The sequence below is a fragment of the Salmo trutta genome, chromosome 23 (genome assembly GCF_901001165.1).
Source record: "Salmo trutta chromosome 23, fSalTru1.1, whole genome shotgun sequence".
Classification (NCBI taxonomy): domain Eukaryota; kingdom Metazoa; phylum Chordata; class Actinopteri; order Salmoniformes; family Salmonidae; genus Salmo; species Salmo trutta.
Window position 1 is genome coordinate 42,616,985 of NC_042979.1, and position 144,179 is coordinate 42,761,163.

General features: G+C 43.0%; 4 protein-coding genes, 1 long non-coding RNA gene and 1 other non-coding gene across 11 annotated transcripts in view; 2 read left to right on the plus strand and 4 right to left on the minus strand.

Annotated features, from left to right (window-relative positions):
* Positions 1–6,865: 6,865 nt before the first annotated feature.
* Positions 6,866–47,821, minus strand: chd1 (chromodomain helicase DNA binding protein 1). Its single transcript, XM_029710420.1, has 37 exons — positions 47,460–47,821; positions 45,724–45,858; positions 37,444–37,627; positions 36,945–37,052; positions 36,625–36,677; positions 36,337–36,483; positions 35,503–35,777; positions 34,563–34,788; positions 34,274–34,374; positions 33,883–34,061; positions 32,594–32,718; positions 32,000–32,216; positions 28,927–29,016; positions 28,386–28,576; positions 26,340–26,528; positions 23,692–23,854; positions 22,614–22,766; positions 22,046–22,117; positions 21,672–21,821; positions 20,673–20,821; positions 19,489–19,585; positions 18,831–18,926; positions 18,350–18,526; positions 17,901–18,061; positions 17,649–17,690; positions 17,421–17,554; positions 16,881–17,019; positions 15,199–15,349; positions 14,756–14,878; positions 12,726–12,863; positions 12,039–12,290; positions 11,097–11,225; positions 10,775–10,953; positions 9,563–9,662; positions 9,338–9,389; positions 8,937–9,177; positions 6,866–8,694 (listed from the first exon to the last, which is right to left on the minus strand). Exons 2-37 carry the CDS (start codon positions 45,774–45,776, stop codon positions 8,328–8,330), a joined length of 5,403 nt encoding a protein of 1,800 aa, XP_029566280.1. The 5' UTR covers positions 45,777–45,858; positions 47,460–47,821; the 3' UTR covers positions 6,866–8,327.
* Positions 12,366–12,493, minus strand: LOC115160329 (small nucleolar RNA ACA64). The gene has a single exon (XR_003869083.1). It is a non-coding gene; the product is annotated as a small nucleolar RNA ACA64 (small nucleolar RNA).
* A 1,792-nt stretch (positions 47,822–49,613) lies between the features above and the next one.
* Positions 49,614–51,462, minus strand: LOC115160256 (transmembrane protein 217). Of its 4 annotated transcripts, XM_029710631.1 has the most exons (3): positions 51,261–51,462; positions 49,876–50,754; positions 49,614–49,776 (listed from the first exon to the last, which is right to left on the minus strand). In XM_029710631.1, the coding sequence occupies exon 2, from the start codon at positions 50,463–50,465 to the stop codon at positions 49,899–49,901; it is 567 nt and encodes a 188-aa protein (XP_029566491.1). In that variant the 5' UTR covers positions 50,466–50,754; positions 51,261–51,462; the 3' UTR covers positions 49,614–49,776; positions 49,876–49,898. The 4 variants fall into 4 exon arrangements, with proteins under 4 accessions (XP_029566491.1, XP_029566490.1, XP_029566488.1 ...); XM_029710630.1 differs by having other exon boundaries at positions 49,614–50,754; positions 51,306–51,461; XM_029710628.1 differs by having other exon boundaries at positions 49,614–50,754; positions 51,261–51,461.
* Positions 51,463–60,288: 8,826 nt separating this feature from the next.
* st8sia4 (ST8 alpha-N-acetyl-neuraminide alpha-2,8-sialyltransferase 4) lies at positions 60,289–77,532 on the minus strand. The gene is made up of 5 exons (XM_029710421.1): positions 77,258–77,532; positions 71,221–71,352; positions 67,319–67,576; positions 65,508–65,801; positions 60,289–61,662 (listed from the first exon to the last, which is right to left on the minus strand). Exons 1-5 carry the CDS (start codon positions 77,368–77,370, stop codon positions 61,383–61,385), a joined length of 1,077 nt encoding a protein of 358 aa, XP_029566281.1. The 5' UTR covers positions 77,371–77,532; the 3' UTR covers positions 60,289–61,382.
* On the plus strand, positions 67,538–70,077 carry LOC115160104 (uncharacterized). The gene is made up of 2 exons (XR_003868999.1): positions 67,538–67,613; positions 69,333–70,077. It is a non-coding gene; the product is annotated as an uncharacterized LOC115160104 (long non-coding RNA).
* A 59,338-nt stretch (positions 77,533–136,870) lies between the features above and the next one.
* Positions 136,871–144,179, plus strand: part of pam (peptidylglycine alpha-amidating monooxygenase) — a 144,978-nt gene continuing 137,669 nt past the window's right edge. Inside the window, exons 1-2 of one of the 3 annotated variants that reach the window (XM_029710422.1) lie at positions 136,871–136,965; positions 141,517–141,653. The gene's annotated coding sequence lies outside the window, so the exon portion shown is untranslated. The remainder of the gene's footprint in view (positions 136,966–141,516; positions 141,654–144,179) is intronic. The other 2 variants (XM_029710423.1, XM_029710425.1) reach the window with 2 other exon arrangements.

A 144,179-nucleotide genomic window follows, 5' to 3' on the forward strand; every position in this document is an offset into this window, starting at 1 on the left:
GATGAATTCAACTTTCAGCAGGACAATAACCTAAAACAAGGCCAAATCTACACTGGAGTTGCTTACCAAGAAGACAGTGAATGTTCCTGAGTGACCGAGTTACAGTTTTGACTGAAATCTGCTTGAAAATGTTTGTCTAGCAATGATCAACAACCAATTTTGACAGAGCTTGGATAATTTTAAAAACAATAATGGGCAAATGCTGCATAATCCAGGTGTGCAAAGCTCTTAGACACTTACCCAGAAAGACTCACAGCTGTAATCGTTGCCAAAGGTGATTCTAACATCTATTGACTCTGGGTTGAATTCTTATGTAAATGAGATATATTCGTGTTTTCTTTTTCTTAATTGTTTTACAAATATTATAATTTTTCTTACACAATGACACAATATTTTGTTTAGATCATTGGCAAAAAAATGACAATTGAATCCATCTGTAATGTACAGTGCATTTGGAAAGTATTCAGACCCCTTGACTTTTTCCACATTACAGCATTATTCTAAAATTGATTCATTCCCCCCCCCCATCAACCTACACACAATACCCCATAATGACAAAGCAAAAAGTTTTTTGGAGCAAATGTATTAAAAATAAAAAGCTGAAATATCACATTTACATACAGCACCAGTCAGAAGTTTGGACACACCTACTCATTCCAGGATTTGTATAAATGTTTACAATTTCTACATTGAAGAATAATAGTGAAGACATTTAAACTATGGAATAACACATGGAATCATGGAGTAACCAAAAAAAGTGTTAAATCAAAATATATTTTATATTTGAGATTCTTCAAAGTAGCCACCCTTTGCCTTGACAGCTTTGCACACTGAATTTTTTTCCTTCTTAATGCATTTTAGCCAATCAGTTGTGCTGTGACAAGGTAGGGGTGATATACAGAAGATAGCCCTATTTGGTAAATGACCAAGTCCATATTATGGCAAGAACAGCTCAAATAAGCAAAGAGAAACGACAGTCCATCATGACTTTAAGACATGAAGGTCAGTCAATCTGGAAAATTTAAAGAACTGAACGTTTCTTCAAAGTGCAGTCGCAAAAACCATCAAGCGCTATGATGAAACTGGCTCTCATGAGGACCACCACAGGAAAGGATGACCCAGAGTTACTTCTGCTGCAGAGGATAAGTTCATTAGAGTTACCAGCCTCAGAAATTGCAGCCCAAATAAATGCTTCAGAGTTCAAGTAACAGACACATCTCAACATCAACTGTTCAGAGGAGACTGCATGAATCAGGCCTTCATGGTTGAATTGCTGCCAAGAAACCACTACAAAAGTACTCCACTCCAAATTACAGATTTTTGGTTCCAACCGCTGAGTGTAAGTGATACGCAGAGCTGGTGAATGGATGACCTCTGCATGTGTGGTTCCCACCGTGAAGCATGGAGGAGGAGGTGTGATAATTTGGGGTGCTTTGCTGGTGACACTGTCGGTGATTTTATTTAAAATTCAAGGCACACTTAACCAGCATGGCTACCACAGCATTCTGCAGCGATATGCCATCTCATCTGTTTTGAGCTTAGTGGGACTATCATTTCTTTTTCAACAGGACAGTGAACCAACACACCTCCAGGCAGGGCAAGGGCTATTTGACCAAGAAGGAGAGTGATGGAGTGCTACATCAGATGACCTGGCCTCCACAAATCAACCGACCTCAACCCAATTGAGATGGTTTGGGATGAGTTGGACCGCAGAGTGAAGGAAAAGCAGCCAAGTGCTCAGCATATGTGGGAACTCCTTCAAGACTGTTGGAAAATCATTCCCGGTGAAGCTGGTTGAGAGAATGCCAAGAGTGTGCAAAGCTGTCATCAAGGCAAAGGGTGGCTACTTTGAAGAATTTAAAATAAAAAAGGTACACTTTTTTGGTTACTACATGATTCCATATGTGTTTTTTCATAGTTTTGATATCTTCACTACTATTTTACAATGTAGAAAATAGTACAAAATTAAGAAAAACCCTTGAATGAGTAGGTGTTTCCAAACTGTTGACTGGTACTGTATGTAAATAAAATAAAAATATATATAAATTTGCAAAAACAAATAAAAACCATTTTTTGCTTTGTCATTACGGGGTGTGTGTAGATTGATGAGGAATTTAATACATTTTAGAATAAGGCTGTAACGTAACAAAAGGTGGAAAAAGGGGTCTGAATACTTTCTGAATGCATATAACTAGGGGTAAAGTGACTAGGCAGCAGGAGAGAGAAACAGTAGCAGCAGAGTATATGATGAGTCCAAAGAAATAATTGTGCAAAAAGGGTTAATGCAGAGGTACTTATTGTTGGAGCCAAAGCACAGAGAAAATCTGACGGCACATTTGAATTCATGGGCAATAAAGACAAAACACCAGATAAAAAAACGAGGTATTATTTTAGAATCGGAACTCAATTTTGAATCACACATTAGGAATGTGACCAATATAGTTTTTTACCATTTGAGGAACATTGCCAAGGTGCGACCGTTTCTCTCTCAGGCTGATACAGAGACTCATCCATGCGTTTATTACAAGCAGGCTCGACTACTTTAATGCTCTCCAATCTGGTCTATCCAAGAAAGCCATTAGTCAAGTGCAGCATGGGTACTGACCAAGACCAGACAGAGAGCACACATTACTCTGGTTTAGAATTAATTTTAAGATTATTCTATTGGTTTTTAAATCAATCCACGATTGTGCACCCCAATACATGTCAGACATGCTTTTAAGTTCTGTACCCAGTAGATTCCTCTGGCACAGGTCTTTTAACTATCCCAAAGCCTAGGACCAAGAGGCATGGAGAAGCAGCCTTTAGTTACTATGACCCCAGCCTCTGGAACAGCCTGCCAGAGAACCTGAGGGGGGACCAAGAGGCATGGAGAAGCAGCCTTTAGTTACTATGACCCCAGCCTACCAGAGAACCTGAGGGGGACCAAGAGGCATGGAGAGACAGCCTTTAGTTACTATGCCTCCAGCCTCTGGAACAGCCTGCCAGAGAACCTGAGGGGGGACAAAACTGTGGACATATTTTAAAGAGATCTTAAAACACACCTTCTTAGCTTTGCTTTTCCTTAGGGTGCTTTTTAGTCGTTCAGTTTTTGTTCTTAAGTTTATCCTCTTATGGAGTAGTAAATATGTTTTTTATTTTCATTGTTTTTATTAATTTTTTTCCTGTGAAGCATATTACATTGCATTCCATGTCTGAAATGTGCTGTATAAATAAAGCTTGATTTGATTTGATAGTCAGGGTTAACTATTTATCAGTCTTATGGCTTGGGGGTAGAAGCTGTTCAGGATCCTGTTGTTTCCAGACTTGATGCATCGGTACCACTTGATGTGTGGTAGCAGAGAATACAGTCTATGACTTGGGTGGCTGGAGTCTGACAATTTTTAGGCCCTTCCTCTGACACCGCCTGATATAGAAGTCCTGGATGGCAGGGAGATCCGCCCCAGTTATGTAATGGACCGTACGCACCACAGGAGGTTGTTGGCACCTTAATTGGGGAGGATGGGCTCATGGTAATGGCTGGAGTGGAATCAGTAGAATGGTTTCAAATACGGCCATTCCAGCCATTATTGTGAGCCGTCCTCCCTTCAGCAGCCTCTACTGGTACGCACTACCCTCTGTAGTGCCTTGCGGTCAGATGCCAAGCAATTGCCATACCAAGCGGTGATGCAGCCAGTCAAGATGCTCTCAGTGGTGCAGCTTTAGGACTTTTTGAGGATCTGAGGGCCCATGATCGTTTCAGCGGGGTAAGAGGCATTGTCTTCAAGACTTGGTGTGTGTGGATCATGATAGATCCTTAGTGATGTGAACAGGAACTCTCGCTCCACTACAGCCCCTTTGCTGTGAATGGGGGTGTGTTCGGCACTCCGTTTCCTGTAGTCCACGATCAGCTCCTTTGTCTTGCAGATGTTGAGGTTGTTGTCCTGGCACCTCATTGCCAAGTCCCTGACCTCCTCCCTACAGGCTGTCCCATCGGATCAGGCCTACCACCGTCGTGTTGTCAGCTATTTGATGATGGTGATGGAGTTGTGCGTGGCCACGCAGTCGTGGGTGAACAGGGAGTACAGGAGGGGAGTAAGCACACACCAATCAGGGGCCCCCGTGTTGAGGCTCAGCATGGTGGATGTGTTGTTGCCTACCATCACCACCTGGGGGCAGCCCGTCAAAAAGTCCAGGATCCAGGTTTATGGTAGAGAAATTAAACATTCAATTCTCTGCCAACAACTCTGGTTGACATTCCTGCAGTCAACATAAAAATTGCACTCTCCCTAAAAACTTGAGACATCTGTGGCATTGTGTTGTGTGACAAAACTGCACATTTTAGAGTGGCCTTTTATTGTCCCCAGCACAAGGTGCACCTGTGTAATCAACTTCTTGATATGCCACACCTGTCAGGTGGATGGATTTTCTTGGCAAAGGAGAAATGCTCACTAACAGGGATATAAACAGTTGTGCACAACATTAGAGAAATAAGCTTTTTTGTGCGTATAAAACATTTTTGGGATCTTTGTTTTCAGCTCATGAAACATGGGACCAACATTTTACATGTTGTGTTTATATTTTTGTTCAGTTTCAACGGATTACCTGGGCGTTCTTGGGCACAGGGACTATGGTAGTCTGCTTGAAACATGTAGGTATTACAGACTGGGTCAGGGAGAGGTTTCAAATGTCAGTGAAGACACTTGCCAGCTGGTCAGCTCGGAGTATGCTTCCTGGTAATCTGGTTGGCCTTTGTGCCTTGTGAATGTTAACCTGTTTAAACGTTCTTACATTGGCTACGGTGAGCGTGATCACAGTCCGGAACAGCTAGTGCACTCATGCATGGTTCAGTGTTGCTTGCCTCGAAGCAGGCATAGAAGGCATTTAGCTAGTCTGGTAGGCTCGCAGCTGGGTTTCCCTTTGTAATCAGTGATAGTTTGCAAGCCCTTCCACATCCGAAGATCATCAAAGCGATCATTTCTAGGATTCGATCTTAGTCCTGTGTTGACGCTTTGCCTATTTGATGGCTCGTCAGAGGTCGAAGCAGGATTTCTTAAGCGTCCGGATTAATGTCCCACTCCTTGAAAGAGGCAGCTCTAGGCTTTTGCTTTGTGCGGATGTTGCCTGTAATCCACGACTTCTGGTTGGGATATTTACGTACAGTCACTGTGGGGACAACGCTGTTGATGCACTTATTAATGAAGCCGGTGACAGCTGTGGTAAACTCCTCAATGCCATTGGACAAATCCCGTAACATATTCCAGTCTATGCTAGCTAAACAGTCCTGTAGCTTAGAATCTGCGTCATCTGACCACTTCCGTATTTAGTCACTGTTTCGTTAAAGCAGTTTGGGCTCTGGCTGGGCCACTCAAGGACATTAAGAGACCGTCCCGAAGCCGCTCCTGCGTTGTCTTGGCTGTGTATTTAGGGTCATTGTCCTGTTGGAAGGTCAACCGTCGCCCCAGTCTGAGGTCCTGAGCAGGTTTTCATCAAGGACCTCTATAATTTGCGCCGTTCATCTTTCCCTCAATCCTGAGTAGTCTCCCAGTCCCTGCCTCTGAAAAACACCCCCACAGCATGATGCTGCCACCACCATGCTTCACCGTAGACCGTGATGCTTGACATTCAGGCCAAAGAGTTCAATCTTGGTTTCGTCAGACCAGAGAATCTTGTTTATCATGGTCAGATTCCTTTAGGTGCCTTTTGGCAAAGTTCAAGCTGGCTGTCATGTGCCTTTTACTGAGTAGTGGCTTCCTTCTGGCCACTCTACCATAAAGGCCTGATTGGTGGAGTGCTGCAGAGATGTTTGTCTTCTGGAAGTTTCTCCCAGCTCCACAAAGGAATTCTGGAGCTCTGTCAGTGACCATCGGGTTCTTGGTCACCTACCTGAACAAGGCCCTTCTCCTCCGATTGCTCAGTTTGACTGGGCAGCCAGCTCTAGGAAGAGTCTTGGTGGTTCCAAACTTCTTCCATTTAAGAATGGAGGCCACTGTGTTCTTGGGGACCTTCAATGTTGCAGACATTTTTGGTACCCTTCCCTAGATCTGTGCCTCAACACAATCCTGTCTCAGAGCTCTACGGACAATTCCTTCATCCTAATGCCTTGGTTTTTGCTCTGACATGTACCATCAACTGTGGGACCTTATATAGACAGATGTGTGCCTTTCCAAATCATGTCCAATCAATTGAATTTACCACAGGTGAACTCCAAAGGGTCTGAATACTAATAAGGTATGTTTATTTTTAATACATATGCAACATTCTAAAAACCTGTTTTTGCTTTGTCGTTATAGGGTATTGTGTGTGATGAGGGGAACAAATTGAATCCATTTTAGATTAAGGCCGTAACATAATGTGGAAGTGAAGAGGTTTGAATACTTTCCGAACGCACTGTAATCCATTTAACACTTTGGGAGGATAACACAGTGGAGGCTGCAGAGGGGAGAACGGCTCATAATGGCCGGAACGGAACAAATGGAATGGCATCAAACATCTGGAAACCATGCCGTTCTCGCCAATTAAGGTGCCACCAACCTCCTGTGCATGAAATTGAAACGTGCTAATATCAGGTACTTTGACCTCCATTGTTTATCAGTTAGAAAATGCTAAAAGTTAACTGTTGATGACAGTAGCTAGGTAAACAACCCCAACTTGTGGATTGTATTTTCTCATAGTAATTTACCAAAAAAGTAACTTGTTATTTGGGTGAATGATCTATTTAAATCTCCTGGTCCATTGTCTCTTAAATCGGTTGAGGGAGAGATGGATTCTGGGTCATAGTTTACGCCATTGTAAAAACTGGGGACCACTGTTACCTGAGATAATCCAGAATTCCAGTATTGTGACATCTGCACCAACACGAAGACCATTCCAGATTACAAGTGAGTACAGTGATTGAGTTTAATGACTTTATAAACTATATAAAACAATGATCTTAAAAATCCATGCATTTTCAGTGTAAATTCATTTTGAAATATAGAGAAAATCTATGTACAACTGAACTGTAACAGCAGCTTCACTCAGTTAGGCTGTTCACCAGAAATACACTTGGCTGCATAGAAGATTTGACATTATTGCCTATGTTAAAAAAAAAAGAAAATGATTTCTGTAAAAAGACTAGTTTATTTGAGATCTTACAGGCGCTTGTATTTGATAGACCCCTCCTGTTTTCCACGACATGTTGTAGTAAAACTTGAGCTTTCAACTCGTCTATTCTGACATGTATTCACAACAGAATTCACAAAAGAAACAAATAAACGAAGAAGTCGCTCTAGAGCCCTCAAACTCAACTCTGGACCTCCAAGCTAGTTCACTGCTTTTTTTTCTCCATTCTTCTCCTCTAATCAGGGACTGATTTAGACGTGGGACACCAGGTGGGTGCAATTAATGATCAGGTAGAAGAGAAAACCAGCAGGCTCTGGACCTAGTAGGGTAAGAGTTGAGTACCCCTGCTCTAGGGGAATAATTAACTAATAGAATATTTCCCCGTTTACCAAAGTTATTCTGAATAGCATTTATCATTAAAGTTAAGTGTCGTACGAAAACTGACATTGAAAACGGACAAAAAAGCCTGAGTTGATGGGGAAAGGTAAGAGTTGTAATAACAAACCCAAAAGAGCCTGAGAAGAAAAAAGCCCATTGATTTACTATTTTACAATAATTTACAGTAGTATAATTCGTGAAAAGGGACATTTTAAATTGCTCACAAAAAAAATCCTGGTTATTTTACAGCGGAGACAGAAATTAAATAATTAAAGCATGATGCAAAAAAAGAAAAAAACAGATCGTCAAGGTGGTCACTAGAAACACTGTAAACGAGGTACTTTGGAAGGTGAGCCCAAGTCATTCAGACTGCTTTTTGACGAGACCCTTACATCCACTCTTAGCATGATTATGAGAGAAATACATAAATGTTACTTTTCTTCTTGATTTAAACACTTCTTTAAATAAACGTGAGAACCACATTAAAACGTGAGAGAGACAAACAGTCAATAGCAGGATCCAGTGTCGTGGGTTGGTGAGACAGCACTCGAGGGTATTTGTGTCCGTTGGAGTAAAAAAAGGCGTCCATTTTATAAAAATAATAAAAGAAACTATGCTGAGACACCGACGGCACAGCTTTTAACTCTTAAATACAAAAATATGCAATTTGTCTGCCAACCCGCTCCCACCGCCATCGTTCCTGGGACGTGGTCCACCATTGGAGATAGGACACCACAGATACACCGCGTAGTACAGCTTTGTTTTCTTCCACAGTCCCCATAAGGCATTTCCTGTGTTCAACGCGTGTCTATGGCTGATACTCTCCCCGCTAGGCTAGCTCCTCCAGCCCAGGCCGACGCTGGCGGTTATGTCTTGCGGCTGCTCCAGATCTGCTCTGGCGTGCTCTTGTGGTCTGACGAGTACTCGAAGGGCGACCGGTGGCCTAACGGCGAGCGTCCGTCGTAGGGCGAGCGCTGGTCGCGTGGTGAGCGTTGGTCACGTGGCGAACGGGGACCGCTGGCTGATGCCCGTTGGTCCATCTGCCAGTCTGCATGGTAGCGGTAGGAGTCACCTCGCGATGACGACTTGTGGTGGCCCGACGAGTAGTCGGAGCCCGAGTGGTGTTCGGAATGGGAGCGGTGGTCAGAGTGGGAGCGCTCCTTGCTGTCCATCCGTCCGTCTCGGCCTGACCGATGCTCGTCCACCTTCCTGTGCTTACTGTCGCTGTAGTATCTGATGAAGAGGACACCGTGAGCAAGACTGACCAATACAGAAAACCAATATACAGAATTGTTTGATCCACAATGGGAACAATTTGTTAAGCATTGAGTTGCACTAGATTCTGGAACTATAACGCCCCAAAACCTAATCAATAAAACAATAATGAAAATGCCCTGAATTGGCACCAACTTCAAATGAACCATTTACAACAAAAAAGGGGGAAGCCTTAAAAAAAAGTATATAGTTGGTCTTACCTGCTGTCCTGCCGGTCTGACCTGTAGTGGTCTCTGTGGTCTTTGCCGTTGCTGAAGGACGAGTAGGGTCTCTTCCTGGAGTCCCCCCCGCTCCCCGCCATCCTGCTGTAGGGGTCGGAGGTGTGCCTGTCCCGGCTGTCGCGGTCCTCATGGTAGCGCGACGACGAGTGGTGTCTTTCAGAGCTGTAGCTGTCCCTGCTGCTGTCGTCGTGGTGAGAGTTGTCCTTTAGCCTCTCGATGTCTGGGCCAAGAGGACAGGAAGAAGACCCGGGATTAATAAGGCCACACACACACACACTTACTGTTCTCATTGTTCATTAATATTTGTTTTATATATCCTTCATTTAACGTGGTCATTAAGACAACCCCCCCCGACAAAACAAAATGGTGTAAGTTCATACCTGCATGTTTAAAGCCATGGGTATTTACAGTGCTTGTGATCCCATCTGCTGCCTGTAAAACAGAGCATCATAAAACACTGCCATTAAAATTCGATTTGGAAAGATAAGAAATACAATCTATATTTGTATCACTTTATTACCCAGTTAAACCTTCATGAAGTGAGTCAATTGTATTTTCATATCCCCGACACCCTGGAACAGCAACTCATCAGGGTTTATACATACCTGAGCATTCTCTTGTCTTTTCTTGATTGCGTGCTTATACAGTTTATGCAATTTTCTTGCATCAAATTCTGTAAATTTTGAAACAAATATCCACAGGTTTCTGGAGACAAGAAAAAAAGTGATTTAAGTCAACACTGGTCATTGATACAACGAGCCCGAGCCCCATAACAAAGTAATGGTATGAATGCAGTCAATGGTAATAGTAAAGGTACATAACCAGCTCAGTTCGATTGCTAAAGGACATAAATCGATATGCCCTGAGCTCCGTTTCATAACCCCAGTGTTATGAAACGTTACAAAACTTCTAAATCAGGAAATTAACATTGCATCAGTTTGCCAAGGCCATGCCTGTTCTATTTCCCCAAGGACGGGATGATCTTCAATGTTGTTTGTATTTATAAACACCATTCTAGCCTGTGTGAATCTGTAAAGGATAATCAATGAGGGGCTATGAGTTTTCTGGAAAATAATGCACAAAGTGAAAGGTGTGTTCCCCAGAACGCATAGAGCCCCAAGTTCATTATCCCCTTTTGGCTATAATTTAACACAATTACCGCTGAAATGTGTTCATTTGCAGGTAGAAATGTGTTCAACATCCACTGAGATAGCTAGCAAGTTCACTAGATAGCTACAGTAGTTGCCTTGGTAACCAAACAAACCAAATCAGTCCTCGTTTGCCATTATGGAAATCGAAATCCACAATGCCAATAATGTTTTCAATTCGACTTTTGCGTTCAAAAGCAGCTCAAACATGTAAGAATGAACTACAGCCATTGAATTGTACCGTGCAAATATACTGTGTGTCATAGGGAAATAATGTACCCTCTAGAATGCTCTTCAAGCCAATCAGAACGAGTATATCAGACATAAACTGGGTGGTTCGTGCCCTGAATGCTGATTGGCTGACAAACATGGTATATCAGACTGTATACCATGGGTATGACAAAACATTTATTTTTACTGTTCTAATTACTTTGGTAACCAGTTTATAATAGCAGTAAGGCACCTCTGGGGTTTGTGGTATATGGCTAATATACCACGGCTAAGGGCTGTGTCCAGGAACAGTCATATCACACCCCCTCGTGCCTTATTGCTTAAATATACCACGGGTAAATAACAGTATCATGTAGAATATTTCAGAGAGCTTGATCTTAAAATCAGCAAATTGATTTTAACAAAACGCTGAATGTGAACAAATATCAAGCGCCTTACTTTCTCCACTGTTTGATCTGCTCGGGGTTGGAGTACTCCTTCAGACACTCTGTGATGTGGTCTCCGATCTTGATGAGACACTGGCGTGTGTGCTCCAGCTGCTCGCGTTCCGATAGGCCCTTCTCCGGACGGTCCAGCTGCTTCAGGGCCGCCTTGACCGGTCGCATCCTCTCCTTACACTGAGGGACACAGACAGGACATACACAGTTAAAGGAGAGCCAACATTGGTTAGAAAGTACTTCTGTTACCATCCCGACCAGGTCCCTAGACGTCCCGACTCACTGAGCTGACTTATTTGCATCACTGACACTGTTTGACTTACCACACTGAAGGTCTTCTGGTCCAGTTCCTCCGACTCCTCCGAGATGTTCTCTCCCCCTGCTGTGATGTGGACCGGAGTGTCCGAAGTTTTCTTCACCTTCTCCCGTACCTCAGTCTTCACCTCGCTCGGCTACAGGAAAAAACAGTCACAATTAATAAGTGACAATTGTTAAGATGCTACGCAGAGACATTATAAACCATGTAAATAAGACACTAAAGATCCTACATACTTAACACAAAGCACAATAAATGACTAAGTGCACAAAAATGAGTTAAAACCACACACGGAAAAATGACGTGACCAACCTTAACTTTAGTGCTAATACATTTTTCATATTTGCAGTGCAACGAACTGCACTTCAAGTTTTTCAGTCCCTTCCAACTATTCACAATGTGGTGAGGTCTTACCTGGTCATGGCTAGAAGGGATACAGCTTTTGTCAGTGTTTCCTCTATATTCATTTGGCAGCAGCGGACTGTTAAATTGTTGCAGCCACTCCAATATATATATATATATTTATTTTTAACTTAAAATGACCAAAACCAGACAAAGTAGAAAAGATAATGGAGCTATATATTTAAAAAAAAAAAAAGATATCTATGAGAATTAACAATGACCAAAATAAAAACTAGACAGTCAGGGAGAATCAAAAATGTAAATCAATGTGATGGGCGCCCACCCCCCCAATTGATTTTTATTATAATATGTTTGAGTCACTCTGATAGCAAACATGTCAAAGGCCATGACAAAATGTGTAGAATTGCAGGAAATTTGCTTTAAAACAGCAACATTGTCTATGCAGTCAAGATTAGGGCATCAACATTTTTTAAATCAAATGCATTTGAGCTAAGCCTAAACCCTTTCCAAACCTTACATTAATTTTCCTAACCTGCTACAAACAATCTTACAAAAACTGTATCCCACCTAGTCAAAACCATCTTACCTTCTCCCCTGTGACCTCTTCCTGTTCATGTACTGGATCCACGGGCTTGGTTTCTTTCTTCTCTTTCAGGTCCTTCTCTTTCACCTCGCGGCTCTCTTCTTTCTTCTCCTTTTTAACCTCTTTCTTCATCTCTTTTTCTTTGGGCTCCTTCTCCTCAGGCGGGGAGGGCTCCTCCTCTGGCTCAGGCTCCTCCTTCACCACCACTCGCTCCGCTCGGCCCCTTCTGGGTGGCAGCTTTACCGGGACCACCTCCTGGGAGGTGGAGAGATGGTTAGAATAGCTTGACAGCCTTGATGCAAGATTACCTTAACTGAATTCTATAAGTATGCTTGTGGGCACATGGGTTTAATCACACTGCTATACGGAGCAGGCAATAAGCTTAACGTACCACAGTACTGTAGGCCCAGTTCTCTCTCCCCTGACAACTGATATATCCAAGGTTATTTTCAGACTGGGCCCATTCATTGAGTTTAGTTGACTGATTACTGGGGTTAATTTCATCTGTTACTCATTGTTATTTCATTAAGGGATCCATTGTCTACTATCCACAGCCATAAGGAGTCTCCGATCATAGTTGGAATAAGGTAAAGTTTCCCATAGATGCTGATCTCTGTTCAGTTTGGCATTTTCCCATACTAATGGTTAAGGTTAGGATTGGAGGAGGAGGAATCTGATCGTTCCACATACCTTTTCCTCCTCAATCTCGTCCTCTGAGGACTTGTCTGAGTGGGGCGTAGAGGACGGACTCTTCACCAGTTCGTCCACCTTGGCTGGCTTCACAGCTTTGGTCTTCTTACTCCTCGGTTTCCTCTTCCGCCAATTGGCCTACAACAACAACAACAAAAAGGGACTTAATCATTCTTTACAACTAATTGAAAAAACACGTGGGCCATTGAAATAGAATGTGTGCTGGGTTTTGGACTTTCAATGTCACAATTGGATGTTTAAAGTGAGTGATTAATCATCCTCCTGGTGATTTATATTTGCCACACTTGGATTTGGATTCTCCGATGGCCAAAGCCAGCTCAATCAGTGGTCCATACATCTATAAAATATGTAATTCTATTTCTATAATATTAATTTTATTTTTTTCCACCATAGACTTGACACGTTGTTGACGTTGCAGGATGCCAGTACGAGATGATAAAACGGCAGTTTGTCATGACTGACTTCTTGTTTTAGAACACCAACTAAAACTGCTCAACTCATCACGTTATTTGGAGGAAATGACACTCTGTCATAGAGACCAGACATGACAAAGAGACCCAAAGAGGTCTCTGCTCTGATCAAATGGGAGCATCCACAAGATCAACAACATTCCTTAGAGCTAGTCTGGGATTGGTACATACATTTTTGGACTTGATAGTCAGCGATGCACAAAGTAAAACAGAATATTGGCCGACTTCCGCAACAACTAAGAACGTGAAGCACAAGGCTAAACGTCACTGTTTGTCTTGCAGCTATCACATTGCTGCAGAGTGAAGCGCACCAGTGCAGGTACTCCGTTGGGGAGCGTAGTCTTGTATCGTGCAGCTCGTTGTACTGGACTGTCAGTTATTGTATCTTGAGCATAGTCTTATGAATTTAAAAAGCTTCAATTCCCTCATCTGCTTACCAAAACAAGTGGCAAGGCGGCTGCTTTGTTTTTAGAATCCCAGACTATCTTTAATTGTGGACTTCTTAAGGTGTAAATTTGAGACTAAATTAAAACACTCCACAACTCCTCACACCTGCATATAGCTAGGAATGCAGAATTCATAGTCTTATTACAGAGGAAGTGACAATGGAAAAGGAGATGCACTAAAGCACACAGACTATGTATTCACCTTATGATGCCTGGCAACAAGGTCACATTTAATTTGTTGCAATTGTTTTCCTCCTTTCCAGTCCATTCAAGCAAAATATTGTTAAAAAGGAATATAAATTGTCAAAACGTAAATAACGTGCACATAACTTGGAAGGTATGTTTGTTCTATGTCGAGGAAAATATTTAACAAGTTTGTTTTTATGTAGTATAAGCACGCCGGAAGCCCATATTTGTTAGCATTCTCTTAGGCTTTGACTGGCGTCCTTAGCTAGTTAGCTTTGACTGGCGTCCTTAGCTAGTTAGCTTTGACTGGCGTCCTTAGCTAGTTAGCTTTGACTGGCGTCCTTAGCTAGTTAGCTTTGACTGGCGTCCTTAGCTAGTTAGCTTTGACTGGCGTCCTTAGCTAGTTAGCTTTGACTGGCGTCCTTAGCTAGTTAGCTTTGACTGGCGTCCTTAGCTAGTTAGCTTTGTGGCACAACAGCTAGCATATCGCCATAAAATGTTTCCGCATGGTTTCGGTCATTGATGTTGTGTCAACATTTACCATTTTAAGCATTGAACTCTGATTAAAAAAAGTGATACAACCTGTATGGATTACGATCATTTGATGCAGTCTAATATGTTTACTAGCTAATGACGGCAGTAAAAGGGTATGAGAATGCTAACGAACGTGGGCTTCCGAGTGCTTATACTTAGTAAAAACAAGCATACATTTTTTTTCCTCTACAAAGAACTAACACATCTTTCAATTTTTTGGGCACGTTATTTAAATAGTTTTGACAAAAGTAATTCATATTTTCTTGTTCGTGAATGGGCTGGAAGGAGGAAAACAATTACATTCGATCAGGAACTGGGTCAAGTGGGCGTGGCACCATAATAGAGTGTGATCCAGCCAGTCATAGACACTTACCGTCCCTGCTTGCCTCTGTGCTTCCTTTTTGGCCAGGTCTTTGCTCAGTAATTTGATAAGATAGTCTGCTCTCGTCTGCAGTTGCTTGGCCTGTGGCTTCTTGTCAGGGTCGTCTGGTAGGAGCTGGTTCACACAAAGGAACAGATGAGTAAATTAATACAACTATAACACAAAAGCTCTTACTGTAACCTTGGGTACGACAGTTTCAGTTCCCCGTTCTAAAGTGAGACCGTGTCTTCTTAGAGTTGGGACAATGAACCAAAAAATTACAGACCACTTATCGATGACATGTAACTGTTAATTACGATAATAGCCTAGAGAAATGTGACGTCTGCTGATATGGGCGATTGTGAACATTGATAGCGGCAACATTCAAAGTAGTAGTAGTTTTTAGAGTAATATAAAAACTATGGTGCACATAAATGTAATTTCTTCAGACTCACCTTGTGTGTCAGGTTGAGGTCAGGGTCCATCTTAATCATTTCCCAGCTGCCGTAACCATACTCGTAGATTCCTATGAGCAGGCTAGAGTCGTCCTCCTTGCCCCAATCAATGTCAAAGTGTGCTGCCTTGGAGTGGCATGGAATTGTGTACCTAAGAAAATAGAAGTGTTTGGATTCAGTAAGAGTAGAAAGTCTCATTTCAAATTAATTGGTCCTAAAACTAGGTATGTAACAATTATATATTTACATTGTAAGTACAGATTGGTTTCATAGTTCTTACAACATTGTGAAAGTCATGTCTGTCCTTTAATGAATAAATAAATGTTGTGGATTTAGATAGGCCTATGCCAGGGGTATTCGCAGACACCTAGGTACTGCAGGTGGTCCGCAAAAATATTAAAATACGATTTTTTACATTTATTTGTATTTAAATGTTCATGAATATAGTTAGCAACAGAATAAACCACTTTTATTACATACCTACATTAGAAAAGAGGAGAATATTGAGCAAATTATACTAATTGAAGCCAATTAGACTTACTGGAGAATCTGAAATATAGTAGGCTTTGAAGAAAACTGTCAATAGGCTGGCTACCCAGTCAATAGGCTGGCTACCCAGTCAATAGGCTGGCTACCCAGTCAATAGGCTGGCTACCCAGTCAATAGGCTATTTTTTTTGCTAATGTATGATGGGGGTTCCTGGGTCACCAGTTTGCCAGGAAGTGGGTCCCTGAGCAAGAAAATGTTGAAGACCCCTGGCCTATGCTATTTAATACATGGTATGGATTTAGATGAGCCTATGCTATTTAATACATGGTATGGATTTAGATGAGCCTATGCTATTTAATACATGGTGTGGATTTAGATGGGCCTATGCTATTTAATACATGGTGTGGATTTAGATGGGCCTATGCTATTTAATACATGGTATGGATTTAGATGGGCCTATGCTATTTAATACATGGTGTGGATTTAGATGGGCCTATGCTATTTAATACATGGTGTGGATTTAGATGAGCCTATGCTATTTAATACATGGTATGGATTTAGATGAGCCTATGCTATTTAATACATGGTATGGATTTAGATGAGCCTATGCTATTTAATGCATGGTGTGGATTTAGATGGGCCTATGCTATTTAATACATGGGGTAGATTTAGATGGGCCTATGCTATTTAATACATGGTGTGGATTTAGATGGGCCTATGCTATTTAATACATGGGGTGGATTTAGATGGGCCTATGCTATTTAATACATGGTGTGGATTTAGATGGGCCTATGCTATTTAATGCATGGTGTGGATTTAGATGGGCCTATGCTATTTAATACATGGTGTGGATTTAGATGGGCCTATGCTATTTAATGCATGGTGTGGATTTAGATGGGCCTATGCTATTTAATACATGGTGTGGATTTAGATGGGCCTATGCTATTTAATGCATGGGGTGGATTTAGATGGGCCTATACTATTTGTTATGCCAAGGGATTTCCGTTTGTATTGGCTGCTATGCGAGTGTAAAACTTGAAACAATGAACTGTTGTGTGATGGAGGAGTTGAGTAAAAGCAGCATGGCTTTGTTCCAAATGGACCCTGGTCAAAAGAAGTGCACTAAATAGGGAATAAGGGAGCCATTTGGGACGTAACCCGAGTTTGAGGTAAGAGACCGAATGTAGACAGACCTCTTCCTCTCATCAGGGTCGGCAGGAATGGCTTTGTGGAGCGGCGCCAGCTCCTCCTCGTGGGAGATCACCAGCTTGGCGTTCACCTGGACTCCCGAGATTCTGAACGTAGGGCCTTTCACTTTCCCTCTTCTGCCTCCTGGTGGTGAGGCAGAGAGAGGTTTAAAACCAGTGACCAGGGGCATAACACAGCCACTTATTGAGCAACTTAACAGTGGATTTTGACATTGTTTGAATTAGCAGGAGAGAGATGGATGGATAGAGATGGACTGGAGAGAGATGAATATATTGGGATGGAAGGATGGATAGAGACAGACAGACAAAAGAGACAGAGGGTGTAAAGTACCCAGTGTTCGACTTGGACAGGTGCTAACCGGAGCTGAGTACCAGCACCTCATTCTAAACTGTCTGAGCTCCTGTTCCTTTATAGAATATTAGCTCAAATGTATTGTGGAGCTCCTGCACCTAAATATAAAACAGTAATGGCACCCAAAATTAGTACCGGCACCTATTTCAGTACAAGTCAAACGCTGAAAGTACCTGACGTCTTCTCTGGTCCACAGGGGTTCTCCCTGAGAGTCTTCAGACAACCGTTGTGAACCGTCTCGGCCAGACGCTTCAGGTCATGTTCAGACTTGTCCACTAGCTCGGCATCACGGGCGATAGCATCCAGTCTGAGAGAGGTTGATTTTTGGTTGATCAAATACCACGTTGACAAAAGTTGTCAAATAATTGAAACCACATTTTGTAGATTTTGCCTGCAGTTACCTTTCAAGTGGTCCACCAAACTTCTTGTAGCTCTTGATAAATCTATGTAGAAAAAAAGACAAAGTTGTGAGGCGCAGTCGAGGTAATGGAAGTGAGTGTATTTTCTACATCCCTAAAAGGTATTGGGGAGGGGACTTTTCAGGGACTTATTCCCACAGGTTAGAAGACATTTAACAGCATCACATCAAATCCCTATAGTGCTATAAAGGGAATCGGGTGCCATTTGGGATGCATCTCATGTGTAGTGATTACCTTCGTATCTCAGCATCGCTGAAGCCCTTGATGTTTTCTCGTGGAATGGTCCGAGGCCGTCCTCGTTTCTTGGGCCTCTTGCGATCCGAGACGGAGTCGCTGTCGGAGCCGGAATACCGTCTGTTTCTACTACGCCGGCTCTCACTGCCGTTAAAGTTGACCTGGAACCATATATCAAACAACAATGTACTATTAGAATAAGGAACATGTTCTCTGAGGGTTTCAATGGGACCACCTGCACATCATCCACTGACAGGGACGGGACTGTTCGGCACAACATATTCATTCAGAAGACAAAAAAAGCTACCAGTCTATTACAATGCTAAGATAGAAAAATCTGGCATTCCTGTTTTGTTTCATTGATAAACCCAATCTCTGCATTGTAGAGTACTGCTGTGTGTGTGTGTGTGTGTGTGTGTGTGTGAGAGAAGGAGTGCCCCCTAGCTAACCTGTTTGGCACAGTTCCTCATGCGGGGCAGCAGGTAGATCTCCTCCAGCTCTTTCTGCCTCTCCTCCTCCTCCATCCGCCGACGCTGCTCCTCGGGGATGATGTCGTCCCAGCCCCGATGGTGGCGCTCAGAATCCATGACGATCTCCTCCTCCTCCATCATGGAGAAGTTGGCCACCTGGCAGGGAGGGGTCAGAGTTAGGTTGAGAGGTCACAGAGGCTCAGCGGATTCACTTGTTTTACTCTTATTAGGGCCCGTTTAGTATGGTAAATAGAGAATATCCATTAAAATATTTATTTTTTGTCCAGGACTAAATTTAATTTTGCCCTTTAAGTATTTTTTTTATTTTTATAAAACACTATTGTACTTGTCATTCTTACTGCCGTATAAAACACTATTGTACTTGTTGTCATTCTTACTGCCGTTCTTTCCATTAGTGGTGATTTTGAAAAAGCCTTTACTTGCGTTGAACGTGACATACCTTGAACTGTGAGAGCAGCTCCTCTCCAACAGTGGAGGGGCCGGGGTCATTCTCTCTGGTCTCCGCTCTCTTCAGGATATCGTCGATGTCCATATCCTGCCAGAGGGAAACCCAAAACAGTCAGTTTATGAAAAACGCATTAACTTTATCGATCCACAGAGGGGAACCTGAATTTGTCAACCAACATCAGACACACAGGGACAATCTAGGTCTACATCAGAACAAACGCAACAGAGACCTACAATGATAAGGATTAGGGTTGTCAGGATGTCAGTATCACGATACTCATTGGGGCGGCAGGTAGCCTAGTGGTTAGAGCGATCAAATCCCTGAGCTGACAGGGTAAAAATCTGTCGTTCTGCCCCTGAACAAGGCAGTTAACCCACTGTTCCTAGGCCGTCACTGAAAATAAGAATTTGTTCTTAACTGACTTGCCTAGTTAAATAAAGGTAAAATAAAATAAACATTTGTATCATGGCAAGTAAACAAAACATGAAGCAGAATTCTCATCTTGTTGAAAACAAACAGCCTTATGTTTCTCCCCCAAGATATAACTATTTTAAATAAAGCAGGTTTTTAAAGTTTAGTTTGCTTTGTGTCCTTTTTTGTCACAAAGAAAAATGTGTAACATGTGATAGTGATGAGGTGAGTGACAAACCTGAGGCTCCTGCTCCTCCCCTTCCTGCTCCTTGAACAGTTCCTCGGCACCAAACTTCAAAATGGCCGACAGCTCCTCCTTGTTGAACGGAGTGGCACTGCAAGTGATGAAAGTTCCAAATGAGAACACAAAAAACCTTGCAGGGGTGTGTGCATGACCGTGAACACCTCAGAAGGATGGTGTGTGTATTTGTGAGTAAGCATCTAGAGGGTAGCTATAGGGTGTGTATTTGTAAGAGACTAAGCACACTGAGGAAGTATGCGTTTTGTTGATGTAATTGAGAGTGTAAGGTGTAACTGGCTGTGTGTGTGCGTATGCGTGTAAAGCAGCATGTAGCCTAGTGGTTCAGAGCGTTGGGCCAGTAACCGAAAGGTTGCCAGTTTGAATCCCCAAGCCGACTGTGTGAAATTTCTGTTGACGTTCCCTTGAGCAAGGCACTTAACCCCAATTGCTCCTGTAAGTCGCTCTGGATAAGAGTCCGCTAAATAACAAAAATGTCAAAACATGAAGAGTAAGTGCGCTTGCATGTGTTCTCACGTGAGTTTGTGGGCTCTTGCATGTGTTCTCGCGTGAGTTTGTGGGCTCTTGCATGTGATCTCGTGTGAGTTTGTGGGCTCTTGCGTGAGTTCTCCTGTGAGTTTGTGGGCTCTTGCGTGTGTTCTCGCGTGAGTTTGTGCGCTCTTGCGTGTCTTCTCGTGTGAGTTTGTGGGCTCTTGCATGTCTTCTCGTGTGAGTTTGTGGGCTCTTGCATGTCTTCTCGCGTGAGTTTGTGGGCTCTTGCATGTGTTCTCGCGTGAGTTTGTGGGCTCTTGCGTGAGTTTGGGCTCTTGCATGTGTTCTCCTGTGAGATTGTGGGCTCTTGCATGTGTTCTCCTGTGAGTTTGTGGGCTCTTGCATGTCTTCTCGCGTGAGTTTGTGGGCTCTTGCATGTGTTCTCGCGTGAGTTTGTGGGCTCTTGCGTGAGTTTGGGCTCTTGCATGTGTTCTCCTGTGAGTTTGTGGGCTCTTGCATGTGTTCTCCTGTGAGTTTGTGGGCTCTTGCATGTGTTCCCGTGTGAGTTTGTGGGCTCTTGCGTGTGTTCTCGTGTGAGTTTGTGGGCTCTTGCGTGTGTTCTCGTGTGAGTTTGTGGGCTCTTGCTTGTGTGTAAGAACCTAGAGATGTGTTTTCAGTGTGTATTTGTGTACCTGGACGGGGCGGTGCCGGTGTGGAGGACCGTCTTGCCCGTGGTGTCCATCCTCTGGATGACTAGATGGTCCAGCACCATCTTCTTCTTGGCCCGCTCAATGATCTCCTCCTCCACCGAGCTCTTCGTCACCAGACGGTAGATGTTCACCTGGCAGACATACAGGTTTCATGTTGGATGTCCACAACTCTGTAATGCTTTATTTTAGACGTTCTGTTCCCACTGGGAATGCATGTTTGTTTAGGATATAGGGTGAATGACAAAATCAGAGGAGATTAACAGCAATAGCTTTACAAAGCTATTCAATACAACATGTATTGGACTCATATGACCATGTATCTTGGTCTAGTGCCAGCGGTCATTGGGTATCAATAGAACTTGACAACGGCCTGTTTTCTATTATAATTATTTTATTTTCACAGTGAGTCATGCTGAGACTAAGGTCTCTTTTACAGATGAGCCCTGTATACTGTACACATCAATATACACTACACATCGACCCTTTTAAAATCGGCAGGGCCTGGCAATACACTGGCAATACTAAAGTGCCTATAAGAACATCCAATAGTCAAAGGTATATGAAATACAAATGGTATTGAGAGAAATAGTCCTATAATTCCTATAATAACTACAACCTAAAACTTCTTACCTGGGAATATTGAAGACATGTTAAAAGGAACCACCAACTTTCATTTGTTCTCATGTTCTGAGCGAGGAACTTAAACGTTAGCTTTCTTACATGGCACATATTGCACTTTTACTTTCTTCTCCAACACTGTGTTTGCATTATTTCAAACAAATTTAACATGTTTCATTATTTATTTGAGACTAAATTGATTTTATTTACGTATTATGTTAAGTTAAAATAAGTGTTCATTCAGTATTGTTGTAATTGTCATCATTAAACGCCATTTTGGTTTCTTAACTGCTTTGTGATTGTGTAACAAAACTTGACCTTGAACGTGACCGCAAGTCAACTTCAAAGTGATTGGTTGCATACCTGTCTCTTCTGGCCAATCCTGTGGGCTCTGGCCTGGGCCTGCAGGTCATTCTGTGGGTTCCAGTCCGAGTCAAAGATGACCACCGTGTCAGCCGACGCCAGGTTGATGCCCAGACCACCTGCCCGTGTTGACAACAAGAAGCAGAAATCCTGGACGGGAAGAAGTGAGATGTAATAACGGGGGTGTAAGATGGTTCATTACAGTAGATTTCCAATTACACATTCACCCCATCAGTGAACTTGATTGGACTATTGAGTAAAATTATCAGGGTTGGGGTTTTCAACTCAGTCGATTCAGGAAGTAATCTGATTTGTCCCCAACCCTGGCTGTTAGCGCAGTAGTAGATATTATGGTGCATTCATTCCACACTTACCTCAGAGCCCTCAGCGTTGAAATGGTCCAGCGCCTGTTTCCTCATCTCTCCCTTGATGGAGCCGTCCAATCTCTACAAAGACAAGACACATTTAGTCCTCGTCCCAGCAAACTCTCAATGTTCTACAATGTTTAAATGTTTTTGTATTTTGCTTATCTCTAGGGGTTTAAGTATGGTAACTTTAGGAGCTTCTAGGTACTTTGCTTAGATACCACTGAGCTGAATCCTGACTAGGAAAGCACCTTATTTACCATTTTTAGTAAGCCATCGTGCCTTAAGACTGCTCTATACAAGATTTGCTAAAAAAAATGATGAGGTCAACACAGACTTCTTTAGGGAGGATTCAACCCACCCTTTACTTAAAGCAGGGCTGCCCAACCCTCTTCCTGGAGATCTACGATACACCAGTATACGGCAAGGGGATAGGAAGAGGAATGTGGTGAAGTCGCCCTTAAAACACTGATCTTGGGTCAGTTTACAATTTCTCTCACTAAATGGGTTAAGTTTAGGATTAGGAGAGGAGAAGCTGATCCTAGATCTGTACATAAGGAGCCAGTGAGCTGCTGACCTGGAAGAGGAACTGGCGGCTCTTCAGGTACTCGGCCAGGATGTCCAGCATCCGGACCATCTGGGAGAAGATGAGCACACGGTGGCCCCGCTCCCGCAGACGCAGCAGCAGCTTGTCCAGCAGCACCAGCTTCCCACTGCTCCGGATTAGGTGCTGCAGGGGGAGAGGGCAAGGGGCAGGGGGAGAGGGCAAGGGGCAGGGGGAGAGGGCAAGGGGCAAGGGGAGAGATTAGAGTGCGTCCATGCGAACTCTGGAAAGAATTCAATGTTAAATAATAAATATCCTGAAATATGGATATTGGACAAAACTCAGCATCACCTTCTTATTAAAGAGGCCTACAGTAACTAAATATAGGTCTCTAACTTCACCACATTCCGTGAGCTAACTCATAAAAGAGTGGTGTAACACAAGAGTAGCACCGATGTAACAGCTTTTGCCAAAACATGTCAACTAACGCTGATGAGTGGCTTGTGGCTGAAACACACATTCAGCATAGTTTTTTAGGGTTGAGGTTTACACAGCTCTCACTCTTTAAGGCAATGTAAGAATATTGTTCACAAATGTCCCAGCATTTCTATTATATGAAAATAGTTTATGATTAGTGAATGTAGATATTTTGTTAGATTTTTGTCCCTATTAGCTGAAATCATATTTTTTCAAAGCCATTTTAGCTGTCGTGCTAGCTGTTCGGCCTGAACAGATAAAAAAAAAAATATATACATATAATGCAGATGTCAGGCAACCCCCCCCCCCCCCCCCCCCCCCCCCCGTGCACTTGCGGGGCAGGCCTGCTCCCTGCGTTGCTAGTGTTGTTAGGAAAACGTGATGTAGTGTTATTGGAATGTCCAGCAGTTGTTGGTAAGTAATGAATCTGCAAGCATAATATAATTTTTCAAAACCCAAGTCTGTGAGATGCAGCTACTTTCCCCACATTTACAACTCAATTTAGGCTTCAAATCAGTGCTCTCGCCCCTCCAGAATGCCTTAATGCCAAGGTTTGACAATTGAGTGAGTAAAGTGTCACACAAATGAAAAGTTAAAGTTTGCATGTCCATTTATTTCCACCCCCCCTACTCACCTGTAAGGCCTCCTGTTTGTTGTAGAACTCACTGTCCTCTGGGGGCTTGATGAGATAGCAGTGGTTACAGCACTTCTTCAGCTCCATCATGATGTTAAGGAAGCCAGACGTGCTACCCTTGGTACCTTTACTCAGGGCCTTGTAGTTCCTCGTCAAGATCCACCTGTTTCACCCAACACACACAGGCTTAGTAGTTACAAAAAGATAATACCCAAATTCAGCATGATTACTACCATTTGCAATGTATTTAATACAATTTGTATTCATTTCTGGATGAAGTCATTTGGAAAAGGAGCACTCCAAATGAACTTCCAACTCAGTCAGGATAAACAGGAAACCTGAACTTATACCTACATCCTAGGTTTAGTTGATACCCACACTTAAATACCTAGACTTGGCCTAATTTCCATCCAGATTAATTAAGGTCTATTTTATACCATGTTTGAGTTGTTCAATTTTCCTTAGTCCAGTTTAAAAGCACTAATTAGTCCAAGATTAGGCTTAATTTCTGTCCGGGATAAGCCCCTCTGTGTTATGGAGCCATATGCCTGTTTACAAGTATATTGAGGTGAAGTGGCTGACTGGTTTATTTATATAAAAGGTGAAGTACATCTTTGATATCTTTGGAACATTGCACACTCCTGATGAAGCCCCCAAAATCCCAGTGGAACTAAAAAAGGGTGTGTTGTCCACCTCCCAGCCAAGCTGCACTGGTTGATTCCCATCAGTATAACAGAGTTGCTAGTGCAGAAGGAGGGCTGTGGAGGCAGGTAGACTGCTCTACAACGCCAATGACTAAAACACCTCCGACTGTACAGACAGAAAGCTGCTGAGAGCCTCTGGGCTGAAGCTGCTGAGAGCCTCTGGGCTGAAGCTGCTGAGAGCCTCTGGGCTGAAGCTGCTGAGAGCCTCTGGGCTGAAGCTGCTGAGAGCCTCTGGGCTGAAGCTGCTGAGAGCCTCTGGGCTGAAGCTGCTGAGAGCCTCTGGGCTGAAGCTGCAGAGAGCCTCTGGGCTGAAGCTGCAGAGAGCCTCTGGGCTGAAGCTGCAGCATTTGGAGATGACAGCACCAGCACAGGCGCACCCTCCAGAGGTGGATCTAAGAAGTGTTCAAATCTTCCTAAAATGTTATACCAGAGAGATTCCTTTGATGTAATTGATCAATATATTGTGTTAAATGAGGCCAATTGGGTCTAAGCTGTGGAACTGAATATCTGGAGATGTCTGTGATGTGCATAAACATTGATCTAGTCAGCTCCCATGTTAGTTTCTATTGGTTTCATGCTTCTGGTCATTTGCATTGCAGGATATGGCAGAAGGCAACGATGCAGAGAGTTGACATATTATGATGTTACTTGTAGTTCTGTTCAGGATGAGTAGTATCTAGTGGAACTATAAACCAAAAATTACAGACGGCGACGTTGCCTTCCTCTTACCCAAGCATTTTGCTTACGTCGATAACTTTCCGTGTTTTTTCTACACAATGTTCCTGTAGATTGTTCTAGAACCATTATTTGGTCAACAGTAATAGCCTATACATCATGTTGATTCCTGCTATGAACTTGTCCGCCTGTCCCCCGTTTCGCTATCGGCTGCTGACTTCCACTGTGCGCACGGAGGAGGGAGAGAAGCAAATCAGAAGCACAAGCATATGACCATTCCCAAAGAAACTACTGTTGTAGTTAGAGGAGAATCACAGCTTGTTTCTCACCTTTAAATATTGAGGTCATGACACAACTTTACAACCGGAGTAGGTGTGCCCAGGGAGCGCAGCGCTCCATTTGCAGTGAACAGGCCTACATCAAGTAACCTAGTCCTAGTGTAGGACATTAGCCTACATTTACTAATAGATTAATCAATTAGCCTACATGGCTATCTAGCAACAATATCATATTTAGAGATAGCAATCTAGCTAAGTGTTTTGAGTTCCCACTTCCTCATGTGGTGAATAATATAGCCTGTAGGACAATGTGCACAAAGATGTCTGGAAATTCTCTGAAGAGACAAATAAATCTGATCATTCTGGATCCCACGTTGACCAGTTGCACATAAAAAATATCAATCATGCTTCCTGGATATGTTAGATTAAATCGTTTTTAATCAGTCTACCATCTAAATTATGTTATTTTACGCAGAAAAAAAATACGGTCTAGTGTAAAGTAAAATGTATGTTGTTATCGAGCAAAATAGTTCCATTAGTCACAATATGTCTTTTGGTCCACATCGCCCAGCTCTGGCATCTCTCCTCAAAATTATTTATCACTATCGCATATATATATATATATATATATATTTGCCCAATTTGGAATTTTGTTCAAATCACCAACTCTAATATCCATCTGTTCTTACTTGGAGTACTGTTTCTGAATAAGTAGTAATTTAATTTAGACAACTTATTTGTTAAAATAGGTCTACATTTTTATTCTCAAAATGTTACTCACTCAAGTTATCGAATACTAACATCCGGATATCCGCTTAACCGTGCCCAACCCTAGTAGTATCTATCTGTTCTGACTTATAGTACGGTTTCTGAATGAGTACTAATTCTCTGTTCTTGCTGTTTCTCTGTTCAGTACTGTTTCTGAAAATAATGCATATCTTTTCTTACTAGTAGTACCGTTACAGAATGAGTAGTATTTATTTGTTCTTACTTGTAGTACTGTTTCTGAATGGCACTCATCTCCACTCTGAGGATCTGCTCCACTTTAGCAGGAAGAGACTTCTCCACATCCTTCTTGACTCTACGCAGCAGGAAGGGCTCCAGCTCCTTGTGTAGACTGGTGTAGCCAGAGTCCCTACCCTTCCCATGTTCCTCCTCAAATATCTCCCACGAGTGGAACCTGAAAACACAGACACACACACAAACACGGGCAGAAGGCCAGACATCAGCAATGCTCTGAGGACCAAAAGCTCCAGAACAAGGACAATGAAACAGAACAGAACATATTTTCAACCAGCTTGGTACCTTGATTCCCAGTCACCCCATGATATTATAGAGGACAGTTCTCTGACACACACAATTAACTCATATAGGACAGTTAGTCTTCACACAGAGCGTTGGGCCAGTAACCAAAAGGTCACTGGTTCGAGTCACAGAGCGTTGGGCCAGTAACCAAAAAGAGCCGAAAAGGTGCCAAATCAGTCGATGTGACCTTAAGTGCAAGGCACTTAACCCCAATTGCTCCAGGGGCGCTGGACGATGTTTGGAAGGAGACTACAGCGTTGTTTGGAAGGAGCCTACAGCGTTGTTTGGAAGGAGCCTACAGCGTTGTTTGGAAGGAGCCTACAGCGCTGTTTGGAAGGAACCTACAGCGCTGTTTGGAAGGGGCCTACAGCGTTGTTTTGGAAGGGGCCTACAGCGTTGTTTTGGAAGGGGCCTACAGCGTTGTTTTGGAAGGGGCCTACAGCGTTGTTTTGGAAGGGGCCTACAGCGTTGTTTTGGAAGGGGCCTACAGCGTTGTTTTGGAAGGAGCCTACAGCGCTGTTTGGAAGGAGCCTACAGCGCTGTTTGGAAGGAGCCTACAGCGCTGTTTGGAAGGAGCCTACAGCGCTGTTTGGAAGGGGCCTACAGCGCTGTTTTGGAAGGGGCCTACAGCGCTGTTTTGGAAGGGGCCTACAGCGCTGTTTTGGAAGGGGCCTACAGCGCTGTTTTGGAAGGGGCCTACAGCGCTGTTTTGGAAGGGGCTTACAGCGCTGTTTTGGAAGGGGCCTACAGCGCTGTTTTGGAAGGGGCCTACAGCGCTGTTTTGGAAGGGGCCTACAGCGCTGTTTTGGAAGGGGCCTACAGCGCTGTTTTGGAAGGGGCCTACAGCGCTGTTTTGGAAGGGGCCTACAGCGTTGTTTGGAAGGGGCCTACAGCGTTGTTTGGAAGGGGCCTACAGCGCTGTTTGGAAGGAGCCTACAGCGCTGTTTGGAAGGAGCCTACAGCGCTGTTTGGAAGGGGCCTACAGCGTTGTTTGGAAGGGGCCTACAGCGTTGTTTGGAAGGGGCCTACAGCGTTGTTTGGAAGGGGCCTACAGCGTTGTTTGGAAGGGGCCTACAGCGTTGTTTTGGAAGGGGCCTACAGCGTTGTTTTGGAAGGAGCCTACAGCGCTGTTTTGGAAGGAGCCTACAGCGCTGTTTTGGAAGGAGCCTACAGCGCTGTTTTGGAAGGAGCCTACAGCGCTGTTTTGGAAGGAGCCTACAGCGCTGTTTGGAAGGAGCCTACAGCGCTGTTTGGAAGGAGCCTACAGCGTTGTTCTGGAAGGAGCCTACAGCGTTGTTCTGGAAGGAGCCTACAGCGTTGTTTGGAAGGAGCCTACAGCGCTGTTTGGAAGGGGCCTACAGCGTTGTTTTGGAAGGAGCCTACAGTGAACTAATTTTAGAACAGATGGTGTTAAAACTGTAGCATAGCAAACATATATTTTGCTTAGTGCAGTTCCCAGTTGAGTTTTGGCCACATGAAAGAAAAATGCTGTGTTGTTGTCGTCTTACAGTAACGCTATACTATTATACACACGGTTCTGTTATGTAGAATACTGTGATCATTGTGATATTTTCAGACATTGATTCGGCTTTAATCTAACTTTACTAAACGAGCACCATCGGATACGCAGCCACTCCATTAACTCATATGGAACAGCTAGTCTTCACACACAATTCAATCAAAATAGGACAGTCAACACCCCTCCCCACATACACCCGGCTAGGTGACCTACTTTTCGGGCATGATGAAGTGCAGCAGGGACCAGAGCTCTTTGAGTGAGTTCTGCAGCGGCGTGCCGGTGATGAGCAGCCGGTGGTTGGACTTAAAGTCCATCATGGTCTTATAAAGGAGCGAGTCGTCGTTCTTTAGCCTGTGGGCTTCATCCACGCCGATGAAGGCCCACGGCACGTTCCCCAGGAATCCCTGCATAGTGGACACAAAGTGGTAGTTATACAGCGTGGTGCCAATGGCTCACTGGGTTAGCACATGGTGATGGCCACACCAGGGCTGGGTCTTCCATGTTAATGTTGACAAGTAAATCACTTGGGCAAAAGCTAAATGACTATATTAAAAGGGATCCTTCATGATTTTGGCAAAGAAGCACTTGGTCTACTTCCCCAGAGTCAGATGAACTCCTGCATACCAGTTTTGTTCTCTGTCTGTGCCATTTACCTCAGGTGTTATTGTGTAAATCATTAATTGATTAATGATGTTTATTGCTCTTCAAGAGGAAATTCTTTCAACTCACAAAGATCTAAGAAACGTGATCTTACCTTATCTTTTAGGAGAATTTCATATGTTGTTAGCAGGATGTTAAACTTGAGTCTCTTGTTCTGAACATGCATCCATTCATGTGTTCTGATCTAAAAAGTAACACAGGAGGAATTCATAATTAAACCCAGCCTCAACTCAAGAAAAGGTGTCTCAATCTTTAAATAGTAACTTCATAGTAAAACACTCCTCAAATATCAAGTACCAGAAACCCTTATAATTTAACCTTTATTTAACTAAGCAAGCCAGTTAAGAACAACTTCTTATTTACAATGACGGCCTACCTCGGCCAAACCAAAACTGGACAAAGCTGGGGCAATTGCGCGCCGCCCTATGGGATCCCCCAATCACGGCCAGTTGTGATACAGTTAAATAAAGGTTAAATAAATAGTGCCTTAGACCGTTGCACCACTCGGAAGCCCCTATGCAATATCAGCAGTTTGAAAAACCCTCTCATCTGTTCTGAATCATAAATAATCTAATGGGGAATATTATTGTATACCTCCATCATATCCATCACTGAGGCTGTAGCCTACCATGTCACCTATCATACTGTTAGAAATGTATGCTATTCTCAACAACACAAACTCCAATGCAAATCAGAGGCAAAAAATAGTTTTATTTGAGAAAGACAAATCAAGATGTTATGCTGGGAGGTAGATGTTCAGTCTCCCGTCCTCAGCTTTCCCCCCCCCCGAACAAAGGAACAGGATGCCATTTATAACCCCCCCCCACCCGAGCCTGGGTTTGACCAATCAGAAGTCCTTGGAGTACAACTTGGCCAATGGCCAAATAAAAAGTATCCTGCCCCCGACTCAATGTACAGACCAATGAAAACGTGGCACACATTGCCCTGAGTTCAGGAGTGACATTCCACAGATTCTGAACATATGTTGAACTGAAACCCAACTCCTATTTACAATTCGCTATTGACCATTAGTACTCTAGTCCTCTCATCCTCTCCCATTGTGTACTTATCTTCAAAATATTCATCACTACTGCTGTAGCCTACCATCTATCATATCCATAACCAACCATGCCATCTATCATATCCATAACTAACCATGCCATCTATCATATCCATAACTAACCATGCCATCTATCATATCCATTACTACCATACCATCTATCATATCCATAACTACCATACCATCTATCATATCCATTAATACCATGCCATCTATCATATCCATTACTACCATACCATCTATCATATCCATAACTACCATGCCATCTGTCATATCCATAACTAACCATGCCATCTGTCATATCCATTACTAACCATGCCATCTGTCATATCCATAACCAACCATGCCATCTATCATATCCATAACCAACCATGCCATCTATCATATCCATAACCAACCATGCCATCTATCATATCCATAACTACCATACCATCTATCATATCCATAACTACCATACCATCTATCATATCCATAACTACCATACCATCTATCATATCCATAACTAACCATGCCATCTGTCATATCCATAACTACCATGCCATCTGTCATATCCATAACTACCCTACCATCTATCATATCCATAACTACCATACCATCTATCATATCCATTACTACCATACCATCTATCATATCCATAACTACCATACCATCTATCATATCCATTACTACCATACCATCTATCATATCCATAACTACCATGCCATCTATCATATCCATAACTACCATGCCATCTATCATATCCATTAATACCATGCCATCTATCATATCCATAACTACCATACCATCTATCATATCCATTACTACCATACCATCTATCATATCCATAACTACCATGTCATCTATCATATCCATTAATACCATGCCATCTATCATATCCATTAATACCATGCCATCTATCATATCCATTAATACCATGCCATCTATCATATCCATAACTACCATACCATCTATCATATCCATAACTACCATGCCATCTATCATATCCATAACTACCATGTCATCTATCATATCCATTAATACCATGCCATCTATCATATCCATTAATACCATGCCATCTATCATATCCATAACTACCATATCCATAACTACCATGCCATCTGTCATATCCATAACTACCATGCCATCTATCATATCCATTACTACCATGCCATCTATCATAGCCATAACTAACCATGCCATCTATCATATCCATTACTACCATGCCATCTATCATATCCATAACTACCATATACATAACTACCATGCCATCTGTCATATCCATAACTACCATGCCATCTGTCATATCCATAACTACCATGCCATCTGTCATATCCATAACTACCATGCCATCTGTCATATCCATAACTACCATGCCATCTGTCATATCCATAACTACCATGCCATCTGTCATATCCATAACTACCATGCCATCTGTCATATCCATAACTACCATGCCATCTGTCATATCCATAACTACCATGCCATCTATCATATCCATTACTACCATGCCATCTATCATAGCCATAACTAACCATGCCATCTATCATATCCATTACTACCATGCCATCTATCATATCCATAACTACCATATCCATAACTACCATGCCATCTGTCATATCCATAACTACCATGCCATCTGTCATATCCATAACTACCATGCCATCTGTCATATCCATAACTACCATGCCATCTGTCATATCCATTACTACCATGCCATCTATCATATCCATAACTACCATGCCATCTATCATATCCATAACTACCATGCCATCTATCATATCCATAACTACCATGCCATCTATCATATCCATAACTACCATGCCATCTGTCATATCCATAACTACCATGCCATCTATCATATCCATTACTACCATGCCATCTATCATAGCCATAACTAACCATGCCATCTATCATATCCATTACTACCATGCCATCTATCATATCCATAACTACCATGCCATCTATCATATCCATAACTACCATGCCATCTATCATATCCATAACTACCATGTCATCTGTCATATCCATAACTATCATGTCATCTGTCATATCCATAACTACCATGCCATCTATCATATCCATAACTACCACACCATCTATCATATCCATCACTACGGCTGTAGCCTACCATGCCCCGGCTGCTAATGTCACCCAGGTAGACCACCACGTTCATGAGGGGGGCCCACAGTTGGATCTCTCTCTGCCAGGAGACGAGCGTGGAAAGGGGCACCACCAGCAGGAATGGTCCGTACAGCTGGTGTTCGTGGAACTGGTAGTTGAGGAAGGAGATGGTCTGGATGGTTTTTCCCAGGCCCATCTCATCTGCCAGGATGCAACTGTTACCCCTGGGGAAAGAGAAGAGGATGGTGAGAGAAGTGTTAGGGGCACCGGCAGGATGATGCAAACTATGAAAAAAAATATATATAAAAAAATTATTATACAAAAAATGTTTTGGTCCTTATTAAAAAAAAAAAAGATTGTCTTTATCTTCAGTAAAGTTATTCTAAGTGATTTTATTGTCTGGTTTCAGATGGTGAAAATTGAAATCGAAATAAAATTCAAGATGTCTGGGCTTCGAACAGTGATATTTAATATGAATTATGAAACACCCAAATGCTGAGTTTCGCAAAAAAAAAATTATACGAAAATGATTCTGCAAAAAATTGGAATACGACAACGATGGTGACAACAACAATGGAAGCTCAAGAAGACTATGACGTACTTGCACCATGAGTGAGCCATCCAGTTCAAGCTGTCCAACTGGTAGTCTCGGAGCTGCAGTCCTTCTCCACCGATATAGGACGGCTGTTTCTTCATGGGAATAAACCTCGGCCTCTGTTTCAACACCTGACGAGGAGAAAGGAGAGAGCGTGAGTGGTCGTGCTGCTGCTCCAGTTTCAACTGTTCTGCCTGCGGCTATGGAACCCTGACCTGTTCACCGGACGTGCTACCTTGTCCCAGACCTGCTGTTTTCAACTCTCTAGAGACAGCAGGAGCGGTAGAGATACTCTCAATGATCGGCTATGAAAAACCAACTGACATTTACTCTTGAGGTGCTGACCTGTTGCACCCTCGACAACTACTGTGATCATTATTATTTGACCATGTTGGTCTTTTATGAACATTTTAACATCTTGGCCATGTGCTGTTATAATCTCCATCCGGCACAGCCAGAAGAGGACTGGCCACCCCTCATAGCCTGGTTCCTCTCTAGGTTTCTTCCTAGGTTCTGGCCTTTCTAGGGAGTTTTTCCTAGCCACCGTGCTTCTACACCTGTATTGCTTGCTGTTTGGGGTTTTAGGCTGGGTTTCTGTACAGCACTTTGAGATATCAGTTGATCTAAGAAGGGCTATATAAATACATTTGATTTGATTGAGTTTGAAGTTGAAAATTAAAACAAGTCATTGCAACGAGTTAGACAGTTCTCTGTCATTCCAAAAAAGGGATGACCGCTCTAAGTCAACGACTCAAACTACTGCCGGTTCCTAAAACGATCCCAAGTCTCTACAACTGGGTCCTTGCCAGGTCCTCAGTTTTTAAAGGGAATGGATAGGTAACGGAAAAATGACAAACATTGCTGACTTCCCCTCTCCAATCCAATCAGATGTGCTACGCAAGGACAGACCACGAGGGGCTATAAGTGGAGGAAATTGGTTAAGTTAAATAAAAAAAGACAAATAACCAGGAATTAGGCTAAAAGGAAATCTGTACTCAAGAACAACCCCCCCCAAAAAATATATATACACGAGATTGTGTCTTATTTAACGAGGCAAGTCAGTTAAGAACAAATTCTTATTTACAATGACGGCCTACACCGGTCTCCTGTCTAAGTGTATGAAATTGTTATTTTCTAAGTACAATTTATTTTGGGGCTTAGTTGTGGTCAATTTGCAGTGTTAGAGGTTATTATAGTTATGTTCCAGCCCCTGAACATCCGCTCCGGCAAATCTGCCCGCGGCTGAATCTAGTCACCTATACCTGGTCTTGGGGCAATATCACCCTACTCCTTACCTTGCAGTCTCTGGAGGGAATGGTCTTGGACTGGTTTCTGCGCATATAGTCATCTATGCTCTTCTGGTACTTTCTGGAGATGAGGGCTCCGTCCTCCCAGCTGCACTCGGAGTACGACAGGCCCTGCCACTTGCACAGGTAGTCTGGAAAACCCGCCGCCGACTTCTGATTTGAATGCCCTGGGTGACATTAAAAAACACAATACATGTTAAAAAGGTGCAATTCCCGATCAATTTTTCTTTAGGCAATACTTTAAGAATGTTATTTATAGAACTACCACAAGACTGACTCTGCGTAACGTAGTGTAGTCTGCTCTATACATCTCAATCCTATGTCCCAGCCCCAAACCGTAAAAAAATGGAAGGAACGCCTCAGCAGTAGGACATCTCACCAATTATCCTCTCCACCAGCTGATATTGTGAGTGTAAGTCGTCCATGAGTTCCTGTTGACAGTTGAAATATTCCACATCCTCTGGTGAAGAACATTTTATCCTGGAAAAAGGAAAACAACATTATAGTGAAAAACTCTGGAACTCAAAAACACCTCTTCCAACCAATAGCCAAGGCCACATTACAATTGAAATGTACACGTCTGTTTTGTAATATTTTTTTGTTATTGATAGTTTATCTTTTTTGACTGATTGACAAACCAATTTCCCCTCACGGAGGAATTATCTTACCATTTCTTCTTGTCCGATTCCTTCTTCTTGAAGTTGTCTAGTTTCTTCATGCCCTTGACATTCTGTAGCTTCAGCGTCTCCTCCGTCTCCCAGGTGTTGTGGATATGGGACCAGCCTTTCCACTTGAACAGGTACTGCTGCTCGCCCGCCTCCTTGTTGGGGTTGAAGTTGGCGTTGGGGTCTCCGTCCGCCTCCACTGCGTACACTGTGGTGGTGCCTCCCGTCGCTGTGGGGGAAAAACAACAACCAGTGTTTAGTATGGGAAAAATAATCATTTATAAAAAAATGTCAAACCGAAAAACAAGCAAGCAATAGATCATGCCAGGTCAGGCCAACTAAAAGAGACCATGTCTTTGAAAGCTGCATCCTCTGCAGGTGGAGAGGGTCAGTTCATGGTGTCAGCGTAGGAAGCAGGTCAGTTCATGGTAAATTACTCTGATGATCTGGTACAGGGCAAGTCTGGGAACCAGCCTGAGTCTTATAGTCACTGGACTTCTCTTCCACTCTGATGCACCCATTTGAGGGATGCCTCAGCAGCTCTGAGTGCCAGAAGGCTCACCACACAAAGCTCAGAGTAGTAGCCAGTCATCCTCACTACGAGCACTCTGCCTCACCACTTTCTCCCGCTCCTCACGGTACAAGCAGCCAGGTGAAATAAAAAAAGCTGGTACTCTGTCCAGCTGCATTTTTTAAACAAAACATATTCTAGCTAACCAGCCAAGACAAAAAGAGTTGACTGGTCAGTCAATCTGCAAATCGTGGCTTAAAAACAGATATATGCAACAAAAAATCAAAAAAAAAAATACAATGAAAATAACACTTTAAATAACTAAATATATAAAAATGTTCAGGAACTCTGTCCTGGTTGCTACCAGGGCGTCATGGCAACTATCAACTTAGTTGAATGGGTACATTTACTCTTCTGGTTTTTCCCCTTTACCTCCTCTCCTCCCTATCCGCGTCTCCATCACTCGCTCCAGGGTCTCAAACTCATCCTCGTCTGGCGGAGGCACATCCTCCCCGCACACCTCCACCAGGTCGTCAGAGTCAGTCTTCTGCTCCTCGTCCTCCTTGTAGCTGACGTTCTGCGTGGCCTGGCGCCTTGGCCCCTGGTTCGACGACGACTTCTTGCCGTCGTAGTCGTCGTCTGAGGATGAGCCCGCAGAGGGCTTTTTCCTCTGCACATTGCTCTTCTTCCCGTTTCTGGCGTTAGCCCTGAAGGGAGAGACAGCAGAGACGCAATACGGTGAGTTCTGGAGAACTGCTTTGAGAACAGGAGAGTTGCAAAGTACAAGACAGTGGTGCTGCAACATATGGACCCAACATATGAGCAGAAATGTCGTTCTGTGAGAGTTCTAGTCAATGACTGAAAGGGTGTTTCCTCTCCTTGACCCTTAAAGGTAATTTGATCTTCAAATCAAATTATATTTGTCACATACACAGATTACAGCAGGTCTAAAAGGTGCAGTGAACTGCTTACGTGCCAGCTGCCTCAACAATACAGCACATCTTTATAGCCAGAGTGCATTGACCGTCAATTGATGAATTGTGGTGGCTGAGCATCCATTCTAAAAGGATTGGTTTGGATCCAGAAACTGTTACCATACTGATACTAGGGCTAAAATCAAACTGATCTATGGAATCAACGGACCTAATTGGTATAAACTTTGGTAATTAACTATTTCCACAGTGAAAGGGCAACAATTATGAGTCTCGATGAGATAAATAGTAATCTGTTGGCATACAACAGCTTTCGAGGGGGGGAAACTCTTACTTGGTTGGAAGCTTCCTGCTTTTGACTTTGTGACTGGGCTCGTAATCATCCGACTCTTCACTGTGCTCCTGTTCCTGTGCTGACGAGTCAGAACCGGAACCACTCCCAGAACCCGACCCAGACCCGGAGGACGATCCAGAACCCGATCTAGAGGGAGCATTATACCAACAGTATAGCCCCCAGTATACCAACAGTATAGCCCCAGTATAGCCCACGGTATACCAACAGTATAGCCCCAGTCAATGTGTTTGATATCACCACTAAACGGTGTCAGAGAGTACAACTCACTTTCTTCTCTTTCCACTCGAGTCGTCATCTGAATCATCACTGCTCGACGAATCCTAAAAAACATCAAATAGAAAACAGATTAGAAAACAAGTCCCAAATAATATGTTCTAGCCTACCTGGGTGTAATGTTGTGCGTTATAACCTATATATTACCAAATCAATGAATGACAGAACTAACTACCACCAAACACCAGGCTATGAAACTGAGTGAAATCTTATTCAAATTTTAAAGGTTAAAAATCTCTCATCTTCACTGAAATTGAGCTTTAGAACACACTTTGAATAACGATGGAATTAGAATGATTAATAACGCCACCCACCGATCCACTGTTTGAAGAGCTCTGTTGTTGTTGTTGCTGCTGGAGTTGCTGTTTCCTGAGCATAGCTGACCTTTGAACTGCTAGGATACTGGGGTTGGACTTCCAGAACTGAGATAAAGATAGGAGCGTTAGCTACAAGTCAAGGACAGTTCCCCCGTGGACAAGACAGTTCTTGTTCAACAGAAATACAAAATGGGGCTGTTGACCAGGGTTGTATGTATCAATGGTCTGATTTAGGTTCAATTTAGCCTTTTAGATTGCAATGAATAAGACGACATGGTAAGGAGAGACTTGGTACTGAATCAGCTCTTTTACTCTAAGATGCTTGACACATACAGCCCCAGAACACAGATCTTTTGATTAGATCTCTTATCTTGTTTGAACTATCCAACCTCTACTCTTTCACTTCAACATGACAAGATCATGTCGTGCTAACCGCAGTGAATCAAATCTCAAAATTACATTTCACGTAGTTTTAGTCAAATGTCGGTGTTCCTACCTCGGCTCCGTCGATCTTGGCTTTGTTTTCTGGTTCGTTCTTCTCCTTGGATTTCCCAGAGTCGGAATCGGACTGGCTGCCGGAGTCTGAGCCGCTTCCTGAGCCGCTTCCTGAGCTGCTACTGGAGCTGGAACTGGAGCTGGAGCCCGATCCAGAGCCCGACCCGGAATCATCGTCCGAGTTGCTGCAAGCAAACAAATGATTTCTTAGACTAAGATCAACACAATAACCTATACTTGAAGTGGACTGAAATAAGTGTCTGGACTCTGTAGTCATTTTGGGTGCCGGTACCATTTACATTTAGGTGCCAGAACTCTGCAATGTTTTAAAAAATAAATACAATATACGCCTTCTAAGAGGTGCCCGTACTTATGCAGTTGAAAATTCTAGGTGTGTTCCTGCCCAAGTCTAGCACTGATAACTAAACACACAGAACTCTAAGGAAATCCTAGAGCCTTGTCTAAAGAGGTTTCAGTTTAGATGACTCAGTTATGAGCACACTGCCTTCTCTCCTGCGTGCGAATGTGCATATCTCACTCTGCCTCAAAACAACAACAGAAAGCATATGTGGTGCTCCAGCCTTTCAAACAACACGGCTAAACTTGAGTATGGAGGCCGTTGGTAAGGACTAGGTACAAGCTAAATAACATGTTAATGGTGATGCAAAACATATCTGTACTCTCTATATGAACATGTAAATACATCACTATGCCATATTTTGGTTAACAAAAACAACACTGTGCTGAACAAAAATATAAATGCAACAATTTCAAAGATTTTACTGAGTTACAGTTCAAATAAGAAAATCAGTCAATTGAAATAAATGAATTCGGCATTAATCTATAGATTTCACATGACTGGGAATACAGATATGCATCTGTTAGTCACAGATACGTTAAAAAAATATATTAAACAAAGAAGGTAGGGGAGTAGATCAGAAAACCAGTCAGTATCTGATGTGACCACCATTTGCCTCATGCAGCGCGACACATCTCCTTTGCATAGAGTTGATCAGGCTGTTGGTTGTGACCTGTGGAATGTTGCCCCACTCCTCTTCAATGAGTGTGTGGAGTCAAATCCAATTTTATTGGTCACATACACGTGTTTAGCAGATGTTATTGCGGGTGTAGTGAAATGCGTGTTTCTAACTCCGACAGTGCAGTAATATCCAACCTTTTGGCCCAGTGTTGTCCAAGTTTGGCCAGGGTAGGCCGTCACTGTAAATAAGAATTTGTTCTTAACTGACTTGCCTAGTTAATTTAAGGTTCAATTTTTTTTTAAATAGACTAACAATTTCACAACATATACCCAATACACACAAATCTAAGTAAAGGAATGTAACTAATAATATATAAATATATGGATGAGCAATGTCAGAGCGGCATAGACTAAGATACAGTAGTATAGAATAGTTTATACATATGAGATGAATAAAGCAAGATATGTAAACATTATTAAAGTGGCTAGTGTTCCATTATTAAAGTGGCCAGTGATTTCAAGACAATGTATACAGGCAGCATCCTCTAATGTGCTAGTGATGGCTAATTAACAGTCTAGAGGTCGACCGATTATGATTTTTCAACACCAATACCGATTATTGGAGGACCCAAAAAAGATGATACCGATAAAAAAAAAGCCAATTTTTATATATATACATTTGTAATAATGACAATTACAACACTGAATGAACACTTATTTTAACTTAATATAAGACAAAATCAATTTAGTCTCAAATAAATAATGAAACATGTTCAATTTGGTTTAAATAATGCAAACCGTGTTGGAGAAGAAAGTAAAAGTGCAATATGTGCCATGTAAAAAAGCTAACGTTTAACGTCAGAACATATGAAAGCTGGTGGTTCCTTTTAACATGAGTCTTCAATATTCCCAGGTAAGAACTTTTAGGTTGTAGTTTTCATAGGACTATTTAATATACCTTTGACTATTGGATGTTCTTAAAGGCACTATAGTATTGCCAGCCTAATCTCGGGAGTCGATAGGCTTGAAGTCATAAACAGCTCTGTGCTTCAAGCATTGCGAAGAGCTGCTGGCAAACGCAGGAAAGTGCTGTTTGAATGAATGCTTACGAGCCTGCTGCTGTCAGACTGCTCTATCAAATCATAATTATTTATAATATAATAAAAAACACATAGAAATACAAGCCGTAGGTCATTAATATGGTCAAATCCGGAAACTATAATTTAGAAAACAAACGTTTATTCTTTCAGGGAAATACGGAACTGTTCCGTATTTTATCGAACGGGTGGCAACCCTAAGTCTAAATATTGCTGTTACATTGCACAATCTTCCACGTCATGTCATAATTATGTAAAATTCTGGCAAATTAATTACGGTTTTTATTAGGAAGAAATGGTCTTCACACAGTTCGCAACGAGCCAGGCGGTCCAAACTGCTGCATATACCCCGACTCTGCTTGCACTGAATGCAAGAGAAGTGACAATTTCCCCAGTTAATATTGCCTGCTAACATGCATTTCTTTTAACTAAATATGCAGGTTTAAAAAAATATATACTTGTGTATTGATTTTAAGAATGGCAAAAGATGTTCATGGTTAGGTACATTGGTGCAACGATTGTGCTTTTCTCGCGAATGCGCTTTTGTTAAATCATCACCCATTTGGCGAAGTAGGCTGTGATTCGATGATAAATTAACAGGCACCGCATTGATTATATGCAACGCAGGACAAGCTAGTTAACCTAGTAATATCAACCAAGTGTAGTTAACTAGTGATTATGTGAAGATTGATTGTTTTTTATAAGATAAGTTTAATGCTAGCTAGCAACTTACCTTGGCTCCTTGCTGCACTCGCGTAACAGGTGGTCAGCCTGCCACGCAGTCTCCTTGTGGATTGCAATGTAATCGGCGCCCAAAAATGCCTATTACCGATTGTTATGAAAACTTGAAATCGGCCATGCCGATTAAATCAGCCGACCTTTATTGCAGTCTGATGGCCTTGAGATAGATGTTTTTCAGTCCCAGCTTTGATGCACCTGTATTGACCATGCCTTCTGGATGATAGCAGGGTGAACAGGCAGTGGCTCAGGTGGTTGATGTCCTTGATGATGTTTTTGGCCTTCCTGTGATATCGGGTCCTGTAGGTGTACAGGAGGACAGGTAGTATGCCCCTGGTGATGCGTTGGGCAGACCGCAACACTCTCTGGAGAGCCCTGCAGTTGCAGGCGGTGCAGTTGTCGTACCAGTCTGTGATACAGCCCGACAGGATGCTCTCAATTGTGCACCTGTAAAAGTTTGGGAGGGTTTTAGGTGCCAAGACACATTTCTTCAGCCTCCTGAGGTTGAACAGGCGCTGTTGCGCCTTCTTCACCACACTGTCTGTGTGAGTGGACTATTTCAGTTTGTCAGTGATGTGTACGCCGAGGAACTTAAAACTTTCCACCTTCTCCACTGCGGTCCTGTCGATGTGGGTAGTGGGGTGCTCCCTCTGCTGTTTCCTGAAGTCCACAATCATCTCCTTCGTTTTGACGATGTTGAGTGAGAGGTTATTTTTCTGGCACCACTTCGAGCCCTTACCTCCTCCCTGTAGGCTGTCTCATCATTGTTAAGCCTACTACTGTTGTGTCGTCTGCAAACTTGATGATTGAGTTGGAGGCATTCTTGGTCACGCAGTCATGGTTGAACAGGGAGTAGAGGGGGCTGAGCACACACCCTTGTGGGGCCCACGTGTTGAGGATCAGCGAAGTGGGGGTGTTGTTTCCTACCTTCACCACCTGGGGGCGGCCATCAGGAAGTCCAGGACCAAGTTGCACAGGGCGGGGTTCAGACCCAGGGCCTCGAGCTTAATGTTGAGCTTGGAGTTGAATGCTGAGCTATAGTCAATGAACAGCATTCTTACATAGGTATTCCTCTTGTCCAGATGGGATAGGGCAGTGTGATGGTGATTGCATCGTCTGTGGATCTATTGGCGCAGTAAGCAAATTGAAGTGGGTCTAGTGTGACAGGTAAGGTAGAGGTGATATGATCCTTGAGTAGTCCTCTCAAAGCACTTCTTGACGACAGGAGTGAGTGCTACAGGGCGATAGTCATTTAGTTCAGTTCGCTTTCATTTCTTGGGTAAAGGAACAATGGTGGCCATCTTGAAGCATGTGGGGACAGCTGACTGGGATAGGGAGAGATTGAATATGTCCATAAACACACCAGCCAGCTAGTCTGTGAACGCGGATTGGGATGCCGTCTGGGCCGGAAGCCTTGCGCTTAAAATGTCTTACTCATGTTGGCCACGGAGGAGGAGAGCCCACAGTCCTTGATACCAGGCCACGTCGGTGGCACTGTTTTATCCTCAATGCGGGCTAAGGTGTTTAGCTTGTCCGGAAGCAAGACAGTGTCCGCGACATGGCTGGTTTTCCTTTTGTAGTCCGTGATTATCTGTTGACCCTGCCACATACGTCTCGTGTCTGAGCCGTTGAATTGCGACTACACTTTGCCTGTTTGATTGCCTTGCGGAGGGAATAACTACACTGTTTGTTTTCTGCCATATTCCCAGTCACCTTGCCATGATTAAATGCGGTGGATATTGGCGGAACCTGGAACACGCTGTTATACACGTCGATCCAGAGCATCCCATGTCTGGTGAGTATGAAGGCCATGGAAGAACTGGGACATTTTCAGCTTCCAGGAATTCTGTACAGATCCTTGCGACATTGGGCTGTGCATTAACAAGCTAAAACATGAGGTGACTGCATCAGATGAATGGTACGACAATGGGCCTCAGGATCTCGTCACGGTATATTGGTGCATTCAAATTGACATCAATAAAATGCAATTGTGTTCGTAGCTTATGCCATACCAGAACCCCATCATAGGGCACTGTTCACAATGTTGACATCAGCACACCGCTCGCCCATACGACACCATACACATGGTGTGCGGTTGTGAGGCCGGTTGGACGTACTGCCAAATTCTCTAAAACATTTGAGGCGGCTTATGGTAGAGAAATGAACATTAAAATTATCTGGCAACAGCTCTGGTGGACATTCCTGCGGTCACCATGCCAATTGCACGCTCCCTCAAAACTTGAGACATCTGCAGCATTGTGTTGTGGCAAAACTGCTCATTTTAGAATGGATGTTTAATCAGCTTCTTGATATGCCACGCCTGTAAGGTGGATGGATAATCTTGGCAAAAGAGAAATGCTCACTAACAGGAATGTAAACACAGTTGTGCACAACATTTTAGAGAAATAATATTTGTGCGCGTATGGAACATTTCTGGGATCTTTTATTTCAGCTTATGAAAAATGGGACCGACACTTTACATGTTGAGTTTATTTTTGTTCAGTAGAATAAGTATATATATATATATATATATATATATATATATATATATATATATATATATACACTGCTCAAAAAAATAAAAGGAACACTTAAACACAATGTAACTCCAAGTCAATCACACTTCTGTGAAATCAAACTGTCCACTTAGGAAGCAACACTGATTGACAATAAATTCCACATGCTGTTGTGCAAATGGAATAGACATCAGGTGGAAATTATAGGCAATAAGCAAGACACCCCCAATAAAGGAGTGGTTCAGCAGGTGGTGACCACAGACCACTTCTCAGTTCCTATGCTTCCTGGCTGATGTTTTGGTCACTTTTGAATGCTGGCGGTGCTTTCACTCTAGTGGTAGCATGAGACGGAGTCTACAACCCACACAAGTGGCTCAGGTAGTGCAGCTCATCCAGGATGGCACATCAATGCGAGCTGTGGCAAGAAGGTTTGCTGTGTCTGTCAGCGTAGTGTCCAGAGCATGGAGGCGCTACCAGGAGACAGGCCAGTACATCAGGAGACGTGGAGGAGGCCGTAGGAGGGCAACAACCCAGCAGCAGGACCACTACCTCCGCCTTTGTGCAAGGAGGAGCAGGAGGAGCACTGCCAGAGCCCTGCAAAATGACCTCCAGCAGGCCACAAATGTGCATGTGTCTGCTCAAACGGTCAGAAACAGACTCCATGAGGGTGGTATGAGGGCCCATCGTATTACCTGTGCTTACAGCCCAACACCGTGCAGGACGTTTGGCATTTGCCAGAGAACACCAAGATTGGCAAATTCGTCACTGACGCCCTGTGCTCTTCACAGATGAAAGCAGGTTCACACTGAGCACGTGACAGACGTGACAGAGTCTGGAGACGCCGTGGAGAACGTTCTGCTGCCTGCAACATCCTCCAGCATGACCGGTTTGGCGGTGGGTCAGTCATGGTGTGGGGTGGCATTTCTTTGGGGGCCCGCACAGCCCTCCATGTGCTCGCCAGAGGTAGCCTGACTGCCATTAGGTACCGAGATGAGATCCTCAGACCCCTTGTGAGATCATATGCTGGTGCGGTTGGCCCTGGGTTCCTCCTAATGCAAGACAATGCTAGACCTCATGTGGCTGGAGTGTGTCAGCAGTTCCTGCAAGAGGAAGGCATTGATGCTATGGACTGGCCCGCCCGTTCCCCAGACCTGAATCCAATTGAGCACATCTGGGACATCATGTCTCGCTCCATCCACCAACGCCACGTTGCACCACAGACTGTCCAGGAGTTGGCGGATGCTTTAGTCCAGGTCTGGGAGGAGATCCCTCAGGAGACCATCCGCCAACTCATCAGGAGCATGCCCAGGCGTTGTAGGGAGGTCATACAGGCACGTGGAGGCCACACACACCACTGAGCCTCATTTTGACTTGTTTTAAGGACATTACATCAAAGTTGGATCAGCCTGTAGTGTGGTTTTCCACTTTAATTTTGAGTGTGACTCCAAATCCAGACCTCCATGGGTTGATAAATTGGATTTCCATTGATTATTTTTGTGTGAATTTGTTGTCAGCACATTGAACTATGTAAAGGAAAAAATAATTAATAAGATTATTTCTTTCATTCAGATCTAGGATGTGTTGTTTAAGTGTTCCCTTTATTTTTTTGAGCAGTGTATATAAAATATTCTATTTGACATGCCTCAATCTAATATACTATATTTTACATGTATGAATTTTTGACCAGATTCTGTGCATCAACAAGACAAGGGGAAGTCTAAATAACATACAGAACAGTACCAAGCCACGCTGATACTGAAACTACAAAAACTATTGTTGTCTTCATTACTTTGGCTTTAGTGACTGCGTTGTGCAGTACAACTCAACAAACATCAGGGTGTGAGATATCACAACAACAACAAAAAACATTCAAACGGCCCTTGGTGTTGTTAACAAATGGACCATTTCCATGTCTCTACATTACTTATTAGAAGACAGTGGTAGCCAATGGATTGACACTGACGATGTGAAATAAGAAAAGCATGACGACTCAAAAAGCTATGTCGTAAGGAAGCATGTTGTTTTACGTCTCACACACACACAAACGGTTTGCTGTTGTATTTGTGCTTTTGCCAATGTCTTGTCTGTGTTATCCGATTTGTCTTGCATTGTTTTTAACCCAGCCCCAGTCCCAACAGGAGGCATTTGCCCTCATTATAAATAAGAAATTGTTCTTAATTGACTTGCCTGGTCAAACAATGTATAAATAAAAAATGTAATATAGTGTCAGCATTAAAAATTACAAATAACACAACTATGGTTTGCCAACTTCCAGGTAATATCTATAAGCACACAGTGGTCTAATTTTATGTTCATATCAACAAGGATGCGAAACAACTTGCTTATTCACTTTGAGCATCCAGTAGAGTGATTGTTTTGTCACCAACTTGTCATCAACATATCAGCTTGTCCACACACACACACACCTTTGCATCCAGTATATATACAGAACAAAAATATAAAAACGCAACATGTAGTGTTGCTCCCATGTTTCATGAGCTGAAATAAAAGATCCTATGGCCTCCCAGGCCCACCCATGGCTGCGCCCGTGCCCAGTCATGCGAAATCCATAGAATGGAACCTAATTTCTTGATTTCCTTATATGAACTGTAACTCAGTAAAATCTTTGAAATTGTTGTGTTGTATTTTATATATATATATATATATATATATATATGCACACACACATATAATCATCAGTTAGCAAGCTCCAATGTAACGGGTTGTCCTCAATGAAGATCAAACATGGGATGTTCTCTATTCTCTAGGAACCAAACAGAAGCAAGCGGGCTGAAACGGGACTGGGACTCGGATCTACCTGAACGTGTCCAATAAGAAACGTTTGTTTCCATTGCAAATTGTTTAGCTATGGTTTGCACTAATGAATACACCCTGGACCAGTTGGTGGTCACAGCACTGTCATATTCCCCAAACCGATGGAGACACATTACCTTGACTCTCCACTGCTGTTGCTCACACCCTCGTCTTCACTTCGTCCAGCCATCTCTTAGAGTCCCAGATATATGAGCTTCTGAGAAAATGTTATAATCCAAGCTGCCCTGGTTTACGTGTTGGATGCAGTTCACCTGTAAAATCAAAAGCACAAAAGTCGCAAAAATAAAAAATAAAATACCATTTTGAAGTATGTACATTCAGTGTATTTAAACGAGATAGGCATTTTGTCAATAGTCCTCATAACTTTTAATAGCTGCATGTGTTTTAGGTTCACAACGTGACTGTTCTAGATTCACAACCTTGTACAAACTGAGAATCAACTAATTTGCTAAACAAATCCATTAATTGTTTTATCCTTAAATTGATATAAACGTTTCCTGATTGTGGTTTGACTGCTTCCTAGTGACTGTTTTCCCTGCACTGCTTCCCATGTAAGATAGCTAAAATAAAAACAGTATTCTATAAACCCGGTGTGTTGTTTATAGCCATCTAGCTATTCTAAACTTGTTTAGCCTTATATGACGTTAGCTAGTTAGTAGCTAGCTACATTGAACTATAGAGTAAATTAGCTAACACATAAAGCCTGCTGGTTTGTTTTCATCCCTGTCACATTAGCTAGCTTCCTACGTCTGAATGCAAACGGTAGCGGTAAGTTACCAAGCCAGCGCTTTTCCGACCGCACAGGCCTGTTGTGAGGCCTGCACAGCATGTGAGTTTCGCGCACTGTCCTGGACAATGCGCCGCACTCCAGATCTCTTTCGCAGGAGGCCCGAAGCAAGACAGTACCACGCCTACAGTATTCTTCTCTCGCATACATCGACAAACAGAGTTGCGCAGCAAGCCAGTAAACTAGCAATGGCAAACCAAGTTCTGGCTGTGTGCAGAAGACAGATTTATTTCTGAGATGTTTAGCATTTAGCGCATAATTTCAGCTGCTAGCTATTGGCGGAATCACACTGATGCTAACTGCCCAGCTATAAACTAATATATAGAAATCCGTCTGTGAGCGTACTACATTTAAATCCATATTTTTCCTCTCTAGCCCTGAAAAGTTGTTTGCTAACCTAGCTAGTTGCTAGCTGATGTTCTAGCTAAACAGTAAACTGAACTCAAGACCACTAACTAGCTAGCACACTGGCCTTGAAAGAGGAAAAAGCAACTAACGTTAAGCCACGTGAAACAATATTTCGCAAACAGTAGCAAGTTATGGACGTTTAACAAAATATTTTCCACTTGTGGCAAATATTTACCAAGTTATCCTTTATTTTTTCGTATGTGGACATCTGAATGACCTAGTTAGCTTACTAGCTAGCTTAAGTCACATTTTAGCAAACAAACCAGCTAGGTACTGTAGCTTAGCTGACAAGCTAGCTAATCTAACAAACCAGGTCATGGGGAAAGTGTTAGGTAGGTTTTTACATCAAACTTGTAGCCAATTGTGATTGTACCATTGTTTCTAACAGTGCTCTAATCAATATATGCAAATTCCCATGACCTCAAACACATTCACATACTCATCACGTTTTATAATCACCCTTTCCCGCACTCCCAAGCTAGCTCCCTCGTTGCTAATAGCTAACAAGAGTGTTTATCAGTCGCTTACTTCCCAAAATCAAGCTAGGTGACAGGCTCCTTGCTTTCTATGGAGTTATTTAACTAAACTAAGCAATAATACCAATATAAGTGCCTAAAAAATAAATTCAATCGGGGTTTGTTTAGTATTTTAGGCTACCTTGAAGCTACGGCGAACTGCCAGTCTGATTCTGCCGTCCGACTTCAGTGGTCCGTTTTTCTTATTTTCTTTGGCTAGCGAACTAGCAGCTAAAGATAGCTAGCTAGCTAGCTCCCGGGCCGGGGAGAGCAGCCCCAACTGATCTTACTAGAATTCGAGCCAAGTTTCTTGATTTCTTCCTCCAGAAGTGTAAAATATGTTTCACTTTTAATTTTCCGTTTTGAATTCGAAACAATATATGATTTAATTGACAGCGATTGTAGATAACATTTCAGCTGCGGGTCCTACTACAGCCGGTCTCCGCCATGACGCCGTCGAGTTCACACTGTAACATTAGCGATGTTGAGTGTGGAAACCCCGGGTAGTGACGTAAAGACGATGTTTTGCAGTCTCCTACAACTGCAAACTACAACAGACGAAAGGTGACAGTAGTCGGCCTATTATGTGAAATATAGTTGTAATTATAAAACAGAGGTAGCTAATAGTCCACATGAGAATTAAATAGCATTGGGTTGAGTGCTGGTTAGATTGACACCCTTCACTGCAACGCTTGCTTCAACCAAGCATTTACCTGCTTCAAATCCCAAGTTATCTATTTGGACAAATACTTAAAATTACCCTCTACATCTCTTTTAATGGTCCTCATCACCACATTTTTATGTAGATGATGTAACTGTTTCTAGAACTCCTTCTGCCAGAGGAGAGATATATTATTGGGTAAATCAAGCCTCCTGAATCTCAATAAAAAGGACAAATGCAAACTAACAATTTAACAGTATAAAGTAACATTTTCTACATATTGAATGGTTATGGAATTGAAATGAGTGCAGATTTCAACAGGTTATGGTCAGGGATATCTAGCAGAATAACATGAGATAGGTGGTCAAAATTCAACTGTGGTGGTTATTAGGGGGTGGTGGGGATTGTCAGGGACCTCACGTTACGATATTATCACGATACTTCGGTGCAGATACGATATGTTTTGTGATTCTCACGATTCTATATGTATTGCGATTTCAATACGGTGATTTTATTGCGATTCCATGGTCCAAACATATTGCTCACCATGTCTGCTGCAGAGGGACAAGAGAGTGCCATGATAAAACAAGTTTTGATCAGTCATAGAAATAAAAGTGATGAAAACATATTGACTCCCTATTTAAAAAGAAGATGGAGAACAAGCTATGAAGGAAAAATACTGGAGTTTTGGTCTAGGTACCAACTAGTGCAAAATGAGTCTTGGGATATTGTCAAAGCAATACGATATATCGTCAAAAATAATATCACGATATGTAACTGTATTGAACCCCCCCCCCCCCCCATCACTAGTGGTAATACAACTGGTGTGCTTTTATACGGACCAAAAGGCTCGGCCCAATGGCTGTCAAACCTAATTTAGGTCTGGCGGTAACTAAAACGATAGAGGAAAATAAACGAACAAAGATGATCAGCACAACTGTGGAGTATATTATCTTGGGGCCTCCATCCACTATTGTTATTCAGACAACAGGTCACGTGACATGACCTAGATTTCTTAGTGCTCCCTCAGCTCCCCTTTAGTTGTATGTCTGTAGCGGCTTTTGTGTATTGCCCTCTGGGGGAATCTTTAGAAAGTCCATTTAGTTTTGAATTACTTTCATGTTCTAGTCATCAATATGGAGTAACAGGTAGGTCTGGTACTTTTGGGGAATGGGTAATACATTCACTGAACTTTGGCATTGACTAGAGTTTCCATATTTGAAGTGTACACAGACGTAGGTTGATTGAACCAGGGAGTTAAGCTCCACACACAAAGCAGCTCAGTGCTACAATGTCCTCCAAGACATTAAGTTGAGTTTTAATGCTACATTTTTGTAATGCAAATTCATCAACATGAAGCTAATGCTTTTATGAATGAAGCAGTTCTCTTTTCAAAGGGAAGTATGCAGAGATGTTGTTGAATTTCCAAAACTGTCTGCTTAGGTTTCTGAACACAGTACCTTTAACACATTTGGGCGACACAAATACCAGAAACATATATTTACTTGACCAGTGGTAGTCATATGTTCGATTATTCTTTTAAGCTAGAAGAAGCTACAAATTCTTATTACTGTGTAATCATTATGTAATCAAAACAAAAAGTAGACAGTAAACATTAATGACTGAACAGACGCATTATTGCAATGAAAAACAGGGTATTTTTTTAGATTTGGAGGATACATACATAACACAGAGAACATCAAAGTAAAACAAAAAAACAACATTAAAAATACTCATATTATACTTTCTGCATGTAAGTAAAAGTCCAAAACGTTTTTATTTTCGTATCTGAAGAGACCTGTGAGCAACAAAAATAATAAATTCCGTTAATTAAGACTGAAATATAAAAACAGCACCTGGAAGCACTGTAAGGAGTCAGTTTGTCATGTTCACATACCAGTGTCTATTAGGGTCTCCATTTCAAACACTGCTGTCAAAGGCCTTAAATTTCAGTTTGAGCTGTGTCCCCTCATTTGGAATCCCGCCTTTGCGTTGTCGTGTCCCAAGCCGATGCCTCTCAATCTGCACTTCCAGACCGTGTGTGATTACGAGGGCCAGCCAGAAGGGGTCTCCCATGACCCTGCATATCACGCCGTACCACTCCAGTACACTCAGCTCCAAGCCCAGTGCCTGCATCTGCCTCTGGAGCAGGCAAGTGACCACCAACAGAATCACGTCGTACAGCGTCAGCCAGACCGCAAAGCCCAGGATGCCCACATGCTGGTGGGCCCAAACTGCTCCGAGCATGCACAGGGTCAGCAGTAGGGTGATGCCACCCAGGATAAGCAGAGAGTAGTAGTAACCGAAGCACACCTGGGGCTGAAGCTGGGAGCCTGTGATGTTGTTGGTGCTCTCCTTGGCTGTGCGCAGATGGCCAAACTCAAAGACCATTTGCATGACGCCCACCATCAAAAAATAGAGTCCTCCTACTATGGAGCCCTGGTAAGGGGTCATGCCACATAGGCCTGAAGACAGAAGTAGCTTCATGCTACAATTACAGTCCAATGGGACAGAGGAGGGTGCGATGGAGAGAATAGACGAAAACAAGGAGACAGATGGCGAAAGGTTAAAGGAGTTCTAGTGGTTGAGAGGCAGAATTGGAAAATAAATATTTAAAAACACAGAGGCGAGGAGTCAGTCAGATTTGTTATCATTCCATCACAATGTCTCATTGAAAGAGGTCAGAACTCTTCTCGCTTAATATTCACAGTGGACGGCTGAGACTATGCAGAACAATCTGTTCACTCCTGGAAGAGAGGGGAGTCCACAACAGCACCTGAAGGGAGGAATCAGAAGACTGCATTATGTTTGAAAACAAAATATTGGAGACTGGCATGACAATGGATTATTATTGCAATAAAACTGATCTCACAGTGACACCAAACATAGGACAGGTAACAGCAGCTACTGTAGCTACAGGATAAAACTGTCACTGAAAACTGCTGGGAGAGAAATCAGCTGTCATGAGGATGACTGTGTGTAAAACAGGCCTGTCTGTTATTAAATTGAAAACTGTCTGTAATGTTAGCTTGCTATCTGAGACCAATATTTTATCCAACTGTATGAAAATATGTGATGAATGTGTTTAACGTCAACAGAAATAAAAAATCACAAACAGCCCAGGCCCAGCTAGCTACAGTAACGTTAGCTAATTTAACGTTAATAATAAGTTAGTTGCTAATGTTACATCAGTCGATATATACACTGCTTTCCAACAAAGGTGACGCGAAAATATATATATATTTTTACAATCATAAATATTAGCTGTGTGGCTCGACTCACTTGCTGGCGGAACGTTTGTTGGAATTTGGCCCTTTGTATACACACCTTGTTATTTTTCACACAAAAAAAAATTGCTAGCTAGTTTAGCAATTAACAGATTCGTCCGTTGGCGTTGCGGTCCAGATGATGAGCGAGGCCAGCAACCGTTAAAACACCCTAGTGACGCCGCGCGCGCCTCGCACTGGCGGATTTAACGTTAGGTCTTTGGCCTCATGAGCTAAACAAAAACATTACAAAAAAATACAACATATTACAATTCTTTCTCCGCTTGAGGCATAATAAATACAATATATAAATAAAAAATCCCCATCAAAATCTGTCTGTAAGAGATATCTATTTTTCTGCATGCGTCTCAATCCACCATATCCTTTAATGTTGGCCTTCCGCATCTGTGGTGGAACGTGGCAGAGCTACAGCGGTGTTTGGCAGACCAGGATAGTCCTACTTGAGTAAAAGTAAAGATACCTTAATAGAAAATGACTCAATTAAAAGTGAAAGTCACCCAGTAAAATCCTACTTGAGTAAAAGTCTAAAAGTATTTGATTTTAAATATACTTAATTATCAAAAGTAAATGTAATTGCTTAAAATATACTTAAGTATCAAAATTGTCAAAAATATAAATAGTAAAGTAAAGTACAGATACTCCAAAAAAAACTACTCAAGTAGTACTTTAAAGTATTTTTACTTAGGGTACTTTACACCACTGTCGTCTTGGCCTTCAAACTAATATGACCCCTTATATGACCCACATATGCTGAGCACTTTTTGGCTGCTTTTCCTTCACTCTGCGGTGCAACTCATCCCAAACAATCTCAATTGGGTTGAGGTCAGGTGATTGTGGAGACCAGGTCATCTTATGCAGCACTCCATTACTCTCCTTCTTGGTCAAATAGCCCTTACACTGCCTAGAGGTGTCTTTTGGGTCCTTGTCCCATTAAGCGCGAACCAGATGGGATGGCGTATCACTGCAGAATGCTGTAGTAGCCATGCTGGTTAAGTGTGCCTTGAATTCTAAATAAATCACAGACAGTGTCACCAGCAAAGCACCCCCCCACACCATCTCCTCCATGCATCACGGTGGGAACCACACATGCAGAGATCATCCGTTCACCTACTCTGCGTCTCACAAAGACACGGCAGTTAGAAGCAAAAATTTCAAATTTGCACTCAAAGGACAGATTTCCAACAGTCTAATGTCCATTGCTCGTGTTTCTTGGCCGAAGCAAGTCTCTTCTTCTTATTGGTGTCCTTTAGTAGTGGGTTCTTTGCAGCAATTCGACAATGAAGGTCTGATTCACACAATCTCCTCTGAACAGTTGATGTTGAGATGTGTCTGTTACATGAACTCTGTGAAGCATTTATTTGGGCTGCAATTTCTGAGGCTGGTAACTCTAATGAACTTGTCCTCTGCAGCAGAGGTAACTCTGGGTCATCCTTTACTGTGGTGGTCCACATGAGAGCCAGTTTTATCATAGCGCTTGATGGTTTTTGCGACTATACTTGAATAAACTTTAAAATTTCTTGAAACTTTCCTGATTGACTGACCTTCATGTCTTAAAGTAATGATGGACTGTCATTTCTCTATACTTATTTGAGCTGTTCTTGCTATAATATGGACATGGTCTTTTACCAAAAAGGGCTATCTCTGTATACTAACCCTACCTTGTCACAACACAACTGATTGGCTCAAATGATTTGTTCATTGAAATGCATTCCTGGTGCATTCCAGGTGACTACCTCATGACGCTGGTTGAGAGAATGCCAAGAGTGTGGAAAGCTGTCATCATGGCAAAGGGTGGCTACTTTGAAGAATCTCAAATATAAAATATATTTTGAGTTATTTAACACTTGTTTGGTTACTACATTATTCCATATGTGTTATTTCATAGTTTTGATGTCTTCACTATTATTCTACAATGTAGAAAATAGTACAAATAAAGAAAAACCCTTGAATGGGGAGGTGTGTCCAAACCTTTGACTGGTACTGTATATAGTGCCTTCGGGAAGTATTCTGACCCCTATTATAAATTGATGAAATTGTTATTTTTCCTCATCAATCTACACACAATACCCCATAATGACAAATCATTTTTGCAAATTTATTACAATATGGAAATATCACATTTACGTAAGTATTCAGACCCTTTACTCAGTACTTTGCTGAAGCACCTTTGGCAGCGATTACAGCATTGAGTCTTCTTGGGTATGACGCTACAAGCTTGGCACACCTGTATTTGGGGAGCTTCTCCCATTCTTCTCTGCAGATCCTCTTCCTGCACAGCTGTTTTCAGGTCTCTCCAGAGATGTTTGATCTGGTTTAAGTCCAAGCTGGGCCATTCAAGGACATTCAGAGACTTGTCCCGGAGCCAGCCCTGCGTTGTCTTGGCTGTGTGCCTTGGGTCGGTGAACCTCGCCCCAGTCTGAGGTCCTGAGCACTCTGGAGCAGGTTTTCATCAAGGATCTCTCTGTACTTTTCTCCGTTCATCTTTGCCTCGATCCTGACTAGTCTCCCAGACCCTGCCGCTGAAAAACATCCCCACAGCATGATGATGCCACCACCATGCTTCACCGTAAGGATGGTTCCAGGTTTCCTCCAGATGTGCCTTTTACTGAGGAGTGGCTTCCATCTGGCCAGGCTACCATAAAGGCCTGATTGGTGGAGTGCTGTAGAGATGGTTGTCCTTCTGGAAGTTTCTCCCATCTCCACAGAGGAACTCTAGAGCTCTGTCAGAGTGACCATCGGGTTCTTGGTCACCTCCCTGACCAAGGCCCTTCTCCCCGGATTGCTCAGTTTGGCCGGCCAGCCAGCTCTAGGAAGAGCCTTGGTGGTTCCAAACTTCTTACATTTAAAAATCATGGAGGCCACTGTGTTCTTGGGGACATTCAATGCTGCAGAAATGTTTTGGTACCCTTACCCAGATCTAAAAAGAATAGTCACGCACTGTTGCACCTAGGACACTAATCTAGTGAGCACTATTGGGGCTCCGCCCAAGCAAGGCATTTGATTGGTTTGACGTGTAGCAAGTCATCACTGATTTACAAGTGGTCTCCACCCCTATTAAGGCAACCTGCCTAAATAACTACGTCCGTAGCCATGAAGTGCTTTGAAAGGCTGGTAATGGCTCACATCAACACCATTATCCCAGAAACCCTAGACCCACTCCAATTTGCATACCGCCCAAACAGATCCACAGATGATGCAATCTCTTTTGCAGTCCACACTGCCTTTTCCCACCTGGACAAAAGGAACACCTACGTGAGAATGCTATTCATTGACTACAGCTCAGCGTTCAACACCATAGTACCCTCAAAGCTCATCACTAAGCTAAGGATCCTGGGACTAAACACCTCCCTCTGCAACTGGATCTTGGACTTCCTGACGGGCCGCCCCCCAGGTGGTGAGGGTAGGAAGCAACACATCTGCCACGCTGATCCTCAACACTGGAGCCCCTCAGGGGTGCGTGCTCAGTCCCCTCCTGTACTCCCCGTTCACCCACGACTGCGTGGCCAGGCACGACTCCAACACCATCATTAAGTTTGCAGACGACACAACAGTGGTAGGCCTGATCACCAACAACAACGAGACGTTAGAGGAGGTCAGAGACCTGGCCGGGTGGTGCCAGAATAACAACGTCTCTCCCTCAACGTAACCAAGACTAAGGAGATGATTGTGGACTACAGGAAAAGGAGGACCTGAGCACGCCCCCATTCTCATTGACGGGGCTGTAGTGGAGCAGATGGAGAGCTTCAAGTTCCTTGGTGTCCACATCAGCAACAAACTAGAATGGTCCAAACAGACCAAGACAGTCGTGAAGAGGGCACGACAAAGCCTATTCCCCCTCAGGAAACAAAAAATATTTGGCATTGGTCCTCAGATCCTCAAAAGATTCTACAGCTGCAACATCGAGAGCATCCTGACTGGTTGCATCACTGCCTGGTACGGCAACTGCTCGGCCTCCGACTGCAAGGCACTACAGAGGGTAGTGCGTACGGCCCAGTACATCACTGGGGCTACGCTGCCTGCCATCCAGGACCTCTACACCAGACGGTGTCAGAGGAAGACCCTAAAAATGGTCAAAGACCCCAGCCACCCTAGTCATAGACTGTTCTCTATACTACCGCATGGCAAGCGGTACCAGAGTGCCAAGTCTAGGACCAAAAGGCTTCTCAACAATTTTTACCCACAAGCCATAAGACTCCTGAACAGGTAGTCAAATGGCTACCCGGATTATTTGTATTGTGTGCCCCCCCAACCCCTCTTTTACGCTGCTGCTACTCTCGGTTTATCATATATGCATAGTCACTTTAACCATATCTACATGTACATACTACCTCAATCAGCCCGACTAACCGGTGCCTGTATATAGCCTCGCTACTGTTATTTTTCACTGTCTTCTTTACTGTTTTTATTTCTTTACTTATCTACTGTTTTACCTAATAACTTTTTAACTTAGAAATTGCACGGTTGGTTAGAGCCTGTAAGTAAGCATTTCACTGTAAGGTCTACACCTGTTGTATTTGTCGCACGTGACAAATAAACTTGATTTGATATCAAGCTATTTTTCTGCCATTATCTTCCCCAAGCTTACCGTATTAGGGAAGCCTGGTTCTCAACGAGGCTAGCTTAGTAGAAACCCAGCCCCGGAACCTTAGACTCTATGGAAATACAATACTGTAGATAATACTGCCATCGTCGTGGAGACAGAGGACGTGTATGTGTAGCCCATGTGTCTGATGCTGTCTGACCTTTGGCCAGACAGCATCAGATACATTATCTACATATAGTAAGACAGAGGGGAGCTGTTTCACTCGCTCAGATGCTTTCTCTGGTGAGATAGTTTCAGCCACTTATGAATTGAAGGAAAGTTGGCTGGTGCACAGTGCACTGTTCAGATGCTGGAATTATTTTGGGATGAATATGCGAAGGTAACCTACTTTTTTTTAAGTGATTTGTTTGACAATCAGATAAAAAAACATCATGACTGGTCGTGTTCATGGCACATTAAAAGGTAATACATTTGTAAAGTTAAATTACATCTTTACTATATAACCCATTAAAAATACTGGCCTCTGCCTGGGGCCTCCAAATCACTAAGTCCTCGCCTGCAAGGACATCGCACCTGATCACTGTGCATGTACCTACTTCTTCCTCCTGAGTATGTGAAATATTAATTTATCTTAATGAGTATATTATACCGTGTATAATGTTCTTACCATCCCACCAACAAGGGTAGGCTAAACAACATTGAAGGAAGTGTAGCCTACATCCCATTGATTTCTAATGGTAGGCTTAGTGCTCTAGGAATTACATTCCATAAAAACCAACATTACATTAGGGCCTATTTATTTTTTGATAATTAGAATCTACATTTTTTATTTATTTTTAATAATCAGGTAATTTGTTGCAGGTTATTAGGGTATTGCCTTAAAACAAATTGGTTACAATCTGGGTGTAATTGAGAAAGGGAGAGCTGCAACAGGGACTCAAACTGTGTCGCCTACCGTGCAGAGACGAGCGTCAAACAGACTGCCACAAAAGCACAGGCCTTAGGATAGACAGTGCAACGCTGACAAATGCAGTGTTACAGTATTCCCTTTCTCTCAAGCAGCATCCTCACCAAGCCACAAAAGCGTAGAGAGAGAGAGAGAGAGCGAGAGCACATTTTCCCAACTCCACGTGAGACCACTGGAGTGAGCCCACCACTGCCATCAGTGTAGCAGGAGAAAGTGAGTATCAACAGGGACTCGAACCGTTCTGGTCTCTGGGCAGAGGCAGGGCAACGCCCACATACACTGGGTTACACTGGTAATGTTACAGACTGTGGCCATCATCTTTGTGTATAAGGCATTTGCTATTATGGCCTTGTGATTTGGACAATCATGTAACATGACCTGGATTTGAACCTTTATTTAAAGCTTTTTCATCAAACGGTCCTCTTTTATTTTAATGTCAGGTGGTCTAGCACCATCCTCAGTCAATTGCTTTCATTCTTGGTGTCATTCTAATTTCGTGAAAAGGATTAAAATAAAGTTTAAAATCTAGGTCATGTGACATAATAGGCCAAAACACAGGGCCCTAGATGGATGTTTAAACATCCATGAATAATTACCCTATCAAATGATTACTTCAATTTACAAGTTTATTAACTTTTCTAAAACGCATTTTCACAAACATAGAAAACTGACATAAAAAAGAAGCTGTAAAACAAAATGGTATCAAATTTTACCAAAAAGGATGAAAATCTACCACGACATTCAGCACCTGATCGGATTGACTCAAACTACAGGTGTTACATATTCAACATCAAACAAGAATTGTATAAATTACAGATTTCTGAACAGTCAAAAACTGACACATGGTGTAACAAAGCAAACGAGGCATAACAATTTCAGTCATTTCAAAGGCTTGTGGCAGTATTGAAGAAAGTGATTTAACCTTATGTCTCGTTATAATGGTTAGCCTACCATAAATTAATTAACATTCATTGTTTTCCTTATTCAATGTTACCATGTATGTACATTTTCACATTCTGTCTAGGTCATTGTCATTGACAATGGTTCATATACAAATGACCTGCCACATATCCAATTACATCAGTATTATTCATTACAAAGCAAAGTTTTTGGACATTTTACATAATTTATGCCACCACATACCAGAAGTTGGTGTCTTGCAGTGGAGGCTGGTGGAAGGAGAAGTTAGGAGGATGGGCTCCAGTCTCCACTGGTGTCCAGGACCCATATTCATAAAGCAGCTCAGAGTAGGAGTGCTGATCTAGGATCAGTTTTTCCTTTTAGATCAGAATAACAGTACATGGACAGAGAGGACATGGTCCCAGACTAGCACTACTTCTCTGGGAAGATTTATGAATACGGTCCCAGACTTTCATATATAGGCCCCTAGATACATACAATCTTTTAGCTGTAAGCAACTGGACTTTCAAAATACTGAGAGTAAAAAATAAAAAATAAAATAAAAAAATGTAATTGGCATGTAAAGAAAATTTAATTAAGAATTCCTTGAGCATACAATGGCTCTTCGAGGCAGATCTTTTTGAACATTCGTTAGCATTTGCATGACATCATCCATATTGTGAGATAAATGCTTTACATTCAAGCCTATTAAAGAACCTGGGAAAGGGCAGTTGTCTTGACATTATGTAAATACAGGAAGTTGAAGTTACTACAGGATAGCATGAGCATGCAGCAGTTCAAATATATCAAATATCTAAGAGGTACTTCTGTGTGAGATATGAAAGAGATTCAACAGTGAAACAGACTGATGTTGAATCCTGTTACTAAGAACAATCCTGTTACTAAGAACAATCACCGAAAGATCTGATTGCTAATGAATAATTCATAGGCTTACATAAAATTCCATACCTCCACCTCTTTTCTATCAGCTTGTTTCTTATACATTTTTAGACTTGCAGTGGCTCATAGGCCAATTGATTCCAATGGTATTAGGCTGTGTTTACATTCAGCTCTGTTTAAAGGGGAATGGTAAGGTTTAATTAACTGGATCAGATTAATCAGTTTTATACTCCCCCGGGGGTCATCTGTAGAGGCTCTGCAACCGCTTTGTAACTTCACAACGCACCACACCGCAAGGTGCAATACTTTGCTTAAGTGATAATGCCCGAGAAGCCAGTGTTTGGAGGATATATTGGCACGGGTGCTGTTACGCCCTAGACTTCTTCAATATATCCACCAAACACCGGTTTACCAACATATTCAAATAATGATTAACATATTTTCATTAAAAACATTATTTTGATTAATTTATTCATACAATTTTATCCTTTCACAAGGTATAGTCCCGACACAAATCTAGGGGTTGCTACCCAAGCCGGCTGGTTGTTCGTTCTATCGGTTACCAGAGACGCGACCCAGTCGTTCAGTCTTTTTGTTCTCTATCCATGGACAATCGTTCTAAATGCTCCATTGCCATACTAGCTGGCAATGTTCTTATCCCTTGCTTGCTAGCTAGCCAACTACGGCTAACTTACAGTCACGTCAAAAAGTGCAGCCAGAAAAACAACAAAGTAGCTTCATTTGCATTTGTTTACGCTGTTTTCTAGTGACATTTATTTGGATACACCCATAACAATGAGCTAATGAGGCGCGATTTCTCCTGGCATAGAAAATGTGCTCACTCGTCAGGACACTGTTGTTCAGAGGAGCTAGCCAACAACACAGCTAACACAATCACTTCAAACTGAAGCTGGAAAGACTGCAAACTAGCTGCACTTCCTTTCGTTTGACCTTTTTTCAATTTACATTTCTTTGTATATATCCATGAAAATTATGCCAGCTGATTCATGATTTCAGCTGGCTGAGAAACGCTGTCTGTCTGTCTCATACCGACTCCCAACACATTCCTTACTTTCGGACAGCTGGAGATCGAATTTGAATACTGAAACAATGTTGCAAATGTAGGAGAGACAGACAGCAAGGTTTATACAAATCGCCGTTGTTGAAAACTAAATGTTAGTCTAAAAGAAATGTGAGATAATGTCTAGATGCTTTTTATACTGGAGATCAAGTATATAAATTGCCTGGCTGGGCTGATGAGACAGTGGATTGCGCAGTTAGATGGAACAGAGTAAATAGGCATTTTAACGTCATAGATTTAGCCGGTGATAATTTGTGGAAAAGATACCGACTGGAATGCGGTTTCAATCAATCAGCATTCAGGATTAGACCCACCTGTTGTATAAAGTCCAATAATGCATACAAATTAATAACAATTGTCTAAAAAGGCCTAACTTGAGGTACGTTTCCATTCCCCTTTAACATGCAAGTTTACAAAAGGTGTGTTCAGATAACATGAGATTAATCACTTTGAAACAGCATACATATTGAAAATGTATAAATTAATCTGACATCTAGACAAATATAAAAATAATTTTGCCCTGAGGCTTCTAATTCCTAGAAAGTTCAGCTGTGAAAAACATAACCTTGTTTTGTAGTGAGGGCAAATAAATTGGCATGAGATCTTTGGAATCAACTTCTCTGGGCTCATTGTTTTTTTTTTTTTAAATATCCCAAAATCTAATTTACTGGGCATAACCTGTATTCTCTGCTTTTTCCTACTGACAAAACACGCTATGGCGACAAAAACGGTTGAAACTAGCGGGTGGCCCAGCGAACATGCCCACATTGGCATACATTTGATCATTTTCAAGCCTTAAAAAGGTATTTAGGGAACTTGTTACATTACATCAGAAACACTAGTTTCTCATGTCACTCATTTAAGTTTTTATTTTAAAACTTCATCAATGGCAGTGTCCAAGATCAGGTGGACTGATATGGGCTAGTCCTGCGTTGAGCTGGTGTGGGAAAGCCCTGCGTTGGGCTGGCCTGTGTTGGGCTGATGTGGGCTTGGTATGGGCTGATGTGGGCTTGGTATGGGCTGATGTGGGCTTGGTATGGGCTGATGTGGGCTTGGTATGGGCTGATGTGGGCTTGGTGTGGGGTAGCCTGTGTTGGGCTGATGTGGGCTTGGTGTGGGGTAGCCTGTGTTGGACTTGTTGTGGGCTAGCTCGTGTCGGGCAGATGTGGGCTCGCCCACTGAATACCCACATGGGGCCAATGGGGTTAATGTTTGCTGGGGGCCGTCCTATTGCCTCTGACCAGAATATCCCCTTGGACTGTCATTTTCTGTTCATTTCCTGATGATTCCGCATGTTGAATCGCCACCATTGGTCGACACCCAGCAGGTAATCGCTAACACACCGCGTCCACCGCTGCTTTTAGCAGTTGGTCTTTGTGCTTTGTCTACTAGACAACTACGGTAATGACCAATGTAGAAATCCATGGTATTGTAATCAGTCTGGTTGTCTCTGATGCTCCATCCAAAGAATTGATTTCCTGATTTCTCAGCCATGATGCTTACAATGCCAAACCTGACATTTATATAGACTAATAATTTTTCAATTACATTCTTTGTTTTGTACCTTTACATTGTTAGTTTAAAAAAAGGCACGCTCACTTTTACTTACTACTTTTGCAATTATTCATAATCAACTCAGCAGTCTTACAGCCTTGTGTGCTTTCCAGCAACGCAAACAAAGTGTCAGTGTATGCCACAAACTGGCACTCCGTCGAGAAAGAGCACTTTAAGATTCACACTTCGAAGTCGTCAACTTCAGAGCTCCTTTGCTGTGCAGCATTTTCAGCGTTTTGAACTCAAGTGGCATCCTGTGAGGGCCTGCGTTGGAGAAGTATCGATACTTGAGCATGTCGTAGTAATGGTACTTCACCATATTTCCATTTGCGTCCCGCGGAAAGGGCCAGAATCCATACAAGTGAATCTCGTCGCAGAAGCGCGTGGCCAAAGTGTACATCAACAATCCGGTGCTGGGCCGTTTGATATTGATTTTGTTTGTCAGCCAGTACCTGGAAAACAAGAACAAATTGTTTTACTAAGCCTCACTCAGACTTACAGTAAACATGATTCCATCACTGATACAGATGGCTACAAACATCTCACTGCTATTATCTCTAGTAATCCACAATATAACAGCAGAGTGCCAGGTACGTATTCCCTAAAACACTCAAAATGGCCCCAATTCTCTGTAGTAGCCTAAATAATGCTGGCGGCAATGTTGTTTTGTGATAGAATAACAGCTCAGACTACTAATTGAATGGAATGACAGCTCCTCCGTACTCAAGTTATATCCACGCCGAAGGCTTATGGGCTGCATCCTCGGAGGCTTCAACACATCAATGGATTCGAAACAGAAAAGGGAAATTTTTGGAGAGAGACTCCCAACGACTGATGAATTAAAGAACAACCGACAGTTTTCAATTCCCAAGACAGATGTGTGTGTCGAGGAGAATGATAATTTGGATTGGATGAAAAAAATAGCACATTCTCATGCCGGGGAAACAAATCCAAGTCCTTATTACTATAGACCAAATAAACCGACATACCTAGATCATTATTTGCCTCTGCAATTGATATTTTTACAATAACACAATGCACTGTCCAGTGAAATGAATATTGAGCCTGAAGTGTACAGGATAAAAATATTATTTGCAGTGGGTCAGTGCCCAGTAAACATGTACACGTCTGGCTCGGCTGACATATGTAATGTGGAGAGCGTTTGCACATTGGAAAGACATCACAGAGATATTAGAATAGATTTTAGAACGTAGACATTTGAAATACATCGTCAATACTCTTGCCTATGTTTAAAAGATGTCAAAACAACATATTCCTGATGTATCCTGTACACGTCGAACCAACATTGAGGTTTGTGTGCTATCTGAGTGGCTAACACTTGATCCCACCCAAATTATCACAGATAATGGTAATTATAAAGGCCAGTGCCGTCCTAAACGTATATATTTGATTTACTTTAAGCCACAATCTTTATTTTTCAGTCAACGGCAGTCCGCTATAGACTTGGTTTGCTATAAAGCCGGGAGATGGGGCTTGAGAAATGTAACCACTCTCCATTTCACGGATACAAGGACTGACAGTCCATGAGGTCAACATGATAGTTTAAACCACATTTTGAAGCTATACACATTATTTGTTTACATAAACAATTGAGAAAAATAACCTTATTGTTTTGTGTCATGATAGACACAATTGAACTATAAAAAGCCATAAGTAATATTATTCTAGAATCACTCAGTGTATATTTACATAGTGTATATATATCATTAATTTAAACAATCAAAAATGGCTATACCTATCACAGGTTGGGCCTTCAAATGAAAACCATTTTGATAGGTCTGTCCCATGGACCTGTTAGCCATGTCCCTCCTTCAACCAAACTATATTTAGCAGCGAGGCAGGGCAGCAGAAAGACAGAACAGAAAGAACACAGTGCTTGGCTGCTATGGCAACTCACAAGGACATCAAATGAGCCCATAAAATCAGACAGTCACAACCCGTGCCCCTGGGGGAACTCTGCACGGCTAACAATCAACCCACAAAACAATTAACTAATCAACCAGTCAATTGGACAATTAATACATTGCTGTGAATTTGTCCTGGGGGGAAATGACAACTGTCACAATGATCCTCTCTTTAACTCCTACGGAAAAGCTCGAGCTCGTAAACCGTATGTTCGTGATAATAACAATGTTTCAAAATAAGGTCTCACACACGTTCTCCTTTCAAAGACGTTTTTCCATAATAAGGTCTCACACACTTTCTCCTTTCAAAGACGTTTTTCCATAGTAAGGTCTCACACACTTTCTCCTTTCAAAGACGTTTTTCTCATCACTCCTTTCACTGCCTCTATCCTTTCCTCCACGGCTCGCAGAGTTCTAAATTGGAATTGAATTGAAGCCAATCATATTTGACATTGTCTTATACCTAGCAATCTATCTGCGTATGAAGACATGAGCACAGATGGAAATGTAGCCTGCTGAGAAGGCATGTGGAATGTCATGCTGATTGTAGCGTGGGGAGATGTGATCGGCGGGTTGCCCGGTTTCTTTAGCATGCTGCGTGAAGCGGTGCACACTAACACGACACACTGCAGGTAGCTAGCTCCTAGCTCCATGCCCCCTTTAGAGGTCACCCAAGGTAGCTAGCTCCTAGCTCCATGCCCCCTTTAGAGTTCACCCAATGTAGCTAGCTCCTAGCTCCACGCCCCCTTTAGAGGTCACCGCAGGTAGCTCCTCCTAGCTCTACGCCCCCTTTGATGCTGGATGTCAGCATTGGTGGGCAGTTGCTATGTAGTCACCCCAATGGCCCCTGGTCAAAAGTAGTGCACTATATAGGGAATAAGGTGCCATTTGGACGCAGCCTCCCTTTCTAGGCAGTACGGCCAGATTCATGGGGGTTTGGACACCAGGTTCATGGGGGTTTGGACACCAGATTCATGGGGTTTGGACACCAGATTCATGGGGTTTGGACACCAGGTTCATGGGGATTTGGACACCAGATTCATGGGGTTTGGACACCAGATTCATGGGATTTGGACACCAGATTCATGGGGTTTGGACACCAGATTCATGGGGTTTGGACACCAGATTCATGGGGGTTTGGACACCAGATTCATGGGGGTTTGGACACCAGATTCATGGGGGTTTGGACACCAGATTCATGGGGATTTGGACACCAGGTTCATGGGGATTTGGACACCAGGTTCATGGGGATTTGGACACCAGATTCATGGGGTTTGGACACCAGATTCATGGGGTTTGGACACCAGATTCATGGGGTTCGGACACCAGGTTCATGGGGTTCAGACACCAGATTCATGGGGATTTGGACACCAGATTCATGGGGATTTGGACACCAGATTCATGGGGATTTGGACACTAGATTCATGGGGTTTGGACACCAGGTTCATGGGGTTTGGACACCAGATTCATGGGGTTTGGACACCAGATTCATGGGGTTTGGACACCAGATTCATGGGGTTTGGACACCAAATTCATGGGGTTTAGACACCAGATTGAAATTCTTTGATATTTCCCTTTGGAAAAATGTGGGTTTCAATGAGATAAAAACAAACAGAGAATGACATCACTGGTCCATCTCTAGGTGTAAAAATAATGTTAAAGGTTTAGAGAGGCAGGTACTTCAGTCTAGCCTAGTCTACAATCGGTTTGTGCCGTCTTGCCAACTGTCACGACAACGTGACAGTGACCAACAATTTAAAATGGTTCTCTCCCAACACAATTTGCAATTAATGGCACATTGATAGAATGCATTAGACCTCCAGACCTCAGATCTCAGACCTCTAGAGTTCTTCCCATATAGTCCCTTATTCCCGACATAGTGCACTACTTTTGACCAGGGCCCCTCCATTTTATATAGGGAATAGGGTGTGTGCATGGCTTACTTTATACTGAGCTGTAAGTTGCAACCAATTGTATAATAGGCAAGCATTTAATGGCCCACAACTCTTTATGAACAGCTACCTGACTGTGGGGGTGTGTGTGTGTGTGTGTGTGTGTGTGTGTGTGTGTGTGTGTGTGTGTGTGTGTGTGTGTGTGTGTGTGTGTGTGTGTGAACATACTGTAGTGTATACCGTATGTGAGAATGTGTGTCAATGTGTGCATGCATATACATTACCAGTCAAAAGTTTTAGAAAACCTAAAAGTTTTTTGGTAACTACATGATTCCATATGTGTTATTTCATAGTTTTGATGTCTTCACTATTATTCTACAATGTAGAAAATAGTACAAATAAAGAAAAACCCTGGAATGAGTAGGTGTTCTAAAACTTTTGACCGGTAGTGTATTACACGTGTGGCAAACCTCAACTCACCCTCTCACCACGTGGATGAGCCTCAGTGACGGGTAGGCCGTCCTCACCCTCAGCTTCCTCTTGACGATTAGCTCGTTGACGCTCTCCACGTGCCTCTCTCCTCCCTTCACCATGAAGGCCGGGATCCACAGAACGCTGTCGTTGAGCCCCCGCAGGCGCTGGACGAACCTCTCTGTGTCCGTGGCGTTCTTCAGGCCGCCATACGCCCTCTGGATGACAGAGGGGTTCATGGTGGTGAAGTCGGACCGCAGCCCCACGTCCTCGGCGAACTCGGACAGCGGCGGCAGGTTACAGCTAAATCAACAACGAGTCATTTCAGAAAGGGTACAACCTCGAACAGCGTTGCTCTTTCACAATACCAATAAGCTTAAAGAGGGGGAGAATAAATGTTGTTCTTTGTAAGGGCGGTCAAACTTCAGAGTCTTCACTCCTGGGTCCTGGAGAAGCTAAGTGTTAACGCTAGTTTTTGTCCCAGCCCTGCACTTACACACTAACCTTAGATTAGTTATAACAGGTGTGTTAGTGCTGGGCTGAAACAAAACCTTGTGTACACCCTGTAGCTTTCCAGGACCAGGAATAAAGAGCAATGTTCTAGAGAGGCTAGGATTGTACATACAACACCACTCAATACTCTGCAAACAATAGCTTTGGGCCCTGGTCAAAAGTAGTGCACTACTGTTACTGCCCCACCAAGTAAAAAGACAGTAACTGCTCAAAACATGTAACTGAGGAAAAAAAAGCTTTTATTTACCTTGGATTCACAGTAACTTTATGCAGTTACTGCTAACATGACCCCCATTTTCTCCAAAACACAATAGAGGCAGGATACTTGTCCACATGATTAAGCATGTATTTAATGTAGCAAAAATGACATTAACTCATTTTAGACCAATTGAGCAGTTACTGCCTTTTTGCTTGGTAGGGCATTTTCAGGGATAGGGCTCCATTTGGGACGACATCATTATGTCTGAACTGGGCTGATGGCACAATGGAAATATTGGTGGAAGGTATTTCCTTCCTTTTTTACTGTGCTTTTCTCCCACAACAGGTTGTGGTATCGCATCATGAGTCAGACTATACAGAAGTAGCATCTTTGGTCCACGCTAACAGTATGTGCTTCTGGCTTTGTCTGTTTAATATTCACAACAGCCATTTATGAATCATAACAATCTTCTTATCGATGTCATGTCATACAATATGACATATGAACCTAACTGTTATAAACGCTCAGGTAATTTAAATTCGTATCATCGAATGATTTTTTATGTAAGTATCACTAAGCTGGAGGCAAACCCAAACACCAGACAAGAGAAGAGTGATGCTATTTTTCTGATTTAATTTCATGTGGCCCGCATGGGCACATAAACCCAAGAACCCCTCGTTAAATGCAGACGGGGGAATAAATTGACCAAGCTTCTGGCTAAGAGCCAGTCTCCTTAAGTGTTGATCCAATAGGTGACTTCTATTCATCAGATAATGACAGCTAATATTGTCATTACCTTGAGTGTTTTCTATGAACATATATACGTTCTGGAGGGGTTAACCACGGTCTAATGACAGCGGAGGGAAACGATATTATGGCTTTTATGCCCAGGCAAAAAGATCCAACCTTTTCTCATAGAGTGTCAGAGAATGTCTATGCCTTCACTGCGTTAAGAAGTCCCAATCTTGGTAAAAACATAAACCAGACATGGTAGCCTTAAAGGGATCCTATCATATGATTCAAAATGCATCATCAGTTTGTGGAGCTTGAAAACTTGAACGCTGACATACAGAATATGAACAAAAAACTAAAAAGGCAGCAGCAGTACCGTATGACAAAGTCATGGCTGTCGATTTCCTTGCCACATCCGCTGTTGAGAAGCACACCGGAATTGCCCACCACCGCGCACGTTCTGAAGCGCTTGTTTTTGAGCGGAGAGACGTCTGGTAGCAGGCTGTGAAGCGTGTGGGAGACGTTGAGCGTCCGGCGTCTGTCGAGGACGTAGTGGATAGTGTCGCCTGGTTTGAAACTGCTCTTCACAACCGAAACGTCCCTCTCAGCATCCAGGAAACGCAAGACATCCTTCCTGTATGTTAGTCAGAAGAGAAGTGTACTGTAGTGACGTAAGTCAACTCTTAATTCATGCCTGATTTCCCAGAGACAGATTAAGAGAAGTACCAGACTGAAAAGCATTCACAATGGAGAACCTCCATTAAAAGGGCTTTTTAGTCCAGAACCAGGGTTATTCTGTGTCTCGGAAACCGGCCTAATGGGTTTCTCCATTGAAAGGGCTTTTTGGTCGAGATTTGGGCTTAAGATAACCTTGTCCCATAGGTCTACTGTATAATAGACTTGTCCCAATAGAACCTCTGTATGATAGACTTGTCCCAATAGTCCTACTGTATGATAGACTTGTCCCAAAGGCATACTGTATGATAGACTTGTCCAAAATGCCTACTGTATAATAGACATGTCCCAATAGGACTACTGTATGATAGACTTGTCCCATAGGTCTACTGTATGATAGATTTGTCCCAATAGGCCTACTGTATGATAGACTTGTCCCACAGCACCTCTGTATGATAGACTTGTCCCATAGACCTACTGTATGATAGACATGTCCCATAGGCCTACTGTATGATAGACTTGTCCCATAGGCCTACTGTATGATAGACTCTTCCCATAGCCCCTCTGTATGATAGACATGTCCCAATAGTCCTACTGTATGATAGACTTGTCCCATAGGCCTACTGTATGATATACTTGTCCCACAGGTCTACTGTATGATAGACTTGTCCCAAAGGTCTACTGTATGATAGACTTGTCCCATAGGACTACTGTATGATAGACTTGTCCCATAGGACTACTGTATGATAGACATGTCCAATAGGTCTACTGTATGATAGACATGTCCTATAGGCCTACTGAATGATAGACATGTCCCATAGGCCTACTGTATGATAGACATGTCCCATAGGCCTACTATATGATAGACATGTCCCATAGGCCTACTGTACGATAGACATGTCCCATAGGCCTACTGTACGATAGACTTGTCCCATAGGCCTACTGTATGATAGACATGTCCTATTAGTCCTATTGTATGATAGACATGTCCCATAGGCCTACTGTATGATAGACATGTCCCATAGGCCTACTGTATGATAGACATGTCCCAATAGTCCTACTGTATGATAGACATGTCCCATAGGCCTACTGTACGAAATACATGTCCCAATAGTCCTACTGTATGATAGACATGTCCCATAGGCCTACTGTATGATAGACATGTCCCAATAGTCCTACTGTATGATAGACATGTCCCAATAGTCCTACTGTATGATAGACATGTCCCAATAGTCCTACTGTATGATAGACATGTCCCATAGGCCTACTGTATGATAGACATGTCCCATAGGCCTACTGTATGATAGACATGTCCCATAGCCCTACTGTATGATAGACATGTCCCATAGGCCTACTGTATGATAGACTTGTCCCATAGGCCTACTGTAAGATAGACATGTCCCATAGGCCCACTGTATGATAGACATGTCCAATAGGCCCACTGTATGATAGACATGTCCAATAGGCCTACTGTACGATAGACATGTCCCATAGGCCTACTGTATGCGCTGCTCTTCTACATGACATGGCAATGATAGAAGAGTTGGCTTCAGCACATGATAAGGGTTTAGACAGTCTGTTGACAGTGATTGATTCAGTTCTTTTGATGTTGGAGGATCACACCTCTGTTCTATATTTGATGAAAATATGTCACAGTTCTCTGGTTGTTAATGATGAAATCTTAATGGGGAATGTTCTGTTTTGATTCATTACAGGTCTCCTGTTGTGACAGATGTAAGCATGTATCCAACATGACAGCGACAAACAGTATGGTGTCTCAAAAACATCTAACGCTAAGCAAGATGATGAAGAAAGAAACCACAGTATATGAAGCACCCTAAAATGCTGGTGCAATGTGTTCCAGTCAACCTGCTGCAAAGTTTGAAACATTAGGTGGGCCAGAGAAAAAAAACAAGAAGATAAATGAGCAAAAATGGCCTACATTTTTCACAGCGAGTCAAATAGCAATATCTTGATTGGCTTTGTAATTACAATATGCTGCATGGGGGAAAAAAAGCACGGAAATAAGTCCCAGAACAAAGGCTCGGCTAAATGGGCAAAAAGCCTCTTATGTCATACAGTAATGAGAGTTTTGCAGTTTTCTGTCTCTTTTTCGCTGTCTCAGAGGGCTATGTGTTCTATTGCAGTCCAACGTCGACGATTCCCTAGACACAGAGACAGAGGGGCAGGCCGCTATTCTTAGGCATGGAAGGCACATTTCCCCAATAAAAAGAAAAGTTGTCTCACCGCAAATTAAGCGCATACGCAGTTGCGTAGCCAGAAATTAGCTGGTGGGTGGGCCTGCAGCTAACTTCCTTAAATTATAGACATTTTGCAATAGGGCAAAGTTTCAGTTTCATAGCTAATCTCATGCTATTCTACACATTTTGCCATGAGGCTGAGAGAAAAGTAAAGCTAAAATAAACGTGTGTTGGCTGTGATAAAGGCACTGGATTATGAGCGGTCTTGTTTGCTAAATGAACAAATGAAGTAAGCTGTGGCATGGTGCATATAGCCATAGAAACACAGTGACAGATGCCTCCATGCAGTCATATTCACAGCTTATCGGGGGTGTGGCTTTCAGTTAGTTATTTTTGGCAACACATCCCGTGAGAGTGAATGTCATCCCAGTTCACCTGTTATGTTATATTTCATCAAATCTGACTAACCCAGTGCACTGTTTGCTATAAATTCTATCTGACGGTGTTTGCATGTTTAGGTAAAAAGACAACAACAAAAAAGTCCTGTTTGGAACACTGACAAGTAAAACAAATCTGATTGGGTGGACTTGGCTCCCCACTGGGTGGACCAAGTCAGACACGACTGACCCCAGTCGGTGGCTAAAAAGGAAGACAACCTTCTACAATGACAACCTCCCCAAAGTTACAGTATAATACAACAGTGTTGTAAGAATATAATAAGTATCTCAACTCCTTTATGATATCATGTATAGAAATAGTACACAGACTTCTTCAGAAGTAGTACATAAGTAATATAGACTTATTGACAAGAGTGTTTGTTATGAAAAGGAACGACCTTCGGTATAGATTCTTATGCCATTAAATGCAGTCAAATTAGATGTACGAACGTGTTGACACTGGTTGAACTGTGTCACAAAGCAATGAACTTGAGTTAATGTTGACCCTGAAAATGATTCATCCTCCTCATAGTCTCCAGTGGTTTCCTACTGTATATCTGCGTCCTAAATGGAACCCTATTCCCTATACAGTGCACTACTTTTGACCAGGGGCTTATAGGGCTGTGGTAAAAAAGTAGTGCTATGTAGGGATATAGGGTGCCGTTTTGGACTAATCACATATCGCTGAAAGAAAGGACGTGCTTTGTTTCAGCTTTTTTTATACTACTGGACTTAAGACAGGAAGGTTGTCTCTATTTCTGTGTGTGTGTGTGTGTGTGTGTGTGTGTGTGTGTGTGTGTGTGTGTGTGTGCCACTGAGCAGAAGACTGTACAATTGTGGTGTATGAGGTCAGTAATCCTCAGACAATGTGTGCTCTTGGGGCTGGTGGTGTAGAGAAGATCTCCATTGTGTCAATTCAAGCCTCTTTTAATCCAATATCAATAACTGGACAAGTGGTGACTCACCTTATCATGAGAACTAGTGAGGAATTGACCCGCCATCCTTCGACCGAGTGCTGGAAAAAGGAAGGCACACCACTCCTGCTGCTTTTCTCCGAACTATTGACCATAAGTCTTGAAGTGCCGAGTTCACTGTCGCTGAAATGAAAAATATTATAGAAAAAAAAGACTTTATTGTTCAATGTCCCCACACATGAACGAGTACTTGATCCTTGACACACACACACACACACACACACACACACACACACACACACACACACACACACACACACACACACACACACACACACACACACACACACGTGTCCAGGTTCTTTGTTTTAATGTGATATGATTTCTCATTGAGGTGATTGCACCAGTAATTACATTGGAATGAATGTCAGAAAAAGGTACCAGAGAGATCATGGACTAGAAAAGAGGGCTTGATTTGTACAGCAGTACACCCTGAGTTCCATGCGCACCCAGTCTTTTGTCCTTAATATGAAAGCTCTGTTGTTTTCTGAAAGAGATACCGTGAACCCACTGTCAATTTGACATTGTTTTTCATCCATCACAGGGTACAGTCTCTTATAAAGGTGTGTGTGTGTGTGTGGTACACACACACAGTTGATTGTCCTTGCTTGGGCTACACCTACTCTTGGCAAGGACAGTTGATTTTGGGAAGGTTATTTATGTAACTTCCTTTATATTTAGAGACGTGCTCTACAGAGAAAGTCATGGCAGCTTTCAGAGTCTTCCAAAAACAAGTGTACTAATATCTTTAACACATACGTACGTGTGATTAGGGTGAAGCACCATTCACAAGAATACTTTTACTTTTCTGAAAGAGCTACTCCCAGTCCATTCGCCTACCTTAACATGTCTATGCATGGTTACCCCAGTGAACAAAGCCCCGAGCCCCAGACATTCTCAAATGTTATATGACTCACAGCATCTGACTCACAGCATCTGCCAGGGTTGCCTGGGATCAATGAGGCACGGTGTGTGTGAACTGACGATCTTCAACAGATATAAGTGGACACAATGGGAAATACCCTACTGTTGGGACTTAGCTGTTCACACGCATAACGACCACTGAAGTTACTTCCTATTGGTGGTTGCAACCTGATTAAACTCATTGTTTGGCTTAAAACAAAAACAGCTTGGATATTCAAATGTGTAACCTTTCAGGCTAGCTGCAGTGGTGGTTCAAGAGACAATCATCTATAGTTTTTCTAAATCCTTGTAATACTAATTACATTTTGAACAGTCTTAACTCTCATGAAGGGATACGACAACATCAGTTGATAGATGGGTTGTTGTTTTCGTTTGACACTTCCTGCTTAGATTGGAGAAAAAGGGAACCGCAGGTCTCTTGCGTAGGCTCACAGTCTACTGCTCAGTGCCACACACACACACACACACACACACACACACACACACACACACACACACACACACACACACACACACACACACACACACACACACACAGACACAGACACAGACACAGACACACACACAGACACACACACACACACACACAGAAAGAGAGACAACAGTAGTATAAAAACCTGAAACAAAGCACGTCCTTTCTTTGATGGTATCATCCTACTGACAGGTGATTGTGTGCCGTTCTGGCTCGGACAAGACGGCTTACTTACCTACTGACTGGTGATTGTAACCTAATTATTACAATAATTTAAACCTCACTTCTCTTTTATAAAGCTTAAATGAACCCTTCAGCGTTAACTTTAACTAAGTGGGAATAAATGGGAAGCTTTCCAACTGAGGCTTGTTCATACAAGAAATCACATATTTTCAGTTCCCGGTAAAGATGTAAATACCATTTCTTTGCGTACTCAGAGCGTGCGCAGACCAGCTGGCTAGAGTGTTTACGGACATATTCAATCTCTCCCTATCCCAGTTTGCTGTCCCCACTTGCTTCAAGATGTCCACCATCCTTCCTGTACACAAGAAAGCAAAGATAACTGAACTAAATGACTATCGCCCCGTAGCACTCACTTCTGTCATCATGAAGTGCTTTGAGAGGCTAATTAAGGACCATATCACTTCCACCTTACCTGATATCCTAGACCCACTACAATGCACATATCGCCCCAACAGATCCACGGACGACGCTATCGCCATTGCACTGCACATCCCACAAGAACAAGAGAAATACCTATGTAAGAATGCTGTTCATTGACTATAGCTCACCCTTCAACACCATTGTGCCATCAAAGCTCATCACTAAGCTCGAGGCCCTGGGTCTGAGCCCCGCCCTGTGGAACTGGGTCCTGGACTTCCTGATGGGCCGACCCCCAAGTGGTGATGGTAGGCAACAACACCTCTGCCACGCTGATCCTCAACATGGGGGGCCCCACAGAGGTGCGTGCTTAGCCCCCTCCTGTACTCCCTGTTCACCCGTGGCTAAACACGTCTCCAAATCATTCATCAAGTTTGCTGAAGACACAACAGTGTCTGATAGGCCTGATTACCAACAAAAACAAGACAGCCTACAGGGAGGTGAAAGCCCTGGCAGAGTGGTGGCAGGAAAATAACCTCTCCATCAACGTCAACAAAACGAAGGAGCTGATCGTGGACTACAGGAGACCGCACAGAGAGCACCCCCCCATTCACATCGACGTGGCTGCAGTGGAGACTGAACACTGGTCACTTTAATAATGTTTACATACTGTTTTATCCACTTTATATGTACAGTATACACTGTTTTCTAGTCAAGGTTCATCCTATATAACTACTGCTGTACACACCTTTTCTATTCATATATTCTCCATACACACCATATTATATACATACATACATACATACATACATACATACATACATACATACATACATACATACATACATACATACATACATACATACATACATACATACATACATACATACATACATACACACATACATACATACATACATAACTGTTCAAAAGTTAGTATGTATACCACCGTTCAAAAGTTTGGAATCATTTAGAAATGTCCTTGTTTTTGAAAGAAAAGCACATTTTTTGTCCATTAAAATAACATCAAATTGATCAGAAATACAGTGTAGACATTGTTAATATTGTAAATGACTATTGTAGCTGGAAACGGCTGATTTTCTATGGAATATCTACATAGGCGTAGAGGGCCATTATCAGCAACCATCACTCCTGTGTTCCAATGGCACGTTGTGTTAGCTAATCCAAGTTACTCCCTTCACAGAACAGCGCAAACTGGCTCTAACCAGAATAGAAAGAGGAGTGGGAGGCCCCATTAACGTGGCATGTTAGGATAATTAACGTGGCTGGTTAGGAGGCTGTTCTGTGAAGGGAGTAGTACACAGCCTTGTATGAGATCTTCAGTTTCTTGGCAATTTCTCGCATGGAATAGCCTTCATTTCTCAGAACATGAATAGATTGACGAGTTCCAGAAGTAAGTTCTTTGTTTCTGGCCATTTTGAGCCTGTAATCGAACCCACAAATACTGATGCTCCAGATACTCAACTAGTCTAAAGAAGGCCAGTTGTATTGCTTCTTTAATCAGAACAACAGTTTTCAGCTGTGCTAACATAATTGCAAAAGGGTTTTCTCATGATCAATTAGCCTTTTAAAATGATAAACTTGGATTAGCTAACACAACGTGCCATTGGAACACAGGAGTGATGGTTGCTGATAATGGGCCCATTCAAAAAAAGAAAATCTGCTACAATAGTCATTTTCAACATTAACAATGTCTACACTGTATTTCTGATCAATTTGATGTTATTTTAAATGGACCATTTTTTTGTTGCTTATCTTTCAAAAACAAGGACATTTCTAAGTGACCCCAAACTTTTGAAAGGTAGTGTACATACACACACACATACCCGTGCTACACACACACATACCCGTGCTACACACACACATACCCGTGCTACACACACACATACCCGTGCTACACACACACATACCCGTGCTACACACACACATACCCGTGCTACACACACACATACCCGTGCTACACACACACACATACCCGTGCTACACACACACATACCCGTGCTACACACACACATACCCGTGCTACACACACACATACCCGTGCTACACACACACATACCCGTGCTACACACACACATATGCTATACTTTATATATGTTCCGAACTCTGACATCTTTCTTTTTGGAATATGTGCCTATTGTTTTGTTTTGTTTTTGGAATATGTGCCTATTGTTTTGTTTTGTTTTTGGAATATGTGCCTATTGTTTTGTTTTGTTTTTGGAATATGTGCCTATTGTTTTGTTTTGTTTTTGGAATATTGCCTATTGTTTTGTTTTGTTTTTGGAATATGTGCCTATTGTTTTGTTTTGTTTTTGGAATATGTGCCTATTGTTTTGCCAGGTATTATTACTGCACTGTTGGAGCTAGAAACACAAGAATTTCACTGCACCTGCGATAACAACTGCAAATCTGTGTACGCAACCAATAAACTTTGATTTGATACAGATAACTGACAAAATAAAGGAAACATCAACCTAAAATGTCTAAATAGGGCATGGGCCACCAGAACAGCTTCAATGCTCCTTGGCATAGATTCTATAAGTGTCTGGAACTCTATCATCCATCATTTGGTGTTTTGATGGTGGTGGAAAAATCAGGGCATTTGGTGTCATTACAGACCACAATTCAGGTTTTTTGTTGTTGTGGGTGTTCCCTGATATCAGGAAACGCCCATTGATACCTGCCATTGGTCAGTTCTGGTGTTATGAGACTGATGGTTTCTCAACACAGATGATTTGTTGACAAAGCAGGTTATGGATAATTAACGTGGCTGGTTAGGAGGCTGAGGTTAAGGTTAGGAAAAGGGTTATGCTTAGCTACAATTGTCAAGAACTCTTGTCCCGACACAAAAGAAACGGCCAAGGACCAATGGCAAGCATCAATGGCGCGTAACTTGAAATCAAGTAAAGCCTACAGTATATCAGAAAACACTCCTAACTGAGCTCCGCAATTACACCCTTCTCATCTCAGGCACAACCACCGACTGTTTCCTTGTCGAGATTCAAACGGGACATGCGGGTTCACGCCTCGTCGCCCTCTTAGAGGAACAGCAATGGCGAAACAGTCAGTGGCTGTATTTGATGAATGTTTTATTAAAAAGTATAGATTTCAGCAAAGAAAGGCACGCAACAAAGGACAAACCTAGGTACACAGTAAGAGTTTAAGAATGTACATTTTTGAAGTGTCAACGCATAGTAACTGGAAAGAGTCAGAGGTTCATTTTAAAAAGAAATAAACTCTAGTCTGCACTCAACTCAGTGGAGGAGTTGAGGTACATGGCAACCTTCACCTGTACTCAGAGTCCCAAATATGGTATCCTTAAACTAGTGATCGAGTCTTGAGGGTTCACACACACACACACACACACACACACACACACACACACACACACACACACACACACACACACACACACACACACACACACACACACACACAATGTTGTAACGCATAAGATTTGATTGATTTTGTTTGCATTCCAGTATTTTGAAAAAAGTGAAATCCTATCAACTAAAAAACTATATTTCTCTGTATAATGAGATTTTGTCCCAATGTGTGTGGCTGAGGCTCAGAATGAGACGTCCGCATGCCTCATCGACTCTGGAGCATTCAGAGAGAAATGTGTAAAATCTTTGAAGAATCCACTCACATGCCACAGTCAATATGATACCAGCCAATTAAATAACTAGAAAATACTGAATAGCAGCACTGTGTCGTTTTGACATTGTGCTCACCGGTTCAGTTCAAACAAAGGAGAATTAAGCGTCCATCCCAATACAATTGCTATGGGCTGGACAATGGCAGAGGTGTCCAATTGCAGGACACTGGCACAGATCTACCAATATACATCTAAACAAAGTCCTAAAAACGAAAATGTATCACGAGGATACATTCATTGACCAAGTCTCAAAGTAGAAAACCTCTGCAGCGCGCCTTATGGTAATACCTGTGTTCCCAAGCGTGTTCCAGCTATTCTATTGGCCATATCGATGGCAAAAGAACGTATCATACCCAGTGACTTGAGCTTCCTGATGTTCTTCACTTCTAGTTATTTCTTTCGTCTTGTAGAAGATCACCAGGATGCTTATTGTGCAAATAGTCCAGCGTTTCCGTGAGAGACGCATCTCGCAGAGTGAGTGACAGAATCCTTAGCGATAGATTCCCCTTTAAAATCCTTTATTGGTTAGATTTGTCCCCCTTCCGAAGCGCTTGTCTCCTTCTGCTGCGCGCATTACCATGACTTACAGCAACTACACCATATCCATCGTATGAAGCCCATCTTTATGATGGAAAGGCAACGTAGCCAATCAACTCACTCCGTTTTGCCCATGCAAATATTCGGGGTTCTCTAAACCAATGGTTATAGGGAAGGGCGTCAACTTTCACTTTGAAGTTACGTTAGAGATCTATAGCACACTGAGCGTGGCCAGACGTAACATTTAACAGATAGAAAGACCGGTAGACCGGTAGACGCTGTGTAGGCGGAGGAGCTCTGGACTCCTTGCTGACTATCGCAAAGACCAGGTCTGCAGCGCATGTGCCCCCATTTTCTGTTCAAACATGGTAACAGTTTACCTTTATCCTGCGGGTATGAAAACATTAGGATGCAGTTAAAACTCCTTATATTTACATTTTAGCTGACGTTCTTAATCAGAGGAATTTACAGGAGGGTTAAGTGCCTTGCTCAAGTGCACATTGACAGATTTTTCACCTAGTCGACTTGGGGATTCAAACCAGCAACCTTTCGGTTATTGGCCCAATGCTCTTAACCGCTAAGCTACCTATCGACTTCATGAGCATACATGACCACTTAAAATGTCTTATTTTCAGGTCTAAAACAGTCCCTGATTAGAGGGGAACAATGAAAAAACACCTTGGAACTGGCTTCAAGGTTCCGAGTTGAATTTGAGGGTCCTATGGCCTAGTACTGGCACAGAATACCACCGACATGTAGACTACACCACTTGGGAGGAAGTCTTAGCATGACCAAATGGAGGGTTAAGAAAAATGAACGACCAATCAGATGTTGAACTGTCAGAATATAACTCTGGATCTCTTGAAGGACACACTAGGCAGTCAGAAAGGACTCTAAACATCAACTAGTAGGTTCAGAGAAAGGCCTGGATGGAAGACAACCCTGCTGATGAGAAGTGAGACAAGGATGATGCAAGTGAGAAGATGAGAATAAAAAAAAGGGGTGAGTAACCAAGAGAGTGATAAGCTTATTCTATTCATTAGAGACAAATAGAGAGTGATAAGCTTATTCTATTCATTAGAGACAAATAGAGAGTGATAAGCTTATTCTATTCATTAGAGACAAATAGAGAGTGATAAGCTTATTCTATTCATTAGAGACAAATAGAGAGTGATAAGCTTATTCTATTCATTAGAGACAAATAGAGAGTGATAAGCTTATTCTATTCATTATTGACAAATAGAGAGTGATAAGCTTATTCTATTCATTAGAGACAAATAGAGAGTGATAAGCTTATTCTATTCATTAGAGACAAATAGAGAGTGATAAGCTTATTCTATTCATTCTTGACAAATAGAGAGTGATAAGCTTATTCTATTCATTCTTGACAAATAGAGAGTGATAAGCTTATTCTATTCATTAGAGACAAATAGAGAGTGATAAGCTTATTCTATTCATTCTTGACAAATAGAGAGTGATAAGCTTATTCTATTCATTAGAGACAAATAGAGAGTGATAAGCTTATTCTATTCATTCTTGACAAATAGAGAGTGATAAGCTTATTCTATTCATTCTTGACAAATAGAGAGTGATAAGCTTATTCTATTCATTAGAGACAAATAGAGAGTGATAAGCTTATTCTATTCATTAGAGACAAATAGAGAGTGATAAGCTTATTCTATTCATTAGAGACAAATAGAGAGTGATAAGCTTATTCTATTCATTCTTGACAAATAGAGAGTGATAAGCTTATTCTATTCATTCTTGACAAATAGAGAGTGATAAGCTTATTCTATTCATTAGAGACAAATAGAGAGTGATAAGCTTATTCTATTCATTCTTGACAAATAGAGAGTGATAAGCTTATTCTATTCATTAGAGACAAATAGAGAGTGATAAGCTTATTCTATTCATTAGAGACAAATAGAGAGTGATAAGCTTATTCTATTCATTAGAGACAAATAGAGAGTGATAAGCTTATTCTATTCATTAGAGACAAATAGAGAGTGATAAGCTTATTCTATTCATTAGAGACAAATAGAGAGTGATAAGCTTATTCTATTCATTAGAGACAAATAGAGAGTGATAAGCTTATTCTATTCATTATTGACAAATAGAGAGTGATAAGCTTATTCTATTCATTATTGACAAATAGAGAGTGATAAGCTTATTCTATTCATTAGAGACAAATAGAGAGTGATAAGCTTATTCTATTTATTAGAGACTAATAGAGAGTGATAAGATTATTATATTTATTAGAGACTAATAGAGAGTGATAAGATTATTGCATTCATAAGAGACTAATAGAGAGTGATAGACAATGGGCGTGAAATCTGAGGGGTTCCGATACTGCACCAGGAGCTATCCCTGAGCCAAGAAAAACAGAAAAAAGTCCTAAAATAAAACAGAAAGTGGTTTAAGGTCTTTCATGATGAAAGCCCATGATACAACTGGAACAGTTCGAAGAATAATCGAAGGAAAAATGTCAACATTTCCGAAGAATGAAAATACATGATGAAATATGCTTTATATATAATTGGTTCGGCGATGGTCGCGATCAAACTCTCAAGTGTCATTCAAAATGACATTCTGTGAAATCTATGGATAGGGGATATGGTTGAGATCACCCTCTCAGTATCATACCCCGGTAGTATAGTTACTGTAATAGAATGTTTTGTTTTCTCTATAGCCCTTCAAAATTATGCCTGTTAAACTATATTGGGCTCCCGAGTGGCACAGCGGTCTAAGGCACTGCATCTCAGTGCTAGAGGTGTCACTACAGACCCCGGTTCGATTCCAAGCTGCATCACAACCGGCCGTGATTGGGAGTCCCATAGGGCAGCGCACAATTGGCCCAGCGTCGTCCGGGTTTGGCCGGTGTAGGCCGTCATTGTAAATAAGAATTTGTTCTAAACTGACTTGCCTAGTTAAATAAAAAAAATATATATATTCATGATTGACAGGTGATGAAATTTGAAAAGAGCCAAGAGTGAGTTGAACTGACGTTCTCTTTATTTGAAATCTTTTGGTAAAAAAACTTGGAAAGTGAAAACATAGAAACTATATATACAAAACCCCACTCCGATCTGCTCCCTTATTCTCAGAGCGTCTCAGAGTAGCAGTGCTGATCAGCATTGCCTTTAGATCATGATAAATAAGATTACATGGGAAAAGGGAAAGGTGGACACCTAATCAGTTGTCCAACTGAATGTATTCAACTGAAATGTGTCTTCCGCATTTAACCCAACCCCGCTGAATCAGAGGTGCGGGGGGGGGCTACCTTAATCGACATCCACGTCTTCGGCGCCCGGGGAAACTGCCTTGCTATGGGGCAGAACGACAGATTTTTACATGGACATCAGAGATCTGATCCTGGATCAATACTTCTCGAGACACTTTATGAACACTGGCCCAGGTGTAGCCTTGTGGCATGGAATGGAAAGAATATATACTTCATTCATTTTGGGATTTCACATCCTTTTCCACTATTATTTGACACGGGAAAGAAAATGAACACAAGATGCTCTCGGGAACAAAGAAGGAAATGTTAAACTTTTCACGAGAGACTGTTTACTCCTTTCTCATACCAGTGACAGAAAGAGTTGAAGCTCCCTAAGTCTTTTAATTGTTTCCATGGACCTAATGTGATTGCTGATTTTCCCTCTAACTGAGCTCTTTACTAATTAGAGGTGCAGATTAAAATTCTCATCAAACTGATTAAAAATTGATTGGGTAAAATTGAACATGTCCATTGTCTCTCTATGATGAGTTAGGCAACATCAGCTTTTCAATTAATCAAAATGAATCTAAATTAGTCACAGTAAATATTTTTCAGGTCAACACAAAAAAGTGTCAGATGATAAATATGTGGCCGAGAAGACTGTTCCTCGTTTATATCATTAGCATTCACATTCCTACAACATTTTTATTTCAAAGACTTCAGACAATATCTGAGATTCAAGTGAATATTAACCAAACAGAGAAATCAAACATGTCTACTTGATATGCACAGCAGCTGTAAAAAAAAAAAGACAAAAAAAGACAAAAAAAGAGCAACACTGCTTCCTGACAGTAGACAAAGTGTGAAGAACAAAAAGCGTCCGGACTCCAGACCTGGGTTCAAATACTATTTGAAATAATTTCAAATAATTTAGCTGAGCTTGATTGAGCTTGCCTGTTGCGATGGAACCAATAGAAAAATCCCAAACTGCAAATCCCGCCCACCAAGCACTCTAGGCAGGCTAAAGCAAACGCTCAAAGTATTTTAAAGATTTCAAATAGTTTTTGAACCCCGGACTGCCGGACTCGAGCCAAAATGGCGTAGGCGAGGCAAATCAACAAATTGCGTAGGCAGGAAATATTAGGGAGCACAGGAGCCAGATGTGATCCAAGACATAGATCATAGATAAGAGGTTGCAGCGGAAGGCGACAGAGGAAACGGAATAACATTTGAGATTGAGGAGAGCCAGGAGGATCAGATTAGAAAAGAAAACGGCTATAAGGTTGTAGATGTCATGCAGCTCCAAGCAACAGCAAAAAAAAAAGATGTCCAGCTTTTTTAGGCCCTGGGCGAAAAACAGAATATGGCAGAAGAGATGTACACATTGGGAGGTTAAGGAAAGCTCCTGAAGATTGATTTTGAAAGATGAAACAATGAATGGAGAGAAAGAGGAGATGGAGGTAAAGCAGGAGAGAGAGAATCAAATTGCTTACAGACCCGGGTGGGCTGTTAAATTAAATTAAGGAGATGATGGACAGAACAAGTTTAGGGAGAGGGGACAGATGGATAGGAGAGAGAGAGAGAGAGAGAGAGAGAGAGAGAGAGAGAGAGAGAGAGACAGAGACAGAGACAGAGAGAGAGACAGAGAGAGAGAGAGAGAGAGAACAGAGAGAGAGAGAGAGAGAGAACAGAGAAAGGTAGAAAAATAAATACCAAATAATAGTTGACTGGTTCCACTCTCACATTCAGGAAGAGGACTGCAAGAGGTGTGTAATTGAACAAACACGGATAGTTGAGAATTAAGTACTGGCGCGTTACGCACCGAAGTAATTCACACTTGGTGAAAGGCTGTTCAGTCCCAGGAGTACATGAGATACATTTTTAGAATAGAATGTCATCGTTGAGAACTCTTTCTCTTACCCTCAGCCAGTTCCACATGTTTTATGTGTTTCAGAGCTGACACCTGAATCAACTGATCAAGAGCTTGATGATTAGTTGACCAATTGAATCAGTGAATCAGTGAACCAGTGAATCAAGTATGCTTGTACTGGAATACATGAAGTAAGTGGAACTGGAACTGGCTGGGGACACTAGAGGAGAGATTTGAGAAAGACTAGGTTAATACAACCTACATGGAGAGTGTTCTTCAGTGCACTTGTCAAGCTTTCAGCAGGAGCAAATTGAGTCATGAGAGACATAAGGCAAATGTAGAGCAGACTGTAGTCCTTTTAGAAAAAGCAACAGCAGACCTGTGTGTGGTGCATGTAGAAAGTACTTTAGAGGTGTTCAGATTACAGTAAATCCAGCACCATTCAGGGAGCCTTTTAAAGGAATCGCCATCTCGCCCAAGCCTCCTAATATGAAACCTGAGACTGCATAAGGCTGTCTGGAACATCATGCATCACAGCACGTGGTCAAGGGAAGCAGCTGTTGTGTTGTGCTATCGGAAGGGAAGCATTTGTTGTGGTGTGCTTTTGGAAGGGAAGAAGCTGGAAGGGAAGCAGCAGTTGTGGTGTGCTTTCGGAAGGGAAGCAGCTGGAAGGGAAGCAGCAGGTGTGGTGTGCTATCGGAAGGGAAGCATTTGTTGCGGTGTGCTATCGGAAGGGAAGCAGCTGGAAGGGAAGCAGCAGTTGTGTTGTGCTATCGGAAGGGAAGCATTTGTTGCGGTGTGCTATTGGAAGGGAAGCAGCTGGAAGGGAAGCAACTGTTGCGGTGTGCTATTGGAAGGGAAGCAGCTGTTGCGGTGTGCTATTGGAAGGGAAGCAGCTGGAAGGGAAGCAGCTGTTGCGGTGTGCTATTGGAAGGGAAGCAGCTGGAAGGGAAGCAGCTGTTGCGGTGTGCTATTAGAAGGGAAGCAGCTGAAAGGGAAGCAGCTGTTGCGGTGTGCTATTGGAAGGGAAGCTGCTGTTGCCGTGTGCTATTGGAAGGGAAGCAGCTGTTGCGGTGTGCAATTGGAAGGGAAGCAGCTGTTGCGGTGTGCTATTGGAAGGGAAGCTGCTGTTGCCGTGTGCTATTGGAAGGGAAGCAGCTGAAAGGGAAGCAGCTCTTGCGGTGTGCTATTGGAATGGAAGCAGGTACAGGGAGAACATTTAATAAATAACGGACATGAAACAGGACAGGAACAGCGTCTGGACAGGGGACAAAGTAACGACATCAATGCAGACACAGGGAACAAACAGAGGAAACAGACAGATAAAGGGGAGGCAATCAAATAATGCTAGAGTTCAGGTGGGTCCAATGAGGCGCAGGTGCGCGTAACGAAGGGGATAGGTGTGCGTAATGATAGGCAGTCTGGCGCCCTCGAGCGCAGGAGAGGGAGAGCGGGAGCAGGCGTGACAGCAGGTGTTGTTGGTGTGCTATTTCTTAACAAGAAATTAAGCTACCCTCTATCAGTGAAATATGGCCAATCTCACTAACTGAGCAAAGTAGCTTAGAGCTTGATCACTGGATGCGCTCTGACTGAAATCCTACCCCAGATTAACACCCAGTAGTAGGCCATGTCTACTAGGCCGATCAACAACACACTGTCTGGCAGATCTAGGTAACTAACGAGCTCTTCAAGTCGCGGGATAAGAATGGTTCCATCTGCTCCCTGGTGACCACTGACTTCAGTAAAGCCTTTAACCATGTCTGTCACAACCTCGCCCTCATCAGGATGTTAGACCTTGGGCTTCGACCATCGCTCGCCAGATGGATAGGCAACTTCCTCTTTAATAGACCCCAGGTGGTGAGGAATCATGCTGTGTCAGTTTACATTGTGGCCTAACTCAAGGAACTCTGCTTGGTCTGCTGATCTATCATGGTGTGCTGTCTGACAGTGTCAGTATAGTGTATCTTGTGGCATACCTCAAGGAACTCTGCTTGGTCCGCTAATCTTTATTGCACACATCAACAGTCCAGCCAGGCAAACAGCAGTCAAGGAATGGACGTTTGTGGATTACCTTCATTTATTAGAAACCAGAACACTCACATCACCTTCCACCATTCAAGAAAATCTGTCTGACCTGGAGACATGGTCAGTGGGGAGACACATGGTTCTGCACCCTTCGAAGTGCAAAGTGTTCCATGTGCACTCCATCAAGTCACCACCCAAACTACCACCCTTTTCAATTAACAACACAGAACTCCAGAAGGTAGATCCTAGAAATCTTCATCCATGGCAATCTAAGGTGGACAACACAGATGGAGCACATCTATGAAAAGGCCAGCCGACGTCTGTTCATCCAGCGATGCCTTAAACACTTCCACATCCCCAAGGAGGACCTGGTAACGGTATTCACCACCTACATCTGACCAGCAGTGGAATATGCTGCCCCAGTGTGGCATACTGGCTTAGCCAAGAGAGTCCAGAGAAGAGCGGTATGTATCCTCATTGGCACAGACTACACCTCCTACTCAGATGCACCAAACTGGACCTACCATCACTACACACACACAGGTAATGTCTCTCAAGATCCTTTGCAAGATCTCTTATATAATCTGATCCATACCGCCATATGCTCCCACTGTTAGTTTACACCAGACCCACTCCTCAACGATCATCTGTTAGTTTACACTAGACCCACTCCTCAACGATCGTCTGTTAGTTTACACCAGACCCGCTCCAACGATCGTCTGTTAGTTTACACCAGACCCACTCCTCAACGATCATCTGTTAGTTTACACCAGACCCACTCCAACGATCGTCTGTTAGTTTACACTAGACCCACTCCTCAACGATCGTCTGTTAGTTTACACCAGACCCACTCCAACGATCGTCTGTTAGTTTACACTAGACCCACTCCTCAACGATCGTCTGTTAGTTTACACCAGACCCACTCCAACGATCGTCTGTTAGTTTACACTAGACCCACTCCTCAACGATCATCTGTTAGTTTACACTAGACCCACTCCAACGATCGTCTGTTAGTTTACACTAGACCCACTCCTCAACGATCATCTGTTAGTTTACACTAGACCCACTCCAACGATCGTCTGTTAGTTTACACTAGACCCACTCCAACGATCGTCTGTTAGTTTACACCAGACCCGCTCCAACGATCGTCTGTTAGTTTACACCAGACCCGCTCCAACGATCGTCTGTTAGTTTACACCAGACCCACTCCAACGATCGTCTGTTATTTTACACTAGACCCACTCCTCAACGATCATCTGTTATTTTACACTAGACCCACTCCTCAACGATCATCTGTTAGTTTACACTAGACCCACTCCTCAACGATCATCTGTTAGTTTACACCAGATCCACTCCTCAACGATCGTCTGTTAGTTTACACCAGACCCACTCCAACGATCATCTGTTAGTTTACACCAGACCCACTCCTCAACGATCGTCTGTTAGTTTACACCAGACCCACTCCAACGATCGTCTGTTAGTTTACACTAGACCCACTCCAACGATCGTCTGTTAGTTTACACTAGACCCACTCCAACGATCGTCTGTTAGTTTACACTAGACCCACTCCTCAACGATCGTCTGTTATTTTACACTAGACCCACTCCTCAACGATCGTCTGTTAGTTTACACTAGACCCACTCCAACGATCGTCTGTTAGTTTACACTAGACCCACTCCAACGATCGTCTGTTAGTTTACACTAGACCCACTCCTCAACGATCGTCTGTTAGTTTACACCAGACCCACTCCTCAACGATCGTCTGTTAGTTTACACCAGACCCACTCCAACGATCGTCTGTTATTTTACACTAGACCCACTCCTCAACGATCATCTGTTAGTTTACACCAGACCCACTCCTCAACGATCGTCTGTTAGTTTACACTAGACCCACTCCTCAACGATCGTCTGTTATTTTACACTAGACCCACTCCTCAACGATCGTCTGTTATTTTACACTAGACCCACTCCTCAACGATCATCTGTTAGTTTACACCAGACCCACTCCAACGATCATCTGTTAGTTTACACCAGACCCACTCCTCAACGATCGTCTGTTAGTTTACACCAGACCCACTCCAACGATCGTCTGTTAGTTTACACTAGACCCACTCCAACGATCGTCTGTTAGTTTACACTAGACCCACTCCAACGATCGTCTGTTAGTTTACACTAGACCCACTCCAACGATCGTCTGTTAGTTTACACTAGACCCACTCCTCAATGATCGTCTGTTAGTTTACACCAGACCCACTCCAACGATCGTCTGTTAGTTTACACTAGACCCACTCCAACGATCGTCTGTTAGTTTACACTAGACCCACTCCAACGATCGTCTGTTAGTTTACACTAGACCCACTCCAACGATCGTCTGTTAGTTTACACTAGACCCACTCCTCAATGATCGTCTGTTAGTTTACACCAGACCCACTCCTCAACGATCGTCTGTTAGTTTACACCAGACCCACTCCAACGATCGTCTGTTATTTTACACTAGACCCACTCCTCAACGATCATCTGTTAGTTTACACCAGACCCACTCCTCAACGATCGTCTGTTAGTTTACACCAGACCCACTCCTCAACGATCGTCTGTTAGTTTACACCAGACCCGCTCCAACGATCGTCTGTTAGTTTACACCAGACCCACTCCAACGATCGTCTGTTAGTTTACACCAGACCCACTCCTCAACGATCATCTGTTAGTTTACACCAGACCCACTCCTCAACGATCATCTGTTAGTTTACACCAGACCCACTCCTCAATGATCATCTGTTAGTTTACACCAGACCCACTCCTCAACGATCATCTGTTATTTTACACCAGACCCACTCCTCAACGATCGTCTGTTAGTTTACACCAGACCCACTCCTCAACGATCGTCTGTTATTTTACACTAGACCCACTCCTCAACGATCGTCTGTTATTTTACACTAGACCCACTCCTCAACGATCATCTGTTAGTTTACACCAGACCCACTCCAACGATCATCTGTTAGTTTACACCAGACCCACTCCTCAACGATCGTCTGTTAGTTTACACCAGACCCACTCCAACGATCGTCTGTTAGTTTACACTAGACCCACTCCAACGATCGTCTGTTAGTTTACACTAGACCCACTCCAACGATCGTCTGTTAGTTTACACTAGACCCACTCCAACGATCGTCTGTTAGTTTACACTAGACCCACTCCTCAATGATCGTCTGTTAGTTTACACCAGACCCACTCCAACGATCGTCTGTTAGTTTACACTAGACCCACTCCAACGATCGTCTGTTAGTTTACACTAGACCCACTCCAACGATCGTCTGTTAGTTTACACTAGACCCACTCCAACGATCGTCTGTTAGTTTACACTAGACCCACTCCTCAATGATCGTCTGTTAGTTTACACCAGACCCACTCCTCAACGATCGTCTGTTAGTTTACACCAGACCCACTCCAACGATCGTCTGTTATTTTACACTAGACCCACTCCTCAACGATCATCTGTTAGTTTACACCAGACCCACTCCTCAACGATCGTCTGTTAGTTTACACCAGACCCACTCCTCAACGATCGTCTGTTAGTTTACACCAGACCCGCTCCAACGATCGTCTGTTAGTTTACACCAGACCCACTCCAACGATCGTCTGTTAGTTTACACCAGACCCACTCCTCAACGATCATCTGTTAGTTTACACCAGACCCACTCCTCAACGATCATCTGTTAGTTTACACCAGACCCACTCCTCAATGATCATCTGTTAGTTTACACCAGACCCACTCCTCAACGATCATCTGTTATTTTACACCAGACCCACTCCTCAACGATCGTCTGTTAGACACCAGACCCACTCCTCAACGATCATCTGTTATTTTACACCAGACCCACTCCTCAACGATCGTCTGTTAGTTTACACCAGACCCACTCCTCAACGATCGTCTGTTAGTTTACACCAGACCCGCTCCAACGATCGTCTGTTAGTTTACACCAGACCCACTCCAACGATCGTCTGTTAGTTTACACCAGACCCACTCCTCAACGATCATCTGTTAGTTTACACCAGACCCACTCCTCAACGATCATCTGTTAGTTTACACCAGACCCACTCCTCAATGATCATCTGTTAGTTTACACCAGACCCACTCCTCAACGATCATCTGTTATTTTACACCAGACCCACTCCTCAACGATCATCTGTTAGTTTACACCAGACCCACTCCTCAATGATCATCTGTTAGTTTACACCAGACCCACTCCTCAACGATCATCTGTTATTTTACACCAGACCCACTCCTCAACGATCATCTGTTAGTTTACACCAGACCCACTCCTCAACGATCAACTGTTAGTTTACACCAGACCCACTCCTCAACGATCGTCTGTTAGTTTACACCAGACCCACTCCTCAACGATCATCTGTTAGTTTACACCAGACCCGCTCCAACGATCGTCTGTTAGTTTACACCAGACCCACTCCTCAACGATCATCTGTTAGTTTACACCAGACCCGCTCCAACGATCGTCTGTTAGTTTACACCAGACCCACTCCTCAACGATCGTCTGTTAGTTTACACCAGACCCACTCCAACGATCATCTGTTAGTTTACACCAGACCCACTCCTCAACGATCGTCTGTTAGTTTACACCAGACCCACTCCTCAATGATCAACTGGTACACTCTTACAAAAAAACTTAAAAGGTTTCTTCGCTGTCCCCATTAGGATAACTCTTTAGAGAACCCTTTTTTGGTTCCAGGAAGAACCCTTTTGGGTTCCATGTAGAACCCTTTTCACAGAGAATTCTACATGGAAAAAGGGTTCTACCTGGAACGAAAAAGGGTTAAATCTCGAACCAAAAAGTGTTCAGCTGAAGAACCTTTTGGACCCTTTTTTCTAAGAGTTGTGAGGGCATTTTCTGTTAAACCTTACTTAATACTTGTGTACTAAAATATCCTTCTTTTTAGCCTAGGCATTGGGCTTGAGATTGTTAAAGAAACTAACTCATATAAGATAGAAAAGTGTGTGTGTATTAATAAGAGGCCTGTTCTAATTGTTCTCTGTGTGTGTAGAATGACCCCATGATGTTTGGGCGCTCAGCCAAGAGTTGACAGAAACTAACTGCTTCCTCTTAGCTTAACTGGTGTTATATTCTGCACACCAGTGATTGAGCTGTTGTTCTGTTTGGAGCCTGTTTCTGGTTGAAAGGTTGTGTAGGGATAGGACATACAGTGGCAAGAAAAAATATGTGAACCCTTTGGAATTACCTGGATTTCTGCATAAATTGGTCATACAATTTAGACAAACATCAATAGACAAACAGTCTGCTTAAACTAATAACACACAAACAATTGCACATGTTCATGTCTTTATTGAACACACCGTGTAAACATTCACAGTGTAGGGTGGGAAAAGTATGTGAACCCTTGGATTTAATAACTGGTTGACCCTCCTTTGGCAGCAATAAACTCAACCAAATGTTTTCTGTAGTTGCGGATCAGACCTGCACAACGGTCAGGAGGAATTTTGGACCATTCATCTTTACAAAACTGTTTCAGTTCAGCAATATTCTTGAGATGTCTGGTGTGAACTGCTCTCGAGTTCATGCCAGAGCATTTTAAATCGAAATGTCTTCATAAACTTGGGAATTAATTTTTCCGTCGATGATAGCAAACTGTCCAGGCCCTGAGGCAGCAAAGCAGCCCCAAACCATGTAGCTCCCTCCACCATACTTGTAAGTTGGGATGAGGTTTTGACGTTGGTGTGCTGTGCCTTTTTTCTCCATACATAGTGTTCCGGCTGCCCGGAACAGGGCTCCGGGCAGCCGAGCGGAAATGGAGGAAAACTCGCTTCCCTGCGGACCTTTCACGCCCTCCTCTCTACATTTTCCTCTTCTGTCTCTGCTGCTAAAGCCACTTTCTACCACTCTAAATTCCAAGCATCTGCCTCTAACCCTAGGAAGCTCTTTGCTACCTTCTCCTCCCTCCTGAATCATCCTCCCCCTCCCCCCCTCCTCTCTCGCTCTGCGGATGACTTCATCAACCATTTTGAAAAGAAGGCTGATGACATCCGATCCTCGTTTGCTAAGCCAAACGACACCGCTGGTCCTGCTCACACTGCCCTACCCTGTGCTTTGACCTCTTTCTCCCCTCTCTCTCCAGATGAAATCTCGCGTCTCGTGACGGCCGGCCGCCCAACAACCTGCCCACTTGACCCTATCCCCTCCTCTCTTCTCCAGACCATTTCCGGAGACCTTCTCCCCTACCTCACCTCGCTCATCAACTCATCCTTGACCGCTGGCTACGTCCCTTCCGTCTTCAAGAGAGCGAGTCGCACCCCTTCTGAAAAAACCTACACTCGATCCCTCCGATATCAACAACTACAGACCAGTATCCCTTCTTTCTTTTCTCTCCAAAACTCTTGAACGAGCCGTCCTTGGCCAGCTCTCCTGCTATCTCTCTCAGAATGACCTTCTTGATCCTAATCAGTCAGGTTTCAAGACTGGGCATTCAACTGAGACTGCTCTTCTCTGTGTCACGGAGGCTCTCCGCACTGCTAAAGCTAACTCTCTCTCCTCTGCTCTCATCCTTCTAGACCTATCTGCTGCCTTTGATACCGTGAACCATCAGATCCTCCTCTCCACCCTCTCCGAGCTGGGCATCTCCGGCGCGGCCCACGCTTGGATTGCGTCCTACCTGACAGGTCGCTCCTACCAGGTGGCGTGGCGAGAATCTGTCTCCGCACCACGTGCTCTCACCACTGGTGTCCCCCAGGGCTCTGTTCTAGGCCCTCTCCTATTCTCACTATACACCAAGTCACTTGGCTCGGTCATATCCTCACATGGTCTCTCCTATCATTGCTACGCAGACGACACACAATTAATCTTCTCCTTTCCCCCTTCTGATAACCAGGTGGCGAATCGCATCTCTGCATGTCTGGCAGACATATCAGTGTGGATGACGGCTCACCACCTCAAGCTGAACCTCGGCAAGACGGAGCTGCTCCTCCTCCCAGGGAAGGACTGCCCTTTCCATGATCTCACCATCACGGTTGACAACTCCCTTGTGTCCTCCTCCCAGAGTGCTAAGAACCTTGGCGTGACCCTGGACAACACCCTGTCGTTCTCCACTAACATCAAGGCGGTGACCCGATCCTGTAGGTTCATGCTCTACAACATTCGCAGAGTACGACCCTGCCTCACACAGGAAGCGGCGCAGGTCCTAGTCCAGGCACTTGTCATCTCCCGTCTGGATTACTGCAACTCGCTGTTGGCTGGGCTCCCTGCCTGTGCCATTAAACCCCTACAACTCATCCAGAACGCCGCAGCCCGTCTGGTGTTCAACCTTCCCAAGTTCTCTCACGTCACCCCGCTCCTCCGCTCTCTCCACTGGCTTCCAGTTGAAGCTCGCATCCGCTACAAGTCCATGGTGCTTGCCTACGGAGCTGTGAGGGGAACGGCACCTCCGTACCTTCAGGCTCTGATCAGGCCCTACACCCAAACAAGGGCACTGCGTTCATCCACCTCTGGCCTGCTCGCCTCCCTACCTCTGAGGAAGCACAGTTCCCGCTCAGCCCAGTCAAAACTGTTCGCTGCTCTGTCACCCCAATGGTGGAACAAGCTCCCTCACGACGCCAGGACAGCGGAGTCAATCACCACCTTCCGGAGACACCTTAAACCCCACCTCTTTAAGGAATACCTGGGATAGGATAAAGTAATCCTTCTAACCCCCCCCCCCCAAAAGATTTAGATGCACTATTGTAAAGTGGTTGTTCCACTGGATATCTTAAGGTGAATGCACCAATTTGTAAGTCGCTCTGGATAAGAGCGTCTGCTAAATGACTTAAATGTAAATGTAAATGTGTTGTGTTCCTGCCAAACAACTCAACTTTAGTTTAATCTGTCCACAGAATATTTTGCAAGAAGCGCTGTGGCATATCCAGGTGCTCTTTTGCGAACTTCAGACATGCAGCAATGTTTTTTTTGACAGCAGTGGCTTCTTCCGGGGTGTCCTCCCATGTACACCATTCTTGTTTAGTGTTTTACGTATCGTAGACTCGTCGACAGAGATGTTAGTATGTTGCAGAGATTTCTGTAAGTCTTTAGCTGACTCTCTAGGATTCTTCTTAACCTCATTGAGCATTCTGCGCTGTGCTCTTGCAGTCAACTTTGTAGGACGGCCACTCCTAGGGAGAGTAGCAACAGTGCTGAACTTTCTCCATTTATAGACAATTTGTCTTAATGTGGCGGAACAGGACCGAGTTTGGGAAACCCTGGTCTACAGTCGTGGCCAAACATTTTGAGAATGACATAAATATAAATTTTCACAAAGTCTGCTGCCTCAGTGTCTTTAGATATTTTTGTCAGATGTTACTATGGAATACTGAAGTATAATTACAAGCATTTCATAAGTGTCAAAGGCTTTTATTGACAATTGCATGAAGTTGATGCAGAGTCAATATTTGCAGTGTTGACCCTTCTTTTTCAAGACCTCTGCAATCCGCCCTGGCATACTGTCAATTAACTTCTGGGCCACATCCTGACTGACCCATTCTTGCATAATCAATGCTTGGAGTTTGTCAGAATATGTGGGTTTTTGTTTGTCCACCCGCCTCTTGAGGATTGACCACAAGTTCTCAATGGGATTAAGGTCTGGGGAGTTTCCTGGCCATGGACCCAAAATATCGATGTTTTGTTCCCCGAGCCACTTAGTTATCACTTTTGCCTTGTGTCAAGGTGCTCCATCATGCTGGAAAAGGCATTGTTCGTCACCAAACTGTTCCTGGATGGTTGGGAGAAGTTGCTCTCGGAGGATATGTTGGTACCATTCTTTATTCATGGCTGTGTTCTTAGGCAAAATTGTGAGTGAGCCCACTCCCTTGGCTGAGAAGCAACCCCACACATGAATGGTCTCAGAATGCTTTACTGTTGGCATGACACAGGACTGATGGTAGCGCCCACCTTGTATTCTCCGGACAAGCTTTTTTCCGGATGCCCCAAACAATCGGAAAGGGGATTCATCAGAGAAAATGACTTTACCCCAGTCCTCAGCATTCCAATCCCTGTACCTTTTGCAGAATATCAGTCTGTCCCTGATCTTTTTCCTGGAGAAAAGTGGCTTCTTTGCTGCCCTTCTTGACACCAGGCCATCCTCCAAAAGTCTTCGCCTCACTGTGCATGCAGATGCACTCACACCTGCCTGCTGCCATTCCTGAGCAAGCTCTGTACTGGTGGTGCCCCGATCCTGCAGCTGAATCAACTTTAGGAGACGGTACTGGCTCTTGCTGGACTTTCTTGGGCGCCCTGAAGCCTTCTTCACAACAATTGAACTGCTCTCCTTGAAGTTGATGATGATCCGATAAATGGTTGATTTAGATGCAATCTTACTGGCAGCAATATCCTCAGCTGTGAAGCCCTTTTTGTGCAAAGCAATGATGAAGGCACGTGTTTCGTTGCAGATAACCATGTTTGACAAAGGAAGTCCAAGCACCAAATCAAATCAAATCAAATGAATTTATATAGCCCTTCTTACATCAGCTGATATCTCAAAGTGCTGTACAGAAACCCAGCCTAAAACCCCAAACAGCAAGCAATGCAGGTGTAGAAGCACGGTGGCTAGGAAAAACTCTCTAGAAAGGCCAAAACCTAGGAAGAAACCTAGAGAGGAACCAGGCTATGAGGGGTGGCCAGTCCTCTTCTGGCTGTGCCGGGTGGAGATTATAACAGCACATGGCCAAGATGTTCAAATGTTCATAAATGACCAGCATGGTCAAATAATAATAATCATAGTAGTTGTCAAGGGTGCAACAAGTCAGCAACTCAAGAGTAAGTGTCAGTTGGCTTTTTCATAGCCGATCTTTGAGAGTATCTCTACCGCTCCTGCTGTCTCTAGAGAGTTGAAAACAGCAGGTCTGGGACAGGTAGCACGTCCGGTGAACAGGTCAGGGTTCCACCCTCCTTTTGAGGCTTCCAGACTGTTATTCAAACTCAATCAGCATGACAGAGTGATCTCCAGCCTTGTCCTCGTCAACACTCACACCTGTGTTACCGAGAGAATCACTGACATGATGTCAGCTGGTCCTTTTGTGGCAGGGCTGAAATGCAGTGGAAATGTTTTTGGGGGATTCAGTTCATTTGCATGGCAAAGAGGGACTTTGCAATTAATTGCAATTCATCTGATCACTCTTCATAACATTCTGGAGCATATGCAAATTGCCATCATACAAACTGAGGCATCAGACTTTGTGAAAATTATTATTTGTGTCATTCTCAAAAGTTTTGGCCACGACTGTACACTATACCCAGACTGAAACTGAATGTTTCCTTTGCAGTGCCTCCCAGCCATGGTTGGCCTGCTGTTGATCTTGTCACGAATATCTTCGTCTTCAGACGATATAACGAAATCATCGTCGGAAAAGGTAGACCAATACGCAGCAGAGTCGATAGAGTTCATCTTGAACATTTAATGAAATTCAACACGAATACAAAAACAACAAACAAGAAAACGACCGATACACTGACAGTCTGCAAAGCAAAGCTCAACACAGCACAATCACCCACAAATCCCAAACACAAACACACCCTACTATATGAGACTCTCAATCAAAGGCAGATAGACAACACCTGCCTTCAACTGAGAGTCCCAACCCCAATTAACCAAACATAGACATACATTCACTAGACTCCCCATAGAAATACCTAAACATAAACCAACACCCGGAATTACTAAAACAAACACCCTTTTAACAAAACACACCACCCTGAACCACATAAAACAAATACCCTCTGTCACGCCCTGACCAAACTACAAAACAATTAACCTTATATACTGGCCAGGACGTGACAGTACCCCCCCCTCAAAGGTGCTACCCCGGAAGCACCTTAACAAAAAAAATAAAAAATACCCCCAAACAATACCCAAAAGAAAATTTCCCCCTTACTAAAGGGAGGGAAGGGAGGGTGGCTGCCGTCAACGACGGCACTGTGCTACACCCCCCCTCCCCAACCCACCTATTTTTTGGAGGTGGCTCCGGCTCAGGCCGTTCCAGGCTGTCTGGGCAGTCTGGCAGCTCGGGACAGTCTGGGCAGTCTGGCAACTCGGGACAGTCTGGGCAGTCTGGCAACTCGGGACAGTCTGGGCAGTCTGGCAACTCGGGACAGTCTGGGCAGTCTGGCCACTCGGGACAGTCTGGGCAGTCTGGCCACTCGGGACAGTCTGGGCAGTCTGGCCACTCCGGCAGGTCAGGGCAGTCTGGCCACTCCGGCAGGTCAGGGCAGTCTGGCCACTCGGGACGTTCAGGGCAGTCTGGCCACTCCGGCAGGTCAGGGCAGTCTGGCCACTCCGGCAGGTCAGGGCAGTCTGGCCACTCCGGCAGTTCAGCGCAGTCTGGCCACTCCGGCAGTTCAGCGCAGTCTGGCCACTCCGGCAGTTCAGCGCAGTCTGGCCACTCCGGCAGTTCAGCGCAGTCTGACCACTCCGGCGACTGTTGACTGACGGGCAGCTCCGACGACTGTTGACTGACGGGCAGCTCCGACGACTGTTGACTGGCGGGCAGCTCCGACGACTGTTGACTGGCGGGCAGCTCCGACGACTGTTGACTGGCGGGCAGCTCCGACGACTGTTGACTGGCAGGCAGCTCCGACGACTGTTGACTGGCGGGCAGCTCCGACGACTGTTGACTGGCGGGCAGCTCCGACGACTGTTGACTGGCGGGCAGCTCCGACGACTGTTGACTGGCGAGGCTGGGTTTACGCACTTGCCGTTTAGTGCGGGGAGCGGGAACAGGACAAGTCGGACTGGGTGGACGCACTTCCGGGTCCGCACGAGAGACAGGAGCTGGAAACCCAGGGCTATGGAGGCGCACAGCCGGTCTAGATCTTACCTCCTGCACAACCCGCCTTGGCTGGATGGAACTAGTAGCCCTGTACGAGCGGAGTGCTTGTACAGGGCAGACTGGGCTGTGCAGGGGCCTGATGGTAGCCGTGCGTAGAGCGGGAGTTGGGTAGCCTGGTCCTCGGAGGCGTACCGGCGACCAGATGCGCTGCGCAGGCATCCTCCTACCAGGCTGGATGCCCGCTCTAGCACGGCACCTGCGAGGGGCTGGAATAACTCGCACCGGACTGTGCGTGCGTATGGGTGAGATAGTGCGCTTCTCAGCAAAACATGGCGCTCCCCACCTCATACGCTCCTCCATATAACCACGGGTAGCTGGCTTCCGGCTCTTCCTTCGCCTAGCCAAACTACCCGTGTGCCCCCCCAAAAAAATTTATTGGGGGTGCCTCTCGTGCTTCTCCCTCAGCGCGTCTCTGGCCTCGTACCACCGCCTCTCTGCCTTGGCTGCTTCTATTTCCCACTGCGGGCGGCGATACTCCCCAGCCTGATGCCAAGGTCCGGCCCCGTCCAGAACTTCCTCCCAAGTCCACTTCTCCCGCCAGTTCAACTCGTAATTCCTCCGCTCCTTCCTCTTCTGCTTGGTCCTTTGGTGGTGGGTGATTCTGTCACGAATATCTTCGTCTTCAGACGATATAACGAAATCATCGTCGGAAAAGGTAGACCAATACGCAGCAGAGTCGATAGAGTTCATCTTGAACATTTAATGAAATTCAACACGAATACAAAAACAACAAACAAGAAAACGACCGATACACTGACAGTCTGCAAAGCAAAGCTCAACACAGCACAATCACCCACAAATCCCAAACACACCCTACTATATGAGACTCTCAATCAAAGGCAGATAGACAACACCTGCCTTCAACTGAGAGTCCCAACCCCAATTAACCAAACATAGACATACATTCACTAGACTCCCCATAGAAATACCTAAACATAAACCAACACCCGGAATTACTAAAACAAACACCCTTTTAACAAAACACACCACCCTGAACCACATAAAACAAATACCCTCTGTCACGCCCTGACCAAACTACAAAACAATTAACCTTATATACTGGCCAGGACGTGACAGATCTGAATATTATTGTTCTATTTTAATCTTTCCTTGGCTTCATCTGTTCTTTATTGTGTTTGAGTTATAAACCCGCAATGTAAAGTTCTTATTCTTCTTTTGATTTTTTTCTACCTTATTTCACTACATCTGATAATGATTTCCTTACTCAAAATCACTAGTGCAAACTTTTACTTTGTGCAAATGCAAACGTACAGTATAGTTAATTAGGCCCTCATCGACCCCATTCCAGTTAAGTGACCAAACGAGAGGGTGAAAGAAGAACAGGTCAGGACAAAGAGAGACACACTCAAAGATCCAGTCCAATACAGTTTTAAATTCACCCTATACAACCACACACTGTATTTACCCTGACTAGATAGATAAACAACAACAACATAAGGCAGTCAAAGGGCACACATTTCCTGAATTCTTAACCAGCTGAGCACGATTGTGTATCTTGCAATTCTCGCCCCCAGAGTTTATGTAACCCAAGTAATTACGATGCAGCGCTTTTTATCTCCTCCGGTTTCAATGCACACCCTAAAATGCTTCATTATGTGGACTCTGACAGTGGGTTGCTCTAGGCAATATTTTTTTCTGACACACTGTTTATCTAATGTGATTTATTCTCCTCATTTGGTTCCATTTGGGTAGCCTTTTTCTGCCTTCATTCGGTAATGTCTTTTTCGACACGTCTAGAGGTATTAGGTATGAATAAGTACAGTGGATCTCAGGTTGCATACAGTGGGATGTCACTGTTTGGCTGTTTTAGGCTGTGTTTCTGTACAAGCACTTTGTGACATCTGCTGATGTAAAAAAAAAGAAGGCGATGATGACTGGTAGACAAGTTGTGGTGTTATATTTATTCTCTACATTAATAGCAGGTCAGAGTTGAAAACATTATTCATTTTCTACAGCAATCGCCTTTCAGTAGGTTTAGGCATGGCAGAACGGCAGCTACAAAAGGAAAACGTTTTATTGTTGTTTAGATGACTCTCGTTCACACCCCTCACCTGTAACAATTTGCTCTCACACCTTTTTATCTACACTTTGCTCTATTAACATTGTATTACCATGTTGTGGTGTGTTTAGTATTTGCTATGGAGTTGAGAGGATGTGGTTGTTAAAACTAATGGTACAAGGACTGCTCCACCATCCACTTGTGTAAAACCACTGAACTGTATTACAAAGCGATTAGTAAATGAACATGAACAACATGTGATACAATGTTGTTATTACAGTGTTATAGTCATGTATCACGTATCGCCCTAGTCCCTGTTTAGTGCACTACTTTTGGCTCTACGAACCCTGATCCAAAACCGTTTCGGTATACTGGGAATAGGGTGTAATTTGTAATGCACACTCAAACCCGTGGCATGTTTAATCAACATCCATTTACAAAAGTTCCATGTAAACACTGTTTCATTTCAGAACTGGAGAACTACAGTGTGTATGCCTGACAGACAACCTTAAGGTTCAGCTTATGCTTTTTCCTCTTCCTCACTCTTAGCTCTTTGTCCAGAATTCGCCCTCTCTGACTGTAATCAATCAAGGGTTTGTGTCACTCCCGGCCACTCAATCCCCACTCATCACTCCTCTGACACTCTGTCCGTCACATGCCAACACTAGAGGAGAATGGGGAGGACAACTTCAGTCGGTGTGTCCAAAATGGCACCTTGTTCCCAAGTGCTTTATGTTTGTTCAGAGCCTTATAGGACACAGCATGGACTGCATGTAAAAAAAAAAAAAAAACATATTTTTTTTCTAAATGGTAATGTAAATGTAATTTCTATGTTTCCTTAAGATGAATAGTTGTATTTTTCCAGACAGAATTGAGAAGTTGAGGGTATCTTTGTCAATGTGATTGTAAACAGATATTACAACCACAATCCACCATCTGGATCATGCCTCTACTTTCGTTTTTTTGGGGGGGATTGGATAGACCAGCTTTATCTTAGTCAACAGACCGGAAGTTCAACATTGCTGCTGTGTTGGGAAAACGCATGTTTTCTTTTTTACCATTTTCAAAATGGTGAAATAAAGCTAAATGACATTTAATTTGTACTAATGCACCTGTTCCCTAGTCTAGAAAATATGTGAAGAACAAATATTGAATATCATCATGGGGTTACCGAATAAAACACAAATAAATGCGTCCCTCTTCCAGAAGAGTCCTGCTGTCTCTCACTAGAACCAACTCAGCGGTTCTGTTTTTGCACCTGTTACCAGTGAGTACAAGGCTCAGTTCAACATCTCTGTTTCTCTGGACCTCTAGGGTCTGGCGAAGACTCCCACTTCTCTGCTGATGCAACACCACTTTGTACGTCATGTTTGTTGACATCAGTTGGTATGGTAACAGCAGCTGTATATACACAGTACAGTATCGGATGCAAGACACTGTGAAGCAGTCCCTAATGACACCCTATTCCCTATATAGTGCACTACTTTTGACCAATAGTGGTCTATGTAGGGAATAGGATGCCATTTGTGACGCAGCTGTCCGTCTTAGCACCCCCTCCAACCCCACAGGTTAGGCTGCTCTTCATCCCCCTGATTGGAGCCCTCATCCCACCATTGCACATCAGGGGGAAGTTGTTCCGTTCTTCTTCAAGCTCCCATCTTGTTATTTAGGGGAAACAATGAAGTGAGCTGTCATTCTCTGTTAGAAGTGTTTCTCTTACCCATAACTCACTTGACAGTAGCACAGTGTCCTTGACTCCCCTCTAGAAAAATGTCCAACTACCATAAGTACTTTATCCCTCTCCCTGTTTTATAGAATAGCCAAATGTATAGTGTATTGATACTGTATTGTAAAGTTGTAGATTTATTCTGTTACAATATATGCATTGCACTAGGCTGCCCAACGTACGTTAGAGTAGTATCAGAAAAGACACACAATGGTGGTCTCCTTTTGAAATATGAAAATCAACAACACCTTCTTGACCTGCTCAGCAAAGAGTCTAGTATATTCTCACCATGCTTTGTAAATATACTGCTCAAAAAAATAAAGAAAACACTAAAATAACACATCCAAGATCTGAATGAATGAAATAATCTTATTAATTATTTTTTCCTTTACATAGTTCAATGTGCTGACAACAAATTCACACAAAAATAATCAATGGAAATCCAATTTATCAACCCATGGAGGTCTGGATTTGGAGTCACACTCAAAATTAAAGTGGAAAACCACACTACAGGCTGATCCAACTTTGATGTAATGTCCTTAAAACAAGTCAAAATGAGGCTCACGTGCCTGTATGACCTCCCTACAACGCCTGGGCATGCTCCTGATGAGGTGGCGGATGGTCTCCTGAGGGATCTCCTCCCAGACCTGGACTAAAGCATCCGCCAACTCCTGGACAGTCTGTGGTGCAATGGATAGCGCGAGACATGATGTCCCAGATGTGCTCAATTGGATTCAGGTCTGGGGAATGGGCGGGCCAGTCCATAGCACCAATGCCTTCCTCTTGCAGGAACTGCTGACACACTCCAGCCACATGAGGTCTAGCATTATCTTGCATTAGGAGGAACCCAGGGCCAACCGCACCAGCATATGGTCTCACAAGGGGTCTGAGGATCTCATCTCGGTACCTAATGGCAGTCAGGCTACCTCTGGTGAGCACATGGAGGGCTGTGCAGCCCCCCAAAGAAATGCCACCCCACACCATGACAGACCCACCACCAAACCGGTCATGCTGGAGGATGTTGCAGGCAGTAGAACGTTCTCCACGGCGTCTCCAGACTCTGTCACGTCTGTCACATGTGCTCAGTGTGAACCTGCTTCATCTGTGAAGAGCACAGGGCGCCAGTGGCGAATTTGCCAATCTTGGTGTTCTCTGGCAAATGCCAAACGTCCTGCACGGTGTTGGGCTGTAAGCACAACCCCCACCTGTTGACGTCAGGCCCTCATACCACCCTCATGGAGTCTGTTTCTGACCGTTTCAGCAGACACATGCACATTAGTGGCCTGCTGGAGGTCATTTTGCAGGGCTCTGGCAGTGCTCCTCCTGCTCCTCTTTGCACAAAGGCGGAGGTAGCGGTCCTGCTGCTGGGTTGTTGCCCTCCTACGGCCTCCTCCACGTCTCCTGATGTACTGGCCTGTCTCCTGGTAGCGCCTCCATGCTCTGGACACTACGCTGACAGACACAGCAAACCTTCTTGCCACAGCTCGCATTGATGTGCCATCCTGGATGAGCTGCACTACCTGAGCCACTTGTGTGGGTTGTAGACTCCGTCTCATGCTACCACTAGAGTGAAAGCACCGCCAGCATTCAAAAGTGACCAAAACATCAGCCAGGAAGCATAAGAACTGAGAAGTGGTCTGTGGTCACCACCTGCAGAACCACTCCTTTATTGGGGGTGTCTTGCTAATTGCCTATAATTTCCACCTGTTGTCTATTCCATTTGCACAACAGCATGTGAAATGTATTGTCAATCAGTGTTGCTTCCTAAGTGGACAGTTTGATTTCACAGAAGTGTGATTGACTTGGAGTTACATTGTGTTGTTTAAGTGTTATCTTAATTTTTTTGAGCAATGTATAATAATATATTATTACCGTAAATTCCGGACTATAAGCCGCAACTTTTTTACCAGGCTTTGAACCTCGCGGCTTAAACAATGACGCGGCTAATATATGGATTTTTCCCGCTTTCAATTTTTTTTCTCCAAAAAAACACATTCTGTGACGTGCTCAGTTTTTTGGCGGCATGAAGCTTTCATTAGACCAATGAAATTGCTGAACGGGTTAAGGTCAAACAACTTTTTTGTTTACTGTTTAGATTAAATCGAGCGCTCTCAAACTTCCCATAATTCTGATTACAGTAGTCATTTTGTCACCCTCATCATGGCAAAGACACGGAGAAATGCATATGATGCAGCTTTCAAGTTGAAGGTGATTGATCTGGCTGTTGGAAAAGGAAATAGAGCTGCTGCACGGGAGCTTGGTCTTAATGAATCGATGATAAGACGTTGGAAACAGCAGCGTGAGGAATCGACTCAGTGCAAAAAGACAACTAAAGCTTACTACTAATTTTCTATTTTTTGTTACAAGCCGTGTTTCGTTAAAGCCTATTTATTTTTGTTACAAGCCGTGTTTCGTTAAAGCCTGTGTAAAGTTCATTTGTTTCAATGTACCGGTAGGCACCTGCGGCTTATAGACATGTGCGGCTTATTTATGTTCAAAATAGTATTTTTTTTAAAATTCAGTGGGTGCGGCTTATATTCAGGTGCACTTAATGGTCCGGAAATTACGGTATATATGACTTACAATCATGTGTGCATAGATTTTACATATGGGTGGCCCCGGGACTCTAACCCACAACCCTGGCCATGCAAACGCCATGCTCTACCAACTGAGCCATACAGTCATGTAAGTAACAGGTAAAGTCAATTGGGCACCTAGATTCTCTCCGTTCTCTGTCCCGTTTTTATCGATTCCATATTACTAAAGCATGGCTGTGTCTCAAATGGTTCCCTATTCCCTAGTGCACTACTTTTGACCAGAGCCTTGTAAGTAGTAGTGCACTATATAAGGGAATATGGTGCCTTTTGGGACGTAGACCATAATTTAATATACACCACATGGCTGTGGGCTGGATTCTGGTTCACTAATATACCAACGCAACGATTTGTCTCCCTAGGGGAGGAGAAGCAGTGATCCATTCATCTTAAATATATTCTCGGCCAGCTCTGCCCAAGACTTCCACCTTTGAATGTTTCATTAGTCCTCATCCATAACACTGGATGCATTCGGTAAGAAAAATCGTGAACTTCCAGAAAAAAAACGGCGCCATGTTCTTGGAAATCTAAGATATTAACCCCCAGCTGCTGACTTCTGTGTCTTTCAGAAAGCGGCAGATGAGGACTTCAGAGGTGTCTCTCTCTCTCTCTCTGTCACTGACAGCTTCATTTGAAGAACAAAACTGTAACAACAAGCAATTTTTGGTACTGATGACAGCTATCATCTTTGTTGTCAAGTCAACACAGCGCTTGAGGGGTTCGATTTAAAGCCCTTAATCTCTGTAAATCTCTCCATGACAGATTTCCCTACTGAATTCTCACTGTCAGAGTGTCATCATTCTATTCAGTGGTTGGCACATAGATAACTATCCAAGAAAATATCCAAGAAAATCACAATGATAAGTTATGCTTACTTACACACATACAGGACAGTACAGTACTATATCAGTGCTGATTATTGGTGACATTATGGCATTTTTCACTTCTGTTTTGATTTTACACAGAGAAAATATTACTACTGCTATCATATTCATACAAGTAAAGCAAAATTATTAGATTATTTTCATCCAACTGAAATCTTTTCCGTTCGTACAATATTCTACTTTTGATAAAGTGCCAAAATGATTTGGCAGAAAAAACATCCACCAATCACATACATCAGTATTTGTTCATTTCTTTGGTCACATATTACTGGTGTGTCTTGCTAAAATCCTTTCGAAAACAATTTATTTTAGAGTGGTGATACATAGCTTTCATAAAGCATTCGTAAAGCCTTTATATCAATAACTGAAAGTCAATAACTGAAACCTAGACATGGATAACAGAAAAACCTGGCTTTCTGATCAACAAGCAATGCACATATACATTCAACATTCATTCAGCCTCATTTCACTTTTCAATTGTTTGTCATCGGGCCCATCCATCCATGACAGCTGTTAATAAACATGGAAACTAGAATCTCTTCCCGCTGCTGCATTTCAATAACGCTGGATTGATTGATGACAACAGCCTGATATCTCTCAGCCTGCAATCAAAGTAGTCTTCTATCTAGTCCCTGATGTGTCCCTCCTCTCCAATGGTGAGATTGCCAATTATTTCCCTAGTTACCCTAGGCTGACCAGGCTGGACCTATATTTTCATCTGATTGAAATACTCATGTCAAATGTCTCTCACGCTCCTTTGCCGTTCTGGAATCTGATTGGCTGCTGCCCCTGCTGTGGTGCCCCAGACCATTCTGAGGATGAATTAAAAGCGGATGATAGCTCCAGAGCTTCTAAATGTTTACACATGTGAAAGTTCTCAGTCTCTCTGCTAGAAGACCAGGTGTGGAGCAATTTCCCATGTAGGTTTTTCCACAAATGCTTCCATAACTTTTTTTTATTTTATAAGCCTGTGTGGTTATGCAACTTTCAAAATGATTCCACCAATCTTATAACCCCTCAGGGTGGTTGTCAGTGACAGAAACTCTAGCACAAAAGTGTATTTTGAACAGTCAAATATCTGGGCACAGCAAAGCTTCAGAGTAGGTGATTAGAGCGACTACCATATTGCAAACACAGTGCAAACATCTTCTGCATTTGTATTTACTGTAGACATTGAATTTAAATTCATACATTGAACTTGTATTTCATGATTTGAAACTTAATTGAATGAATATTGCATTCAGTTTTAAAATTCAATTTGTATTTATATTTAAATTCAATATTTATATATTCAGTTTCAATATGTTAAATATTGCATTTATTCCCTGTGTATCATTTTTAAACTATAATTTCAAGTTGATCAAAGTTTCATATATTTCACTTCTCAGATGTATCCAAATTAGGTTCTCTAAATTCTGATTAAAAATCAGAGACAACATCCTGGAACTTTGCCAGCAATGAATGATAGAAGAGAACGCAGAACAAACTCTGTGTTAAAGAGGTTTCTGGAAGTTTCTAGAATGGCGTCTAGAATTTATTTTCTCTAGCATTTGAACAATTTGGGCTATAAGCTATTACATAAGCACCCACCAAATTATTATTGTTATTATTATTGTTGTTATAATTACTATTATTATGACCCCATTCCTGAAGGTGAAGGATCTCTGGAACATGGTCGTGACTTCTGTTCCCATCTGTGATGCTCACAGGAAGCGCAGAAGGGAGTGTGATAAAAACTGTAATTTGGCCCACTTAACAATATATAGATTATCCCTTCTAAGAATAGCTTTTCAACTCCTTATTTAGCTGAAAGGATCGAAGCAGGTACAGGAAGTGAAGGTTTAATAACTGACGGACATGAAACAGAACAGGAACAGCGTCTGGACAGAAACTCATAACAACAATTAATGCGGACACAGGGAACACCACTAAGGAACAGACAGATATAAAGGGGGCAATCAACCACGTGAAGGAGTCCAGGTGAGTTGAATGAGTGCTGCTGCGTATAATGATGGTGACAGGTGCGTGTAAAGACGGGTAGCCTGGCGCCCTCAAGTGCCAGGGAGGGGGAGCGGGAGCAAGCGTAGGCGTGACATTAGCCTTACTCTTGTGGCTGGGTTTTGAACCGGGTCTCCTGCATGTCACAAGACTGTCAGCCCATTTAACTAAAGCCCACAGGGAAGTTAATGTAAAGGACGACACGCTGCTTGCTTAGAGAGTATCACTTTCCCCTGATTCAGCTCATATCGAGGCTCGAACTCAAGATCTCTGCCTCGCAAACCCACGTGACCTCCCTCCTGAAGTGTTCCAACCCACCGCACTATTGAAAAAGGCCTTCTTCAATTGAAAATGGGAGGCACTTCAGAATGATGAGTGAGTTTCATAGCACCCATCTGCTGCATTCACCCCCCATTCACTCCCCATTCATCACCCATTCACCCCCCATTCACCCCCCAGGGACCCTCCATTCACTCCCCATTCACCCCCCCATTCACTCCCCATTCATGCCCCAGGGACCCCAGAAAGGGTTGTTGTTGTGCAGTAGGCCTGAGTTTGAACCCAGTCAGTTATACTGGTGCAGTGATCTCTGAGTATGAGGTCAAAGGGGGGGGGGGGGGGGGGGGGGGGGGGGGTGAAATGTGACCGAGGTCCACGCTCTTCTGATGAGTAACCTTGCTGGAGACTTGTTAGCTTCCTGTACTCACCCCTATGGGCTTTAGCTAAGTGGGCAATACACAGTCTTGTGACATGCAGGAGACCCGTTTCGCACCAAGTCAGTCACAAGAGCAAGATTCACTAGCGAGTGGGAAATCTATCCTTAGAAGGGCTATGACAGGGCTATTCAACTACATTGTAATTGGGGGCATATCGCTGTTTTTGTCACACTCCCTTCTAATGTGTCCATAGAGGGGAACTGAAGCTTTCAGGAATGGGGTATTTATAGCTTATATCCCAAACTGTTATAATGCTATGGCCTAATTCATACAAGAAAATATATTCGATATATAGCCACATTGGCTTCAGAAACCTGTTTAACACAAAGAAGATCTGATTCTATCTGTTCTTTTTTATCATTCCGTCCTTACAAAGCACCAGGATGTTGTCTCTGGTTTTGAATCTGAATTTAGAGAACTACATTTGAAAATAAATCGAAAACATCTTAGAAGTTGAATATATGAAACTGTGGTGAACTTGACAATGAAGTTTATACACAGACAATGAATGCAATATTTACCATACATTCAATGCAGTTTCAAATCATGAAATACAAGTTCCATTGATGAATTCAATGATTACAAATTCTAAAAAATTGAATTCAAATTCAATATCTAAATACAAATTCTAAAATATTGAATTCAAATACAGTTTCTGTTGGCACTGAAATCGCTCCATAACCAGGGCTGTTCTTCTGATACCTCACTGCTACATTTTCCCCCTTCACTACCACAACAGGAAGGCTGATTCACTACCACAACTGGAAGGCTAATTCACTACCACAACTGGAAGGCTAATTCACTACCACAACTGGAAGGCTAATTCACTATCACAACAGGAAGGCTAATTCACTAACACAACAGGAAGGCTAATTCACTATCACAACAGGAAGGCTAATTCACTACCACAACAGGAAGGCTAATTCACTACCACAACAGGAAGGCTAATTCACTAACACAACAGGAAGGCTAATTCACTAACACAACGGGAAGGCTAATTCACTACCACAACAGGAAGGCTAATTCACTAACACAACAGGAAGGCTAATTCACTAAAACAATGGGAAGGCTAATTCACTAAAACAATGGGAAGGCTAATTCACTAACACAACGGGAAGGCTAATTCACTAACACAACGGGAAGGCTAATTCACTAACACAACGGGAAGGCTAATTCACTAACACAACGGGAAGGCTAATTCACTAACACAATGGGAAGGCTAATTCACTAACACAACGGGAAGGCTAATTCACTAACACAACAGGAAGGCTAATTCACTAACACAACGGGAAGGCTAATTCTATTCCAAGGTATCTAAGTTGGCATTATAAGGTGGACACATATTCAACCATTTCCTTATTATTAATGGGTCTTTCTATGAAAAGAGTTTCCTCTGCTGCAGAGGATACATTTATTAGAGTTTCCTCTGCTGCAGTGGACACAATCATTTGAGTTACCAACCTCAGAAATTGCAGCCCAAATAAATGCACACAGAGTTCAAGTAACAGACACATCTCAACATCAACTGTTCAGAGGAGACTGTGTGAGTCAGGCCTTCATGGTCGAATTGCTGCAAAGAAACCATTACTAAAGGACACCAATAAGAAGAAGAGACTTGCTTTGGCCAAAAAACACGAGCAATGGACATTAGACCGGTGGAAATCTGTCCTTTGGTCTGATGAGTCCAAATTTGAGATCTTTTGGTTCCAACCACCGTGTCTTTCTGAGGTACAGAGTAGATGAACAAATGATCTCCGCATTTGTGGTTCCCACCATAAAGCATGGAAGGGTGTGATGGTGTGGGGGTGCTTTGCTGGTGACACTGTCAGTGATGTATTTAGAATTCAAGGCACACTTAACCAGCATGGCTACCACAGCATTCTGCAGCGATACTCCATCCAATCTGGTTTGCGCTTAGTGGGACTAACATTTGTTTTCAACAGGACAATGACCCAACACACCTCCAGGCTGTGTCAGGGCTATTTTACCAAGAAGTAGAGTGATGGAGGGCTGCATCAGATGACCTGGCCTCCACAATCACCCAATCTCAACCCACTTGAGATGGTTTGGGATAAGTTGGACCGTGGAGTGAAGGAAAAGCAGGCAACAAGTGCTCGGCATATGTGGCAACTCCTTCAAGACAGTTGGAAAAGCATTCCAGGTGAAGCTGGTTGAGAGAATGCCAAGAGTGTGCAAATGCTGTCATCAAGGCAAAGGGTGGCTACTTTGAAGAATCTCAAATATAAAATATATTTTGATTTGTTTAACACTGTTTTACTACATGATTCCATATGTGTTATTTCATAGTTTTGATGTCTTCACTATTATTCTACAATGTAGAAAATAGTACAAATAAAGAAAAACCCTTGAATGAGTAGGTGTGTTCAAACTTTTGACTATCACATACTTTGCTAAGAAATGTATTATCCTACTGTGGGTTTTGAAAGAAACATTGAACATCTAATACTCAAATCATAGCGTAAAACCAGGTGAGCTGGTTCTACTCTTTCAGGTGTTTTGTGGGGGAAAACTGAGCAGGTCGAGCATAACACTTCAACCCTGTTACCCATAGATAGGCTAGAAATGTTTTAACAATTGTATTTTATTTTTGTGAAGCTTGCATTCAATTGCCACTCCCTGTTGCATACAATAAACTGCGAAGTTACTGACTTTTCACACTGACTCTATACTGTAGGCTTCTGGGTTTCTATCAAATCAAATCAAAATAAAATGTTATTAGTCATATGCACCGAATACAACAGGTGTAGACGTTACAGTGAAATGCTTACTTACAAGCCCCTAACCATCAATGCAGTTTAAAAAATACAAATAAGAATAAGAAATAAAAGGAACAAGTAATTAAAGAACAGCAGTAAAATAGAGTTACTAAAGTGACTATGCATTATGCATGGATAATAACAGAGAGTGGCAGCGGCGTATAAGAGTGGGGGGGGGGTAGCCATTTGATTAGATGTTCAGGAGTCTTATGACTTGGGGGTAGAAGCTGTTTAGAAGCCTCTTGGACCTAGACTTGGCACTCCGGTACCGCTTGCCATGCGGTAGTAGAGAGAACAGTCTATGACTAGGGTTGCTGGAGTCTTTGACAATTTTTAGGGCCTTCTTCTGACACCACCTGGTATAGAGGTGCTTGGCCCCAGTGATGTACTGGGCCATACGCACTACCCTCTGTAGTGCCTTGCGGTCAGAGGCCGAGCAGTTGCCATACCAGGCAGTGATGCATTCAGTCAGGATGCTCTCGATGGTGGAGATGTAGAACCTTTTGAGGATCTGAGTGTAACAGTATAGCTTCCGTACCTCTCCTCGCCCCTACTTGGGCTCGAACCAGGGACCCTCTGCATACATCAACAACTGCCTCCCACGAAGCATCGTTATCCATCGCTCCATAAAAGCCGCAGAACAACTACTTCAAGGTCTCAGAGCGAGTGACGTCACCGATTGACCCTCTCTCTCCCAGGATCACATGACTGGCAGAAGGCAATGAAAACAGAGAGCTCCCTATGCCTGGGAAAGAACCATCCATACATGCATGATGGGTAAGAAACACACAGCCTTGTGGAAGAGAAGGCGCAGGGGAAAGAATGGTGGACGGAGAAATGAGGAAGAGAGAAATGTCGTGTCTCCTTCAGAGCCAATTCCTTTCCATGTGTATATCTTACTGTGATGTTGTTGGGAAATGAATGGCGCTATTCCTTTTCGATGGTAGCAAGGCCTGATGGGTTTTGTTGCACAACAAAGATATTGTACTACAGTTTAATCTTTACACTGCAGTAACCCTAGACAGGAAAATGTACTTTGAAGGGAAGGTCTTAGAAGGCATCATGAAAAGAAATGTACATTTCAATTTGACTTGGTTAAATAAAGGATGAATATTAAAAATAGATAATTTGATAACCAAAGCAAAGAATATTGAATAACTGACTGTTTGATGTGAATATCAAGTCAGAACTTACCCATATAGTGTAATACCAACAAATCTTATTATATAAAAACATTTGTACTTCAATGTTGATGTCTCTATTTAATTAAATCAAAGAGAATTTTCTGTGCATTTTCAAATAAGTAACGCTTCACAGTAAGTGTTTTTCATTGCATACTGATCTACACACCATTAAACTGTATACATTAATAGTCTCTTTGATAAATTATACATGAACAGTTCTGAATGGGAATGATGGGGTGAAATGAATAATAACATTCCTTTCAAATCAAGGGGCTTGAGTAGGCCTATGGTTGTCATGGGGATATAAGAGCACATGCAATGAGATGCAACAGCCCAGTAACACAACCCAAGTCAGACATCAGAAGTGACTGTTCAGTGGGGTATTAAAAGGTTATTAAAAATGGTTCCCAACATTTTATTTGAGAGAAATATCTCGGAAATGTTATAGTTTTTGATAAATAATCCAGAAAAAAACCTTGCCTCTTACCTTCTCACAACGTTGAGAAGTGTGGTTACTTTCTGACAACACACTGCCAGTTATGTGTTAATACTTATGTGTTGTTTATGTTATTGAATTGTCTGATTTTTATTTTCAGAGGGGATAATAAAATAAAAAAGTAATCATGATCCATTCCCTTCAGATCCATGACTGAATACCATCCATCAACTAAATCATTATTTACGTCCCAAATGGTACCCTATTCCCTATATAGTGCACTACTTTGGACCAGGACCCATAGGGGATCTGTCATACAAAATAGTGTCCCCCTGCCCTCCCTTGCTAGGGCTGTTGCTAGAACTTGCAAAATTCTGACCGGATTACGTCATGAACCAAAGCGTCCGTTGCTATGCTGGTTGCTTGGCTCTATTTTACCTCGTAGCGGACGCGGGCAGTTCTAGTTCTAGTTCTATTTCACCTCATAAGCGTTCGCTCAGTCCGCGCAAAATGATTACCTCAGAATTGCTCTCCATGCACGGTGTTTTTGACAGTGACAACCTGCTGACTATCTGCTGCTTCAGAGGACCAAAAAGATTGGAAAGAGAGCTCTTTCTTTACCATATATTTGTCTTTATATAAGAAAATATTGTTAAATAGGAAGACATAATTTATTAAGCTGTTTTTAGATTGACGTTGCTAACTAATGTATGTATTTACCGCAGCCTGCCTAGTTAGCCAGCTAGCTAGCCAGACAGTTTTATTTAGCTAACGTCTGCACACTGCAAAATGTATGGTAATTAAGACTTAAAATGCATTGAGATACCGATCTATCATTAACATGCCATTCGCAAAAGTGTAGGATGGGAATCAACGGTACTGGGAATAAGATTAATATAATGTATATCAATGTTAGTAGTACATACCATATATATTTCCCCCTATCTGTAAATGTACTTTCTGCCAGTGTCGGTGTGTGCTAAGTTGAGGGTCTTAAATTCGAGTGATAGACTCGTGAAACGTGAAGCAGTAAGGACTGTCATTCTACATTTTGGTTGGATCATTTATCAATAGGTCAAATTATGATTCAGAAAGGCGAGAAGGAGAGACACAGAGCTGCCCCTAAACTTTGAGGAGAGCACAAAGTGAGGGGAGGGTGCACTGCTCATCCTGCAGTTGGTTTCTGAAACTAATTCAATATTTGTATGAATCCAGGGAGGGTTCCTTCCATGGAAACCTTATCTTTTCGTTTCTTCCTGAGAGGGAGAAAACCCACTAGATTGTAGCTTGGGCTAACCATAATTGGGTGGTCCTTGCCCCAATCTCATTCTCATCAAGGGTGGTGTGAAATTTTCTCTCTTCCTTCCTGAAGTCAATATGTGGTTAATGTGTTATGGGTTAGATTGAATTATTTACAGTATGTACAAATATGTTTGTGGCTGGAGGCAAAGTACAAATGTATTTTTTGTTTTGTTTTACATTTAACCTTTATTTAACTAGGCAAGTCAGTTAAGAACAAATTCTTATTTACAATGATGGCCTACCCCGGCCAAACTGTCTGTCTGAATCTAGTGGACTGCAGCAGGCTGCAAGAATATGCACTTCCTAATCTCAAGGCTTCTCCTGACTGATAGGAAGACAGGGAGGTGGGGAGGAGTACAAGGCTTCTCCTGACTGATAAGAAGACAGGGAGGTGTGGAGGAGTACAAACAAGGCTTCTGAACTTGGGCTGGGACGGTAACACCATCTGTCTAGCCACAGAGATTAATTGTACATCATTAACTCAGGAGGGGGATCTCCCCATGTTCTGGTTGTGTTGGGATTTTCCTGGCTACAAAAATAGTCATGTGATTGACTGGACCACAAGCTCCATCCTGGGTTGGAGTCCTTTTTGCCATTCCCACTGCCTTCAAGCAGCACAGCCTTCCCCAAGTCGTCCTCCTCAGGATGTTAGCTAGACTGTGGATGTCTCTGCTATCCCCATAGAATACCATGACCACCTGGAAGTGTTCAGTAAGACACTTGCTACTTCCCTTCCTCCGCACTGTCCTTATGATTGTGCCATTGACCTTCTCCCAGGCACTACACCACCTCGGGGTCGGTTGTATTCTCTGTCCGGACCAGAGACCAAAGCTATGGAGGAGTACATAGAGGAGTCTCTGGTCACTGGGGCCGTCCGTCCTTCTGCATCTCCTACCGGCGCAGGGTTTTTCTTTGTGGAGAAGAAGGACAAGACTCTGCGCCTTTGCATTTACTACCGGGGACTTAACGATATCACTGTCAGAAATCGTTACCCCTACCTCTCCTCGGCGTTTGAACCTCTCCAGCGGGCTACCATGTTTTCCAAGTTGGACCTTCGGAATGCCTACCACCTGGTTCGGATACGCGAGGGGGATGAGTGGAAGACAGCCTTCAACACAGCCAGTGGACATTATGAGTACCAGGTCATGCCATTTGGACTCACCAACTGTCTTCCAGGCTTTGGTCAATGATGTGCTTCGGGACATGCTAAACCGGTTTGTGTTCGTAAACCAGGACGACATCCTGTTTTTTTCCCTATCTGTCCAAGAACATGTACCCCATGTCAGACAGGTCGTTCAGCGCCTCCTGGAGAACCAATTGTTCGTGAAAGCCGAGAAGTGTGAGTTCCACCGCTCTTCTATCACCTTTCTGGGATATGTCATTGCTGAGGGCAACGTTCAGATGGATCCTGGAAAAGTGAAAGCAGTGGTGGGTTGGCCTCAACCAACGTCCAGGGTGCAGTTGCGAAGGTTTCTTGGGTTTGCAAACTTCTACCGCCGTTTCATTCGGGATTACAGCACTCTGGCGGTCCCCCTCTCGGCACTCACCTCCCCCAAGGTACCGTTCAAATGGTCTCCAGCTGTCGACAAAGCCTTTGTGGACCTGAAGCATCGGTTCACAACAGCCCCCATCCTCATCCATCCGGACCCCTCACGTCAATGTGTGGTGGAAGTGGATGCTTCGGATGTTTGAGTGGGGGCCATCATGTCCCAGCGATCTGCCCAGGACCAGAAGCTTTATCCCTGTGCCTTCCTGTCCCATAGTCTCAATCCTGCTGAGAGGAACTACGATGTTGGCAACCGAGAACTCCTGGCGGTGAAGATGGCGTTGGAGGAGTGGAGGCACTGGATGGAAGGAGCAGAACAGCCATTCATGGTCTGGACCGACCATAAAAACTTGGAATATCTCTGTTCAGCCAAGTGCCTCAACTCAAGGCAGGCCCGGTGGGGCCACCTGTTTACCAGATTCTACTTTACCATTTCCTACCGTCCTGGGTCTAAAAATGTGAAACCTGGTGCTCTCACCCGCCTATACAGTTCCTCTGCCACACCCTCGACCTCAGAAACCATTCTCCCTACCTCATGCCTTGCTGCCACTGTGGATTGGGGTATTGAGAACCTGGTTCACAAGTTGCAACGCTCCCAACCTGGACCTGAAGGGGGCCCGGCTAACCGGCTGTTTGTCCCTAACCCAATCTGGTCCCGGGTCCTGGAATGGGCTCATTCCTCCAGGCTGACCTGTCATCCAGGGTCACGTCGTACACTGGCCTTCCTTCGACAACATTTCTGGTGGCCCACAATGGTCCCTGACGTCTCTGCCTTCGTCACCGCATGCACTGTGTGTGCTCAAAACAAGACTCCACGGCAAGCTCTGGCCTCCTGCAGCCACTACCGGTTCCTCATCGTCCCTGGTCTCATATCTCTGGACTTTGTCACTGGGCTCCTGCTGTCTGATGGCAACACTGTCATTCTTACGGTAGTCGACCGGTTCTCCAAGGCCGCCCATTTCGTCCCTCTCCCCAAACTACCTTCTGCCAAGGAGACGGCCCAGCTTTCCGGGTGCATGGACTCCCGGTAGACATGGTCTCTGATCGGGGTCCTCAGTTCTCGTCTCAGTTCTGGAAGGCATTCTGCACCCTTATTGGGTCATCGGCCACCCTGTCATCTGGATTCCATCCCCAAACTAATGGTCAGTCGGAGCGAGCCAACCAAGACCTGGAGACCACCTTAAGGTGCCTGGTCTCAACTAACCCCACTACGTGGAGCCATCAACGGGTCTGGGTGGAGTATGCCCGGAAAACTCTTCCCAGTTCTCCACGGGATTCTCCCCTTTCGAGTGCTCCATGGGGTATCAGCCTCCACTCTTACCTGAACAAGAGCAGGAGGTCAGCGTACCCTCGGCCCAAATGTCTGTCTGCCGCTGTCGACGTACCTGGAGAAGAGCCAGGGTGGCTATTCTCAAGACCAACTCCAGGTATCGTCGACAAGCGAACCGTTGCCGGACCCCAGCTTCCCGCTACCGCATTGGGCAGAGGGTATGGCTTTCAACTCGTGATCTGCCCCTTTTGGGTAGAGTCCCGCAAGCTGTCTCCCCGGTTCATTGGTCCTTTTCCCATCTCCAGAGTCCTGAGTTCCACTGCTGTCTGTCTTGTGTTACCCTGTACCCTCCGTATTCACCCTACCTTCCATGTGTCTAGGATAAAGCCTGTCTCACTGTCCTTTGTCTTCTGTCTCCAGGCCCATCCCTCCCCCCGGGCTATCGGTGGCCAGCCAGTGTATGCAGTGAGATGCCTCCTGAAGGTTTGACCACGGGGCAGCGGTTTTCAGTACCTGGTTGACTGGGAGGGTTATGGCCCTGAGGAGAGGTGCTGGGTTCCTGCTAAAGACATCTTGGACCCGGCCCTCATCGCCGATTTCCACTGCTGACACCCCGGTCAGCCAGGTATGCTCCCAGGTAGGGGGGGTACTGTCACGCCCTGATCTGTTTCACCTGTCCTTGTGATTGTCTCCACCCCCTTCAGGTGTCGCTTATTTTCCCCAGTGTATTTATCCCTGTGTTTCCTGTCTCTCTGTGCCAGTTCGTCTTGTGTGTTTCCAAGTCAACCAGCTGTTTTTTCCCATTCTCCTGCTTTTTGCATTCTTCTTTTTCTAGTCCTACCGGTTTTGACCCTTGCCTGTTTCTGGACTTTGTACCCGCCTGCCTGACCATTCTGCCTGCCTTGACCACGAGCCTGTCTGCCACTCTGTACCTCCTGGACTCTGATCTGGTTTTGACCTTTGTGCCTGTCCACGACCATTCTCTTGCCTACCCCTTTGGATTAAAAAAACATCTGCCTCCTGTGTCTGCATTTGGATCTCGCCTTGTGCCGTTATAGTGTGTATTGTGTGATTATACATATGGGACCAGGGCCATAAGCCATGGAAGAAGATGACATAGTCAGAGGCCATAAGTCTCGGAAGTGTAAACATACAAATCAATTGAGAATATTAATCATGTTTTATTTTCTGTTCATTTATAAGTAATTTCAAAGTTGATATAATGTTAAACAGTATGGTTGTACTATTCAAAAAGGAGGGACTGTTAGACTCTAGTTTGAAATGTACTGATTCATGTTACCATACTAGAACACATTAATTACTTGACATGTATAAGGACTGTATGTGAAGGGTAGATGGGAACTAGGAATATGGAAAGTTACTGAGAGTAGAAAGCTTCATATTCTGTTCCATGTTTCTGAGAAGATAGGTGAAAGGAAATTGTTAGTCTCTGATAAGGCAGGCTGGCTGCGGAACTAGGGAGGAATGAGGAATGCGTCTTAAAGTGAAATCAACAGATGAAGTGAGAAGAAACCTCAAGGCATGGGGGCCAGAGGGGCCCGCCACAACGTCTGTCTTACTGTAGTACTCTCTCGCACATACATTCCATGCCCTCAAAGGTTACAGTAACAGGCAGGGCTGTGACTGCACCAGTGAGAGGAACCGTTTAAATTCTTGCCTAGCAACAGAGATGTGTTGGTTGTCTAGATGTGTAAGGAATTGACCTATTAGAAGGTTATAAATATATGTGCTTGTGTAATCATGCTTTTTCTTTGCAGCTGTATGACCCAGTGGGTGAATACACTTGGCTTGAGATTTTTCTAGTTGTCAGTTTGAGTTTTTACCCAGTTTGTTCAGAAACTAACAAAGCCAACAATCTTCTCCAGTTGAAGCAGTTGGATGGTCAACCACTGAAAGCACATATGCCCTACATTTACATTTGACATTTTAGTCATTTAGCAGACGCTCTTATCCAGAGCGACTTACAGTAGTGAATGCATACATTTCAATTCATTTCATACATTATTTTTTTTTTTCTCGTACTGGCCCCCCGTGGGAAACGAACCCACAACCCTGGCGTTGCAAACACCGTTGCAAACACCGTTGCAAACACCATGCTCTACCAACTGAGCCACAGGGAGGCGCTACACTTCAGCAAAGCCCAATAGACAAAGTACACTACCGGTCAAAAGTTTTAGAACACCTACTCATTCAAGGGTTTTTCTTTATTTTGACTATTTTTTACATTGTATAATATTAGTGAAGATATCAAAACTATGAAATAACACATATGGAATCATGTAGTAACCAAAAAAGTGTTGAACAAATCAAAATCTATTTAATATTTGAGATTCTTCAAATAGACACCCTTTGTCTTGATGACAGCTTTACACACTCTTGGCATTCTCTCAACCAGCTTCATGAGGTAGTCACCTGGAATGCATTTCAATTAACAGGTGTGCCTTCTTAAAAGTTAATTTGTGGAATTTATTTCCTCCTTAATGCTTTTGAGCCAATCAGTTGTGTTGTGACAAGGTACCGTGATCTGCGTGAAGAGGAGGCGGAGAAAGAGAGGCGGTAGAGTGGGCTGCCTTCTGGGAATTCAGAGGCGATCGAATAAACGCCCACTTTCCTCAATTCTGCTAGCAAACGTGCAATCTTTGGACAATAAAATTGACAAGTTACGGAGAAGATTAAACTACCAACGGGACATTAAAAACTAACATCTTATGCTTCATGGAGTCGTGACTGAACGACGACAATATCAACATACAGCTGGTTGGTTACGATGTACCGGCAGGATAGAACAGCGGCGTTTGGTAAGACAAGGGGCGGCGGACTATGTATTATTGTAAGTAACAGCTGGTGCACTATATCTAAGGAGTCTCGAGCTATTGCTCGCCTGAGGTTATCATAACATGATAAGGTGTAGACCACACTACCTACCGAGAGAGTTCTCATCTGTATTCTTCGTAGCTGTTTTTACATATCACCTCAGTCAGAGGTTGGCACTAAGAGCGCATTGAATGAGCTGTATTCCACCATAAGCAAACAAGAACACGCTCACCCAGAGGCGGCGCTCCTAGTCGACGGGGACTTTAATGCAGGGAAACGTAAATCAGTTTTAACAAATTTCTATCAGCATGTTAAATGTGCAACCAGAGGGAAAAGAACTCTGGACCACCTATACTCCACACACAGAGACGCATACAAAGCTCTCCCTGTAACAAGGGTCGTATAAAGGGGACCAAGGCGCGGCGTGTAGACTGCTCATACTTTTCTTTAATGAAACACTTAGCCTGTCTGGGCTAGGGGGCAGTATTGAGAATTTTGGAAAAATATGTTCCCATTTTTAACTGCCTCCTACACCAACTCAGAAGCTAGAATATGCATATTATTGTTCAGGTTTGGATAGAAAACACTCTGAATTTTCTAAAACTGTTTGAATGGTGTCTGTGAGTATAACAGAACTCCTATGGCAGGCAAAAACCTGACAAGGTTTCAAGCAGGAAGTACCCTGTCTGACAAGGAGTCGTGCGTCTTGCATCTTTTTATTGAAAAGTAAGGATCTTAGCTGTAACGTGACAATTCCCAGGGCTCCAATAGGCTCTCAGAGCCCGCGAAAACCCTGAAGGTTTACGAGGGAGCCTCAGGTTGAAACATATTATCGCCTTTTGTAAGTGGATGCTGAGAGGACCTTTGAATGATGCGCGTGCATGAGTCGCTTCTGAGGAGAAATTTTATTCGGCTGTTTAGGCTCAATGCATACTCCCGGTCGGAATATTATCACTAATCTACGAGTTGAATGGCATAAAAATTGGTTTTAAACAGCGGTTGACATGCTTCGAAGTACGGTAATGGAATATTTAGACATTTTTGACAAGCCAACGCGCCATGCGCGGGACCGTGAAAAAGCATTCTAGAACTCACGAACAAAACGTCGCTGTTTGGATATAACGATGGATTATTTGGGACCAAACCAACATTTGTTATTGAAGTAGAAGTCCTGGCAGTGTATTCTGATGAAGAACAAGCAAGGTAAGAACATTTTTCTTATAGGAAATGTGATTTTGATGAAGGCTAATCTTGCCGGGTGTCTAAATAGCTAGCCCTGTAATGCCGGGCTATGTACTTAGATTATTGCAAAATGTGCTTCATCCGAAAAGCTATTTTAAAATCGGACATATCGAGTGCATAGAGGGGTAATGTATCTATAATTCTTAAAATAATTGTTATGCTTTTTGTGAACGTTTATCGTGAGTAATTTAGCAAACTGTTAGTAAATTCCCCGGAAGTTTGCGGTGGTTATGCTTTTTCTGAACGTCACATGCTAATGTAAAAAGCTGGTTTTTGATATAAATATGAACTTGATTGAACAGACATGCATGTATTGTATAACACAATGTCCTAGGTGTGTCATCTGATGAAGATCATCAAAGGTTAGTGCTGCATTTAGCTGTGGTTTGGGTTTATGTGACATGATATGCTAGCTTGAAAAATGGGTGTCAGATTTTTTCTGGCTGGGCACTCTACTGACATAATCTAATGTTTTGCTTTCGTTGTAAAGCCTTTTTGAAATCGGACAGTGGGGTTAGATTAACGAGATTCTTGTCTTTAAATAGCTGTGAAATAGTCATATGTTTGAGAAATTGAAGTTATAGTATTTCTAACGATTCAAAAATCGCGCCACTGGAATTCCAGTAGCTGTTACGTAGGTGGGACGAAATCGTCCCACATACCCCAGAGAGGTTAACCAAAAACAACAAAACGACAGCCAACAGTTCCGCCAGGTACACTTGACAAAACGGAAAACAACTACCCTCAACAACACATGAAAAACAGGCTGCCTAAGTATGGCTTCCAATCAGAGACAACGATAGACAGCTGCCTACGATTGGAAACCATACCTGGCCAAAACATAGAAAACGAAAACATAGAATGCCCACCCACCTATCACACCCTGACCTAACTAAACAAGAAAAACACAGCTCTCCTAGGTCAGAGCGTGACAGTACCTCCCCCCCAAAGGTGCGGACTCCCGGCCGCAAACCTGAACCTATCGGGGAGGGTCCGGGTGGGCATCCATATTTGGGGGCGGCTCTGGTTTCGGGCATAGTGCATCGATGACAATAAGTGCATCGATGACATCGTCCCCACAGTGACCGTACGTACATACCCCAACCAGAAGCCATGGATTACAGGCAGCATCTGCACTGAGCTAAAGGCTAGAGCTGCCGCTTTCAAGGAGTGGGAAATCCCGCTATGCCCTCTGACGAACCATCAAACAGGCAAAGCGTCAATACAGGACAAAGAACGAGTCGTACTACACTGGCTCTGATACGTGTCGGATGTGGCAGGGCTTGCAAACCATTACAGACTACAAAGGGAAGCACAGCCAAGAACTGCCCAGTGACACGAGCCTACCAGATGAGCTAAACTACTTCTATGCTCGCTTCAAGGCAAATAACACTGAAGTATGCATGAGAGCACCAGCTGTAGCGGAAGACTGTGTGATCACACTGTCCGCAGCCGATGTGAGTAAGACCTTTAGACAGGTCAACATTCACAAGGCCGCAGGGCCAGACGGATTGCCTGGACGTGTACTGCGAGCATGCGCTGACCAACTTGCAAGTGTCTTCAATGACATTTTCGACCTCTCCCTGTCCGAGTCTGTAATACCAACATGTTTTAAGCAGACCACCATAGTGCCTGTTCCAAAGAACACTAAGGTAACCTGCCTAAATGACTACCGACCCGTAGCACTCACGTCTGTAGCCATGAAGTGCTTTGAAAGGATGGTCATGGCTCATCATGTCTCATCAACACCATCATCCCAGAAACCCTAGATCAACCCAATTTGCATACTGCCCCAACAGATCCACAGATGATGCAATCTCCACACTGCCCTTTCCCACCTGGACAAAAGGAACAGCTATGTGAGAATGCTATTCATTGACTACAGCTCAGCATTCAACACCATAGTGCCCTCAAAGCTCATCCTAAGGACCCTGAGACTAAACACCTCCCTCTGCAACTGGATCCTGGACTTCCTGACAGGCTGCCCCCAGGTGGTAAGGGTATGTAACAACACATCCGCCACGCTGATCCTCAACACAGGGGCCCCTCAGGGGTGTGCTCAGCCCCTTCCTGTACTCCCTGAAAAACTCATGACTGCACAGCCAGGCACGACTCCAACATCATCATTAAATTTGTGGATGATACAACAATGCTAGGCCTGATCACCGACAACAACGAGACAGCCAATAGGGAGAAGGTCAGAGACATGGCCGTGTGATGTCAGGACAACAACCTCTCCCTCAACGTGATTAAAACAAAGGAGATGATTGTGGACTACAGGAAAAAGAGGACCGATCACACCCCCATTCTCAACAACGGGGCTGCAGTGGAGCAGGTTGAGAGCTTCAAGTTCCTTGGTGTCCACATCACCAACAAACTAACATGGTCTAAGCATACCAAGACAGTCGTGAAGCGGGCATGACAAAACCTATTCCCCTCAGGAGACTGAAAAGATATGGCATGGGTCCTCAGATCCTCAAAAGGTTCTACAGCTGCACCATCGAGAGCATCCTGACAGGTTGCATCACTGCCTGGTATAGCAACTGCTCGGCCCCCGACCTCAAGGCACTACAGAGGGTAGTGCGAACGGCCCAGTACATCACTGGGACTAAGCTTCCTGCCATCCAGCACCTCTCTACCAGGCGGTGTCAGAGGAAGGCCCTAAAAATTGTCAAAGGCTCCAGCCACCCTAGTCATAGACTGTTCTCTCTGCTACCGCACGGCAAGCGGTACCGGAGCACCAAGTCTAGGTCCAAGAGGCTTCTAAACAGCTTCTGCCCGCAAGCCATAAGACTCCTGAACATCTCGTCAAATGGCTACCCAGACTATTTACAGTTGAAGTCTGAAGTTTACATACACTTAGGTTGGAGTCAGTAAAATTTGTTTTAGAGCCACTCCACAAATTTCTTGTTAACAAACTACATTTTTGGCAAGTTGGTTAGGACATCTACTTTGTGCATGACACAAGTAATTTTTCCAACAATTGTTTACAGACAGATTATTTCACTTATAATTCACTGTGTCACAATTCCAGTGGGTCAGAAGTATACATACACTAAGTTGACTGAGCCTTTAAACAGCTTGGAAAATTCTAGAAAATGATGTCATGTCTTTGCAAGCTTCTGATAGGCTAATTGACATAATTTGAGTCAATTGGAGGTGTACCTGTGGATGTATTTCAAGGCCTACCTTCAAACTCAGTGCCTCTTTGCTTGACATCATGGGAAAATCAAAAGAAATCAGCCAAGACCTCAGAAAATAATTATAGACCTCCACATGTCTTGTTCATCCTTGGGAGCAATTTCCAAAAGCCTGAAGGTACCATGTTCATCTGTACAAACAAAAGTACGCAAGTATAAACACCATGGGACCACACAGCTGTCATACCGCTCAAGAAGGAGGCGTTCTGTCTCCTAGAGATGAACGTACTTTGGTGCGAAAAGTGCAAATCAATCCCAGAACAACAGCAAAGGACCTTGTGAGGAAACATGCTGGAGGAAACAGGTACAAAACGATCTATATCCATAGTAAAATGAGTCCTATATCGACATAACCTGAAGGCCACTCAAGCAAGGAAGAAGCCACTGCTCCAAAATCGCCATAAAAAATCCAGACTTGGGTTTGCAACTGCACATGAAGACAAAGGTCGTACTTTTTGGAGAAATGTCCTCTGGTCTGATGAAACAAAAATAGAACTAAATAATGACCATCGTTGTGTTTGGAGGAAAAAGGGGGAGGCTTGCAAGCCGAAGAACATCATCCCAACCGTGAAGCACGGGTGTGGCAGCATCATGTTGTGGGGGTGCTTTGCTGCAGGAGGGACTGGTACACTTCACAAAATAGATGGCATCATGAGGTAGGGAAATTATGTGGATGTATTGAAGCAACATCTCAAGACATCAGTCAGGAAGTTAAAGCTTGGTCGCAAATGGGTCTTCCAAATGTACAATAACCCCAAGCTTACTTCCAAAGTTGTGGCAAAATGGCTTAAGGACAACAAAGTCAAAGTATAGGAGTGGCCATCACAAAGCCCTGACCTCAATGATAAAGTACATTTGTGAGCAGAACTGAAAAAGCGTGTGCGAGCAAGGAGGCCCACAAACCTGACTCAGTTACACCAGCTTTGTCAGGTGGAATGGGCCAAAATTCATCCAACTTATTGTGGGAAGCTTGTGGAAGGCTACCCAAAACATTTGACCCAAGTTAAACAATTTAAAGGCAATGCTACCAAATACTAATTGAGTGTATGTAAACTTCTGACCCATTGGGAATGTGATGAAAGAAATAAAAGCTAAAATAAATCATGCTCTCTACTATTATTCTGACATTTCACATTCTTAAAATAAAGTGGTGATCCTAACTGACCTAAGACAGGGAATTTTTACTAGGATTAAATATCAGGAATTGTGAAAAACTGAGTTTAAATGTATTTGGCTAAGGTATATGTAAACTTCTGACTTCAACTGTAGATTCCCCCCCCCCCCCCTTCCACACCACTGCCACTCTCTGTTGTCATCTATGCATAGTCACTTTAATAACTCTACATACATGTACATACTACCTCAACAAACCGGTGCCCCCGCACATTGACTACCGGCACCCCATGAATATATTGTTATTTTTTACTGCTGCTCTTAAATTACTTGTTACTTTTATCTCTTATTCTTATCCATATTTTTTTGAAACTGCACTGTTGGTTAGGGGCTCGTGAGTAAGCATTTCACTTTGAAGTCTACACCTGTTGTATTCGGCACATGTGACTAATACAATTTTATTTTATTTAGCGGGGTATACAGAAAATAGCCATATTTGGTAAAAGACCAAGTCCATACTATGGCAAGAACAGCTCAAATAAGCAAAGAGAAACGACAGTCCATCATTACTTTAAGACATGAAGGTCAGTCAATACGGAAAATGTCAAGAACTTTGAAAGTTTCTTGAAGTGCAGTCGCAAAAACCATCAAGCACTATGATGAAACTGACTCTCATGAGGACCGCCACAGAAATGGAAGACCCTGAGTTACCTCTGCTGCAAAGGATAAGTTCATTGGAGTTACCAGCCTCAGAAATTGCAGCCCAAATAAATGCTTCACAGAGTTTAAGTAACAGACACATCTCAACCACAACTGTTCAGAGGAGACTGCGTGAAATCAGGCCTTCATGGTCGAAAAGAAATCACTACTAAAAGACACCAATAAGAAGAATAGACTTGCTTGGGCCCAGAAACACGAGCAATGAACATTAGACCGGTGGAAATCTGTCCTTTGGTCTGGAGTCCAAATTGGACTCTTTGTGAGATGCGGTGTGGGTGAACGGATGATCTCTGCATGTGTATTTCCCACCGTAAAGCATGGAGGATGAGGTCTTATGGTGTGGGGGTGCTTTGCTGGTGACACTGTCTGTGATTGATTTAGAATTCAAGGCACACTTAACCAGCATGGCTACCACAGAATTCTGCAGCGATACGCCATCCCATCTGTTTTTTCAACAGGACAATGACCCAACACACCTCCAGGCTGTGTAAGGGCTATTTGACCAAGAAGGAGAGTAATGGAGTGCTGCATCAGATGACCTGGTCTATACAATCACCTGACCTCAAACCAATTGAGATGGTTTGGGATGAGTCGGACCACAAAGTGAAGGAACGGCAGCAAACAAGTGCTCAGCATATGTGGGAACTCCTTCAGGACTGTTGGAAAAGCATTCCAGGTGAAGCTGGTTGAGAGAATGCCAAGAGAGTGCAAAGTTGTCATCAAGGCAAAGGGTGTCTACTTCGAAGAATCTCAAATATAAAATATATTTTGATTTGTTTGACACTGTTTTGGTTGCTACATTATTCCATATGTGTTATTTCATAGCTTTGATGTCTTCACTATTATTCTACAACGTAGAAAATAGTACAAATAAAGAAAACCCCTTGAATGAGTAGGTGTTCTAAAACATTTGACCGGTAGTGTATGTTAAGCATTTGGTTGACATTTGAGAAAACAAGAAATGGTAGTTATGCTGAGTTTATAAAAATGTACCTCTCCAATTGACTTTAGGAGCATCGACTGTCTGAGGCCCTCAGGAGGTATCCCATCCACCAGAACCAGTGAGTTCGGATCAGTCTGATTCTCTGTGCTCTGAGTCGGAGGGGGACCACCTTGAGGTAGGCTATACCTTCCTAAAGTGTTGAAAAGTACATATCTCCCATTTATAACACTGCACTAATCAATCAAATTTTCTCCCAGTAAAGTGTAACGTCTCTTCCTCCTACCCTGTTCCATTTAACTCTGATCCTGTTCTCCAGGACCTAGGAGTTCTGCCCAACACCCAGACGTGGATCCACCTGATGTCCTCCATTTCCAACCACCCTCCAACTTTCCATTACATCAGCTACTGTTATTGTAATGTTGTCATTATCTGCTAAGAAAGTTTTCTTGCTCTATCATACTGGGCACATAATACGTGAGATACACAGATTAACTAAAAACACTAGCACTACAAAGAGAGCAGCAGTGCCTGGAATTTGCAGTCTCGCTCTTCAAGTCCCCCTTCCAGAGACTTGCTTCCTGTTGAGAACAATTGACAGGCAGAACCTCCCACCCACACAGCAACCACCTCCTCTATATTCCACACACCAGAATTCTATGATTGCCATGTGAGTATATAACAATTTCCATGTGAGTATACAACAAAAATCTGTGAAATTAAATGAATGACACAACTGTACCAAAAACGATCAAAATGTATGTATTAAAATATTAAATATCGCCAGTTGGGTTTTCACAGCTGTTTCACAAAGTGTTCATTGTAAGTTGTAAGGTATCCTTTGATGGTATTTATTTGTTCCACATTATTCATTGCTGTATCCTAGGACTTACAATAGATACATATATATTCAACCATAAGGGTAATGAGCTGTGTGAGATAGAACAAAATGAATCATAATAGAGGATTAGTGAAATTCTATTATTTCAGTGTAGATAAGGGAAGGGCAGGTTCAAATAAAAACATGACAGCCAGACATGCCTGTGTATGAATCAAATGGATTTGGATATGAATGGAGTGGAAATTAGCTGACTTTGGGATCTCTAAGATAAGCAACTTTAATGTGTCAAGTAGTTTTCTTTGCCATTTCCGAAATATAGCAGCGTTTAAGACATGGATTTCATGTTGTAATGTTAACAAGGTACCCAAAAGTACTGTAGATCGAAGTAATGTTTCATTTTATTAGCCAAACAAAACTTGTTGCACCTAACAGTGAAATTGTCACGGAAATCAGCCTTGTTTGCATAGCGATGATGAAAAGAACGTCATTTAGGCTGTAATGATCTCCAAAATTCGAATCATTAGGTCATCCCAGCATTGATATAGCAACATACGCTAATGGTTTATCGAATGTCATTGTGACGCAGAGCAGGACACTTTTAGGCCAGGGACATGATTTGGCATGACAGGCCCAATTCAATAGTTATTAGTTTGGACTGTGCTGACATTTATTTGACCACTGAGGTTCCACCATTCAGTGGTGTTGCTTGGGTCAATTGTATTTTGATTGATAGCCGAGGTTACAAAAGATGTTTATCACCAGGCCGAACCTATGAGTCTGAACACTAACAATGCATGCTCGAGGCAGCCAGCAGCAACAGGCTGTGCCATTGGTTGGTAATAGGGGCTAGGAAGGCATACATTATTAGATTCTCTGCAGTGTTGCCAACTCCTCAGTAAGGAAAGTAGCTATTGGCTGTCCTAAATGTCGCTAGAAGTCGCTAAATGACATCATCACCTAATTTGCATAATTGGCCATGTGCATGTGATTGTGATGGACGCTGTAGGAGAGAGGAATAAAGTTGTGGGAGAGACAAAATGTGAGTAAAAAACACCCTAAATATGTTTAGAGCTACAAATGAGCAAGCTGCAGAGTGGCACACACAGCGAACAAGAACCAGATATTTGAGGCCCTACTCCTCCTTCAGCACTTTATGGACCCCATTGTTCATATCCGTCATAACAGAGGCATTGTCAGTCCCTATCCCCAGGAGTTTCTCTTTTTTAAGACAACACTTATCGAGGAAAGCCACAACAGCACGGGGCTATAGATTTGGCATCTCCTCCCTCCAACTCAACATGCCCCAGAAATGTTGATACAATTGTCTGCTTGGTGTCACTAAAGTACCTTATCACAACCCCCAGGTACTTAGAAACACTTACATCCGTGGACTCATCGAGGAGGAGGCTGAAACGCTGGTCACCCACATCTGCGACCAACTTTTTCAGAAAGTATGGTGCTAGAACACCATTAATCATTTCCGTGCACTTTGTCCTGTGCATTTTGAAGTGGGTAGCAGCAGTGGAGTCTGAGAAAGCAGCTCTACATGCTTCTCCAATGTGATCACATGCCAGCATGGAATAAACAGTGTTCAGCGATAGCTAATGCCATGGTGACCTCAGCCTTTTTTGCACAGTCAATTTTTTTAACCACATATGGCAGCTTGTTTTGGGTGGAACTGTTATAAGGCTTTGCCTTTTGAGTATGTTTTTGAGTTGTCATGTGTTTTTTTACATCACTAAGTTTGGCGTAGAAATCAGCTATATTTTTGAGTGTACAGTTTAGACTGAGACATGATGAGCTAGCCAGCTAGATGTTTAGCTTATGTCACAGAGAGGCACACACACAGTGGACAAGGTGAGTAAGTGACTGAGGCTGTGTGAGTCAAATGCAGTGATTTATTTTTGTGCAGTGATTTATTTTAAGCAAAGAACATTTTTACATTTACATCCTGCCCTGAATGTAAGCCAGGGCGGGATCAGCCAGCGGCGGCTTCCTGCATGCGCGATTCATTTGCAGTCTGGACGTGGAGGGGTGAACATCTCCTGCTCTGACTGCAGCTGGGAGGGACTGCTGTGCGAGGACTGGGCCGCCTGTGAGTGCTTTGGGACTGGGGTGGGGCCCACGGCAGCACCCGCTGCTCGTTGAGAAGAGTAAGAACAATACGTGCTTTCACGTCAGAGTCTCCAAAAGTCTCCAATAACACCAGAAAAAGTCGCTAGATTTGTCGCTAGTTGATTTTTTTGAAAATGTGTCGCTAGAGGGGTCTAAATACTCGCTAAATATAGCGACAGAGTCGCTAAGTTGGCAACAATGCCCAGACGTAGCACTGTGGTGTGGTTGCTAACCTCATCCTGATGCTGTTCTGAGAGTAAAAGCTCTGATGCAGCAGATGGATTGAGATTTACCCCCAAAAACGTAGAAAGTTTTTAATAAGATACCTTTGCTTTTAATAGTAAACAGAGATAGTCCATAATCCCAATTGAAAATTGGACTTGTCAGATTTGTTCAACTCTATTCTAAAGAGTATTTTATTTGTTAAAGCCTATTCGATGCAGTGCTCCATTTCGTCAGCCAAGGCCTTAAAGGCCCTTACTTTAAAATGTGAACTTCAAAGGATTCGTTATGAAAATGCAAACAGAAGTCATTTGTATTCAATTGTAAGAAAAAAAACTACATTTTTTTCACTTTCATCGTAAGAATGGCTACTGGGCTAATAAATGAGCTGACACTGCTGCTGGTAAACTGAATTTACAGAACTGGAACTGTCTACAAGTTCTCTAATGTGATGTCAATGTGAAGGAAGTGCTAAAATGGTGAAAAGATTTGATTATGTGTGTCCCAAATGGCACCCTATTCCACTAAGTATATATAGTGCCTGAGCCCTATTCGTAGTAGAGCCCTATTCGTAGTAGTGCACTATATAGGGAATAGAGTGCCATTTTGGAAGCAAATTATGAAAACAATCCTCAACACTAAGTGAAGGCAGTCAAAGCCAGTGGTGGTAAGACTACTGTTATGTCTTCCCATCTTCCATGAACTGCTGCTGAACACTGATCCGAGATCAGTTGTTGTCATTTTACATCACAATGGTTGGCTTACAGTAAAGCTGTTCCTGGATCTGCATTTTGAAGCAACTTGCAGAACATAAATCTTGTCTGAGTTGCTTTATTAGTATTGGCCCTGTACTGTCTTGCCCCCCCGTACCATCTTGCTCCCCCTGTTCTGTCTTGCCCCCCCTGTTCTGTCTTGCCCCCGCGTAATGTCTTGCCCCCGTACTGTCTTGCCCCCCTGTACCGTCTTGCCCCCCCCTACTGTCTTGCCCACCCTGTACTGTCTTGCCCCCCTGTACTGTCTTGCCCACCCTGTACTGTCTGGCCCCCTGTACTGTCTTGCCCCCCTGTACTGTCTTGCCACCCTGTACTGTCTTGCCCCCCGTACTGTCTTGCCCCCCTGTACTCTCTTGCCCACCCGTACTGTCTTTCCCCCTGTACTGTCTTGCCCCCCTGTACTGTCTTGCCCCCCGTACTGTCTTGCCCCCCGTACTGTCTTGCCTCTTGTACTGTCTTCCCCCATGTACTGTCTTACCCCTCTGTACTATCTTGCCCCCCCATACTCTCTTGCCCCCACCTGTACTGTCTTTCCCCCCGTACTGTCTTCCCCCATGTACTGTCTTGCCCCCCGTACTCTCTTGCCCCCCCGTACTGTCTTGCCCCTCTCCTGTACTGTCTTGCCCCCCCATAATCTCTTGCCCCCACCTGTACTGTCTTGCCCCCCCGTACTGTCTTGCCCCCCTGTACTGTCTGCCCCTCCGTACTGTCTTGCCCCCCCGTACTCTCTTGCCCCCTTGTACTGTATTTCCCCCCTACTATCTTGCCCCTCCTGTACTGTCTTGCCCCCCCTACCCATCTTATCATCTGTTGTCCTTTTGTTTCACTTCATGTTTTTCTGTCAGTGTCTGTAAGTCTGTTGCTTTGTTTCTCTGTCGTTTGTGTTTTTATTATTTTAATTTGTAAAGTGTGTTGAGACATTGTATGAATGCACTTTAAAAGAATTGTGATTTGATTTGTGTAAAAGTTGCTTAAGAGTATGTAATCAGTAGCATTAACGTTCTTCCAGTCCGTTTGGATGATTTGAAACTATCATGCTTTAGGATACACACTTTTTGTATCTTTAGTATTACATTTAAAGTACTTTGTTAGCTGTAAACATATATAAGTAGCATAGTATATAGTACTCTTATATAGCTGTAAATATATATAAGTATATTATATAGTACTCTTAAATAGCTGTAAACATATATAAGTGTATTATACAGCTGTAAACATATATAAGTAGTATATTATATAGTACTCTTACATAGCTGTAAACATATATAAGTATATTATATAGCTGTAAACATATATACAGTACCAGTCAAAAGTTTGGAGACACCTACTTATTCAAGGGTTTTTCTTTATTTTTACTATTTTCTACATTGTAGAATAATAGTGAAGACATTATTATATTTGAGATTCTTCAAAGTAGCCACCCTTTGCCTTGATGATAGCTTTGCACACTCTTGGCATTCTCTCAACCATGAAGTAGTCACCTGGAATGCATTTCAATTAACAGGTGGGCCTTGTTAAAAGTTAATTTGTGGAATTTCTTTCCTTCTCAATGCGTTTCAGCCAATCAGTTGTATTGTGACAAGGTAGGGGCGATAGACAGAAGTTAGCCTTATTTGGGAAAAGACCAAGTCCATATTATGGCAAGAACAGCTCAAATAAGCAAAGAGAAACAACAGTCCATCATTACTTTAAGACATGAAGGTCAGTCAATACGGAAAATTTCAAGAACTGAAAGTTTCTTCAAGTGCAGTCGCTAAAACCATCAAGCGATATGAAGAAACTGGCTCTCATGACCGCCACAGGAAGGGAAGTCCCAGAGATACCTCTGCTGCAGAGGATAAGTTAATTAGAATTAACTGCACCTCAAATTGCAGCCCAAATAAATGCTTCACAGAGTTCAAGTAACAGACACATCTCAACATAAACTGTTCAGAGGAGACTGTGAATCAGTCCTTCATGGTTGAATTACTGCAAAGAAACCACTACTAAAGGACACCAATAAGAAGAAGAGACTTGCTTGGGCCAAGAAACGAGCAATGGACATGATGAGTCCAAATTTGAGATTTTTGGTTCCAACCGCCGTGTCTTTGTGAGATGCAGAGTAGGTGTGGTTCCCATCGTTAAGCATGGAGGAGGAGGTGTTATGGTGTGGGAGTGCTTTGCTGGGTGACACTGTCGGTGATTGATTTAGATTTCAAGGCACACTTCATCAGCATGGCTACCACAGAATTCTGCAGCGATATGCCATCCCATCTGGTTTGCGCTTAGTGGGACTATCATTTGTTTTTCAACAGGACAATGACCCAACACACCTCCAGGCTGTGTAAGTGCTATTTGACCAAGAAGGAGAGTGATGGAGTGCTGCATCAGATGACCTGGCCTCCACAATCAACCGACCTCATAGTTTGGGATGAGTTGGAAAAGCAGCCAAGTGCTCAGCGTATGTGGCAACTCCTTCAAGACTGTTGGAAAAGCATTTCAGGTGAAGCTGGTTTTAAAATGTTTTATTTTTTAACCTTTATTTAACTAGGCAAGTCAGTTAAGAATAAATGCTTATTTACAATGACGCCCTACTTGTAAATCCCCCGAGGCCAAACCCTCCCTTAACCCAGACGACGCTGGGCCAATTGTGCGCCGCCCTATGGGACTTCCGATAACGGCCGGTTGTGATACAGCCGGGATCGAACCTGGGTCTGTAGTGACACCTCTAGCTAGACCGCTGTGCCACTAGGTAGCCCAATAGTGTGCAAAGCGATCATCAAGGCAAAGGGTGGTTACTTTGAAGAATCTCAAATATAAAATATATTTTGATTTGTTGAACACTTTTTTGGTTACTCAATGATTCCATATGTGTTATTTCATAGTTTTGATGTCTTCACTATTATTCTACAATGTAGAAAAGAGTCAAAATAAAGAAAAACCGTTGAATGAGTAGGTGTATCCAAACTTTTGACTGATACTGTAAGTATATTATATAGTACTCTTATATAGCTGTAAACATATATAAGTGTATAATAGATGAATGCAAGTTGTTTCAAGATGGTCATTCTGTTTGCTATCACATTACTGTGTGTGTGTGTGTGTGTGTGTGTGTGTGTGTGTGTGTGTGTGTGTGTGTGTGTGTGTGTGTGTTGTGTGTGTGTGTGAGTGTATGTGTGTGTGAGTGTATGTGTGTGTGAGTGTATGTGTGTGTGTGTGTGTGTGTGTGTGTGTGTGTGTGTGTGTGTGTGTGTGTGTGTGTGTGTGTCTGTGTGTGTCTGTGTGTGAGTGTGAGTGTGTGTGTGTGTGTGTGTGTGTGTGAATGTTATGATCAATCCACCACAAGATGGCACTCCTCTCTTGTTTCAGTATCAGACAAGCACGTTACTGGGTTGTCAGGGAGATTTGATGAACTACTATAAAATAGTATTGCGCTGTCGTATTTGCTCATGTTAAACGCTTTTTCCGTCTATTTACGCAATTGTTTACAATGGCGTAATTCATGAACAACAGTAGGCTGAAGGTTGGGATGTGAGTTGGCAGCGGTGTCTGTAGCGCAAAAGAAGGGCGATGTCTTTGCTCACAGCGTGGCAAGGGTTGACTAGATTCTGTTAATAATTTACTTAGATGATGGGGGACTGGGGAGAAATATGAAGCTAGAGTTTATTTTTCCACTTCCTATGTCCAAAAAGATCTTGTCTCCCCCAGAGACAGAGATACTGATGATTCATCTCCAATATTTATTTTCTCCAATATAATATTGTATCACACTGTTTATTGGAAACTCAATAATTTCCAAGAATATGAAGTATTTATGATTTGCTATATATCTTCTCTTTTGTCTCCCTCCCTCTCTCTATCTATGTGTTGCACCTGTGTGTGTGTGCGTGCGTGCACATGTGTGTGTATGTGCGTGTGTGTGTGTGTGTGTGTGTGTGTGTGTGTGTGTGTGTGTGTGTGTGTGTGTGTGTGTGTGTGTGTGTGTGTGCGCATTAGCACTGTGGTATATCACAACTGGCAAAGTCTCAATTCTCTCTCACTCACATGAATTCCCTGTAGCAGGAAGTATTATTGCTGGGAGGTTTGGTAGCATCCTGCCCAATTGAGTCTCATTAAGATATGATTGCCTTGTCTTCTCTGTTTTGATAAAGTGATATCCAGTGTGTGTCGTCATAGGACCAGCTGCATAGCACAGAGAGGATGGAGAAACATCCAAATCACAAGGAATAGGTTGCATCCCAAATGGGCTTTGGTCAAAAGTAGTGCTCTATATAGGGAATAGGGTGCCATTTGGGATGCAGAAGAGAATTTTGACAGATGTAAACTGCATCTGCATAGCCATTTGGATATGATAGCAGTTTTATGCATTCGTGTCAAGCTATAGGAACAAAGATTGGTAGATTTAAAATGACTTGGCCCTCTAAAATGTCATAAATGACGTTGTTTTTCTAAATAGTTTTTTGTTGTTGTTGCTTTAAAGCGCTTTGAAATTCTTTATGTAATGTATAGCGCTATAAAAGTAGAATAAATGATTAGAAAACTGCCCCAGTCAGAACCAGTGGAGTGGTAGTTCATTAACTCCATGGTATACAGTTGTCTACTGTAGGGGATCTTGGTCCATTTGACTAGGGATCAATACTTTCAGGGCACTGATCGCAATCATTATTCATCAGGGGTCGTATGTATCAAGTGTCTCAGAAGTGCTGACCTAGGATCAGTTTTGCCTTTACACATAATGAATACTGGTAAGATTACATGGACAAGGGGAACCTGATCATAAATCAGCACTCCAACTCTGAGACGCTTTGTGAATACAGCCCCATAACTACTCATAATGGTGTTGAGGTTGAGGCCATCTCTTGTTCACCTGCACGAATGCACGCATACATCAATTGCATAAAAGTTTCATACACTACCCTATAAAGTGTCATACAAAAGTAATTGGTGGGTGAGCATTGCACACAGTTTCGTGAACTTGTTTTCCTTGCCACTGAAGACAATATGCTTTCTCTTTGTGGGAATTATGGCTCCATATTGTGTAAAACTAGTTTGTGACGATGTCTTGTAGCCAAAATGGTACACAAATAAAATAAAGGCTACAGGTAATTGCATTGATCCATGATCTGTTTATGATGTCACAGAGACAGTCTTCACTTAAACTCTACAGGTACGTGTAACATCACATTACAACAAACAGGTCTTGCAGTAAACAAGACTCACAACTGAACTCTCCAGAGTGTGGTTATTGTTTTTTTCTGTACTATCTCATTGCTTCTTACGTCATTTCCAGACTATTTAAGTTTTTTTTGTTGCTTTATTGTCCTGTTGGTGGTCATCAAGTTCAAGCCTCCAGATCTCGAGGCTGTCCAGGACACCCCATGGTGTCCAAACAATGGGCCAGCAACCCATCCCTGCAGGGGGGGCTTCTTTACTGACCTGGGCAATTTTGTCCTTGAGCTTTCAAACACTACAGCCAAGACCACTACTAAACCACCACACCACCAGAGAACAAGAGAGGGCCAGGAAACATATCACTCCAGCCCAGGAACCAGTCCCTACACACAGTATGTCCCATGAACCAGTCCCTACACCCAGTGTGACCCAGCAGGAACCAGTCCCTACACCCAGTGTGGCCCAGCAGGAACCAGTCCCTACACCCAGTATGGCCCAGGAACCAGTCCCTACACCCAGTGTGACCCAGCAGGAACCAGTCCCTACACCCAGTGTGACCCAGCAGGAACCAGTCCCTACACCCAGTGTGACCCAGCAGAAACCAGTCCCTACACCCAGTGTGGCCCAGGAACCAGTCCCTACACCCAGTGTGACCCAGCAGGAACCAGTCCCTACACCCAGTGTGACCCAGCAGGAACCAGTCCCTACACACAGTATGGCCCAGGAACCAGTCCCTACACCCAGTGTGACCCAGGAACCAGTCCTAACACCTAGTGTGGCCTAGCAAGAGACCAGGCCTTACTGGTAGTGTGGGATGAACAACACCAACCAGGTGAGAACCAGAGAGGCCATCATTCAGCCCCCAGATGGAAGATTGGCTCAGGACCCAACCAGGAACTGCTCCCACCTTTGGTTCAGGAAACTGACCATCCATGTGGACATCATCCCTATGCTGGGTTATTTTGTCAAAAGACTGACCATCGCAATAAGGCACCAACACAACGAGAGAACCAGGGAGGCCCTGGAAGCAAATGGAACAAATACATTTCATGAAAGACCTCTGGCCCAGGAACCTATGGCCCAGGAATCTCTGGCCCAGGAACCTCTGGTCCGGGTGGAAGACAGTGGGTGGAAGGCTTCTTGGAATTGCCTGCTGGGGGCCTTATGTCTTTTGATGATCACCCTCAAGAGACCTCTACAGGTATGTTGTTGAAAGAGCACTGTCAGTCGAGGACATTTCTGAACTACAAATAATAATTACATTAGCATCACTATAATGGTATACATGGGTATTAACAGAAGCATTATCTTTGGATTGAAGCTTAACTTTTGATAATAATTTCTGGTTTCCTCTCCTTAGACTGTCAAGAATGCCCGGTGTCAGTCAAAGAGGATCAAAGACCATTGATGTCCTCCTTGTACTGTTGTCGTAAATCGTGATCAGAATTTCTGACCAAAAAATTGTAATGAATACAGCTGGCTGTCGAAACTTTAGTCATTCATTAATAAATGCATTGCATCGGAGCGATAAAATATGTGACTTTTTTTCTTTCTGTCATAAAAGTATATTCTGGTTATGGATAAATTATAATAAAACAATTACATCCTGATAAAGTCTCAATTTTACTGTATTTATTTTTTTTTTAACCCAAGTAGTTGTTTTTTAAATCTTAAGTAGAGCATCAATAGTATAAAAGTATTCAATGTCCAATAAAGTTTCATACAAAACCTACCCCACCCCCAAGTTTCATACAAAACCTACCCCACCCCCCAAGTTTCATACAAAACCTACCCCATCCCCCAAGTTTCATACAAAACCTACCCCACCCCCCAAGTTTCATACAAAACCTACCCCATCCCCCAAGTTTCATACAAAACCTACCCCATCCGCCAAGTTTCATACAAAACCTACCCCATCCCCCAAGTTTCATACAAAACCTACCCCACCCCCCAAGTTTCATACAAAACCTACCCCACCCCCCCAAGTTTCATACAAAACCTACCCCATCCCCCAAGTTTCATACAAAACCTACCCCACCCCCCAAGTTTCATACAAAAGCTACCCCCCCCAAGTTTCATACAAACCTACCCCATCCCCCAAGTTTCATACAAAACCTACCCCACCCCCCAAGTTTCATACAATATCCCATGAGATTTCACTTCTACTTGCAAATGGAAAGCACACAGGTGAATAAGGTCCAACTGAAGGCCTGTCATCCTGCAGACCTTTGTCCGCACACAGTCTCTTTAGTCCTCTGTTTATCCCCTCTACTGTCACTCAGTGGACACTGTTTCTATTGCTAAGACACGGTCTCCCTGAGCACAACTCTCCCAGACAATCCTGACAACAGCATTTTCATAGAAAATCCACTGGGATATGCTTCAAAACACACAAGGCTTTTGAAGAGCGGGTGAAAGTGGGGTTTATGTGAAATATGAGGGACCTGTTACTGAAAGAAGAAGAACTTGAAATCCACTATAATGATAGTGATCCATTTTGAAATCATTTTGAAAATTCTGCTGTTGGAATTGTGAAGTAGACTTAGGTTTCAAATCATGTTTAAAAATGTATATACTGTTCAATCACAGACAGAAGAAGCAACAGTTAGTTAGTTACCAGTGACTTTGGTTTGATGATAGGCTAGGCCTACTAATCAATTTTGGGAGAACAAAAAAAAACAACAACAGACATCTGGGGGGAAAAACTGACAAGTTAATTATGGAAATAAATTGCAGTAAAACGTTGCAAGGGTCATATTGCGAGGCACAGCTGTGATTGTATCATCTTGCATACAATTGTACAGTTACTTCACATCGATCTATTTACATCGATTGCTTTGGTCTACTCCATACTGCTGGTGTGGTCGTGGAAATACGTGACAGACTGAACGTTGTTTAGCGGGGGACTAGAATGTGATGTGTACAGGTAAAATGTAATTTCAAATATTGTTTACAATGTAATGACAGATTCATATTTAACTATGGAATGTGTGTCAGATGTGGAAAAAAACACGTCTTTGATAGATACAAAAGTTGAGTTTCGACATGTTCTCACTCACGTCGTCAAAGATTGTCAGAAAAAGTTTACACGTTATGATTAGCTAGATACCTAGCTAACGTTAGCTAGCTAAAGTTACTTGGCTTGAAGGTACAGCTAGCTGAAGTCAACCATCATCAAGGTGACATTTTAAAATGTAAAGTAAATATTCTAGGCATCTGTCTTATCTAGCTAGCTAACTACACTTCTTGTGTTTTTGCATGTTAAGTAATTTGGCTAGCACAAACTCTCTAGTAAATTAGCTAGCAACCTGTTATTAGCTAACGTTAGCTAGATTGACTAAGTTCAATACGCAATGGCTTCTCTATCTATCTAGTTTGTATATTGGCCTTGCTTTGGGTTAGTGTTTCAGACTAGCAGGGTGTCATCTGTTGCTGGTGGTTGGACATTGATGAGGTCCGTCAGTGTGTGTGTGTGTGTGTGTGTGTGTGTGTGTGAGAGTGAGTGAGTGAGCACGTTATCTTCTTGCTTGCACATTTTGAATAATAAAATACTAGACTGTGTCTCAAGAAGGTCTGCATTGAAGACACTCACACAAGGATGCGAGAGTATATTATTGTACTATAAAGTGCTTAGTTAACAACATGTACGTACCCATGTTTTATTTGTCTGTGTCTGAACGCCTTGTTTACGCGGCTGCTACTCTCTGTTATTATCTATGTATAGTCACTTTAACTACCTACATGTACACTACCGTTCAAAAGTTTGGGGTCGCTTAGAAATGTCCTTGTTTTTTAAAAGAAAAGCTATTTTTTTTGTCCATTAAAATAACACCAAATTGATCAGAAATACAGTGTAGACATTGTTAATGTTGTAAATGAATATTGCAGCTGGAAACGGCTGATTTTTTATGGAATATCTACATAGGCGTACAGAGGCCCATTATCAGCAACCATCACTCCTGTGTTCCAATGGCACGTTGTGTTAGCTAATCCAAGTTTATCATTTTAAAAGGCTAATTGATCATTAGAAAACCCTTCTGCAATTGTTAGCACAGCTGAAAACTGTTGTCCTGATTAAAGAAGCAATAAAACTGGCCTTCTTTAGACTAGTTGAGTATCTGGAGCATCAGCATTTGTGGTTTTGATTACAGGCTCAAAATGGCCATAAACAAAGACTTTCTTCTGAAACTCGTCAATCTATTCATGTTCTGAGGAATGAAGGCTATTCCATGCGAGAAATTGCCAAGAAACTGAAGATCTCGTACAACGCTGTGTACGACTCCCTTCACCGAACAGTGAAAACTGTCTCTAACCAGAATAGAAAGAGGAGTGGGAGGCCCCGGTGCACAACTGAGCAAGAGGACAAGTACATTAGAGTGTCTAGTTTGAGAAACAGACGCCTCACAAGTCCTTAACTGGCATCTTCATTAAATTGCACCCGCAAAACACCAGTCTCAACGTCAACAGTGAAGAGGCGACTCCGGGTGCTGGCCTACTATTTTTTTTATTTAGCCTTTATTTAACTAGGCAAGTCAGTTAAGAACAAATTCTTATTTACAATGACGGCCTAGGAACAGTGGGTTAACTGCCTTGTTCATGGTCAGAATGACAGAATTCTAACTTGTCAGCTCGGGGATTCAATCTAGCAACCTTTCGGTTACAAGTCCCAACACTCAAACCACTAGGCTACCTGCCGCCCTCTAGGCAGTTGCAAAGAAAAAGCCGTATCTCAGACTGGCCAACAAATATAAAAGATTAAGATGGGCAAAATAACACACACACTGGACAGAGGAAGATTGGAAAAAAGTGTTATGGACAGACAAATCTAAGTTTGAGGTGTTCGGATCACAAAGAAGAACATTTGTGAGACGCAGACAAAAATGAAAAGATGCTGGAGGAGTGCTTGACGCCATCTGTCAAGCATGGTGGAGGCAATGTGATGGTCTGGGGTGCTTTGGTGGTGGTAAAGTGGGATATTTGTACAGGGTATAAAGGGATCTTGAAGAAGGAAGGCTATCACTCCATTTTTCAACGCCATGCCATACCCTGTGGACGGTGCTTAATTGGAGCCAATTTCCTCCTACAACAGGACAATGACCCAAAGCACAGCTCCGAACTATTTAGGGAAGAAGCAGTCAGCTGGTATTCTGTCTATAATGGAGTGGCCAGCACAGTAACCGGATCTCAACCCTATTGAGCTGTTGTGGAAGCAGCTTGACCGTATGGTACGTAAGAAGTGCCCATCAAGCCAATCCAATTTGTTGGAGGTGCTTCAGGAAGCATGGTGTGAAATCTCTTCAGATTACCTCAACAAATTGAAATAAAATGCCAAAAGTCTACAAGGCTATAATTTCTGCAAATTGAGGATTCTTTGGCAAAAGCAAAGTTTGAAGGACACAATTATTGTTTCAATGAAAAATCATTATTTATAACCTTGTCATCGTCTTGACTATATTTCCTATTCATTTTTTCAACTCATTTCATGTATGTTTTCATGGGAAACAAGGACATTTCTTTGTGACCCCAAACTTTTGAACGGTAGTGTACATATTACCTCAATTACCTCGACTAACAGATGCTTCAGCTTTATAGTAACTTTGTAACTTGCCTTGGTTCCCTCTTCTGTGTTTTACTGAGCTTTTGGAATGTAAAGGGGCATTTTGTAGTTGCTACATCCATTTTTGGATTTATAAATTAATGATATGTACCCATTGATTCTTGAAGAATATAATTTATAAGTGTCTCCGTGAGTTTAGTTCAGCTGTTATACCCCATCAGAACCCAAAATATAAGCTTGTAAATAATGAAAATGTTAACAAACAGCCTCTAAACATGATTAAAACTATAATGTTGATATCATGTATGGCCAAGCCTTGCATCCATAGCTCTGTCTATACATTTGAGAGTGATTCAATTTCTCCAGCCCCATCCCTCAGCTTTTTACCCAAACAGGGTTGGGGAGGCCGTTTTATTGTTTCTACTGCTGATTGTCGCTTTAAGACAAAAAGAGCAGGGGCATGAACATTAGTCTATGGACTGAACATTTAGTCTATGGACTGAACATTAATATAGTGTTTTAGTAATTGCTTTGTTGTCTAATTGCATAAAGAAATGGAGTTGTAGTTTTCATTACTACACGAGGATAAAGAACTGTCTTTATTAATGTTGTGCAAAAACCGCGCAACGCCTTTACTATGCAATTAAAATGCAATTAGGCTTCTACTACTAAAATGTGTCAAAAAAACGACTTGCTACTAATATACAAAGTTACTACACAGGTATAAGAACTTATGTATAAAGCGTTATCCAATTTTCTGTAGAGGTTGATAAGTCCTGTTTTTAATGTGTGTGGCTTGGATAATTGTTTATATTATTGACAAATAACAAAACAAAGTTTCTCCTTAGAATAATATTCCTCTTGCTAATCAAATGAAGGATGGAATTGGTGTCTCTGAATGGTTGCTATACAGCTCAGCCGATTTGAAATCTAAATATCTTTATCTGTGGTAGAATAATATACAGTGTCTATTGTCCATCTGCCTGATTTGATTATTTTGGACAATCGAGTAAAATAGGCTACTTGTTATGTTGCCTTTAATGGAAACCATGGCTTCTACTGACTTACCTAGTTAAATAAAAAATGTAATAAAATTGTATGTTGGCCTTAAAACCAACATTGAACACGAGTGCAGTTGAACACAAATGTTTATTAAGCGTCATCTTCATTATGTGCATTTATCCGTTATATTCATCAGGACAGTCAATACAGTATTCTCTGCAAAAGCTTCACAATTCCTCAACCCACACCAGTGTCACTGTTAGGAAATGCATTGAATAGCAAATCCAACAGAGATTTGCCACAATGGACGCCTCCATTTCAAATTAGACTGAGCTTTCGTGAGGATTCATTATAATGTTAATCGCCCTGCTGCCCTCTCTCTCTCTCTCTCTCTCTCTCTCTCTCTCTCTCTCTCTCTGTCATGAATCTGCTATCATATTAGGATTTGACCATTTAATTAAAATAAAAAGTTGACACTGACATTATGAAGAACCCATTTGAACGTGATGTGAAAAACAATTCTAGGCTATAACCCGTTAATAAGTTCCAACTCTTCCAAAACCGTCTAGCCTGTATTATTGCCTAATGCTTACGGCACAGATCTTGTTATAGGGTATATCTAGGAAGTCAAGGCATGGCTCTGGTGGCTCAAGCTCCATGGTTGCTCTGACAATTAAAAGGGCTTGACTGTGTCAGCGCATGGAAACGGTTACCATAGTTTCCTCTGTAGCCAGTCTTTGAGCGATGATGTCAGTGGGCATGCTGAGGTAATTCTGAGCATCCCCCTCCCAGTCTCTCTCCTCCTTTGACTCTCACCCCCTCCTTCTCAATCTCTCTTGCTCTGACTCGCTCTCCCACTGGTGAATCACACTAGGCAATTGAAAATCAGAACTCTCTGTGTTTCTCTCTCTCTCTCAGGCCTTTGTAACCATCCTACAGCAGCTCCTCAAGCCAAAGTGACAACCAGGTAAGCAGCTTATCACTATAACTGGAGCAAGGATACATCCCTGAGGGTTAGTGCCGCGCTGGGAGAACTCCAGATGCTTCTCGACACAGTAAGACTTCTTTGATAGCTTTTTGTCATAGAGCCGTACTCTTTGTTGCTGTTTCGAGCTACTGGAATGTGACATTGAACCAGGGGGATAGGCCTACTTCTAGTCCAACCAGACAGGCAACTTAGTAGAAAAAAATGCATGTGTTTCATATTGTTAGGTTAGCCTAAATGTGACTGAAATAGGCTAGGGACCGGGGAGTTTCAGTTACTCGGGCAGCAGGTGTATTGATTGTGCACGTTTGTTATTTACGCTGGTTTGTGGAGCAGAACTAGTAAGTCCATTCAACGTAGTGGCCGGGCAGACTCAATGGAGTGGCTGATTGATGTTTGCCGTTTCCAGGGGTCTATGAGTGAGATAGAGAAAGGGAGGGGGGAGAGAGCGAGAGAGAGCGGATCAATAGAAAATGATGTTGCGATTCCCTCCCTGAATGGCTCTGTGGGTTTTTCCATTGTCCTGATGTGACGGTGAATTGATGGAGAAAAGGTTTTTTAATTAGAAGCATGCTTTTGGAAATAGCCTATTCATTTGAAAGTGTGAGGAAAATGATGATCAGCTATAAATGTTTTCATTCCTTTTTCATAACAGTTTTGCCGGTGGAAAACCCCTGATACTAGGTTACTGGCGACAGAGCTTACAAAGAATAGGCGACTGTAGACCTAATTAATTTATTTTAGACTATGCTACTTTATAACATAGAGCCTAGGTCCACCATAGAATAGGGTTTGTTTAGGCTAGTTAATGTGAAGGAAAAAAAACCCTGAGTTAATCTATACTTTTCCTGTTTCGCCATCGGTAAATGACTGTTTATAGCAAGTCATGCCTGGCTATGACTCATAGATGCTCTGCACTCCATTTTATATTGAGGAGATATTATGAGAGATTGCTTGGTTGTTGCCTTGTTTACTTAGGCCTACTGCAATAACAAAGACAGCCTGCTGTTGGCAAAATGTTGCCTAATCAAAATGATCCTGCTATTGTTTACTTGGTATCCAGGTTATTCCCAAGCTGCAATGATGTGTCCAAAGACCAAACAGGTTTTGTTGAAAAATCTACTTATGGCTGAATGCACAAATTATTATTAATGAAATGATGCCAGTGAACAGTTTTTGTATTTAAGCTACTCACTAACACTTTACACATCATCCAATTCTGTCTCACATCGAATTTACAGACTTGTTAGCCTTATTTTTTTTAGGATAGACCAAAATATTCTGCAATTCTATAATCCAATATCCTTTAGCATTCCCATTTTTGTTCTGGTCTTTCTACTCAGCCATGTCCTCAGTCAGACTTTCACACCTTTCTCCAAAGCCATCTGTGGCCGCTGTGTATTTCAGTCTGCCGGCCCAGACTGCAAAGGAGGAAGAGCAGAGCCGTCGTTCATTCCAACACCTTGACAAATGTGTAGTGTTTAGTGTTTTTTGAGGTTGGTTTGGTTTCGGCTTAGTTTTTTAGAAAAATAGTCACGGTTTTCTTATATATGTTTTTTACAATAAGTACATTATGGAATTGACTGCTGTAACAACACTAGGACTGTGACGATTATAGAATTTGGGGTTATGATTAATTGTCATGCAAATAGCCACGCTTATTGTCATAACTTTAGGAAATGAAGCTTCTGTGCCGTTCTGCTTGTAAAACTGAATAAATGTTATTATCTTCTTGAATTTAAAGTTGAATCTCCCATTCTCCTAAAATACATATTTAAAAACAATTATGACACATTTTTTTTTAGTTCACGGTTATTGTCCATTATTGTTGGTTACTCTATTATACGATAATTGTGCCAAACTTAAACAACACACAATAAAACAATTAATAAAAAAAAAACCATGATGCTAGCTGTGTGTCTGTTAGGCCTATTGCTTATCATCATTTATTCACATTACTTTAACGAAAATATTTCATTTGTTGTGTATATTATTTTTTATATATTGAATTACTTTCTTTTTATTTCATTCCATCTCATCTCTGATCAGGCAGTAGCAGCCAGCCATCTATCTCTGTGCTCTCCAACTAGCCATCCTAATGGGCTAGTAGCTGGCTATAGAGCACCCAACTATGCTGTCTGACAAAATCACTATTTTAGTAGTTCTTCAAAGTAAATAAGGCATACTTTTATGAACGCTGAATACTGACTATCAATCTGTTAGATCATGTATTGACAGGTAGAGATGCCTGGCGAAGCAACAACGGCTCTCAATCCCTCTCGATTGCGCGTTCTGTCCCTCTCCAGCGGGCTTGACGCATTGTATCAGAGCTACTCTGGTGTTCCTGTGGAATATGGCCAGTGCCATGTTCATTTGACCCAGTTTTTCACCCTAGGCTGGTGCACAGGCTTAGACCGTAGTCTTTCAGGTTGTTATCAGGCTTAGACCGTAGTCAGGTTGTTATCAGGCTTAGACCGTAGTCAGGTTGTTATCAGGCTTAGACCGTAGTCTTTCAGACTGTTATCAGACTAGGACTGTAGTCTTCAAGGTTGTTATCAGGCTAGGACTGTAGTCTTTCAGGTTGTTATCAGACTAG

What these genes read in the sequence shown, in the direction of transcription:
- LOC115160256 (XM_029710631.1), bottom strand. Translation starts at nt 50,465, where the DNA reads ATGAAGCTACTTCTGTCTTCAGGCCTATGTGGCATGACCCCTTACCAG.
- st8sia4 (XM_029710421.1), bottom strand. Translation starts at nt 77,370, where the DNA reads ATGCGTCTCTCACGGAAACGCTGGACTATTTGCACAATAAGCATCCTG. An exon ending in TCACTAGTTCTCATGATAAG is followed by an intron (nt 67,577 to 71,220) that starts GTGAGTCACCAC and finishes ACTAACATACAG; the next exon opens with GAAGGATGTCTTGCGTTTCC. An exon ending in CTCATCCACGTGGTGAGAGG is followed by an intron (nt 61,663 to 65,507) that starts GTGAGTTGAGGT and finishes CTTGTTTTCCAG; the next exon opens with GTACTGGCTGACAAACAAAA.
- chd1 (XM_029710420.1), bottom strand. Translation starts at nt 45,776, where the DNA reads ATGGCTGGACGAAGTGAAGACGAGGGTGTGAGCAACAGCAGTGGAGAG. An exon ending in CCAAGATCGACGGAGCCGAG is followed by an intron (nt 37,053 to 37,443) that starts GTAGGAACACCG and finishes TCTTTATCTCAG; the next exon opens with TTCTGGAAGTCCAACCCCAG. An exon ending in AGCTGCTCTCACAGTTCAAG is followed by an intron (nt 18,527 to 18,830) that starts GTATGTCACGTT and finishes CCTCCCTGCCAG; the next exon opens with GTGGCCAACTTCTCCATGAT.